Consider the following 144,179-nt stretch of genomic DNA (forward strand, 5'->3'; position numbering starts at 1 on the left):
AAAAACCTAGGGGTGAAACAGGAATAAAGACACAGACTTACTAGAGAATGGACTTGAGGCTATGGGGAGGGGGAAGGGTAAACGGTGACAAAGCGAGAGAGAGGCATGGACATATATACACTACCAAACGTAAGGTAGATAGCTAGTGGGAAGCAGCCGCATAGCACAGGGAGATCCGCTCGGTGCTTTGTGACCGCCTGGAGGGGTGGGATAGGGAGGGTGGGAGGGAGGGAGACGCAAGCGGGAAGAGATATGGGAACATATGTATATATATAACTGATTCATTTTGTTGTGAAGCTGAAACTAACATACATTGTTGTAAAGCAATTATACTCCAATAAAGATGTTAAAATGGGAAAAAAAAAAAACTGCTCTTGTAGCTCTATGAGTGCATAGAGAATTTTCACTTTTTTTTTTCCAGCTCTATTGAGAAGTACTTACCATACATTACTTGTTTAAGGCATACAGCATGATGGTTTGATTTACATATATTGTGAAATCATTACCACAATAGGTTCAGCTAAAATCCATCTTCTCATACAGGCACAATAAAAAGAAAAGAAAGAAGAAAAAAATTTTTCTCCTTGTGATGAGAATTTTTTAAGATTTATTCTCTTAGTAACTAACCTATATATCCTACAGCAGTGTTAGCTATAGCCATCATGTCGTACATTACATCCCTAGTACTTATTTATCTTATAACTGGAAGTTTGTACCTTCTGACCCCCTTCCTCCAATTCCCCCTCACCCACCCTCCACCTCTGGAAACCACAAGTCTGATTTTTCTATGAGTTTTTTGTTTTTGTGTTTTAAGATTCCACATTTACATAAGATCATACAGTATTTCACTGACATTTCACTTAGCATAATGCCTTCAGGTCTATCCATATTGTTGCAAATGGTAGGACTTCCGCATTTTTTATGGCTAAATAATATTCCTGTGTGTGTGTACTGTAGATAGATATAGATATAGATATCACATATATATCACAACTTCTTTATCCATTCATCCATCAATGGACACAAACTGTTTCCATATCTTGGCTATTATAAATAATGCTGCTATGGGGATGCAGATTACTTTTTTAAAAAATTTATTTTATTTTATTTTATTTTATTTTTGGCTGTGTTGGGTCTTCATTGCTGGGTGCGGGCTTTCTCTAGTTGCGGTGAGTGGGGGCTACTCTTCATTGTGGTGCGCGGGCTTCTCATTGTGGTGGCTTCTCATGTTGCGGAGCACGGGCTCTAGGTGCAAGGGCTTCAGTAGTTGTGGCACACGGGCTTAGTTGCTCCACAGCATGTGGGATCTTCCCAGACCAGTGCTCGAACCCATGTCCCCTGCATTGGCAGGTGGATTCTTAACCACTGTGCCACCAGGGAAGTCCCCCAGATTACTTTTTGAGTTAGTGTAGTGTTTTTGTTTCCTTTGGATATATTCCCAGAAGTGGAAGTGCTAGATCATATTGTAGTTCTATTTTTAATTTTTTGAGGATCCTTCATATTGTTTTCCATAGTGGCTGCACCTACTTACAATCTCACCAACAGTGCACATGGGTTCTCTTTTCTCCACATCTACAACAGTATTTTTGTTATCTCTTGTCTTTTTGATGATAGCCATTCTAACAGGTGTGAGGTGATAGGTCATTGTGGTTTTAATTTGCATTTCCCTAATGACTAGTGATATTAAACATCTTTTCATGTACCTGTTGGTCTTTCATATATCTTCTTTGGAGAAGTGTCTATTCAGGTCCTTTGCCCAGTTTTTAATTGGGTTATTTGTGGGGTTTTGCTATTGAGCTCTACGAGTTCTTTATATATTTTGGATATTAACCCCTTATCAGATATATATTTTGCAAATATTTTTATTCATTCCATAGGTTGTCTTTTCACTTTGTTGATGGTTTCTTTTGCTGTGCAGAAAGGTTTTAGTTTTAGGTAATCTCACTTATTTTTTATTTTGTTGCTTGTGCTTTAGATGTTATATCCAAAAAATCACTACAAACACCATGTCAAGGAGCTTTACTCCTATGTCTTCTTCTAGGAGTCTTACGGTTTCAGGTATTACAGGATGGATTGCGAGTTTGGGATCAGCAGATGCACACTATTATATATAAAATGGATAAACGACAAGGTCCTACTGTATAGCCCAGTGAACTATATTCAATATCCTGTGATAAACCATAATGGAAAAGAATATGAGAAAGAATATATATATGTATAACTGAATCACTTTGCTGTACAACAGAAATTAATGCAACATTGTAAATCAATTATACTTCATATAAATTATACTTAAATAAATTTTAAAAAATATTAATCCCTCTCATTCATAAACACAGGATACCTTTCCATTTCTTTGTGTCTTCTTCCATTTCTTTCATCAGTGTCCTTTAGTTTTCAGAGAAGAGATCTTTCACTTCCTTAGTTAAATTTATTCCTGGTATTTTATTGTTTTTGGTGCTACTGTAAATGGGATCAATTTCTTTCTTCTTCAGAAAATTCATTGTTAGTGTATAGAAATGCTACTGATTTTTTATGTTAATTTTATATCCTGCAACTTTACTGAATTCATTGATTAAAGTTTTTTGGTCGAGTCTTTAAGATTTTCTATACATGAAATCATGTCATCTGCAAATAGAGACAATTTTGGGCTTCCTTGGTGGTGCAGTGGTTAAGAATCCACCTGCCAATGCAGGAGACATGGGTTCGAGCCCTGGTCTGGGAAGATCCCACATGCCGCGGAGCAACTAAGCCCATGCGCCACAACTACTGAGCCTGTGCTCTAGAGCCCACGAGCCACAACTTCTGAGCCCACGTGCCACAACTACCGAAGCCCATGCGCCTAGAGCCGGTGCTCTGCAACAAGAGAAGCCACTGCAATAAGAAGCCCGTGCACTGCAACGAAGAGTAGCCCCCACTCGCCGCAACTAGAGAAAGCCCATGCGCAGCAACAAAGACCCAGTGCAGCCAAAAATGAATAAATAAAATAAATATATTTAAAAAAAAGAAAAACAGAGACAATTTTACTTCTTCCTCTCTAATTCTGATACCTTTCATTTCCTTTTTCTTACCTGATTGCTCTAACTAGGACTTCCAGTACTATGTTGAATAGGAGTGGTGGGAGTGAGCACCCTTGTGTTGTTCCTGATCTTAGAGGAAACTCTTTCCACCTTGCACCATTGAGTATGATGTTAGCTGTAGGCTTGTCATATATGACCTTTATTATGTTGAGATATGTTCCTTCTATGCCTAATTTGTTAAGAGTTTTTATCATGAATGTATGTTGGATTTTTGTCAGATGTTTTTTCTGCATCAGTTGAGATGATCATATCATTCTTTTCTTTCACTCCATTACTGTGATGGATCACATTAATTAATTTGCATATGTTGAACCGTCCTTGCATCCCAGGGATAAATCCCACTTGATCATGATGAATGATCCTTTTAAAATACTGCTGAAGTCAGTTTGCTAGTATTTTATTGAGAATTTTTGCATCAATATTCATCAGGCATATTGGCCTCTAGTTTTCTTTTCTAATAGTGTTATAGTGTTCTTTTCTGGTTTGGTATCAGGATAATGCTGGTCTCATAAAATGAGTTTGGGAGTACTTCCTCCCCTTAGATTTTTTGGAAGAGTTTGAGAAGGACTGGTGTTAATTCTTCTTTGAATGGTTGGTAAAATTCACCAGTGAAGTCATCTGGTCCTGGGCTTTTCTTTGTTGAGAGATTTTTGATTACTGATTCAGTCTCCTTACTAGTAATTGGTCTTTTCAGATTTTCTATTTCTTCCTGATTCAGTCTTGGTAGTCTTCCAGTTTTTTGGTGTATAGCTGTTTATGGTAGCCTCTTATGAACCTTTGAATATTTGTGTTATCACTTGTAATGTCTCCTTTTTCATTTATACTTTTGTTGACTTGGGTTCTTTCTCTTTTTCCCTTGGCTAGTCTAGCTAAGAGTTTGTCAATAATGTTTATCTTTTCAAAGAAACAACTCTTAGCTTAGTTAATCTTTTTTACTGTTTTTCTGTTCTCTGTTTTATTTATTTCTGCTCTAATCTTTATAATTTCATTTCTTCTGCTAACTTTGGACTCAGTTTGTTCTTCTTTTTCTAGTTCTTTAAGGTGTAGAGTTGGGTTGTTTATTTGGGATCTTTCTTCCTGCTTAATGTAGGCATTTATTGCTATGAACTTCCCTCTTAGAACTGCTTTTGCTTCAACACATTTTGTTCTGATGTGCTGTTTCCATTTCTCTTTGTCTCAAACTTTTTATTTCCCCTTTAATTTCTTCTTTGATCCTTTGGTTCTTCAGAAGAGTGTTATTTAATTTCTATGTATTTGTGAATTTTCTAGTTTACCTCTTGTAGTTGATTTCTATTTTAATGCCATTGTGGTCAGAGAAGATACTTGGTATGATTTCAATCTTCTTGAATTTGCTACGTAAGACTTGTTTTGTGGCCTAACATATGGTCTATCCTAGAAAATGTTTCATGTGCACTTGAGAAGAATGTGTAGTCTGCTGTTGTTCGATAAAACATTCTGTATATGTCTGTTAGGTCCATTTGGTCTATAATGTTATTTGAATCCTCTGTTTCCTTATTGATACTCTGAATGAGCTATCCATTGTTGAGAGTGGGGATTAAAGTCCCCAATTATTATTGTATTACTGTTTATTTCTCCTGTTGGTTCTGTTAGTTTTTACATATATTTATGTGTTCCAACGTTGGGCACACAAATATTTACTATTGTTATATCTTCTTGATGGATTGACACCTTTATCATTACATAATGACCTTCTTTGTTTCTTTTTTACTATTTTTAAAGTCTATTTTTTCTGACATAAGTATAGCTAACTGTGTTTTTTTGTTTGTCTGTTTTTTTTGTTACCATTTACTTGAAATGTGTTTTTGCATCCCTTCACTCCCAGAATACATGTGTCTTTAAGGCTAAAGTGAGTCTCTTATAGGCAGCATATTGTTGGATCTTGTTTTTAATATACATCAGCCATTCTCTGTCTTTTAATTGGAGAAGTTAATCCATTTATGTTTAATTATTGATATGTAAGGACTTACTACAGTCAGCCTTCTATATCCACAGGTTCCACATCCACAGATTCAACCAATGTGGATCAAAAATATTTGGAAAAAAATTTTCCATAAAGTTCCAAAAAGCAAAACTTGACAGTGGACTGCAACTACTGACATAGCTTTTACATTGTGTTAAGTAATCTAGAGCTGATTTAAAGTATACAGGAGTATGTGTTTACATTACATGCAAATACTATGCCAATTTTTAAAAGGGACTTAAGCATCTGCAGATTTTCATATCTGCAGTAGGTCCTGGAACCAACTCCCCATGATACTGAGGGACAACCTGTATTGCCATTTTATTAATTGATTTATTGTCATTTTGTAGATCCACTGTTCTTTGTTTCCTATCCAGTTGTCTTTCTTTGTGTGTTTTGATTTCTTTTGGTATAAGTATGCTTTGACTTGTTTATTATGTACTTTTGGATAATTACTACAGGATTTTCCCTGTGGTTACCATGAGGCTTACATAAAACATCTTAAACTGATAGCATCCTATTTTAAACTGATAAAAACTTAACTTCACTAGAATTCATAAGCTTTGCACTCTTACTCCTCCTTCCCCTCACATTTTAGGTTATTGCTGTTACAATTTACATGTCTTTTATATTGTGTATCTGAAGGACATCTTCTTTATCTCTGACTTTGGGCAATTTATTGATAATTACAATGTGTCTTGGTGTAGCCCTATAGAGGTTCAACCTACTTGTGGTTCTTTGGGCCTCATGGATCTGAATGTCCATTTCTCCCTAGGTTGGGGAAGTTTTCAGCCATTATTGCTTCAAATATACTTTCTGTCCCCTTCTCTTTCTCTTCTCCTTCTGGAATTCCTATAATGTGAATATTGTTTCTTCTTATTGTGTTCCATAATCCCCATAGCCCTTTCTTCACGCTTTTTCATTCTTTTTTCTTTCTGCTCCTCTGACTGGGTGATTTCTAATGTCCTATCCTCAAGGTCACTGATTCTTTCTTCTGCCTGATTGAGTCTGCTTTTGAAACTCTCTATTGAATTCTTCAGTTTAGTAATTGTATTTTTTAACTCTAGGACTTCTGTTTTTTTGTTTTCTGTTTTTGTTTGTTTGTTTTATGGTTGCTATTTCTTGGTTTACCTTCTTGTTTTGTTCATGCCTTGTTTTCCTAATTTTGTTGTCTGTATTTTCTTGTAGTTCACTAAACTTTCTTTTTTTTTTAGTTTTTTATTTTTATTATTTTTAAAATTTATTTATTTCATTTATTTATTTTTGGCTGTGTTGGGTCTTCATTGCTGTGCGTGGGCTTTCTCTAGTTGCTGCGAGCAGGGGCTACTCTTCGTTGTGGTGCACAGGCTTCTCATTGCGGTGGCTTCTCTTGTTGAGGAGCACGGGCCCTAGGCATGTGGGCTTCAGTAGTTGTGGCACACAGGCTCAGTAGTTGTGGTCCATGGGCTCTAGAGCACAGGCTCAGTAGCTGTGGCGCACGGGCTTAGTTGCTCCGTGGCATGTGGGATCTTCCCAGACCAGGGCTCGAACCCATGTCTCCTGCATTGGCAGGTGGATTCTTAACCACGGCACCACCAGGGAAGCCCCCACTAAACATTCTTAAGAGGATTATTCTGAATTATTTGTCCTACAGTTCATAGATCTTCATTTCTTCAGGGTCAGTTATTGGAGTTTCATTAGATTTCTTTGGAGGTGTCCTATTTACCTAATTTTTCATGATCAGCCTCCTCTTTTAGACTTTACTGGTTTGCTCTGGCAGAGACCGTTCTACACCAGTCAGCTCAGTATGGGTTTCTGGGTATGCCTGCTGGTAATGTCCTTCGGCAGGTGGGACCTGCTATTATGGTCTGTTTTGGGGCAAGGCAACTGTTCAAGCTCTGAGGATGGGGGTGGGGTGTCTCTGGTGAGAACAGTTGAATAGGGCTGCTGGCTTGGTTCCATACCCAAGAGATGCTGCAGCATGAGCTCTGTGGCTGCCTGGCTTCTCTAGTCAGGCTTACTACATGGTTGGGACTGGGCACTATATTCAGTAGTAGATGGGCTATGAATTAGCTTCCTTGCCCTTGCAGGGCAACAGGATAGGGTCCAGCTCATTGTTTGGGGACCTCAATCAGGCCAAAGTGTGCACTGAATTCCCTGGTTGGGTGAGGCTACCGGTTTTGTTCTGCAGACAAGGGAAGCCATAGGCTGTGCTTTCTGTTCAAGTGCCACAGTACACAGGGCTGCTGAATGAAGCTATGCAGCTAACTGTGTTAGGTTCCCTGGTCAAACAGGCTGAAGGCTGTATTCAGCAATGAGTGGGGCTGTGAATTAGATTCCCTGCCCAGTGCAACAGGAGAAGTAGCTCTAAAGCTGAGGAAGAGTTTTGTCTGTTGTCTTAACTTAAGCCAACCCAAATCCCAAGTTCCCTGGCGGGATAAGGCCACTGGCTTTACTTGGCAAACTATCTGTTCTGCCTGCCCTTCTCTGGGCTCAAGCACTGCTGGGCCACACAGCTTCCAGGAGTTGTCACCAGCCCTTCTGGTCAGGGGGCCAGAAGACACTCTCCACAGTGAGTGGGACTATGTCTCAGCTTCCTTTCCTGGGTGTGAGGGGGAGGGGTTGCTCCAGGCTATTCTCAATTTCCCAAACCAGCTCTCTGGTTGGAAGGGGCCAGGAGCTACCCTTAGCCTTGGCTACGGATTAATCTCCCTGCCTACTCATAGCATGGGAACCCTCCCTGTACTGGCTTTTGCTCTGGAGGCAACTGACTGTGCTCCCCCACCTCTCAGCTCCAACAGCACTGGGACACAGTTTCCGGAAATTGTCACCAGCCCCTCTGGTCAGATGCAGCTGGAAGACTCTCTTCACAGTGCATGAGGCTCTTTGCCTGGGCATGGGCAAACCAAGCTCTACGGCCAGCAAAACTCCTCATTTGAGGATCCAAATCAGGCAGAGCTGCACCCTGCTGAGTTCCCTGGTCAGAATGCACCCTAGACTTGGTTCTGCATATGAGCAAAGCTGCTGGTTGGGATTACTACTTGGGCACTTCAGGTTTGAACTTGGTCTGCCAAGATCTGTGTACTGGTTATTGCAAGCCCTTCCCTCTTCTCCATCACAGATTCCCAGTGGTTGAGTCTCACAGTTGTTGAGCACTCCTCGTGGAGTGAATCAGAGTTGGGGGTCCCACAAAGCAACCCAAGGCTAGAGGGGTTAGCTCCCCCCACTAGCTCCCTGGGTTCTTTTTTTCCACTGCAGGAACTAGAGGTTCAAGGGAGACCTCTCAGCATGGCCCTCTGGTGCAGGGGCCTCACCCTTATGTTCTAGGATTCTCTCAGTGATGTCTTGTTCTTGAATGGTTGTTAGTCGTTCTTCTCGTGAAGGGGACCAAAGTCAGGAATGACCTATTCTGCCATCTTGGTGACGTCATTCCTCACTTTTTAAAAATAAAACCATACATTCAACATTTTATCCTTATTCAGAAGTCCTGCATTTTACCTTCTTAAAGGAGAAAATAATGACACTGAAACTAATATTGTGACCTTGCACAGCAACCTTTTTCATTATTGTGATATTTCAGTGTGACTATACAGATCAAGCTCATTGGTATCCACCAACTCCTACCTACCTCTTCCCCTGACGCCTTTATTGGATACTGATAACACCCTAAAACAATGTCCTGAAGAGGTTGTTGTATAAGTTAAGCTTATATTTTTAGAGCTCCAAGGTCACTTTTAGTATCTCAAAGCTCTTAGCCATTTTGATAAGCAGTAGGAGAGAATCAAGTGGGAAGAGAAACGAGGGGCAGATATCCAGGGGAAAAATCTAGGTGAGAATGGGCACGGAGAAATTTGAGAATGAGATTGGTAAGCCAAAGAAGATTCATATTACATTCAGGATCCAGGCTAGCACTTAACAAGGCTTTTTCGGTATTTCAGAAACTGAATACCTTTGGATAGATCCCAAGGTGGACTCACTTTAAAGTGAATTCATCTTTCTAGCAAATAGTGTCACAATGAGGCTCCTATTATACCTCCTCACTCCTATGGTCTCTCTATTTAGCTTTCATGGGTATCTGATTCCTCTACACCAGGAAAACTTTCGGAGTACTAGAAACTTATCTCTGATGTGCTGAAAGGGATAAGTGTTTGTAAATTTTGCAGAGCGAGTGCTGTAGCTTTCTTGCAGTTTGCTATACAGAGTGGTAACACAATGAAAAACTCAGTTTTACTCTGAAATCTCAGTTGTTCTCCAGAGAAAGCCACTCTCAGCAACCTTCTAGCACCAGAACATTACACCTAACAGGAGAGGATTCTTAAATTACACTTCTCTCATACTATCATAGATAAATAGAATATTGATCTCTCTACAGGTGGGTGTTATGCAACTGAGGGCAGAGGAGGACCCTGAACTTCTACTTTCTCCCTTCTAGAATGTAAGTGCTATGGGAGCAAGTACTTGTTTTTTTTTCACTGTAGTGTGCCTAGTACCTACAAGAGGGCCTGGCATCAATTTGAGGAAGGGAGTGATGGAGAGAGAGAGGGCCCTGGATTTAAATTTGGGCTTGTAATATAGTGTTTTTACCATTCAAAAACTGAAAATGGATCTGCCAAAAGAGTAAACGCGTAAACTAGGTGTGGAGAAAAGGGAACCCTCCTACACTGTTGGTGGGAATGTAAGTTGGTGCAGCCAGTATGGAAAACAGTATGGAGGTTCCTCAGAAAACTGAAAATAGAACTACCATATGATCCAGCAATCTGGCATAAACCCAGACAAAGTTATAATTCAAAAAGATACATGCACCCCTATGTTCATAGCAGCACTATTCACAATAGCCAAGACATGGAAGCAACCCAAATGTCCATTGACAGATGAATGGATAAAGAAGATGCAGCATATATATACAATGGAATGCTACTCAGCCATAAAAAATAATGAAATAATGCCATTTGCAGCAGCATGGATGCAACTAGAGATTACCATACTAAGTGAAGTAAGTCAGAAAGAGAAAGACAAATACCATATGATACCACTTATATATGGAATCTAAAATATGGCACAAATGAACCTATCTATGAAACAGAAACAGACTCACAGACGTAGAGAAAAGACTTGTGGTTGCCAAGTGGGAGGCAGGGGAGGGAGAGGGATGGACTGGGAGTTTGGGTTAGGAGATGCAAACTATTACATTTAGAATGGATAAACCACAAGGTCCTACTGTATAGCATAGGGAACTGTACCCAATCTCCTGGAATAATGGAAAAGAATATAAAAAAAGAATGTATGTATGTGTATAACTGAGTCACTTTGCTGTATGACAAAAATTAGCACAACATTGTGAATTAACTATACTTCAGTAAAGAAATTTAATTTAATTTAATTTAATTTTAAAAAGGCAGGGACTTCCCTGGTGGTGCAGTGGTTAAGAATCCACCTGCCAATGCAGGGGACACAGGTTCGAGCCTTGGTCTGGGAAGATCCCACACGCCACGGAGCAACTAAGCCCGTGTACCACAACTTCTGAGCCCGTGAGCCACAACTGCTGAAGCCCATGTGGCACAACTACTGAAGCCCGCGTGCCTAGAGCCCGTGCTCCTCAACAGGAGAAGCCACCGCAATGAGAAGCCCGTGCACCGCAACAAAGAGTAGCCCCCGCTCACCGCAACTAGAGAAAGCCTGCACGCAGCTACTAACACCCAACGCAGCCAAAAATAAATAAATTTTAAAAAGGCAAAAATAAAGTAAATCCCTAAAATAGAGCAAGCTCAGTATACGGACCTCATATTAAGGCTGAAAAGGGCAAAATTATATATTTTAAAATTTAAAGTACTGTCGTTTGGGTGAGTCAAGTGCCTGAATTAATAAAATACATCTGGGAATGTTCACTCTTTTTTTTACAGAATCATGAAGCCTACTTGAATTTACTCCCATGTAATTTGTAATGGCCTTCCTTGTGCTTATCAGTGTTTTTAAACTGTTTATAATTTCTCCTTCTATTACTTCTCATTTGTCTAACTAAAGCGTATTTGTCTTCCGTAGCAAATATGCATTCCCCATTCAGCATATATATTCCAAGAAAACTGGATTCAAATCGTCCTATTTTGACCTGAAAGAAGTAAGAGGAAGGAGGAGAAGTGAGAAGAACTTAGAGATTGTGAGTACATGTTCATTTTCATGGATGAATTAAATCAATGGTGGAAACTGTCATGGTCTGAGCGCAGGTTGGAAAAGAATTTCCACACACAAGGCAGAATGTAAGGAAGATAGAGTTTATTAAAGAGACCGGTCGCTGCAAGAACAGCGGGTCACCTTCCTGGTAGCCAGGCAAAGTCGATGATGAGCATGGGTTGCTTGTCTTTTTATAGCCAGGGAACAAAGGGACTTGTGAGTCACCTGCCGACTGGGCAGGGTCTGCATGTTTCCAGTGGGATGAATACCTTTATATGGGATGGGAAAGGAGCAAGGCATACTGCTTCGGAGGGCTCTGGGACATTGCAATGGTCTCACTGTGACAGAGCAATAGGAGTCCTGTAACTCTTTGTTCCGACCTTTTGAGTTTATCTTGTTCTTTGTCCTTGGAACACACCACAGAAATCACTATCATCCCTTCCAACAAACAGGTTCCAGTTAAAAATGGTATAATTATTATGAAATAAGTGTTGTCCATTTGCTCTGTTCTTGCTTGGTACTGTCCTAGGTGTTGGACCCAGGTCTATTTTAGACAGACATACTTCTCTTCCTGCTGGCATTTACATTTTAAGATGAACACTGGTGAGAATACCCAATCAGGTTGGCCTGAAAATAAAGCATTGAATAAAAGACATGCAATTGTGACACCATGTTCAGCCAGCCGAAAGAAAGAATATGCCACATTTAAGAGTCATGCCTCCAGTTGAATATATTCAAAGCCATTGAATTGTACAATTTAAGCAGGTGAACCTTATGGTATATAAATTATATCTCAATAGTTTATTTTTCTTTTAAAGAAAAGGCTGAGGTAGGCTTGACAATTCTTGAGCTTTGGCAGGTTTTCAACAGAAAGTTAAAAAATATCCCATTTTTTACTGTTTGTTTACGGATTGATTTTTACTGATTTCTCCTTGACCCCCTCCCCCAAACCAAATTCCAAAATCAACATGCAAAGCAATTTCTAAAGTAACCCAAAGAAAAACCCTACAATAAAGTACTAAAAAAAGCTGGTGAATTTTTGGAATAATTTCTCCTAATGTGTCAAGTTAACTATTATTACCAATTTGTTCCTATGCAGCAATAAGCCAGGAGTTTAATTCTCAAACACAAGAAATAAATCTCTTTAGGATAAAGGCTCTAGAAGTTTGCAGACCATAGAAGAGTCCTTGATTGAAATTTTCCTGAGAGGTGTCACATTTCATGCTCATTGAAAGGATTCTTGTACTAAAGTGGTCAACTAAATTTTAGAAGAATTTTTTTTAAGTTGTGATTGTCATAGTACTTGTATTTGTAGCATAGAAAGTTGCTAGAGATGCTAAAATAAATAGGACCGCACTGCAGTCTGGCAGAATGGCTACCCATACCAATCAGTGAACAGACAATTCCAGTAAGGGGGTAGAAGGTGAAGTGAGTCAACTCTAAAATTATACCTTGATGTTATATCCCTTGATTTTCCCCTATATTTTAAATAAGGAATCACCCTAGATTAATAGTTCATATGTAGATTTATTGCATATTTTAAATTGTCTTAGCTTTAGTGATATGTTCCCTAAGGATTAATATGAATGTGAGTACATGAGAAAGATCTTTGTAAAATATCTCTCTAGTCCAACTGGTGTATAAGAAGTGCAATGATCTGGTTTTATGAGAATAATTATTGATATTAGCCCCCAATAATTCACATCACCGCTTAGGTCTTCCGACGCCTACTAGCTTTATTTAAAGCAGAGGATGGCAAACTTTGCCTATCAAGGACCACATAGTACATAGTTCAGGCTTTTGTGGGCCATATGATTTCTGTGGTAACTACCAACTCTGCCACTGTAGCAGGAAAGCAGCCATAGATGAACGAGGGTGGCTGTGTTCCAATAAAACGCTTTATTGACACTGCAATTTGAATTTCATATATTTTTCACAAGTCATAAAATATTCTTTTGTTGATATTTTCCCAACCATTTAAAAATGTAAAACCCGTTCTTTGCTTTTGGGTCACAGAAAAACGGGCGGATTTGGCCTGAAGGCTGTAGTTTGCCAATGCTTGTTCTACAGCATTAAGCGTGTGGATAAACCTTCTCTCTAAAAGAATGGCTAAGAATCTTTACCCTACATTATCAGCGTGGCATAGCTTTTTTTTAATCATCATACACTATTACCTTCCAGGGCCAATGTCTGGAAAATCGTGAGATTTCTATTTGAGTCCCTCCTCCTCACTTCCCGAGATTCCCCGTGCCCTCACTGGTTCCTCCACAGCTGCCCCAGCTCTCCTCCACTGGGGACTATCCACACCTGTGCTTTAAGCTGGGCCTTTTTAACCTGATGCCAGAGACCCCATGAATTTAATGCAAAACTCTGTGTGTGTGTGTGTGTGTGTGTGTGTGTGTGTGTGTGTGTGCACGTGTGTGTCTGGGGAAGTGGCCCATAATTGGAACATATTCTCAATTAATTCTACAACCAAAAGTTGGTTCAAGACTAGTGTTTCAGTTCTTTTCTGCAGCATTTTGCAAACCCACAGATCCTGTTTCCTATCTTTCAGAACCATGTCTAAGTAACATTTGCAGGCATGTTAAATGAGATGCAGCCCTCTGCATAAAGGGGAAAGGTGGTTTGTGTGGGAGGATATGGACACAGCTGGAGCTGGAGCTGTGGGTGCAGCAGCTACATCAGAGTGGGCGCAGGGGGCTTCCATGAAATCCGTAGAAGGAAGAAAGGAAGTCTCCTTGCCAAAGAAAGTATTTTTATTCAATTGTATTTGTTAAATGGAAAAGAGGGAAATAATCTTGCACTGTCTTCTGTGGTGGAATTCAATTACTATGTTAAAAAGAGTTATATATTCCCCACTCCCCTCCTCCAAAAATACTGTTTTTCCACAGTATTTAGGCAAACTAAGGAAATACTTTGGCCCTCCTTCCTCATGCTTTAAATATGTGTGCACTTTAACAGTGTCATAAAAACGATACCCAAACGCAAAGTTGGAATTACTGGTAGGCTAGAGGACTCAAAGTGCCCCTTTGAAGGCTCATATAGACTTAGACATGCCCTGCCATTCTGTGATCTCTCCCTTCTTTTACTTACCTCCTCCATTTCTTACCAGATTCTTTCTGCCTTCAGTTACCCTCTACCTACTAATTTACACTTTTACCCTAAAAAGAAATTTATGAGTTAGACTTCCTGCCATGAGTTTCCTGTCTCTACCCCATCACACCTCTTACCTCTCATGGTATTGTAATTGCTAGTTCATTTGCCTGTTTTCCTATGACAAGCTCCTAGGCAACAGGGACTGTGTCCTGGTCACTGTTTGAGCCTCAGTCTAGCACACACACAACTGGTTCTTATTAACCATTTGACAAAGATGTGAATAAAAACTCAACCAGTTACCCCTGTTCAAGCACCACACACATCCACATGCTCCCAGAGCCTAAAGACCATTTCCATCTAAACTTACAGGTTTATTCTTCATAATGTCCTTACCCGCCTTTGACCAAAACAATTCAACTCACTTCACAAACCAGACACTTCCAGCCCTAGACGGATGCAGTTCATGTATGTACACAACATCTTGTAAAATTCCAAATATGTCCAACATATTGTAACAGTACATCTATATCACACAGTTGTTACTGTATCACAGCAACAAGGGAAGCACTAGTCTGATTATTTATTGACTCCATATCAATAATTCATAGCTCACTTGCTCCTATGTACAGAATCCATTGTTCATTATCTATAAGCATGAAATAGATGCCCAAAAAGCTGTAAAGAAACCCACTCTTCAAAAAACAAATTGGGAGGGAGGACAAATTGCTTGAATTTATAATATTTTTAACTAGAGGGCTAAAAGCTCTACAATTTATTGTCATCTCCTGATGGCAACTCTGAAGCATCCTAACAGTATTTTAAAAGCTATAGTAAATAATAAGGTTTGGGGATTACACTATCCGATCTCTCACTCATTTTCAGCCCTTTTCTTTTAATTTTTCCTGTCTCTAAATTCTGTGTGTGCTGAGGCTGATCACTGCATTGATTCTGAAGGGAGATAGGAACTGGAATCGCTAGAAACCAGGGTAGAGCCTGTGAATGGAATGGCTGACTGGAGAGTTGGGGGGGCGGGGAAGTTCCCAGGAAGATAGCAGCTCTGAAAGTGACTGCAGTCTGTACTAGGTGGGTCATTTCTACTTTTTGTCTACCTGTTGCCTGCCTTCCCCCACCAGAAGGTAAGCTCTATTAGAGCATAACTGTTTTGTTCTCCACTGTATCTTTACCACCTAGAATAAGCCCAGGTAGAGCAGATGCTTAGTAAATATTTGATGAACGAATGATTACTGGGGAGATAGTGTCTCCAGTATGTAATTAACCCAACTTTACCTTTCCCTTCCTATCCTCCATGGATTAGATCCAATTGGCTTCATGATCCTCAGGGATCACAGCTAAGGATTCCTTAAGGGGTTACACCCACAACTCAGCAACTATATGGAGCAGGTTTCTGAAACATTTTGATGGTAAATCTTAGTAAGATATAAATGTCACAGGAGAATAAGTATACACACCCACCCACACACATACCTGAAATTAAAGTTTCACAAAACAATACGTTTTCTAATTTTTATTATTATAATTATTATTTTGCTGGTCCCAGACCACCACGAATTTCACGTACAACCCACTAATAGATGGGAGCCTGCAGTTTGAACAATGCTGCCATAGATCATGCTCAGTCCTGCCCAGCTGTTCCTGACTGGCAGTCAGGAGAGCCCTGCTCCAGGCAGGAGGTAGTAGAAAAAAGACCATAGCTTTTCTAAGACGTGAATGCAAATTCTCCTCCCACCACAGGGTGAAACTAGGGCAAACACTTCTCAGCCTCAGTTTCTTGGAAAAGGAAACTGAGGAGCGGAAAACCTCCTTATCTGGAAGAAGAGGATAATATCCTTGTGGGGCTTCTGTGAGGACTAAACGAGACAGTGTATAGCACGGTTTCTCAACCTTGCCACTATTGACATTTGGGGCTGGATAATTCTTCTTGTGGGTGCCGTTCCGTGCATTGTAGGATGTTAAATAACATCCCTTGCCTCTACCCACTAGATGCCAGTAACACCCCCTCCTGCTATGACAGCCAAAAATGTCTCCAGATGTTGTCAATTCTCCCCTGGGGGGCACAAGCAACCCCTGGTTGAGGACTACTGGTGTTATATAAAGTGTCTGCCACAGTCCCTGGCCACCATTACTCCCTAATGCTTCTTGCTTTGAAGAGACTGGTTTAGTTTACGGGAGAGGACATACAAGAAACACAGCACCAAGCTGTGTGTCCATCGTAGTAAGTGAGGACATGAGCGCTGTGGTGGCAGGAAGACAGGCATGAACTGTGTCAGCTGTGCCATAATGAGGGGTCAGACTGAGTTTGGAGTCAGAGGAACGTTATATTGGTGAGAACACTATTGCAGGCAGTTGCATTTCAATGGAGGCTTCGGGAAGAGGGAATGAAGATCCGAGTTAGACTCAGGTGGGTTAGAATGGTGGGGCCTGCTGAGGCTGGATGTGGAGGACGAAGGAGACCAAAGCAAGAGACCAAAGCAAAAGACCAAAGCAGGCACCCGCAGCTGGAGGATTTGGTGGAGCAGAGGGGCGATGAAGTTGTTAATGTTATTGCGCAAAGTAGGAATGGGAGAGAGGCAGAAAGGCCAAAAGTCAGTGATGAGTGTGGCTGTTTCTGAGGAGTGGGCTATCTTACTCGGCACCCCAGTGCAGAAAGCAGCACACTCCTAGCTGTGAGCCAGAACTCCGGAATGAGGACAGCTTATTGTTTGAAAAGAAGTCAGAAGTCGTCATTCCTCCAATTTGCGTAACAGCCCAGAAAGGAACCCCCTCAGTCCTGCAACAGTGGGTGTACGTCCTTGGACAGTGTGCAGAAATACTTGAATTGTGCAAAAATCTAGTAAGCAAAAGAAAACTAAGCCATAAAACAAATAAAATGTGGATTTCTATCTATAATTCCTTTTTAACTGTAGAGAGCAGTTACCTAAGATTACACCATTACCATCACAGTTAATATCCTTTATTGGGCATTTGTATCCTTTATTGAGAAACAGAATGCCTATTACCCTATGACACAAGGAGAAAGCAAAAGTATTAGTATTTTTTCCATGATCTCTCATCCCTTTTTGTAGAATGTTAGTTGTAAATACCTTTCATCCACAGATTTTAAAAAACATTTATTTATTTATTTATTTATGGCTGCATTGGGTCTTCGTTGCTGCGTGTGGGCTTTCTCTACTTGCGGTGAGCAGGGGCTACTCTTTGTTGCGGTGCGCAGGCTTCTCATTGCAGTGGCTTCTTTTGTTGCGGAGCACGGGCTCTAGGCACGCAGGCTTCAGTAGTTGGGGCATGTGGGCTCAGTAGTTGTGGCGCTCAGGCTCTAGAGCGCAGGCTCAGTAGTTGTGGCGCACAGGTTTAGTTGCTCCGCGGCATGTGGGATCTTCCAGGACCAGGGCTTGAACCCGTGTGCCCTGCATTGGCAGGCGGATTCTTAACCACTGCGCCACCAGGGAAGTCCTCATCCACAGATTTTTAAGTTAAATTGTAGGTTAACTAATAGAAGCTTTTATTTAGGTATAGGAAACTTTAAGAGTAAATTATATAGCTGCATGCCCACAATGTCCACAATGGTATGTGTGTTTCTTTTCTAAAACATGCTGGAATATGTGAATTTGAGCTCACAGTAAAACAAAGACTCTATGAAAAGATGTCATAATTATTAAAATAAAGGTAGAAAGCTTCTGGGGAAAAAAAACCCCACCAGTAATCTTATAAGTCAAGAACTGGTAAAATGTTATGTAAAGCTAGTTTCTTCAGTAAGGAAATAGAGACCTACGATAAAATAACGAATACCAACAGTACATTGTATACAACGTCCGGGTGTCAGATAAGCACAAAATGCCAATTAAATACCACGAAAAGAGCAAGGAAATTTCCACTCCCAGCAACATATGCCTCTACAAACCAGATAGGGCCTGGTGAACCATGGGTAAGCTTACAATTCCCCGGGTGACTGAGTAGGAAGCTCATTGTTTAAAAGTGAAATTATATTCCCCTGTTTCTACTGATCTTCATGAGGCATAGGCAGGTTGCAGAGACAGGAAGCGTTGGTTAGGTGCTGTGGTAGCCAGCCTCCAAGATGGCCCCCAAGGACTCTGCCTCCTGGCATTCACACCCTTAGGTAGTTCTCTCTCAAATTGTACCAGCCTTGGTCTGTGTGACCAAGAGCATACAGCAGAAAAGATGGTATGCCACCTCCAAGATCAGGTTATAAAAGATTGAAGCTTCTGTCTGGGTGCTCTCAAATTACCCCTCTCCCTTGCCCCCTCAGATCACTTGCTCTGCGGTGAGCAGTCCTACGGAGTGGTCCTCCTGGCCAGGAGCTGAAGCTTCTAGCCGACAGCCAGTGAGGAATTGAGGGCTGCCAACAACCTCGCGAGTGAGCTTGGAAGCAGATTCTCTGACTGGACTGATGAGCCTGGAGATAAATGCAGCTCCAGCCAACACCTTTACTGCAACCTTCTGGAGATACTCTCAGAACCACTGTGCTAAGCCATTCCCAGATCCTTGACCCTCAGAAACTAGTATGAGATAATAAATGATTGCTGTTTTACACTGCTAAGTTTTGGAATAATTTGTTATGCAGCAATAGATAACTAATACAGATGACTTCCTTGTCTTTCACAGAGAGAACTCTAAGAAAACTGGATGAAGTTAGTTTTGCTAATCTAGCAGAACACCAACATGGGAAAAAATAAATAAACCTAGGACAAAAAATCAAGCAAGTGAATAATCCTTTAAGGAGGAATACTACCTCATTAGATGGCTCCTATAGTGTTTATTCTTTATTAATGAAGTATTAACATCTGTATAATCTTCAAAAATTTTTCATTACACCCATGAAACTATGCTAGGTTGAGCATGTCTGCTGAGATAAAGGAGAGAGAAAACACTTATGTACTTCCCCTCATTTGTCTTCAGGGGGTTGGTGACTCACTCAATAATTGTACATTGAACTTCTACTTCTATAAAACTATTAAATGAGGTATAAAAATAAAATTCAAATGGCACATGAAGAGCAAAATGTCAAACACCAGAGGAATGGTAAATTATGACACAGATATATTATGGACTTTTAATGGAACCATTTGAAAGAATTTCGATGAAGAACATTGAAATTGAGAAACATTATGGATCTACTGCTAATATAGAACTATACCTATAGAGTATTACACTATATATATATAGAATACGTAATGTAATACTAAGTAATATACATTAAAGAAGAAAAGGGGTATGCATGAAGTTTTAATTGTGATTGTCACTGGGAGTGAGATTATAGGAGAATTTTTTGGTAGGGCAGGTAGAGCAGGAGGTGTTTCCTCATAGGATAATATAACCAGTAGGTCTGGAGTTAAAAATTCTAGCTGTGCCACTTAACAACTATATAACTTTTGGCCTGCTAGTTAATCTTTACCTCTCTATGCTGTAGTTTCCTAATCTATGAAATGGGGATAATGTTAATAATGTCAGTGCCTACTTCATAAGATTGATGTGAAGATTAAATGAAAAAATACAGGTAATGTATTTAGCACAAGGGCATGTTATATATTAAACAAGCAACGAGTTAACAACCATATTCTCTTCGCTGTGTTTTCTGCATGACACATATCATTTTCATAATAAAAAGAAACAAAATAAGACACCTTTCCTTGCCCACTAAACTATCACCATGGCAAATCACAGATAACTGACAGAAAGATGTCTGTGACACACCAAAGATATAAAGTACCGATTTTCAACTTATGGGGTTACGTCCTAATAAATCTATCATAAATTGAACATATCTTAAGTCAAAAATGCATTTAGGGCTTCCCTGGTGGTGCAGTGGTTAAGAATCCGCCTGCCAATGCAGGGGACACGGGTTCGAGCCCTGGTCCAGGAAGATCCCACATGCCGCGAAGCTTCACACGCCACAACTACTGAGCCTGCACTCTAGAGCCCGACGTGCCACAACTACTGAAGCCCGCACGCCTAGAGCCCGTGCTCTGCAACAAGAGAAGCCACCGCAATGAGAAGCCCGCGCACCGCAATGAAGAGTAGCCCCTGCTCGCCACAACTAGAGAAAGCCCGCACACAGCAACGAAGACCCAATGCCGTCAAAAATAAATAAATAAATAAATAAATTTTTTAAGTTAAAAATAAATAAATAAAAAGAAAAACAAAAAGATCAGAAAAGTTTGTTCAGGTGGTAGAATTAAAATGACTTTATTTCATGAATTGCCTTTATTGATAAAATATGCTTGTGTAAGTAATTTTAAAATATATTAATATTTTTAAACCTAGAAATTTGACTCAGCAATTCTATTTCTAGAAATGTAGTCTAAAAAAATAAAATAGAAAAAATATACATTTAAGATTATTCAAAATAAGCATTATTTATCATAGAGAAATATTAGAAGTAACCTATGCTGCTAAAAATAGGGTCAGTTACATCAAGAGAACTGTGTGGTGACATCCTGAGACCTGTATAGTTATTGAGATGATGCAGATTTATGTTTATAAATATGGATAAATGTTGCTGAATATGATGCTAACCTAAAGAGAATACAGCTATGCATATACCAACACAAAGTTCGAAAGGATGCAGTCCGAAATATTAACAGTGGTTATGTCTGAGCATTGCTGTTTCGGTGATTATTTGAACTTTGCCTAATCTGGATTTCCAATTCTTCTACAATTAAAATGTACATCTTATGTAATTTTAAAAAGGGGGAGAAACTTAGGCATACAACTGTGCTGCATATTCTTTCTTATCTTCTTGCCTGAAACAATCAGAGGCCAGTTTGGTGTCCAGGTGGCATGTGGACAGTGGTGTTGAGCCCTAGTACACACCCCTGTCAGATGCACAGATGGAAGCAGCTATGGGAACCTGTGGTCCAGGGGAATGAGTAGCAATCCCAGAGTTAGTCTTAGTTCTACCCCTACTTTTTCAGCGCTTTGGACAAGTCCCTTAACTGCCACTTCTAATATTTTTTGAAAGCAGATTGAAAATAAATTCCGAGTCTTATTTCTTTGTTTACCAAATGAGAAAATAATGCCAGTCTCTCCTATCTTGCAGAGGGGCTTTAAGAATCAAGTGAAAGAATAGGAAAATATTTCTAAACATGTCAACATCATCATCTCAAAATGACAAATATGGACATTATGAAACAACGTGGGAAAATGTTTTCAAAATAAGTGAAAAAGAAAATATCACATCCTTGCACATACACACTGATGACACTGATATAATACAGGTGTTGTGGTAGAACAGTGAGCAATATTTTTACAGTATTTTATTGAGACATAATTTACATACAATAAAATGCCTAAATCTTAAGTTTACAGCTCAATGACTTTTTCATAGGGTTACAGCTATTGGACACTCACCCAGATCAAGGTAGAGAACGTTTCCTTCTTCCCACAGAGTTCATTCACGGTCATCTCCAGCCAATCCTCACCCCCACCCCAGAGGTCATCTGACCTTCATTTTAACCATAATGTTAATATTTAAAGGTTGGTCAGGAATTTCCTGGCAGTCCAGGGACTCTGTGCTCTCACTGCTGAGGGTCCAGGTTCAGTCCCTGGTCAGGGAACTAAGATCCCACAAGCCGCGGGGAAAAGGTTATTCAAAAATCCATTCAAGGTCATTTGACATAGAACCTGAAGTCCTGGGTTCATGCCTGAGATCTGCCCTTTCCTATGGGGAAGTCACAAATGCTTTTTGTGCCTCCCATTCCTCATCTGTTTAATGGGAATGATAATTCTCCCATGGCCTTCGTGGCTGTGGGGAAATTTAAAGCACCATGAGTGAGTCCTGTTGCGATGCCTGCTCACGGGATGTACTTCACAAACGTTTGTTGCTTGTGTATTTTTCCTGTAGTGATTAGTGTTCCAGGGGCTGAAGTCCTGGGTTTGGATCTCTGTTGTCTCCCAACCCAGCTAAGCGACCTCGGTCAACTTTTAATCTATCTCTTTCGCAATTTCATCATCTGTAAATTAAATACCTTATTGTTTTCAGAATATATAACGTACAGAGAAAGGCACAAAAATCTGCACGCAAAAAGATTTTGAAAACTGGAGCTAGGGCACTATTCTGAACACTGCGAGGCTTTCCCAGGTTATTTTTTAAAACCCTTTTGGAAATGGGCTCAGAGGACCTTGAACACAGTGGATTAGTGACGGAAGTAAGATCAGCTTTGTGTCATGTCCAGGTGACGGAAGTAAGATCAGCTTTGTGTCATGTCCAGGTTTGACCTTCACACCACCAGACATCTCTCTTCATAGCCATATAATTTAAAAAGAACAATGAAAGCATAAAATACTCTAGGGAAACCAGTCAAATTTTTCACTGACAATTTTTTTTAAAACAGGACTATTTTGTCTCAGGGACTACATAATTACTTTTTGTTATCTTGTCATCACATACGCTTATTGAGTCCTTCTATGTGCCAGGCACTGTTCTGGGCACTGGACACAAGCAGTGAACAAACCAGACAGAGATCCTATTCTCAGGGAGCATACACGCTGGTGTGGGAGGTGGTGGTTGACAGAAAATATGTACAGCTCCATGATCTCTTATCTCCAGTGATGAAACTGAAAAAGCTACGAAGAAGTAGTACCCTTGTCCCTAAACAGTATTATTTTTATAAGGAAATATTTGTTTGGATTTACCTAAAAGTCAATCACTTTCTATGCTTACCATCTTTTCTTGCGTTTTTTTTTGAATTGTATTTTATTTATTTTTTTATACAGCAGGTTTTTTATTAGTTATCCATTTTATACACAACAGTGAATACATGTCGATCCCAATCTCCCAGTTCATCACACCACCACCCCCCCACGGCTTTCCCCCCTTGGTGACCATACGTTTGTCCTCTACATCTGTGTCTCTATTTCTGCCCAGCAAACTGGTTCATCTGTACCATTTTTCTAGGTTCCACATATATGCGTTAATATACGATCCTTGTTTTTCTATTTCTGACTAACTTAACTCTGTATGACAGTCTCTAGATCCATCCATGTCTCAACAAATGACCCAATTTCGTTCCTTTTTATGGCTGACTAATAATCCATTGTATATATGTACCACATCTTCTTTATCCATTCATCTGTCGATGGGCATTTACGTTGCTTCCATATCATCACATACTTCTGAGCCAACATGGTGTCATCTATATCTATGACAACAGCTTTCAGTGCCTACTTCTGCCTTCACCATGGGAACATGGAAAAACACAAGCATAATTGAGAGAAAAATCCCCAGAAAACTGGATTTAATACAAAGTAAAAAAGGCAAGCTTGGCAGAGCAAGAACTATTAGTAAAACACCTTGATGGTAAGAGCAAAGTGGAAACTGAGTATTTACAGTATATTATTAAAGGCAAAGCAGGAGAAGTTGTGCTTAGAAGCATTTCTAATAGCATTGTTTTATTTTTCAATTCCAAAGGTAATTCTTATTCATTCTAAAAAAGAAATGCTAAAACTGAGAAAAATTCACTATGTATTTTGATATATATTCTTCAATCTTTTTCATGCATACTTTAAAAAATCTTAGAATCATATTAGATATAAACTCAGCTGTGCAAGGACTGTAACTTTTGAAACTCTTCTATATAAATGAACTTAATATTTTTTTCAAGCCCCCTTCCATCTAGGAGTAGAAATTGACTCTCAGTAGAGTTAATATCCTTCCCCTTTCTCTGCCCAAGGCTGGGGGGAGGGAAGAGAAGGCTAATGTCAGGTCTGAGCTCATTTTCATCTATCTACACTGGCTTCCTCAACTTTTTTTTTTTTTTTTTCTTTTTTTTTTTTCCCCTTCTTTTTAGCTGTACGCGGGCCTCTCACTGCCGTGGCCTCTCCCGTTGCAGAGCACAGGCTCCGGATGCGCAGGCCCAGCGGCCATGGCTCGCAGGCCCAGCGGCCATGTCTCACGGGCCCAGCCGCTTCGCGGCATGTGGGATCCTCCCGGACCGGGGCACGAACCCGCGTCCCCTGCATCGGCAGGCGGACTCTCAACCACCGCGCCACCAGGGAAGCCCCTTCCTCAACTTTTGAATCTTAAAAATCTTCATCTCTTCCACTGAGATGACCACCACATATTGAATGGGGAGAGAGCAAATGGTTCTAGGAAATGTGGGGGATCCTTTCTTAATCTCCCCAAAACATAATTACATTTTGTTCAACTGCAACTTATTCCCTCATATGGATATTATAATTTATTTAACTACCTTCTATTATTAGATATTTTAGTGGGAATTTTATTTGCTTCCTTAGCACAAATTCCTTCAACTGAGATTGCTGCATCATGTGATATGCTAATGTTTAAGGATTTTGAAACAAAATGTCAAATTATCTTTGATTGTAGGAATTTACCCTTCCATCATACTATGAATTTCTATTTATTTGTACATTCCACACAATATGGTTTTGATCTTTCAGAATTGAAATAAATCATAAAATTGATATATGTTAATTTAAAAAATTAAGCAGTACCAAAGACCAATCAGCAGAAAGTGAAAACCCTGCTTCTCCCAACTCTACTCTCCACTGTTTTATCAATATCTTTCCAGGATTTTTTCAGATAGTAAGGTAGAGATAGATGATAGATAGAGAAAGTGGGGAGTCAGAGAGACAGAGACAGACAGAGAGACAGGCACATATATAATATATATAATATAATGTAACAGAGATATGTATGTTTTTAAAAAACAAAAAATGGAAACATACATATTGTTTTATAACTTTTTAAACCTAATATATTATAAATGAATTCATGCAATAAATATTACTGAATATCTACAATAGTATATAAAACATTGTTTTATATACTATTTTTCCATGTCAATAAATATAAATCTGTATAATCGTTTCAATGGGAGCACAGTATTCCATGCTATAATACACCGTAAGTAATTAACAAATTCTCTACTATTATCATTTAAAGCTACATTTAATTCTTGTACAACCACCTTTGTATTTTTGGATTATTTTCTTAAATTAAATTTCCAGAAGGGGAAATGCTGAGGCAATGGACATGCACATTAAAAACGTTAATACATATTCCCAGATTTATCCCAAGAGATGGTTCACCTCACCAGTAGGGTATGAGAATTCTTGTTTCTCAACATCTTTACCAAAATGGGCACTCCTTGTCTTCTTAATTTTTGCCAACCAGATAGTCAAACAAACAAAATAAAAACCTCAGCTTGCTATTCTATCTTGGTTTTAATTAGTACTTATTTCTATATGCAGTTGAGAGAGCCAGTGAAACTTCTGAGCAGGGAAGGAAGGACTTTGCTCATCAATGTGAGGGCTGGAGTTTCAGGAGGAGGCCTAGAGGCAGGGAGACCTGATGCGAAGTACTGAGGTGTGAAGCAGGCTGTGAAGGTGGGATTGGCACTTCAGGGTAGTCAAAATCCAATTAAAATCATCTGGATGAAATATCAGGACAGTGTGGACTGATGTGGTTATCACTAAGAAAGATCAAACTGAATCATTTATATTGTGGTTTAAGAAAGAATTAACAAAAAGAGGACGATATGCATGACAAATTTGGGTGCATTTAGCCAGTTGTATGGAGGGGAGAGGGAACCTGACCCTAATGCTCATGAATGAATAAATGACCTGCCCCAGGGTACCCTGGGGGGAGAGCTAGATAGTTCATTCAAACCTACCATGACCTGGATTTTTTTTCAATTTAGCAGAATAATTTTTTTCTCCCGAAGGAAATCATGCTCACAAAGGAAAAAAAATCAAACATTACTAATATTTATACAGCAAAAAGCAAGTGTCCTTGTCTTAAGATTGCCAGAGTTAGACATTGCTTTCCTTCCCTCTCTAGGTATAGTAATGATAATAGCTCACATTTTTTTAGTGGTTACTACGTGCCAGAAGCTAAACCTCCTACAAATATTAACTCATTCAACTCCCCCCCAACTCTCAGAATATGTTGAGTTTATGATCTCATTTTTCAGCTGAGAACACTGTATCACAGAAAGTTCAGTAACTTGAGCAAGGTCGCAGGATTTATGAACCGTGGAGCTGGAATTCAAACCCAGATGGTCTGGCTTCACAGCCCGTTTGCTTATAATCTAATCACACTGCCCAAAAGTTATTTTCAAGATAGAGGGATGGACATTTCTGGACACAAAGAGACAAGGGCCACTAAAAGGGCTTTACATTATTTCCTATCACAGGGATGCTAAGCAGATTTCATCTACCTGACTTCAAAGCTGGTGTGGCCCCCTGACTGGTAGGGGTGGACCCAAGTGGTTTGTCCATAGCTGCACATTATTACCATTTCTCATCTGTCCTTCCTGGGTTATATAAGTATAGGGATAGTGCCTCTACATAACTTTTAACAAAGTGGTTACAAATTCATCTTGGACATTATTTTTCAATCCATAACTAACATTCTTTTTTTTTTTTTTCCGGTACGCGGGCCTCTCACTGTTGTGGCCTCTCCCGTTGCGGAGCACAGGCTCCGGATGCGCAGGCTCAGCGGCCATGGCTCACGGGCCTAGCCGCTCTGTGGCATGTGGGATCTTCCCAGACCGGGGCACGAACCCGTGCCTCCCTGCATCGGCAGGTAGACTCTCAACCACTGCGCCACCAGGGAAGCCCCCTAACTTATTCTTTTTTATCAACTGATATTCCATTTCCTTATTTAACCAATCCTCTGGTAATAGATATTTAGATTGTTTCTAAACAATGCTGCAATGAATATCTTTGGGTAGAAGTCCTTTCCATAAGTGAAAGCCACACTATATTCCTAGTTGTGAAATCATTATACCAGAAGGTATATGCATTTTAAAGTTTAATAGATTGTACTTAATTGCCCCCCAAGGTATACCAATCTGCATTGCCATCAAAGTGTATGAGAGCATCCACTTCGTGGATTAAATACAGTTGACTCTTGAACAACTCGGAGGTTAGGGGCGCCAACTTCCACGAAGTCAAAATCCACATATAACTTTACAGTCGGCCCCCCATATAAGTGGTTCTGCATCCTGGGATTCAAAGAAATGTGGATCATGTAGAACTACAGTAGGTATTTAGTGGAAAACAAAATCTGGTATAAGTAGACAACACAGTTCAAACCCTTGTGGTTCAAGGTAAATATACCTCTGTCAGACCGTCCCCACCCTCACCTCCATAAATCCATACGCTGATTCCATGCTTCCAGGAAGCCTTTTGGTCAGTAATTCTGCCCCCTGGGCAGAAGAGGAATACAGTTGATAGAGGACATGCCTATTCCCTTCACTGGATACTTATGTGCTCTTCATTGTAAAATTAACAAATAGACATGGTATGGTTAACCTAAGTCTGTCTGCTTAACTGTGGCTTATGGACAAAAGCAAATTTCTAGAGCCACAAATCTACGCATGAGACCCCAAAATGCTCTGACAACATCAAGGCACTGGTCATCACAGGTGGGGCCTTATGCTTTTGATGATAAGTTTGTTTGTTTGTTTTTCTTAAGTCAGATATGACTCCAGTTGTCCTTTTTTAAAAAATATTTATTTATTTATTTGGTTGCATTGGGTCTTAGTTGCAGTAAGCAGGCTCCTTAGTTGCGGCTCACCAGCTCCTTAGTTGTAGCACGCAAACTCTTAGTTGCAGCATGCATACAGGATCTAGTTCCTGGACCAGGGACTGAACCCGGACCCCCTACATTGGGAGCGCGAAGTCTTAACCACTGTGACACCAAGGAAGTCCCTTGATAATAAGTTTTAAAGTTAACATTACTGGGGGTAGAGGTGGTAGAACATGTAGAACCTTGTAGATCACTGAAAGGACTTTGGCTTTTACTCTGTAGTGGGAAACTATTGAAGGATTGCCATCAGAGGAGGATCTTTAAGGGGAAAAAATGCAGTAGAATTATCCTTTTCTCACTGGTCCTCCAAAGGGGTTTTGTGAGAACTTGGTTAGTTGCTGTCACATTTAGAAGCCCTCTACTTAGGTGTTCTTTCAAGTTAGAAAATAAATCAATCAAGGTTTTATATGCAGTATCATCTTTTAGATTTGGTGCTTACGTTATATGGCGTGGCTGTGGCTGGATCTGCTCCACATAAGCAGATAGGGACGATGCATCATCTTACAGGGAATTTCACCACTGTTCTGTTAGGACCAGCAAGGATCCGGTCTTCAGGTATCAGCAGGACAACTTAGATTTGCGGTTGGATACTTTCTATGCTTTGTTCTCCTTGATTTCTGCACTCCAAGGAGGTAGTTAGGCTCTTTAAATGTCCTTGTCTTATGTCTTTTTTACAGGACTTGAAGAAAGAAACTTCTTGAAAATGGCTATTCCTGCCTTTTGTGAAGAGTTATGCTAGGAATCCAGGAGTGGGCATGGAGGACAGTGGATCGGGAATAGATCCCGGGAGAGGTGGGCAACAGGCCACAAACTTGGTAGTGTCCCCAGCAGGGGGCAGGCAAGCTAGACCCAGACAAAGGGATCCTAGCCTCTGCAGGCATTCCTGGTCCCCCACTCGCACTTCGCAGGGTGGCCAGACTTAACAGGGACCATGTGGCTTGGAAATGATTATGTGAGTGGTGACTGATGGAATGGATATGACCTAGAAATCTGAGGTCCTCTGTTTTCTAGATGCCCTGGAGCCCTCCAGTCTCTTGTGTGGAAGGTAAGGGAGCCCCAATAATGACTGAGATTGAATTTCTCACCAGTGTGGTGGGATGAAGACTCGATAATAATTAGATTGATTTAGAGAAAATAAAGAAAGGCAATACTTTGTTCATAATCGTTTAGAAAGAACACTGCATAGGTGATATTGTGTATTTCTGATTGCATCACATCAGAAGATCCCCTTATTTTCATTCTGTTTACACAAGGGTCTAGCTGTGTCACCTTGAGCAAGTTACTTAAACACTCTATGATTCAAAATTCTCATTAATAAAATGGGGAAAATAATGGTACTACCTTATAAAGTTTTATAAAAATTAAATAAGTTCATATATACAAAGCACTCAGAATAATGTCTGTATGTAGTGTTTGTTGCTATTATTATTCTCTATTTAAGTCATTATAATTCTTATTATAACCAAAACATTAATTTTTGGCTTGACACAACTAGCTGGTGGGAGCTCATCATGGCTATAGAGATGAATGCTGATGGATCTGGAAATATTTCTCAAGTCAAAACCAAAGCTTTATATCTGTACAACTGTTACTATTCACAAACTTCTTATGCATGCATGATTTCATTTGGTTCTTTAAACAAACCTTTGCAATGGGCAGATAAGGACTTCTGATTCCCATTTTATTTATTATTATTTTTTATAAATTTATTTATTTATTTTTGGCTGCATTGGTCTTCGTTGCCGTGCGCGGGCTTTCTCTAGTTGCTGCGAGAGGGGGCTACTCTTCGTTTCAGTGCGCGGGCTTCTCATTGCTGTGGCTTCTCTTGTTGTGGAGTATGGGCTCTAGGCGCACAGGCTTCAGTAGTTGTGGCATGTGGGCTCAGTAGTTGCAGCCCGTGGGCTCTAGAGCACAGGGTCAGTAGTCATGGCACATGGGCTTAGTTGCCCCACGGCATGTGGGATCTTCCCGGACCAGGGCTCAAACCCGTGTCCCCTGCATTGGCAGGCAGATTCTTAACCACTGCGACACCAGGGAAGCCTCGATTCCCATTTTAAAGAAGAGACATCTGAAACTCAGAGAGATGTCTTTTTAAAAATCTGTCCAGAAGAATTAGTTTGTATTTTAAGAGTATTAGGGAACCTGTGAAAAGGCTTGACAGATGACATTTTACTACTATTTTACATTTACAATGTACATATTATATCACTATTGTTGCGATTTATCACATATTATATATTACATATTACTTATTTTCGTTGTTGTTGTTGTTATGAAGAAACAGCACTGCTTAGGTTGGTAGCTCCGGTCTGGCTTCAGGTCATTTAAAATCCAGTACAGAGAATTTAAAGGCAGCTTAACTCAATCTACAGTAACAAGTCTTATTTGCACCTGCCTTAGAGTGAAAAGGGAAAGATATCTTGGTCATGCAAAGGCACAATCTCTTTGAAATTTTGCTTAATTACTGTTGGCTTCTTTTGGTTCTGGGATGCACCTTATGGAGCACGGCTCTGAAGAGCAGGCAGTCATTGAGAAGCAAAGTCCTCTTCCAGTCATTCTTATGTGCTGGTGAGCTAACAAACGAACAATTATATTCTGTTTCTGGCTATAAAATGAAGAGAAAATTCCCATTTCTCACCAATCTGGACTATATATACACTTGAAATTTGAGGTATCTGGTAATCAAAATTGACAATAACAAGTAAAAAAGCAGCAGCAGCCTTTAACTTATGAAGAGGCTATTTTCTAATAGTTCATTTATCAGCCAGCTGTTTGGAACTAGGGCCAGAATTGCCTATTTCATCTACAAGAAATGCATAAGGCAGTTAGACTATGCTACTGGGACTAATAACATGGAAGAAAAATTCCTACTATCTCATCCTCAACCCTGCGTATATTAATATCCATGACCACTGCTTGAGCAGGTATTATATATGTCGTAGAATATATGCTATTGAGCACTTACTATTTATTGCCCTAATAGTCCTAATCAAGCCTCGAGTTGTAAGTCTCTTGGGAATCTCCCCAATACCTTGTGAGTTATTTTAAACCTCTCTGATTTCCCTTGGGGAAACGCAGGCAGACAAGAATAAACCTTGTGGTATCGAATTGGAGGCATTGATGTATCTCATGATTTTGAATACATATACATATATTAGAAGTTGAGATAGATATAAGTGTATATATGTGTATACATACTTACATTTCCCAGCTCTGTCCATTGAGAGGGACTAGAAGCCAGACATATCAGAAGCAATGAGCACACCTAACACCCAGGTCTTCATTTCTACATTAACTAAACATCATTCTCCCTGAAAAGGAATCAATGCTCCTTGAGAAATGACTGATTCAGGGCCAGGGCAGGGAAACTACAAATGGGCCTGGAACGTCGTATTGTGCTGAAATGTAAGGAAGTGCTCAAAGAATTATGGGGGCATGTCAAAAGGACATAAAACCAGTACTGAGGGGCTCCCACTGTACAATATGTAATAATTTGTGCTATAAAAATAATTTTGATCTACATAAGCCATTGCATCAGATTATAACCTATTGAATAAAATAGGAATCCTTGAGTCAGTTGTTACAAAAATAAATGACTAGATAAACAAATGGAGAAAGTAATTTCTACCTTTTAGTAATATGCCAACAAATAAATGTAGAAGGAATGACAAAATTAGAAAAACACCAATTGGCAACCACTGTAATAGTAATAAATGAATCATCAATAAATCCTAAAGTTTATGGTTGAAAGGTGGATGAGAAACAGGATATTTATATAAAGTATCTCTTCACAAAAATAGTCATTGGTTACTTATTAATAGTATAAAATACTTACTAATTAACTTTACAGTGGGAAAACATGGGAGACATTAACTTAACCAAGTGATAAGAGTTAACATCTCCAGTAGTGGAACAAATAGACGTGATGTGCCTTCTGATATGTTACACTGAGAAGAACACAGCATCGCTTGTGTGGTTTTTTTTGCCAACAGTGCATAGCTTGAACATAATCACGAGGAATCATCGGGCAAACCCAAATTTCAGTGCGATCTACAAAGTAACCGAACTGTTCTTTTAAAATATGTGAAGGTCATGGAAGACATGAAAGACAAACTGTTCCAGAATGAAAAGACTACAGAAGCATAACAATAAGTGCAATTTTGACCTTGGACTGGATCTCAGACCTTAAAGGACATTATTGGAACTAACAGTGAAATCTGAATGGGGTCTGTGGATAGATGGACATACAATATCTATGTTAATTTTGTTGGTTGTATGTGGTTATGTAGAAGAGCATTTTTGTTTTTAGGAAATACACCCTGAGGAATTAAGAGGTAATAAAACTTCATGTCTGCAACTTATTCTTAAATCTCTCAGAAAAATACATTTGCAACATAAAGATAAAAATAAGGCAAATACGATCAAATGTTAACAATTGGGGGAATCTGGGTAAAGGATATACGGGAATTCTTTGTAGTGTACTTGCAACTTTTCAGTAAGCTGAAATTACTCAAAAACAAAACGTTAAGACAATGTTCAAAAAATAAAACAAATCACCACGCCTACAAGAAAATTCTGCTGAGCTTTCAAGGAATAGACCATTTCCAATTTAATAAAAGCCTTCCAAAGAATACAAAAGGGGGACTTTCCTGGCGGTCCCCGGTGGTTAAGAATACGCACTTCCACTGCAGGGGGCACGGGTTCGGTACCTGGTCAGGGAACTAAGATACCACAAGCCGAGAGAAACCAAACCAAAACAAACCAAACCGAACCAAACCAAACCAAAGCAAAACAAACCAAAACAAAGGGAAGAAACACTCCTCAATTCATTCTGGAAGAAGGGGAAATTACAGACCTATCTCATGCATGAACATAGCTGAGAAACCCTAAACAAAATATCGGTAAACTGAACCCAGCAATGTGCAGAAAAGATAATACACCTATAACAAATTCACTGTATTCCTGGAATACAAGTCTAATCTAGCATTATACGTTTGATAAATGCAATTCATTGCATTAATAGGTTAAAGAAGAAAAACCCTATATTCTCAATAGTTGTTGAGAAAGCAGTTGTGGAAAAAACCTTGGCAAACCAGGAAATAGAGTGAAATTTCTTTAGCCAGATAAAGAGTATCTACAAAAAACCTACAATCAAAATAATTCTTAGTAATAAAACATTAGAAACTTTCTCCTTAAAAACCAGGAACAAGAAAAAGATGCTCACTATTATCACTTCTACTCTACACTGTACTAGAGTTTTAGCCAGTGCATTAAGGAAGGGAAAGAGGGAAGAAGGAGGGAGGAAGCGAAGGTAGGAAGGAAGGAGGGAAGAAAGGCAGGCAAATATTAGGGTCAGAAATGAAGAAACAAAATTGATTTTATTCACAGATGATAAATACCTACAGAGAAAACCCAAGATTATTCAGACAAATGAATACATTTAGTAAGATGACTGGATATAAAGCCAATATACAAAAAATCCATTATATTTAGATTCACCAGCCACAAAGATAACTTAATTTCCAAAATACCATTAACAATAGCAAAATAAAGACCCTAGTAATGAGACAGGCTGGGACCTGGGGCCTTTTAGTGTCATGCTTGCACCTGGACACACGTCTCCTCCAGCAGCAGAATACAAAGAAATTATAAGAGACTAAAAATAACTGCAGGGCCTGGTGGCGCAGTGGTTGAGAATCTGCCTGCTAATGTAGGGGACACGGGTTCGAGCCCTGGTCTGGGAGGATCCCACATGCCGCGTAGCAACTAAGCCCGTGAGCCACAACTACTGAGCCTGCGCGTCTGGAGCCCGTGCTCTGCAACAAGAGAGGCCGCGATAGTGAGAGGCCCGCGCACCGCGATGAAGAGTGGCCCCCGCTTGCCGCAACTAGAGAAAGCCCTCGCACAGAAACGAAGACCCAACACAGCAAAAATTAATTAATTAATTAATAAAAATAACTGCAGGCATGCACAGTTGGGGCACATTATGAAAGAGATACACAAAAGCCAAAACCCAACTGCCACTTCTGAGGCGCAGGGAGCAAAAGCAAGGTACTACCACGTGATCCCTGCACACAGCACCACCAAGGGGGTGGGCAGACCACCTAAGCCGCCCCTCCCGCCCAACCCACAGGTCCGCCCTCAACCCTTGTTGCATTTAAAGGACCAGCTCCCCACCCCCGCCTCCGCCTCAGGGAACAAGCGAGGGCGCCTGTTACTTGTTCTCTCTCCCACTCACTCCTGCTCCACCAGTCCCAATAAAGCCTTGCCTGAATTCCTCATCCGGCCTCTTAACAATTGCTTTTTTTTTTTTTGCGGCACGCGGGCCTCTCACTGCTGTGGCCTCTCCGGTCGCAGAGCACAGGCTCCGGACGCGCAGGCTCAGCAGCCATGGCTCACGGGCCCAGCCGCTCCGCGGCATGTGGGATCCTCCCAGACCGGGGCACGAACCCGCGTCCCCTGAATCGGCAGGCGGACTCTCAACCACTGCGCCACCAGGGAAGCCCTATCAATTGCTTTTGATTAAAGAGTCCAAGAACCCAGGTCTTGGACTTGGTAATAAATTTAGTAAAAGTATACAAGACATTAAAGAACACTTAAACGCAGATATATCCATGTCCCTGGACAGGAAGATATTATCTTTAAAACGCGGCTCAAGATGCAGATTGCATTTGGCTTTGACACTTTGCAGCAGGCAAGTTACTTAAGCCCTCCAGTATCTCCGTAATAATAGCACTTACGTCATAAGGTTAAGAGGATTACATGTAGTAATGCATATGAGAGGTTTAGAACAGTACCTGTCACGTAGGAAAACTTCCAGAACACATGGTGAACTTGGGGTCGAAGCCAGGCGTATTCCCTAACCAATGTGTACTGGCCTCTCAGTTCTTATGTTAGAAATACACTTCTATCTTAAGTCTCTCTTGTTTGGGGTTTTCCGTCCCTTACCCCTGAGCTTTATCCTAACTAATATACTGGCCAACTCAAGCGCCATGACCAAGCCCTGCTCTCTCCTCCATCTTCCACCAGAGCTGTTCTCCCAGCTTCTCAACAGCTGAGGGAGCCCACGTGACCCAGTTTGACCAATAGGCTGTAAGAGGAGTCCCCCGAGGGCTTCTGGGAAATTCCCCCTCCCCCCAAAGGGGAGAGCACCAGGGCAATAGGGCTTCTGGTGCTGCTGTCACTCACTTCCTGTCCCCTTATAAGCAAACTCTGAAGCAATGATTTGAGCATCAGGGGTTTATTTGGAAGGTGTTCCCAGGAAACATTGGTAGGGAAGTGGGGAAGAGAGACCAGGAAGGTCATGAAGCCAATAAAAGATGAGTTATCAAGGCAAGTCACCCAGTGTGGCTGAGACATATTCCCCCTGGGGGGAGCAATGTAGAACATAACTTTAATGTGATCCCCCTTCTAGGGGCGAAGGAGAAGGATTTACTCACCAACTCTCATCAACTCCTGCTTGAGTGCTGCTCAAGGAGGTTTTGGTGGCCAGAGAGAGACCTCAGCAGGGTGAGGGATGCTGGCAGTTGGAAGCTGGGCCAGCACCCCTGAAAATGGAACAGGCCATAGGAATATGGGGTGATCGCATCTGCTACACACACCTTGCTTGCCCTGTTGAAATGGTTGTGAGAGCTACTGCAGCCATCTTGCAGCCATGATGGGAAGGTAGATAGAACTCAAGAGATGCGAACCCAGAATTCTGGTATGGAAGAGTGTCTGAACCCAAAGAGCAAAGTCCTACCTCAGGACTATCTGTTGTATAAAGAAAAAAGAAACTCCTCTTTATTAAACCACTGTTTGTTGGATTAAATGCATTCTTAATAGTCATATTGATTTTTCTTGATGTGTCACTCAGGGACACTTAGGCTAATCTCAGTGGGGTTAGGATTTTGGAAACCAGCCAGGAGACTTAATGATATTTCTGGTTTTTGCTTGAATGGAGAGAAAAAAAAAAAAGGAAAGCACTGTGGATGAGCAAGAGGTGGGGAGAGGAGAAGGAAGAATATGAGATAATATCTTTAAAATATTATCCTGCCACAGTGGTTCATGATGGCTAGAGCTTAGCATGTGGAGGCCAGACCTGCATCTAGGTTAACACCCCAGGCCCAGCTCTCACCTCAGTGTGTAGTCCTCTTGTCCCTTGCAGTTCTTTGTCCCACTCTCAGGTAGAGACCTGAGAACTGACTAGAACATCAAGAATTCAAAAGAATTCTGAAAAAGTCTGAGAACAACCTAAGTATGTAATTTGTTTCCCTGACCATACATGTTGGATTTAAACTGATGTGGAGAAAAATCTGACCGGATATTGGAGTGTGGAAAGAGACTACTTAGAGTCACAAGGAAAGAGTGATACTTTCTGGGGAGAAATTACACAGCCTACTCTTCTTCCTCAGGCTATCTTGGCCTCTTGTGTTTCTCTGTCAGGATTAACTTTATGGTTGCCTGCATTCGGTGGCTGAACTTCCTCTTTTAAAAGCTGCTCCTTCAGTGACTGGTAGAAATTAACCTCAGCCTTAACAGGATCCTATTCCCTTGCTTCTTGTGGTTCTGTCCCACAGTACTGTGTCCATATGGCTACCGTGTCCAGCTGAGGCTGGCAGATTTATACCTGCCTTCTACCCTTCTAGATACTATCTTCAGTGTATTGTTCTGTCCTGAACTTTTTTTTTTCATGTTTTTTTTCCCCAAACTTATCACCTTTCCAGAATCTTAAGGGAAGGGGAATGACAACATGTCAGAACCTTAGCTAGATTTATTCATATGTTACTCTCCCTGCCACCTTGACAAGGTGTCGTTCTACCCGTTGTGAGTAGATCATTGATGGAGATCATTTTTCAAGGTGTCCCAGAGGGATTGAAAGAAGGGGGTGCCTTTGAGATGTCATGTGATAGAAAGATTCCCTGGATGGAAGGTATGTGAGTCCTCCAAGAAGGACAACCAAAAGTTTGCTCTGCCTGGTAGAAAAAACTGGAGGCCCTCCTGCAAGGGTGCCCCAGCCTAAAATCTTTACATGAGTTTGTATTTGGGTCCTAGACCCTCTTCCAGACTTCAGGCTGGGTAGTTTGTCTTAACTACACACAATGCCTCTTTCTGAACCCTGCCTGGAAGGACTGGGTAGTTGCATTTCATTTTCTGGCAGGTCCAGGGCCCTGGGAGGCCTATGGGCTTGGTGGTACCTTTAGAAGTCTGACCTCTGACAAATGACCTCTGGGTTTTACCCCAGATCCTTTCCTCCTGCCAGGCATGAAAGAGGCAGAGCCTGGGCTCTAAACCTGTGGGTGACTTGATGGTAACTAGCATAGGTTGTTATCTGATGACCCAAGGGCTCCTTGGTCCCTTGGCACTGTGTAAGACCCCAAGACATTTGCCCAACCACAGCAGAGGTAGCACCAAGAATAACTAAGATTGAATTTCTAACAGGTCAAGTGAAATGGGGAACCAGAGCCAGGTGGTTGATATAAAGAAAGTCAAGGTGTTTCTTGCACACCTGAATTTATAGAGTGACATTAATATGGGTTACTTATAAACAAAGAAATTAAAGCTCAGAGAGTTTAAATAACACATCCCAGACTACACAGCTAATAAGCAGCAGAGTTAAAAATGGAATGTACTTTTCCTTCCACAATCCAGGCTTTTCCCATTCTAACTTGCTACCTCTCAGGCATTATGAGAATGGCACTCTTTTCTGAAATTACTGCCAACCAAACCACTTGTAGTTAATCGAGACTGTCAATTTTGCTTTCTGAATGTTTCTCAAAACTTTGCATGTTCTCCACATTCATTGCCAACACCCTAGGCCACCATCTCCTGCCTACACATTTGTAATAGCTTCCTAACTAGTCTCCTGTATTCACTCTTCTCCATCCCACTCCCTTCCGCATTTCCACACAATCTGGAGTGATCTTCCTCCAAAAGAAAGCTGATCATATTCCTGTCCTATGTAAAATGCTTCACCGGCTTCATGATGCTTTCGAATTTAGCCCCAAATCTCTAACCTGGTGATTATCTATCCTATAACCACCTTAGCAGCTTCATCTCCTGCTGTCATCCCCCAGCTCTGTGCTTCAGCCACAGGACCTTTGCACATGCTGTTCCAAATGCCTCAAACACTCTCCTGTGTTCTTTCCCTATCTTTCCAGATCTTGTGTCAAATCCCATTTTCTCAGTGAAACTTCACTTGATTCCCCCAGGTCAGGTCTTTTGGTTTTTACCTTCATAACATTCGATACTTTTTCTTCACAGCACTTAATACAAATGATACTTAATTATTAACTTTTTGGTTATTAGATTAACATCTGTCTCTCTTATTAGACTGTTAGCTCCATGAGGAGAGGGACAATATCTAGTGAGCCAGCTAGCTTGTGGACTGACACCTAGTGGGTGCTCAGTAAATACATATTGAATGAATGAATAAACTTTAAGAAGATAAATATAAACCAAAGCAGGGACAAAGGAAAGGGTGGGAATCATCTATGGTTCTGAGTTTACTTTGATGGTCTTTCTTACACAGAGGGAATTGTGAAGAACAGAGATTTCAATATTTTAAAAAAAATAAGTAGGTATGGAGGTGATATTTTCTAACTAGGGCATTGATATACAGCTGAAGTATATTAATTTCTGTACAGGAAAAATACTCCAGAACAGTGTGTGACTGGCTTCATCTGGTCCACACTAATTTCCAGGAAAAGTGAATCACAGTGAAACCGAAGAAAGAGAAATATTCCAAATAAGGCACTGGAAAAGGACAGACTGTGATTAGCTTTGTCTCAATGCTGCCTCACTCAAGTCAATGCTACTTGTATTGATTACAAAAGGAACTGAACATTTCTATTGTTAATTTCATTTTCTCTCAACTGGAAATTGAAATAGGCTTTCTAGATAGTAACACTTAGAAAAATTCCAGAACCAAGCTATAATCTTTTTAGGGCTTGACCAAGGTGTAACCTGAGTTAGAAGAGACCTTCTCTTTCAATAACTCATATCTTTGGCTTGATGAAAAGATATGGGCTGTTTGTTTTCTTCTCAGAAAATTTGTGGGTTTTTTTTCAAGGTTCCCCTTGCTTTATGAAATAGATATTACAGGAAAAATTCACAAATGCTTTCTCTATTCTCCACACAATTCTGTTATTTAGTAGGAAATGTATTTCTAAGGAAAGAAAGGTTACCTTTATGTGTTAAAAATGCACCTAGATTTTGTTTTCATCAGATGTGGTAAGACCACAGACATGGACATGATTGTCATGAAGGAAGATGTTTATCCTCCCTAAACGCTAGATACAGGAGGCATACCACGCCGTCCACACAGGGCCACATGGGGAAGGACCAGTGACAGTCAGGAGGCACAAGAGTGGGAGAGGGCAGAGCATGGCCCAGAGCCTTATCGAGATGCTTTTGGAAAGGAATGGCCAGGCAGAGTAGGTACACTGAAGAGATTTAGGACTGGATGGTTTGAATAATTTCAGCAGGTTCTGGGCTATTTGGGTGGTCCCTACTTGCCAGCACCTGGCCCTGGGGCATTTTAGGGCAGGGAGAATACTGGCTTGATGTGTGACAGTTTGATAAGAAGAGGGCTGGGGTGAGACCGCTGCATTGTCTGGATTGGTTTGTTTGTTTGTATATCAAAAGCGTACTTGCAGGGGAGTCGTTTGTTTTTTCTAGGAATTGGCTGGCCCTGGGGATGGGGTGGGGAACAGCCTCTCCAGGATCAAGACCCCAAATACCAGAGCATCAAATATAGAGAAAACAAATCAATACACCTTAGGATAAGCTGACTGAGGCTTTCTCAGCGGGTTTGTTTGGTTTTTTTTTTCAGAGCATTCCTTTTAGCTCGCTTCCTTTTTCCTTTCCTTTCCTTCCCTCATCTCCCCGTTCCATCCTAGTGACTATTTATTGAGGCCCTACTATCTGTGTGTCAGGCACTGTGTCTGGAGCTACAGATGTCTGCAGGCACAGTTCTTGCCCTCAGGAAGCTCATAGTCTTGTGGGGAGGGTGGACATCAGCCTTGTGGTAGAGTTGGAACTTCAAGAATCTTTTCAGACTTGCTTTCAAAAAGTTTTTCTCCCTCTTTGCTGGTGTTGTCATATCTACCTCTAACATTTCCTGTCCACTTCTGCTTTCTGGGCTACCTGATAGTGAAGAATTGCAGTAAATAAAAGGAAAAGAGGTCTGGCTGAGTTTCAAGGGTCTCCTACCTGTGAGATGTTGGGCCTTAGGAATGGGGCTTGTACCTTCTTTGCAATAATTGTGGAGTTTTGTTGCAAGCAATTGTTCTGGCCAGAATTCTCTAGTGAGTGGAGGTATTATTTTCTATTTCATCTCATCTGGAAAATGTGTAACACTATTCCCCAAGGATGTCAAACAAATGAGTTATGGCAGAGACAGAGTAACGCACAGCAGGGAATACCTGTATTTCCCCCATTTGACATTTATGTACTTTGACCACTCCCGTGGCAGGGGCATTGAAGGATAAAGTAAGATGGTACATAAGAATGCCTGGCACATGGGACATCAATTCATGGCAGCTGTTTTCAGAGCCAGTGCATTTTCTTGGCAACACCTGATCTCACTGTAGGCCAGAGCTGTGGCTGCTTCAAGAGCCCTGATTTTGTTTGTTTGTCGGTAGGAAATTCCCTTCATCTATGTGTATCTCAAATTTTGATTTCACTCTTGCATGATCACTTAGCTGGATAAAAAGTTCTAGTTGTCAGTTGTTTTTGCTAAGCATTTCTGATATCTTGCTACCGCTGAGAATTCTATGGCCAGTGTAAATAATTTTTTTTTTTGCGGTACGCGGGCTTCTCACTGTTGTGGCCTCTCGCGTTGTGGAGCACAGGCTCCGGAAGCGCAGGCTCAGCGGCCATGGCTCACGGGCCCAGCCGCTCCACAGCATGTGGGATCCTCCCGGACCGGGGCACAAACTCGTGTCCCCTGCATCGGCAGGTGGACTCTCTACCACTGTGCCACCAGGGAAGCCCTAAATAATTTTTATAATCTGCTTTTTCTCTCTGGTAGCTTCATGGATACCCGTTTATCCCTGATGTTCTAGAATAGCACTTTTACTGCTCTAAGTGTAGTTTTATTCTTATTTTTCCTTCTTGGATTTTAGAGTGAATTTTCTATCTGAAGAATCATGCCTTTTAACAATTCTGGATAATTCTCAACTGTCATCACCTTAAACATCACTTCACTACCATTTAATCCAATGTCTTCTTTTTGAGCACTACTTGTATTTATTTTGGATTCTCTCAATGTTATTATCCACATCTCTTAACTGTCTCTGTGATACATTCTGGGCAAATGCTGCAGTTATGTTTTCCAGTTTAATAATTCTTTCTTCACCTGTGTCCAGCCTAGAGTTTATCTCATGCATTGACTTCTAAATTTCATTGACTACAGTTTTCCTCAGCGTTTCAGCTGGCAATTTTTTATATCCAAGTATTCTTGTTTTTCTTCTGCCTATTATGGATTTATAATTTCTTTTTTCTTTAATGGAATTGCTCATTTTTTTGTCTCTTTTAACATCCTTAGAACATTCAGTGTTTTTTTTCCCATGCAGCTTCATCAAATTCCATGGCACAAAAATAACATAAAAGGACCATGAGACTTTGGACAATGGGTATCTCAGTGAGAACCAGTGGAGACTAGAGATCTGAAACTTCCTCATATATTTAGCTCTGAGTAAAATCTCTGGCTCCTTTTTTAGCAGGGCACGGAAGCAGGAATTGGATTGTGGGGAAGGCATTAAGAGGCCTTTAGTAACGCCTAAGATTGACTTTCCCACTAATCCAGTGCAGTAGGGTTTAGAGTCTGATTTATTTTCATAAACAAAATAGAGAAATGGGTCATATGCTGAAAAAATGAGATTATGGTTACCACTTTGTACTTACTATATGTGCCTTCTCTAAGAAAACAAAAATGAAAGGGTAATTTACACACCTTTTATAACCTGCCATTTTCCACTGCTTCTTTCCACCCTTACATATTTTCTCTTGCTTTTGTTAACTTTTTAAAATTGAAATAGAGTTGACTTACAATGTTGTGTTAGTTTCTGGTGTATAGCAAAGCAACTCAGATATATATATTCTTTTTCAGATTCTTTTCCATTATAGGTTATTACAAGATATTGAATATAGTTCTTTGTGTTATACAGTAGGTCCTTGATGTTTATCTATTTTATATATAGTAGTTTGTATCTGCTAATCCCAAACTCCTAATTTACCCCTCCCCTGACTTTCCCCTTTGGCAACCATAAATTTGTTTCCTATGTCTGTGAATCTGTTTCTGTTTTGTAAAAAAGCTTATTTGTACCATTTGTTTAGATTTCACATATACTGATATCATATGGTATTTGTCTTTCTCTGTCTGACTTACTTCACTTAGTATGGTAATCTCTAGGTCCATATGTGCATTTTATTCTTTTTATTCTTTTATTTTGTTCATTGTTCAGATCATTGTTCAGTTGCTCCTTTCTTTCTCCCATTTTCTCTTAATCCACTGTGTTTGTTTCGTTAATGAACTACTTGTGGGCACCCTAATTTTGTCCTGTGGAGGGAAGCTGGAGAGTGTGCTCCTTCAGGCCTGTCTGTTGCCATGGAGACAGAGACCAGCTGCTGCTGGGAGGCTTGTAGAGTAGAGCCAGTGCCAGCCAGGGTAGGAAGGGAAACCATAGCTGGCAGGAAACCATTCTGAAGTTGTCAGGTTGTCTGAGTCCCTGAAATGCTCCTCAAAGCTGCCTTGCCTTGAGGAAAGAGCTAAATGTCTTCTCCTGCGCAGTGACATAGCAATAGGCGGACTTGATTGGGGCGGTGTGTCTCACGCACTGGAGAGCAATGTGGGAGAACATCTGGGCAAGGTCAGGGCTGAAGTTCACACGAGAGGAAAGAGACAAAGTTTTTCTCCCAATTTGCCTCCATCACAGCAACCAAGAGGAAATTCCTTGAAGTAGATTTATGGGCAGTGGACAGTCATACGGGATTGTTGGAGCAGGAGAGGAAGCATATGACGACATGCATAACATTCATATTCTAAGGTAAGTCAAGGAAAATTTAAACATAAAAATCGTTGTCTGCCCCTTGGCCTCCTCTCCCTGCTCTACTGTGCATTGTGTATCTGCATTATGCATCTACCAGACCTACCCACCAGCAGAAATGCCTGCTCAACCATAAAGAACAACATTCTCCTAGCACCAACAAGACAACTCCTTAAAGATAACATTCCTTCTTGATTTCGTAAGGAGTCACAGTGACCCACCACTGTGTACCTGCAGCTCCAGATGGTGAAAACTATGTCATTTAATATACAGCCCTCTGTCTCCAAAACCTATATAACAGTGCTTTGACCTCTAACGGGCAGAACAGTTCTCTGAGCTTTCTGAGAGGCTGTTCCTGGGTTATAATCCTCAATTTGGCATGAATAAAATTTTCCATTTCTTTCTTACATTGACTGATTAATTTTTCATCAACAATAGTCGAGTGATTATTTTTATTCACATTAATCTATATGCCTTCATACTATTGGAAAAAGATTATGATGTAAAATGAGAAATCAAAATCCAAATTATTTGTTTAAAATTTTTGCTCCCATCCCATTATTAGCTGTTTGACGATAAAACCATCTTTTGTACAGTATGCGTATGTACCATGACAGTGTTTCTCAAGAAGGCGGGACAATTTATATAAATTTAAAGATAGAGTTTTAGATAGTATAGTATCAGTTAATTATAACTTCTGAACACCAAATTCAGGCAGCTTCCATTTTTATTGTCTGTGGATTTTGCAGTCTTCCCAGGAGATGGACGAAGAACTCAGTGTCTTTTTATTGACTCCTGAGTTAGAGGCAGGGCACAAAGCTGGCTTTCCCTAATAGGTCTAACTAAGGGCACTTTACCTGAAGATGGAAGAGATTCAAGAAGAGGATCATGTTATAATAACAGCATTATAATGCTGTCAGAATCTTGGCTCCCTGTACACAGATGCAGAAATGAGATATGGAGACAGAGTTTTGGAGGAGAAAGAAAGGGTGGCTTCATTCTTTGCCAGGCAAAGAGGGGAACCCAGCAGGCTGGCATGTCAAGAACTGTGCTCTCCTCCCTGGGGAATAGGGAGAGGTTTTATAGTCAGGGCTTGTGGTCAGGGGTATGGGATAAGGATCAAGGCAGTAATAGTTCTGCATTCTTCTTTCTTCTGCAGAGTTTCAAAAGGGTGAGGTTGCTAACAAGATTAGGGGGTGTGCAGGGTCTCAGGTGGTCTCCTAATCTTTTTTTAAAATTAATTAATTAATTATTTTTGGCTGCATTGGGTCTTTGTTGCTGTGTGCGGGCTTTCTCTAGTTGCAGCGAGCGGTGGCTACTCTTCCATGCAGTGTGTGGACTTCTCATTGTGGTGGCTTCTCTTGTTGTGGAGCACGGGCTCTAGGGGCGCGGGCTTCAGTAGTTGTGGCACACAGGCTTAGTTGCTCCACGGTATGTGGGATCTTCCCGAACCAGGGGACTAGGGCTCGAACCCATGTCTCCTGCATTGACAGGTGGATTCTTAAGCACTGTGCCACCAGGGAAGCCCCCAGTCTTCTAATCTTGATGAGCTTCTCTGGTCCCTTTAATCTTGTCTCAGGTGGTTTCCTGGCTGCTCCTCCCTTGATTTGCAACTGTTGAATCTGCCCTTTGGACCTCAGGGAAGATCAAGGAGGCTGGAGTCTTGCCTACAAGAAATGGGGGACAAAAAGGCCTCCATGCCTGGGAGCCCCATAGGGCCCCGCTTGGTTTCAATAATAATAAATAAAATTTATCGAGCACTTACAATGTATCTAGCACAGTTCAGGAGCTTTACCGGATTATTTCACTCAACCCTCACAACAGCCCTATGAGGGTGGTTCTATTATCATCATTATTATCATCTCCCCTTTATTATAATCTATTATTATTATTATCTCCCCTTTTCAGATGATAAAATGAGGCCCATAGAGTTATTTCCCCAGGATCACATAGTGAGAGGTAGTAAAGCTGGGGTTTGAATCAGTTAACCTGACCCTAGGAGCTACTGCAGAGGCAGGATTGGGGCAGGTAAGGGAATTTCTTCTTAAAAGCAATTTTATGGTGGTTTTATTAGCATGCTAGGATTTCTTAAGCACAAGAGAGTCCCAGTTTTTTACCTGCCCACTGATGGTATAACAAAAAGTCACAATCTAAAAAAATTGGTGGTCACTTAGCTCAGTCTCCTGGATTCAGGTTGCACAGTACAATTCTTAAACTAGAAACACCATCTAGCAGCTACCCTGATGGAGTGGATTAAAATCCATTGCGTCATTCTATTCTGAATTCTTTTCATATTCTTCCTTTCTTTTAGGGCCATAATTCTAACAGATACTTAAACGACCTCCTATAGGCTCTCTAAAGGTTTTTTTTGCTGCTCTGCCCACATTTGTAAGGGTGTGCTCTTGATGATAGTAATCCAGAAAGATTTTAATTTTGCAGAAGCTCTTAGGATCTTAGACACATATTGCATTTTGTTTTCCAGTCAATGCTTTTCTTTGTGGAGCATAGGGAAAAGAATTTGAAAAATACACTTTAATTCGATTTTCAGAAGTGATCATGTTTACAGTCACTTGTGTGTTATAACTGGGGTGCAATTTTAGGAAATTAAACACAGGTGATTCAAGATTCAGCGATGCAATGTCAGGATCCAAGATATTAAGACACAACGTTGTAGATTTAGAAGTTTTGTTGTTAAGCCAGTTGGGGTATGGAGGATAGACGTGTACATTTTCAGGTGGGCCTGTAATGGCCCTGAATGGTCATCAGAGCTGGCTGTGTCTAATGGGAAAATTCATGCTTAAATAATGAAATGTTAGGCTCCTGTTAAAAAAAGAGACAGTAGGCCCCAAATGGAGTCACTTATGCTAAGCACTTATGCGGAGACATCACCGAATCGGAACTTAGTACCTAACTTAATAGTAGTTTCAGCCTCTCCCAGTAAGGGAATGCAGTCAATCTGCAATTCCCTGGTCAGCACTGGCAAGGTGAATCTCCTTGATAGACCCCTGTCTTTTCCTAGAGAAACGACATGACCTTGCCATGACCAATCTGCTTTTTGCTGTGATAACTTCCTTGTCTTGCCTCCTTATGTCTGTAAAAGTCTTTCATTTTGTACAGCTCCTTAGAGCTCCCTCCTATCTGCTGGATTGGATGCTGCCCTATCACGAATCACTGAATAAAGCCAATAAAATCTTTAAAATGTACTCAGTGGAATTTTTTTTTTTAAACACTACATTATTCTGCCATGTAGTCACCCATTAGCGGTTTAAGTGATTATTGCGGTTTTCCATGCAAACAGGTGGGTCAGATGCAGCCCAAGGTGCCACCTGGAAAATGGTTTACTGATTCAGGTTCCTTGCCAGACCTCTTTTCTTTCCCCCCAAAGTTTCCTTGTGAAAAATTTCAAACATACTGAAAAGTTGAAAGAATTTTTCAGTAAACATCCATACGCCCACCACCTACATTCTATCATTGACAGTCTACCGTTATCTACCATCCCTCTTCCTCATTCATCAATCCTCCCCTTATCTAAGGGGGCGGGGCGGGGTTAGCAAGCTGAAGGTGGCTTTCCAGTGGCGATTCCAAGGGCGCGACTCGCACCCCTTCAGCCTCAGCTTGAGGCCAAACACTGGTGCCTCCTCCGCAGCCCCGTTTCGCGGACGCGGGAAGGGGAAGCGGGCTCCGAGCGCGCTGCGCCCCCCGGCGGCCGCTCGGCTCTCCCTAGCCCCTGGGGCCGAGGGGCCGCCTCCAGGTCCGCGGCAGGGGGCGGGGCGGGCCGGCGCCCGGCAGCACCTGGGCTGGGCGGTGCGGTGGCCAGGGAAGCGGGAGGCGGGCGCGGAGCGCGGGCGCGGGCGCGGGGCCGCTACGTGCGCTGGGAGCGCGGGGCTGCGCTCTTGTGCGCTCGCCGCCGCCTCCGACGCGCCTTTGAGTCAGCAAACTCCGCCGCCCGCCCGCCCGCCGGTCCTGCTGTGCCAGGCTCTGCCCGGAGGTGCAGCCCGTAAGTGACAGGAGACCTGCTAAGGAGGCCTCCCCTGCGCCGCCGGGGGGAGGATCGCTGCTGGGAGCGAGCCGGCCGCCCTTTCCTTTCCTTTCCCGAGGCGTGGGGCCCTTCCTGCTGCGACCAGGTGCCACTCCCTGGGGGCTGGGAAGAGGTTTGGGTCTCCTGGGATTGGAGCCGGGCTCTGCCTTCTTTCCTGCCGGGGAGGAGAAATTGGTCTGCCTGTTTGCCAGGGGAGGGCAAGGATCGGATCGATCCGGCTAAAAAGACACCCCGGGGAGAGGGTGGGGCAGAGGTGGAATCCTGGATGCTAGGAAAAGTGCTGAGGCACCTTACACCAGGCCGGGTTGTGGGTGGGTTATTTTTTAATTCACGAAAGGGTAGCTTTGAGTTTAGAAATTGGGAGGGGTACGCAGAGGGTTTTCGTGGGATTGTGGGATTGCGGGAAAAGGCCCGAGAGAAAATCCACATTGACTGATTACTAGGTCTGGTGCCACGGGAAAGCAACAGCCTGTTTTTCAGTTCTGATGCATCATACTTCTTTTTTTTTAAAATTTAATTTAATTAATTTTTATACAGCAGATTCTTGTTCATTATCTATTTTATACATATTACTGTATATACGTCAATCAAAATCTCCCAGTTCATCCCACCCCCCCACCCCGCCGCTTTCCCCCCTTGGTGTCCATACGTTTGTTCTCTGATGCATTATACTTCTGTAAGACGGTCTGCGGGTGATTGAGGGGAATGGTCACGGGGACGTAGAGCCACAGGTCCTGCTTGAAAGGAAGGGCTTCTATTTCTGCAAGGCACGTTTACGTGTAAGAATAATGGAATTAGAAAGCAGGAAGGAGGCTTTCACGTGATCTTCAAACCTTTCATTTGAGGGATGGGAAACTAAGGCCTCAGGGAGGAGAGTCGTTCAGCTGTTCAGCCGGGTGGGAGAAGAAACAGGCCTAGATTCTGGCGGACTTCTGACTCCAGCGTTCTCCCCACCCCTGGGGGCCTGAGGTGGATGTAGGCTTGGAATACATAAACAACCTCTTCTCCCCTGGGAGTGGGCTGGGTGAGTGAAGCCACTGGGGAGAACTGGCTGCTGCATCCTTGGACCAAACTCAGCTGGGGTGCCTCAGTCTGAGAATGGAGGTGAGTGAGGTGCTTCTCCTGCTTCTACCATCCCTTCCAGTGATGCCTAGTCCTAAGGCCTTTTTTTTTTTTTTTTTTTAAGGCATGGGAGATTTAAGGTTGCCTAATGGGACTGTTTTGAATAAAGATACAAAATAAAATACATCCAGAAGTAAATATATATAAGATGTGAAGTAAGGTGATTAGCACTGACCTGTATTTCACTGGATCACCCTGTTTCGCCTGTCGGTCTATTTTATTCTCATTTCCAAGGTGACTATTGCACTAGGGAGGAAATTGGTGTTGAGAGTGGGGACTTCTTGCTCAGGTGACACTGCTTCTCACCAGATGTCTCTTGACTGGCTGGCATTCTGCTTCTCCCCCCACCATACTGGACTGTGGTAACTTCCTCTTGTTTTACTTAAGGGAAGGCCTCCGGGATCTTGGTATCCAAACATAGAAATAAACACCTTCATTCTTTCCCACATAGAAGTTTGTTGTTTAAAGACTAATGTTGTGTTCTACTGCAGCATTTCTACTTGATTTTTGGAGCATTCTTTTTTCTTTTTTTTTAAACATCTTTTTTGGAGTATAATTGCTTTACAATGGTGTGTTAGTTTCTGCTTTATAACAAAGTGAATCAGCTATACGTATACATATATCCCCATATCTCCTCCCTCTTGCGTCTCCCTCCCACCCTCCCTTGGAACATTCTTAATAATAGCTCCTCTCAGCCTTAGGGTCTCTACTTTCATTTTAGAGAGCTCAGTTTGTTAGTTCAGCTCTTATGGGAAATGGCTTCTTTTTCCTCTTTTGGTGTCAGGGCTGTGGTTTAAGAACCACTTGCGAGGGGTTTAGAATTGACTGAGACCAGGGTCCAGCCTTTGCAGTCTTCCATTTCTAAGAGTGGCAAAGGAGGGCTTTTGGCCAAAGTCATGGTTGACCTCCACGGAGAATACCCCGCATTTTGAACTGTTATCACCAACATCTTTTTTTTTTCTCTTAGAATCTAGTAGGTATGAATCAGCTTTTATGTTCTCTAAGCCCTGTTCAAACTAAGAGGTTATATGTGGTAGTGGTTACAGCTTCTGGTTTCAGACTCATTAGTGTTGAAATCTGGGATAATCATTTGCTAACTGAGGTACTGTCAGCAGGGCACTTAACTCTCAAAGTCTGATTTATCCTTTATTCAGAGATAAAAAAAAAAAAAGAACTGATAATCCTTGCCTCCCAGAATTGTTCATAACATTAGTTGACATTTAATGAGCACTGATTATGTGCTAGGCATTGTGAAAAGAGTTTTTATGTGGCAGGCTCATTAATCCTTACAACAAACTTCTTTTTTTTTTTTGTGAATGTTTGAAATTTATTTATTTTTTTATACAGCAGGTTCTTATTAGTTATCTATTTTATACATATTAGTGTATGCATGTCAATCCCAATCTCCCAATTCATCCCCCCCCACCCCCGCCACTCTCCCCCCTTGGTGTCTATACATTTGAATCCTTACAACAAACTTCTGAAGCAGATTCTGTTTACATCTGGGAGAAAATGAGTTATCAAGATATCTATGGCTTTCCTAAACTCTTCAGCTCACAATCTTAACCACTCAGCAAATGTGTCCCAGATTTCTATAATATGGAATAGTTATTTAGGGCTTAGTGTGTGCCAGGCCTGGTTTAAAATACCATATGTATATTAACAATCCTTCAGATAGGTATTGTTTTAATCCTCGCCTCCTTTTTTCTTTTCTTTCTTTCCTTTTTTCTTTCTTTTTTTTTTTAATAACAGAAGAAGGAACAGGCACAGAGCCTAAGTCAATTAGTAAATGATGGAGCCATGATTTGAATGAGGCAGCCTGGCTCTGGAATGGGTACTCTCCCTCAGCCACTCCTCTGTGAATGTAGGTAAAGGGCTTAGCCAGACCTCAATCAAGGGCAGCTCTTAATTGGCATTTTCATTTATTTTTCCCTAAGTAACCACTTCCTCCTCCCAGTCTCTGCGGAGGAGATGCTTTTAGTTCTGGAAATGATTCAACTTCACTTAAGGTTTTGTGATTCTGCATACATTTCTGTTGTATTCTCTGTTATTTTTAAAAAGCTTAGGTCTCAGTGATCTTGACCCTGGGAATACAGAGATAGGCTTTAGGGAGTCTGTGAACTCCCTGGAAATGTATGATTTCATACTCTTGTGCAAGAGTATATTATTCTGGGGGTGAGAATGCACAACTTACTTTAGATTCTTAAAGGGTCACCCATGGTAGAAAGAAAGCTTAGTAATGACTATTCTAGTCCAATAATCTCGTTTTACAAATGAGGCAGCCGAGGCCCAGTGGAGAGGCAGCATAGTTTAATCTGAACTATGCAGCTAATTAGAAGTAGGAAGGGGACTAAAACTCAGGTCTCCTGACTTCCAGTCTCATATTCTTTCCATCACACCCCAATACCTCCTTTTGGAATGAGTGGTGCCAGGTGAATAAATTACGAAATGCCCAAAGACGCCCAACTCTCCCACTAGGCTTCCCCACTGTGGGAGAGACCAGCAAAGCTTCCTGGAAGCGCTATCAAAATATATCATCCTTGGCATGCCATCTTGTTAGCTGAACCACTCTACAGGGATTTAGGATGGGAATCTACAATGCTGAAAAATACAAGCCAAGAGGATAAAATTTGGGGAAAAGACTTGGAAAGAGTCAGAACATGCATTGGTTGAGGCACAAGGAGGCCGTTTAGGCCTCTTGGTAGAATTGTAGTGTTGGAAAGTTTTTGCTGAGAGATTTGTAAATTCAAGCAAAATTCCAGTAAGTCTGAGATTAAGGGTAGGGTGTGAATCACTGGGAAGCCAGGCCACCTCTTAGCCAAAGCTTGATGCCCCAGTGACTAAATAGGACTAATATTTAGTCTTATTACAAAGGTTTAGTCCTAAACCTCATTAATATCAGGTAAGTGTGGATTAAAAGCAGCCATGGTGGGACTTCCCTGGTGGCGCAGAAGTTAAGACTCTGCGCTTCCAGTGCAGGGGCCTGGGTTCGATCCCTGGTTAGGGAACTAGATCCTGCATGCCACAACTAAAGATCCCGCACGCCACAACTAAAGATCCCGCACGTGGCAATGAAGATCCCGTGTGCTGCAACTAAGATCTGGCTCAGCCAAATAAATTTTAAAAATTTAAAAAAAAAAGAAAGAAAAAAGCAACCATGGTGAGGGCATGGGAAAATAGATTGTCACCATATACTTCTCTGGGGAGTGTAAATTGGTACAACTTTTTGGAAAGGCACTTTGGCAGTATTTATAACACTTAAAACTTTGCATACTTTCTGATGTATCAGTTCCCCTTCTAGGACTTTATCCCTCAGAAATACTTGCCTCCTTGAACAAAGGAGGAAATTGCTATAAATGAGCTGATATGGAGAATGTCTATTATATATTAAGTAATGAAAGCAAAGTACAGAGCCGTAGGTAAATTATGATCTCATTTTTGGGGGGAAAAAATAGTCTATAAGGATATGCCCCTAATCTTTAGACAGTGATTATGTTTGGGCAGTGGAATTGAAAGGGGTTGGTAGTATGGAGGATTTCATCAGTAGATTCCTATTTTTAAAAATCTTGTAAATAATGGGGCTTCCCTGGTGGCGCAGTGGTTGAGAGTCCGCCTGCCGATGCAGGGGACACGGTTCGTGCCCCGGTCCAGGAAGATCCCACATGCCGCAGAGCGGCTGGGCCTGTGAGCCATAGCCGCTGAGCCTGCGCGTCCGGAGCCTGTGCTCTGCAACGGGAGAGGCCACAACGGTGAGAGGCCCGTGTACCGCCAAAAAAAAAAAAAATCTTCTAATTTTGAAATGATTTTAACCTTACAGAACAATGACCAAAAGTAATAAATCTTTTTTTTTTTTTTTTTTTTTTTGGCCTTTTTATGCTTCCCTGATTCCACTGAGGCTCCTGCAGCATTTGGCCAAAGTTCCCTGGGCATCAGAGAAAACATGGAAGGACGCACGCAACTCAAGCCTCGGGGGCCCAGAACCTTAAAGGGCTGTCATCAGTGTAGGGCACCTGTCCCTGCTGAACCAAGCAAGCTGGGGTGGATGTCCCTTCAGTCTTTTCAATGCATTCCTCTGGTGCTTAGATGTTAAATAGTAAAATTAGACTATCTTTAGTTTTGGAGAAGAAAGACACGTTCTCTTCTAACCTAGGTGTCATCTGAGGGCCTGCCAGTCCTTGTTCCTTAGAGAACCAATTAACCTTGGTGAGAACCCAGGAGCCCATGGCCCAGGGAATTCCAAAGGCCTCCCAGGTTTGCTGCTAATTCCCTGGGCTGTGTGTTGGGGGAGGGCTCACGTGTTCTTCCTGGTTTACCTCGGTGACAGCCCTGACATGTTGATGGAGAAATCCACCCCACGACGTGCTTTGCTGGTTCAGAGGACTTTACTAAGCTAGTGGAGCAATCACTTTGCGGGGCTCCTGACCTTCCACTTTCTCCTGGGTCCCTCTCTCGGTCTCTCAGCCCTGCCCCTCCCCCTCCTCCCTTTCCCATGAGCTCCAGGGTCTTTTCTCTTTATTTTGATGACTATGGATGCTCCCCAGTTCCTCTCAGACTTACAAACCCAAATGGTTCCAAGTGCGGAACAGAGCAGGGGGCATTGTACGTAGGGTAACTATGCTGCTTAGAAATTATAAACACAATACGCAGGAAGGAGGTTTCTATCACTGATAATTATCCTCCCCTTTCTCACTGACACAGTGGCTCTGTTTGCTGTAGAGTGGCATTTGGGACAGCTGAGGAGAATGCAGGTGTTCCCACAGCCCTGGGTTCTGGTGTCTCAGAGCAGGAGACGTGTGGAGCCTTTCTGTGGGCTATCCCTGGGTGATCAGACCCCGAGAATCGGGACTCCTTCTGCCCAGTTGCACGTGAAAATTCCTACACCAGGAAATCAACTTAACCTTTTACAGGGAGGCACAGACTGGTCGCTGGCTTTTTGTAGCCAGCTCATTTCCCTGACGGTTGGGAAACCTTGAAAAAATGTGACCTCTGTTTTGAGAACTTTGCCGAACTGAGTCTGTGGACAGATATGAGTCAGATGCCTAGGATTGCAGTCAGTGCTTCAGGCAGATAGTTTAAGGAATAATAAGTTTGGCATTTTACTCACTTTTAAAAGGACTTTCTCTATGTCTTATCTCAGCCTTCTTGGGTCAAGGCCAGGCATTGGACACCCCTGGGTAAGTGTGTGCCGCAGGGAATGGCCAAGGTGTGTGCTTCACTGCGTGGGCTGTTTCAGAGCATATAGATTTAAAATATTCTGCTCCTGTAAATATGACTGTCCCACCTGACAAATCAGATACTTGAAGGGGACATTTTTAAAAAGGCACAGTGCTCTGTGATCATCAGGAAGAGACCTCAGCATTTCCCCCTTCAAGGGTCTTGGAAGAATCTAGACAATAATGAGCAGTGACAGTAGCTGACACAGTGAGCTCCAGGTGCGTACCTCCACATTCGCTCATGTGATCTATCTTTACAGTGGATCCATGAAGCAGGCTCTTATCCTCATTTTACAGATGAGGAAGCTAAGGCACAGAGACGTGAAAGAATTTCCCTGGGCAAGAGGCGGAATAAGAATTCGCAGCCAGGCTTTTTGGCATTCACTGTGCCCTTCCTACTCCAGTTAGGGAGACACTCTTGCTCAAAAGTGAAACCTCCCTTCTTGCTGGCCCCTCAGATGACTTGCCAGTTCTTCCTATCTGGACTGATGTCACGTTGTGGCAGAGTTGACTTGACCAGTAGATCACTACCCCTGGTGCTGCTGTCTTCCCATGTAATTGAACTTGCCTCCCCAGTGGCAGTTCTTTGTGACAGAGGTGGCGAGCTTGGTGGGAAGACTATTTCCAGTGTGTTGCAGTGATTTCCTTTTTGAAAGAGAATTTATCACTCGGTTTAAAAGGGGAACATTTAATGCTGACTTTTGTCTCCAATTTGCATGCCTGTACCCTTTTCTTATCTCAGCCCCAAACTGTTCTCCAGGTGCCTGAAGACTGTTCCATGTGGATGTCCATCATCATCCTAGCTTGTTCCCAACTGAACTCAGCTTCTTTCTCTCTTACCTCTAAAAACAGACCTCCTTTCCAACTTCCCCATTGCCTACGACCCCAGCCTTCTTCCAGTCACCTGGCTGGTGAGTCATCCTTGACTCCCTTTCTTCCATCATGCTCTGTCTTCAAGTTATTCTTATTACGTACATCTTTTTCAATAAACTTGATTTTTTTTTTGGCTGCACAGCTTGTGGGATCTTAGTTCCCTGACCAGGGATTGAACTGGGGCCCCCTGCAGTGGAAGCACAGAGTCCTAACCACTGGACCACCAGGGAAGTCCCTAATAGACTTGATTTTTTTTTTGGTTGTTATTTATTTATTTATTTTTAAGTGACCATTTCGTATTTATTTATTTATGGCTGCGTTGGGTCTTCGTTGCTGCGCGCGGGCTTCCTCTAGTTGCTGCGAGAGGGGGCTACTCTTCGTTGCAGTGCACGGGCTTCTCATTGCGGTGGCTTCTCTTGTTACGGAGCGTGGGCTCTAGGCGCACGGGCTTCAGTAGTTGTGGCATGTGGGCTCAGTAGTTGCGGCCCGTGGGCTCTAGAGCACAGGGTTAGTAGTTGTGGCGCACGGGCTTAGCTGTTACGCGGCATGTGGGATCTTCCTGGACCAGGGCTCGAACCCAAGTCCGCTGCATTGGCAGGCGGATTCTTAACCACTGCGCCACCAGGGAAGTCCCTAGACTTGATTTTTGAGAGCAGTTTTAGGTTCACAGCAAAACTGAGGGAAAATACAGAGACATCCTGTGTCCTGCCTACCTCCCCTCTCCCATTATCAACTTCAGCATCAGAGTGTACATATGTCATTACAGTCAATGAACCTGTACTGACACATCATTGTCACCAAAGTCCACACTTTACATTGAGGTTCATTTAACTCATAGTGTTGTACACTCTGGATTTTGACAAGTATATGATGTGTCCACCATTATAGTATCACACGGAATGATTTCACTGCCCTCCAAATCCTCTGGGCTCTGCTTCTTGTTATTTTCAAATGCGCTTGGCCATCCCCCCTCCCACCTTGAGTTCATGATCTCTTCTGCTGGCCGGTGCATTCCAGCAGCCCTGTGATGAAGCTCACGGCCTATCAATCCATCTTCCACCCCATCCCCAGATGAGTCATCACCATCGTGGCAGGCTTCCGTGTACTACACCCCTGCCTTCTAACAGAAGTCAGCATTCCTCCTCTCATCATTCAGGACTTCCCCATCCTAGGATGCCCACTGAAGCTCTTCCAGACTTACCTCCTTGTGATATTCTGCCAACACAGTCCCTTCACTCTTGGTTGACTGGACCCCTAGGTATACTGAAAGTGGTGGTGCTGCTGCTTTTTTTAATTTTTGGACATGCCATGTGGCTTGCGGGATCTTAGTTCCCCAACCGGGGGTCGAACCCGTGCCCCCTGCAATGGAAGCTCGGCGTCCTAACCACCGGACCGCCAGGGAAGTCCCATGTGGTGCTGCTTCTTAATCACCCCAGGCTGGTCCTGTTTTCTCTTCTTGTCCTCATGCAAGCATCGAGGCCTCATCAAGTGCTACGTTCTTCGTGAAGCTTCTCTCTCTCCACTGTCCTCCTTCCTGTAATCCTGTTACCAGTGCTATTTTTTTTGGCACATACAGTGAACTTTGCATTAGAAGCAAACTGTTTCATATCTGTGTCTGGACATCTTTAGGTCTTAGAACTCAGGGAGTGTGACTTAACCCTCGCCAGGACCAATCCTAGAACCATCACACAGTGGGCTCTCAGTGATTGCTCATTGAATTGGATTTTTGTTGTCCTCTAGTTATTCTTGGGGGTCCTCCTTTATAGCTAATGACCCTAAAGAGGTCATATGAAGGCACTACACTTCTGTCAACATTACCTCCTTTCTGAGGATGAAAAAGTCATTTCCAGATGTTTGGTTGTTGGCTTTCCCAGTTCATGTATAGACAGAACCCTGCCCCCAACCTGACATCCCTAAAGCATTTGAGACATTAATAACTCAATGTGTTGGTTGATATTCTCCACTCATTGCTATCTTTTAAGCATTTATCTCTAAGCATGTAGCTTGGATGCCATGTTAGATGTACGCAGGTACCGTGTGGTACCTAGCTGGGTTTGGACCCTGGCTCCTTCACTTACTAGCTGCGTGACCTTGGATGCTATTTCCATATTGGGGCTATCTTGAGGATGAGATGAGATCCTCTTATAGTCTTTGTACAGTGTTATAGTCTTTGTACAGTGTCTGGTGCCACAGTCAGTGTCTGACTTTCTCTCTGGGCTTTCTATCTTGTTCCATTGATCTATGTTTCTGTTTTTGTGCCAGTACCATATTGTCTTGATTACTGTAGCTTTATAGTATAGTCTGAAGTCAGGGAGTCTGATTCCTCCAGCTCCGTTTTTTTCCCTCAAGACTGCTTTGCCTATTCGGGGTCTTTTGTGTCTCCCTTCAAATTTTAAGATTTTTTGTTCTAGTTCCGTAAAAAATGCCATTGATAATTTGATAGGGATTGCACTGAATCTGTAGATTGCTTTGGGTAGTAGAGTCATTTTCACAATATTGATTCTTCCAATCCAAAACATGGCATATCTCTCCATCTGTTGGTATCATCTTTAATTTCTTTCATCAGTGTCTTATAGTTTTCTGCATACAGGTCTTTTGTCTCCCTAGGTAGGTTTATTCCTAGGTATTTTATTCTTTTTGTTGCAGTGGTAAATGGGAGTGTTTCCTTAATTTCTCTTGCAGAGTTTTCATCATTAGTATATAGGAATGCAAGAGATTTCTGTGCATTAATTTTGTATCCTACAGCTTTACTAAGTTCATTGATTAGCTCTAGTAGTTTTCTGGTGGCATCTTTAGGATTCTCTATGTATAGTATCATGTCATCTGCAAACAGTGACAGTTTTACTTCTTCTTTTCCAATTTGTACTCCTTTAATTTCTTTTTCTTCTCTGATTGCCGTGGCTAGGACTTCCAAAACTGTTGAATAATAGTGGCGAGAGTGGACATCCTTATCTTGTTCCTGATCTTAGAGGAAATGCTTTTAGTTTTTCACCATTGAGAATGATGTTTGCTATGGTTTGTCGTATATGGACTTTATTATGTTGAGGTAGGTTCCCCCATGCCCACTTTCTGGAGAGTTTTTATCATAAATGGGTGTTGAATTTTGTTGAAAGCTTTTTCTTCATCTATTGAGATGATCATATGGTTTTTATTCTTCAATTTGTTAATATGGTTTATCACATTGATTGATTTGCATATATTGAAGAATCCTTGCATCCCTGGGATAAATCCCACTTGATCATGGTGTATGATGCTTTTAATGTGTTGTTGGATTCTGTTTGCTAGTATTTTGTTGAGGATTTTTGCATCTATATTCATCAGTGATATTGGTCTGTAATTTTCTTTTTTTGTAGTATATTTGTCTGGTTTTGGTATCAGGTGATGGTGGCCTTATAGAATGAGTTTGGGAGTGTTCCTTCCTCTGCAATTTTTTGGAAGAGTTTGAGAACGATGCGTGTTAGCTGTTTTCTAAAAGTTTGATAGAATTCACCTGTGAAGCCATCTGGTCCTGGACTTTTGTTTCTTGGAAGATTTTGTTTGTTTGTTTGTTTGTTATTTTGCGGTACGTGGCCCTCTCACTGTTGTGGCCTCTACTGTTGCGGAACACAGGCTCCGGACGTGCAGGCCCAGCGGCCATGGCTCACGGGCCCAGCCGCTCCGCAGCATGTGGGATCTTCCCGGACTGGGGCACGAACCAGTGTCCCCTGCATCGGCAGGTGGACTCTCAACCACTGCGCCACCAGGGAAGCCCTCTTGAAAGATTTTTAATCACGATTTCAAATTCATTACTTGTGATTAGTGTTCATATTTTCTGTTTCTTCCTGGTTCAGTCTTGGAAGGTTATACCTTTCTAAGAATTTGTCTATTTCTTCCAGGTTGTCGATTTTATTGGCATAGAGTTGCTTGTAGTGGTCTCTTAGGATGCTTTGTATTTCTGCAGCCTCTGTTGTAACTTCTCCTTTTTCATTTCTAATTTTATTGATTTGAGTCCTGTCCCTCTTTTTCTTGATGAGTCTGGCTAATGCTTTATCAGTTTTGTTTATCTTCTCAAAGAACCAGCTTTTAGTTTTATTGATCTTTGCTATTGTTTTCTTTGTTTCTATTTCATTTATTTCTGCTCTGATCTTTATGATTTCTTTCCTTCTGCTAACTTCGGGTTTTGTTTGTTCTTCCTTCTTTAGTTCCTTTAGGTGTAAGGTTAGATTGTTTATTTGAGATTTTTCTTGTTTCCCTCTTAGAACGGCTTTTGCTGCATCCCACACGTTTTGGATTGTCGTGTTTTGTCATTTGTCTCTAGGTATTTTTTAATTTCCTCTTTGATTTCTTCAGTGATCTCTTGGTTATTTAGTAATGTAGTGTTTAGCCTCCAAGTGTTTGTGTTTTTTACATTTTTTCCCCTGTAATTCATTTCTAATCTCATAGCATTGTGGTCAGAAAAGATGCTTGATATGATTTAAACTTTTTAAAATTTACTGAGGCTTGATTTATGACCCAAGATGTGATCTATCCTGGAGAATGTTCCATGCACACTTGAGAAGAAAGTGTAATCTGCTGTTTTTGGATGGAATGTCCTATAAATATCAAGTAAATCTATCTGGTTTATTGTGTCATTTATAGCTTCTGTTTCCTTATTTATTTTCATTTTGGATGATCTGTCCATTGGTATAAGTGAGGTGTTATTGTGTTACTGTCGATTTCCTCTTTTACAGCTGTTTACTATTATTGTGTTACTGTCGATGTCCTCTTTTACAGCTGTTAGCAGTTGCCTTATGTATTGAGGTGCTCCTGTGTTGGGTGCATATATATTTATAATTGTTATATCTTCTTCTTGGATTGATCCCTTGATCATTATGCAGTGTCCTGCCTTGTCTCGTGTAACATTCTTTATTTTAAAGTCTATTTTATCTGCTATGAGTATTTCTGCTCCAGCTTTCTTTCGAATTCCATTTGCATGGAATATCTTTTTCCATCCTCTCACTTTCAATCTGAGTGTGTCCCTAGGTCTGAAGTGGGTCTCTTGCAGACAGCATATATATGGGTCTTGTTTCTGTGTCCATTCAGCAAGCCTGTGTCTTTTGGTTGGAGCATTAATCCATTCACGTTTAAGTTAATTATCGATATGTATGTTCCTATGACTATTTTCTTAATTGTTTTGGGTTTGTTTTTGTAGGTCCTTTTCTTCTCTTGTGTTTCCCACTTAGAGAAGTTCCTTTAGCATTTGTTGTAGAGCTGGTTTCATGGTGCTGAATTCTCTTAGCTTTTGCTTGTCTGTAAAGCTTTTGATTCCTCCATCGAATCTGAATGAGATCCTTGACGGGTAGAGTAATGTTGGTCGTAGGTACTTCCATTTCATCACCTTAAGTATATTATACCACTCCCTTCTGGCTTGTAGAGTTTCTGCTGAGAAATCAGCTGTTAACCTTATGGGAGTTCCCTTGTATTTGTCGTTTTTCCCTTGCTGCTTTTAATAATTTTTCTTTGTCGTTAATTTTTGCCAATTTGATTACTACCTGTCTTGGCATGTTTCTTCTTGGGTTTATCCTGTATGGGACTCTCTGCGCTTCCTGGACTTGGGTGGCTATTTCCTTTCCCATGTTAGGGAAGTTTTTGACTATAATTTCTTCAAATATTTTCTTGGGTCCTTTCTCTCTCTCTTCTCCTTCTGGGACCCCTATAATGTGAATGTTGTTGTGTTTAATGTTGTCCCAGAGGTCTCTTAGGGCTGTCTTTGTTTCTTTGCATTCTTTTTTCTTTATTCTTTTCTGCAGCAGTGAATTTCACCATTCTGCCTTCCAGGTCACTTATCTGGTCTTCTGCCTCAGTTATTCTGCTATTGATTCCTTCTAGTGGAGTTTTCATTTCAGTTATTGTATTGTTCATCTCTGTTTGTTTGTTCTTTAATTCTTGTAGGTCTTGTTAAAGATTTCTTGCATCTTCTCGATCTTCGCCTCCATTCTTTTTCCGAGGTCCTGGATCATCTTCACTATCATCATTCTGAATTCTTTTTCTGGAAGGTTGCCTATCTCCACTTCATTTAGTTGTTTTTCTGGGGTTTTATCTTGTTCCTTTATCTGGTACATAGCCCTCTGCCTTTTCATCTTGTCTATCTTTCTGTGAATGTGGTTCTTGTTCCACAGGCTGCAGGATTGTAGTTCTTCTTGCTTCTGCTCTGTGCCCTCTGGTGGTTGAGGCTACCTAAGAGGCTTGTGCAAGTTTCCTGATGGGAGGGACTGGTGGTGGGTAGAGGTGACTGTTGCTCTGGTGGGCAGAGCTCAGTAAAACTTTAATCCACTTGACTGCTGATGGGTGGGGCTGGGTTCCCTCCCTGCTGGTTGTTTGGCCTGAGGCAACACAACAGTGGAACCTACCTGGGCTCTTTGGTGGGGCTAATGGCGGACTCTGGGAGGGCTCATGCCAAGGAGTACTTCCCAGAAATTCTGCTGCCAGTGTCCTTGTCCCCACGGTGAGACACAGTCACCCCCCGCCTCTGCAGGAGACCCTCCAACACTAGCAGGTAGGTCTGGTTCAGTCTCTTATGGTATCACTGCTCCTTCCCCCTGGGTCCTGGTATGCACCCTACTTTGTGTGTGCCCTCCAAGAGTGGAGTCTCTGTTTCTCCCAGTTCTTTCGAGGTCCTGCAATCAAATCCCAGTAGGCTTTAAAGTCTGATTCTCTAGGAATTCCTCCTCCCGTTGCTGGACCCCCAGCTTGGGAAGCCTGACGCGGGGCTCAGAACCTTCACTCCAGCAGGTGGACTTCTGTGGTATAAGTGTTCTCCAGATTGTGATTCACCCACCCAGTGGTTATGGGATTTGATTTTACTGTGATTGCGCCCCTCCTACCATCTCATTGTGGTTTCTCCTTTGTCTTTGGATGTGGGGTATCTTTTTTGGTGAGTTCCAGTGTCTTCCTGTCGATGATTGTCCAGCAGCTAGTTGTGATTCTCAATTAACCCATTTTTTATTGGGCACTTACTATATGCCAATCATTCTGCTTAGTGCTAAGGTTATAAAGTGTGAATGATTTAGACAAGTCCCTGACCTCATGGCACTTCTGAGAGGACAGGCAATAAACAAGAAGGTAAATTAATAGATAAAAATAATACAGACTATGATACATTCTAGGGAAAAAAAAAAATAAAAGGATAGGGCATTACTGGGGAAATTTGCTTTAGTGGGTGGTCAGGCAAGGCTCCTCTGAGGAGGTGTCATTTAAACCAAGCAGCCACCTTGGTGGGTTGAGCCGGGGAGGTGGGGGGATGTCAGAGGGAACAAGAGGTGCAAAGGGCCTGAGGGGGGAGTTTTAGAAATTACCTGGTTAGGGTGAATTCAAAGTGTGATGGTGCAGAAGAGCTGGGGTTGGTTGGAGAACCAAAGGGTGTGGTGTATAGGGATTGTGCAGACACAGACCCTGTCCTCTGGACAGTGATTTTCAAAAATTTTCTACCATCAATACACTTGAAGGGGCATGCTATGCACTCCTGGGGTGGCACTGTTGGGGGGTGGGTGATGGGGAATGCTGGGGTATGTGTGATTTGAAAAGAGCCCTCCATAATTTAAATATAACTCACCTTCTCCCCCTCCATAAATTGAGAAGTACTGCTCTTGATGACCCACTCAGAAGCCTTGGGATCTGGGCACATTTACATCTCTTACTTTTCAATTAAATTTTGCAGGGTTATATAGGCACACTGTAGAAACACGGAATTCTGTCTGTTGCTGAGAACATTGGCAGGGACGTTTGAGGATGAGTCACTGTTTAATTGGATCACTGTGTGGCCCATTTAAATAAATAAATACTGTTTTTTGAAAAGAAAAGTTATTCACCTTCTTTGGCCATTATTCGGAAATGCCTTTGGAGATGTCCTTTAAGATTTTAACGCATGTGGATGTTGTCCTTTTGTGGAGAGAGGCAGTGGAGCAGAGAGGAGAGAACAGCTTCAGGAGTCCTCAGTGTGAGTCTGGACCACACAGTGCAGCTTTGGGTGGTCGTTTACCCTCTCTGGGTATTGGCTTGGGAAGTTCTCTTCTGTAAAATAAGACAGATAAGTCCTGTGCTGCCTGTCTCACTGATTGTCATGGGACAATGTTTTATAAACTGCGAAGTATCAGAAAATAAAAGTTTCTGTATAAAAATTAAAATTTGTTTGCTTATGTTGTGGCCAGTAGCACATTATAACCAGGATGTAATCCAAGACCATAGAAAATAACTTTTCACTGCTCATAGTTGACTGGTCTCTAGAATAATCTAAAGGAGCATATTTTTATAACTTTGCAGTAGGAATGGGCTTTCTAAGTATGGTACAAAACTTAGAAGACATAAGGAAAAGATTGATAAAATTCATTCCTTCAAAACAGTTGGCATAGCAAAAGCCCTGTAAGCAAAACAAAAGACAGATTACAAATGGAAGAATATATTTGCGCTTCATGTTATGCATTTAGGGATTAATTTCCCTAATACGTAAAGAATTACAAATCAATAAGGAAAAGAACAGAACTCTGTAGGAAAATGGTCAAAGGATATGAACAAATAATCCATATAAAATAAATTAGTGGCTCCTAAACACATGAAGAATGCTTGACCTCACACACAATTTAAAAAATACCAACTGAAGTGCATTGAAATATACTACATTTCACCTATCTGGGGTTGGCAAAAATAAAGGATCTTGATAACCATCCGTGTTAGGGAAGATGTGGGAAAACAGAACTCATATATACACACTTGGCGAATGTGTATTAGTTCCCCACAGAGGGCATGTTGCCAGTATCAGAGTTAATAATTCACATGGCCTTGCTTGACTCAGACATTCCACTTATAGAAATGTATCCCTCAGACAAATTCACAGGTATTCGCTGAGCACTGTTTCTAATAGCAAAAGAGTATCTATCCGTGGGGGCTGGTGAAATGAATTATGCTGTGGCTGCACAGTGGAATAGTACACAAAAAGAGAACCAGGATGCTCTGTGGATAGCTGTGGAGCAGTCTATGCTGTTAAGTAAAGAGGGAGGCATGGGAAGGACTGTATGTGATGCTACCATTTACAGAAAAGAAGGCGGGGGAGGTAATAAACAGGAGTATATTCTACTTGCAGATGCATAAAATTTCCCTGGAAGGATACCAAAGATGACTAAGAGGCAGAAGAGAGAGAGTGAGAACGTTTATTCTTGACCCTTTTGCATTTTTTTTTACATTTTGAAACAAATGTTGTTTTCAAAAATAATAAAAGTAGGGTCTTCCCTGGTGGCGCAGTGGTTGAGAGTTTGCCTGCCGATGCAGGGGACACGGGTTCGTGCTCCCCGCCGGAAGGATCCCACATGCCGCGGAGCGGCTGGGCCCGTGAGCCATGGCCGCTGAGCCTGCGCGTCCGGAGCCTGTGCTCCGCAATGGCAGAGGCCATGGCGGTGAGAGGCCCGCGTACCGCAAAAAAAAAAAAAAAAAAAAAAAAAAAAAAAGTAAAATACAAAGCAAAAAGCAGAAAGTAGTGATGAGGTAGGAATTGAACCGAATTCAGTAGATTCATTAGCATTTTTTTTTTTTTTTTTTTTTTTTTTTGCCGTACGCGGGCCTCTCACCGCTGTGGCCTCTCCCATTGCGGAGCACAGGCTCCGGACGCGCAGGCTCAGCGGCCATGGCTCACGGGCCCAGCCGCTCCGCGGCATGTGGGATCTTCCCGGACCAGGGCATGAACCCGTGTCCCCTGCATCGGCAGGCGGACTCTCAACCACTACGTCACCAGGGAAGCCCTAGCATTGTATTTGATCCTCAGATTATCAAACATCTTTATGTGTCCACCATGTACTATCACTATCACTGTTTGGGGATACTCCTTCAAAGAATTCTCAGTTGACTTGGGGGCACAGAACTAATGTCCACCTCAATCAGAGGCCAGTGAGAGGACCATATAATCAAGCCTTCAGGGGCTGGTGCAGCTGAAGTATGGTGGGGACCATGGTGTTCAAGGTTTATGTACAACAATTGTGGTAGGTAGAATAACGGCCTCCGAAGATGTTCACGTCCTAACCCCTGGAACCTGTGAATATTTTTCCTTGCATGGCAAAAGAAACTTTGTAGGTGTAATTAAGTTAAGGACCTCGATTGATGGGGAGATTATTCTGGGTTATGCAGGTGAGCCCAGTCTGATCACGAGAGTCCTTAAAAGCAGAGAACCTTTCCTGGCTGTGCTCAGGGAGATGTGACCACAGGAGGGTCAAAGAGATGATGTGTTGCTGGCTTTGAAGATGGAGGAAGGGGCCATGAGCCAAGCCTCTGGAACCTAGAAAAAGCCAGGAAACAGGTTCTCCCTTAAAGTTGCCAGAAAGAACACAACACTGCAGACGCCTTGATTTTAACCAAAAGAGATCTGTGTTGGATTTCTGACCCACGAAACTGTAAGATCATAAATTTGTGTGGTTTTTAAGCCACTAAGTCAATGGCAATTTGTAACAGCAGCAACAGGAAACTAATACGAAGATGATGTAGAAATACCCCGAAGCTTTACTCGTGAGCTTTCTAATCTAGAAGGGGAGAGAAGACAAGAACCTAGCCAGTCCTCACGCCCAGCCAGTGTGGAAAGTGGCATGGAGATTTGCAAGGGGTCAGGGGAGGGCTGGGGAGAAGGTGGCAGTTGAGTTGTGCTGTGAGAGGCACTGCAGCTCCCTGCTTGGGGGCAGGGACTCTGGTGCTGCCTGCTGGCTCTGCCTCCTGCTAGCTATGGGGCCTTGAGACAGTCACGTAATCTCTCTGTGCCTCAGTTTTCCAATCTGTAAAGTGGGGATACTAATGATGCCTCCTGAAGGGGCTGTTGTGCAGAGGAAAGGAGTGGATGTGTAAAGTGCTTGGAGTAGTTCCTGGCCTCCCTAAGGGATGTGGGAGTGTTTACAGTTGATGTTTTGCCCTCAACTGGGGTGGGTAAGGCAGGGGCAGGCAGAGAGGGGAAAGGGGGCATCCAGGGATGCCAGGCCTCCTGCCGGGGAGAGGAGGAGGGGGGCGCTCACCTCAGTGGTGGGAGCACTGGTGAGGAACATGGAGCCAGACGATGGTGGCCTTGGAAACTGGGCTGAGGCACGTCCACTTAGTGCCTGAGGGGGTTCAGCAGGTAGGATGACAATGAGTGCAGTTAGGGTGCTGATCAGGTTTCTTTAAGTGGGGAGGCAGGCTTAGTTTCTGAGCCCTGACTCCAGAATCTGCTTCCCCCTCCCCTTGTCTTCTCTGTCTCCTTACCCTGAGTGGCCTGACCTCTAACCAAGATGATCACATCTCATCCTCCCTCTCTGCTCCCCGAGCCACCCTGGAGGTATGTCCGGATCAGGGGCCACCACCTAGTACCTGGTACTAGACCCCAGGGCTCAGTGTTTCTAGAGAGAGAACACTCTGGGGTCTATAATGGCTCTCCTGCACGGACACTCATGGTTACCTGCTACTTCAAAGCCAGTTTTCTGCCTCTGCTGTGTCCCCGCAGAGAGAGGAGCAGAAACCCCAGCCCTGTGGCTTTGGCAGGTCCCCAGGGGCTGACGGCTGGGCCTGCCGTGTTGTCTTTCAGAAGCTGGCTTCCTTCCGGCCTCGGCCATTCTGGGCTTTGCCTCTCAGCACGTAGAGCTGCTGAGCCACCAGGCTCTTCGGGGTTTTCTTGGAGAGAATGGCCCTGGGGGAGGGGCACTTTAAGCAGAAATGGGAATCTGGATTTCCCAGATCCAGGGCCTCTTCCCTGTGTGTTCTCCCTCTGCCTTGTGGAAATTCCTCTTCTGCCACAGCTGCTCAGATTCCTCTTGCTGACTCTGGGCTGCCCAGGGCCCAGAGGTCAGGGATCCGTCCCGAAATAGGGCACCTACCTAGTGGCTGGTTCTGTGCCAAGCAGCTGGTTACAGCTAGTGATGAGACAGACACAGCGCCGGCCCTGCTCTTATGGGGACAGATAACAAACAGCAAATAAAAGCGTTATGTGATGTCGGCTTACAGGTACACGGTAATGTCTATGACAGGGCCGAGTTGTGATTTGAAATGGTGGCCTTTGGTTGAGCAGGACCGAGGCCTCCCCGTGAAGCAGCGGCCTGGCTGGTGGTCTCCTTGGTCCTGGGCGGTGGTGGGGAGATGGCTGAGAGCACTGTGCTTTTCCTTTCCCTCAGCCGGTTTCCCCACCTGGAGCACAAGGTATCACGTGGTACATCCTGCACCGCAGGCACATCCTGCACCGTGCTGCCTCTCAGGAAAGAACCGAGGGGTCACATGAAACAAAAATGTGAAGTTAGCAAGGAAAAGGAGAGAGAAGCTGGGGGGGGGGGGGGTGTGTGTGTGTCAAAGAGGCATGAAGGGGTGTTTGTGTCAGCGGCATTTTAGGGATATTGGTGTTTCTCTCCCTTAGTCCTTCCTGAAGGGCTCACTAGAAAACCAATTAGCAGATACCTGATTATTAAAAAATAATAATAATTTTATCGTGGTAAGAACATTTAGCACGAGATCTACCCTCTTAGTAAAATTTTAAGTGAACAATACAGTATCATTAACGATAGGTACAAGGTTGTATAGCAGATCTCTAGAATGTATTCATCTAGCAGATACTTGACCTTGTTAGAACTCATAAATGGAATTCTTTCCTCCCCAAGGCCTCCGCAAGGTTTCACTCACCTGAGGCACTTTTCTTGGTCAGGAAGTTGCTTAACTGGGCTTTTCAAGGTGGTTTTGCTTGTCTGGTAGGACCTGCTTTATCCGTAACTCTCTGAAAAGACTATGCAGAGGAATTATCTACCTAGTAAAAAGGGACAAATAGTTTAGGCCTTATGTGAGTTTGAGGCTCTGCCAAACCAGTGCAGCTAAGTTTGTTATTTCCCTGTTTTTCCTGAACATTCATGTAGCAAAGCCCCACCTCCTGCTTGTCTCTACTTTCTCTCTCCTCTTAAAGTTCGCTGTTCACCTGTGGCATAAAAATAAAAACATTATGAAATCGAGCCTGTCATCGTGATAATCAAATTCTGAGACCCTAAGAACCTCACTTTTTGACAGGCAACACATATAATTTTCTTTTTCCTTTTTTTTTTTTTTTTTGCGGTACGCGGGCCTCTCACTGTTGTGGCCTCTCCCATTGCGGAGCACAGGCTCCGGACGCGCAGGCTCAGAGGCCATGGCTCACGGGCCCAGCCGCTCTGCGGCATGTGAGATCTTCCCGGACCGGGGCACGAACCCGTGTCCCCTGCATCGGCAGGCGGACTCTCAACCACTGCGCCACCAGGGAAGCCTCCTGTTTCCTTTTATTAAAAAAATCTTTTTAGACTAAAATAAGTTGCCTGTGGATGTGTTTTCAAAGGATAGTCTATTCTCGTAAAGGACTTAATCCTTCTTCTGGTTTAATATTTTTATACCAGGAGTGAGTATAATGTGGGATGGTGCTATGTGACTTGCTTAAAATATAGTGTTCTGAAACCCTTGGGCTTTTCCTTATGATAGTGACTTGTGAAGAAGTGCTGAGATTTGATAATGGTTTTTGTTTTTGTTTTTGCTGCGTTGGCTCTTCCTTGCGGTGCACGGGCATCTCATTGCAGTGGCTTCTCTTGTGGAGCATGGGCTCTAGGCGCGTGAGCTTCAGTAGTTGCAGCAGGTTGGCTCAGTAGTTGTGGCGCATGGGCTTAGTTGCTCCACAGCACGTGGGATCTTCCTGGACCAGGGATCGAACCTGTGTCCCCTGCATTGGCAGGCTTATTCCTAACCACTGCACCACCAGGGAAGTACCCTTGATAACTGTTTTTTGTTGTGTATATAGCTTCCTTTATTTCAGTTGATTTCAGTTTTCTAGTTGTGTGTTAAGAACCTAGCCTGTGAATGGCATGTGATTCTGCTTAAAATAGTTTAAGAAAAAAGATATTCAAGGAAGGGACTAGAAAGCAGATTACAATAGCGGGAAAAGTAATCAAAACAGAAATGAGCCATATGTAGTGAAAAGAATCAACCAAAATGAATCAGAAAAGCGATTTATTGTTAACAGTGTATTAATTGGATTGATGAAGAGTCCATACCTCGCACTGCCCTCCTTCAAATGCCAGGATGGTGCTGTGTCCATCTCACCACTGCAGCGCTTTGTACCTGAGATCCTTTTCCTGTTCCGAAAAAGACCTCTGCCTCAGCTTCATCTTGACCCTCCGAGTGAGCAGCTGGCGTGTGGTGCCTGCACACTGACGAACACTGGGCTGCCTGTGCTTCCTTAGTGCGTTGCCCAAGTGGCTGGGTGATTTCTGAGCACTGTTTTTTCCCATTTATTTGTTCAATCAGTGTTAATGTGTGCAGAGGACCCATTAAGTGCCTGGTGCTATGACAGAGGCCAGAGGCCCTAGATAAAGAACAGTGAGAGTTGTGTTGTCCCCAAGCCTGCAGTTTGGTGGGGAGACAGACATTAATTCAATACTTAAATGAATAAGGGTAAGACTATCGCTGAGATCAGAACTAGAGTTAGACCATGGTACAGTGGAAGTGTAACGAAGGGGATTTGCCTGTGCTGGAGGAAGTTAGGGCAAGCGCCCCTGAGTTAGTGAGAATGGAACCGAGATCTGAAAAGTGAGTAGCAGTTATCTAGTGACAGATGGGTCTGAATTCCAGCATTGCCCTTGAGCAAGTTGGTGACCTTGTGGTGGTGACCTTGAGCAAGTTACTTGCCCTCTCTAAGCCTTAGTGTCTTCACCTGTGAACTGGATGGTTGTGCGAATTAAATGACACAGTGCACAGCATATACTCAGCATGGTGCCAACGTACAGTTGACGCTTGTAAATGGTAGCTGTTTTTATTACTGTCTGTGCTTTCTGTTTATTTTGCTGGAAACTTTGAAAAGATACTTACTTAAATCTTTCCTTGTTCTGGTAGCAGGAGTCACTAAATAACTGAGAATAGTTTACTTGGAAAATGGAAGCTAAAGGGAGATTTAATGATGGTCTTCAAATAGGCCAAGTGTCCTCAGCATCTAAGATGTGGGAAAGGGTCTTATAGAGCCTTTGGTGTGAAGTCACATTCATGATGGGGCTGCCTTGGAAGCAATTGAAATATACTAGGATTTTAAGACACGAGTATTATTAGATCACATCTCCTACATTTCTCATGGCAGTCAATCATACGTAGCTAGGCTAATGTGTATTTTCTGTTCTAACACCATATTCTATTTGCCGAGTGATTTTTGCTGCAGTGTTTGTAGTTATGTATGGATATTTCTTATAGCTAAATGTGCAGGGGTCCCTGTGCATCCTTTGGGAAAGGCAAGTCTTGCTTCTCTCTCTTTGATCTGTGGAGATATACATGTATATGCGTATATCCAGTCCAGCTTTTTACTGGATTGGATATGTAATTTTATGCATTTTCCATTGTCCTTACATTTTGAAAAGAAAGGTACCAGTGGTCAAACTTAATTTTTATTGCATGCTTGCTAAGTGCTTTAATTACTTACCTGATTTAGTTCTCACAGTAACCTTATGAAATAGGCACTATTAAGGATGCTTTCCCTCCCTACAAGAAAATGGAAGCTCACAGAGGTTAAATAACTTGTTCAAGGTCACACAGCCATGAGTGGCATAGTTGGGATTGAACCCAGATGTGAATGGCTCCAAACCTGAGCTCCAAACACTCTGATGCTGCCTTTCAAGCTAGTTTTTGAAGATTATCAAACCCCTGTGTCAGCAAGGTAGGTATGTGTCCAAAGATTTATTATACTTTTTATATGGTCATGAGAAAGGCTTATGAAAAATGTTGGTGCCTCTGAAGAGCATGAGGAAGCTTATGGAATTTAGATTTATTCAGTGAATCAGAAGTGGACACTGTAGCAATGTCTTCTAGATGATTTTCCTGATTGTTATAAACCTTGGTTTTGCAATACAGACCTTAAGGAGCATTAGTGTATATCAAGCAAAAATTAAATATGCTTATGTGTGTTAAGGGTTTAAACTTAAAATAACATTTTAGTTTTTTCCTTATTCTTACCTCAATTCCTGTATTAATAGCTTTACCATCTTCAGGTCAACCATTGTTCGCTGCCTTGAATCTATTGGGGAACTACTTCACATTCATTTGGAAGCAAGGGGAGGATGCATTATAAATAAATAGTATATTCAGAGATGGGTGCAGGCTCTGTGGGTGGAGTTGGAAAGGTATATCAATGAGACCTTCGGCCAAAAGAGCTGTTGGCTGTCAGTGCCTGATACTGCGGCAGACTGGCAGAGCTCACTTCTAAACCGATGCGCTCTGCACTTCTTGTTTTCTTTTCTGCTAATTCAAATCCTGCTTCAAAAAGTAAGTGTTCTTGATCAGAACTAAATAAAAATCCAACCTGACATGTCAGCTAAGGGAGGGAGAAATATCAAACAGCTGCTGGAGAGAGGGCTTGAGTGGTCCCTTCTCCAGCCTTGCTTTCTGTCCTAGTAATTGGTTTTTCCTGATTCAGCAAGAGGAATAAAGATGACTTGAGGGGGGGGCTCTTGTTTATTTTATATATGTTATATGTACTTACATATTTATTTGATCTGTATTTTCAAATCACAAGGTAATATATTAAAAGAAAAAGAAGTTAACAATCCAGGAGTGTATAAAGTAAAAAAAAAAAAAAGGAAGTTCCCCTCCCCTGCTCCAATTGCATTCATTTTTTTTTAAGTTAAAGATTTTTTTTTTATTGGAGTATAGTTGCTTTACAATATTGTGTTAATTTATACTGTACAACAAAGTGAATCAGCTATATGTATACATATGTATACATATATCCCCTCCTTTTTGGATTTCCTTCCCATTTAGGTCACCACAGAGCATTGAGTAGAGTTCCCTGTGCCATACAGTAGGTTCTCATTAGTTATCTATTTTATACATAGTATCAATAGTGTATATATGTCAATCCCAATCTCCCAATTCATCCCACCCCCCCCCCTTCCCCCTTGGTATCCACACGTTTGTCCTCTATGTCTGTGTCTCTATTTCTGCTTTATAAATAAGGTTGTCTATACCAGTGTTTTCAGATTCCACATATATGTGTTATTATATGATATTTGTTTTTCTCTTTCTGACTTACTTCACTCTGTATGGCAGTCTCTAGGTCCATCTATGTCTCTACAAATGACCCAACTTCGTTCCTTTTTATGGCTGAGTAATATTCCATTGTATATATGTACCACATCTTTTATGTTTTTGAATTTAAATTATAAAATACTTTATTTTTTGAATTTAATTTTTATTTTTTTATACAGCAGTTTCTTACTAGTCATCAATTTTATATACATCAGTGTATACATGTCAATCCCAGTCACCCAATTCATCACACCGCCCCCCGCTGCTTTCCCCCCTTAGTGTCCATATGTTTGTTCTCTACATCTGTGTCTCAGTTTCTGTCCTGCAAACCAGTTCATCTGTACCATTTTTCTAGGTTTCACATATATGCGTTAATATACGATATTTGTTTTTCTCTTTCTGACTTACTTCACTCTGTATGACAGTCTCTAGATTCATCCACGTCTCTACAAATGACCCAATTTCATTCCTTTTTATGGCTGAGTAATATTCCGTTGTATATATGTACCACATCTTCTTTATCCATTCGGCTGTCAATGGGCATTTAGATTGCTTCCATGACCTGGCTGTTGTAAATAGTGCTGCAATGAACATTGGGGTGCATGTGTCTTTTTTAATTCTTCTGGAATCTTTTTCTATGCATCTCCGAGCATATCAGTGTATACAAGTGTACGTACACACTGAAACAATGGGATCACACTGCATGTTGTTCTGCGATTTGTTGTTTCCACTTAATGCATCATGGGCATCCCCCCACCTCAGCACTTCCAGATTTCCCTCTTTTTTGAACAACGGCAAGGTATTCCGTGAATGCGGCTCACTTTATTTAATCACTCCCTTAGGAATGGGCATTCGGTTGTCTCAACCTTTTTAGTTATAAACACGGCCACAGGGAGCAGCCTCACATGTGTGGCTTGGCGCCTGGGTGCTGGTCTTTCTCGAGGGTCCCTTCCTAGAGGTGGGGCTGCCAGGTGGAAGGGTGTGTGAGCTCTAGACTTCGGAGCCAGTGACCCTGTGTTCCGGTCAGGGTGGAGGTGCGAGCTCTGGCCTGGCTTGGATGGAATCCTGTCTTGGTTTCCATGCGGTGGACAAAGCAGCGGCGCCCGGAGCCCTGGGCCTGGACAGAGCTAGTTAATGGGCGTGATGCTTGTCCCAGCTGTTTCACCCTTTTCCAATTTACGAAGGTGACAAGTTTCAAATCTTGACTTCCGCTTCACTCCAGATGAATTCACAGAGAACTCCAGTATGCCAGGTCTGCTCCTAGAACAAGGCTGGTGTTGGTTTTCTTTCCCACTCCCCAGCCACCTGCATTTGTTTTCCTTCTTGGTATTTTGTTAACCGTTGGACTTTAAAATTGCTGACAAGATCACAAGATTAGCCTTCTTTGAAAATGACTCCCACTGGCTTAGTTTAATTTGCTCAGTTTTGTGACCCCTTTCCCCCTGAGCCCTTTCCTGGCCAGACTACCTTGGCCAAGGCTCCTTCCCAGGTGCACCGCAGCCCGGTGAGCTCATGGGTTCCGCACCGACAGCTTCCCACGGTTTTGGTGAGACAGGCAATGGGTCACGCACCAGGAGGTAGCGAGGGAGGCTGGCTGACCGCTGGGCACCCTCGTGACTTCATTGTCCTCACTTCTCTGTGTTCAGCAACGACTTATGTTAAGGGGCTGAACAAGTCACTTAGATTTCTCACTTATAATTTTCCAAGTGGTTTTAATATTGGGCTCTGACATGTCTTAGGGGAGGGGTTATTTTTCTAGACGCATTGCTCATGCCACTCTCCCTCCACTGCATCTCCCATCTCCTGTCCACCCTCCTCCTCATCATGGCAGGCATCACTAATTGATCGAATCATTGATTGATCCTGCCTCTTTCCCATAGAGCCAGAGGGCCTGGCACTCTAGGATTAGAGTTGGTACAACTGTGGGCTTAGTAAAACTTCCAAGGGCCACAGCTGAGAAGAAGGAGTGTGGGGAATGCAGAGATGAATGGTACCCAGATCTGTGGAATTCTTGGATTTTTAAAATGATAAAAGAAGGTTGAGACCTAGCACAGGATCACTAACCTTTTTTTTAAAAAAAATTAATTAATTTATTTTATTTTTGGCTACTTCGGGTCTTCATAGCTGCACGAGGGCTTTCTCTAGTTGCGGTAAGTGGGAGCTACTCCGTTGCGGTGCACGGGCTTCTCATTGCAGTGGCTTCTTTTGTTGCAGAGCATGGGCTCTAGGCACGTGGGCTTCAGTAGTTGCGGCACGCAGGCTCAGTAGTTGTGGCTCGTGGGCTCTAGAGCACAGGCTCAGTAGCTGTGGCTCACGGGCTTAGTTGCTCCACGGCATGTGGGATCTTCCCAGACAAGGGCTCGAACCCGTGTCCCCTGCATTGGCAGGCAGATTCTTAACCACTGAGCCATCAGGGAAGCCCCAGGATTGCTTACCTTTTGCTTTCCATATAAAGGGCATAAAAACCTCCTCACAACCTATTGGATACAATCCCTGTTGTTGTATAAAAGAATATTTTGATACCCCAGAAGTAGGAAAGGCATAATCTAAGAATAATGGAGAGTCCTTTAAATTGAAAGATTTTAGCTTTCAAAAATTCAGTGCATTGTCTTCTTTTTCCCATTTTACTGTGGACCGTTAAAAACTTGGTCATGGACCTAAATGCCATATAGGGACCCCTGTTATATATTTCAGACTGCTAGAAGTTTTTTCTTTATATTTTGGTGGGGGGGTCCTACAAAGCAAAAATTTAATTCCTTTAATCCAGGTGATATTGTTTATTGGTGTTGATGATGTGTTCTTGGATGAATATTTTGTTTCATTAATTTCATTATTTCCACATAATAGTACTGGTTGATCATTTTGCAGAATAACAAAAAGGGGTTTGTAGTACTTTGCTGATTGAATAAGGATCTGTTCTCACGGCAACTCTCCTGTCCAGAGTCGTTCACTCATTCTAGTTACTTGCTTTCCATCTGCTATTACGGGCTGGGCACTGGGGTGCAGCAGTGAACTGGGCAGAGTCTCTGCCCTCTTGGAGTCCACATCACAGGGGAAAAAAAAATACATATAAACAAATAATATAGATTCAGATTGTGTTGAGTGTCATAAGGAAAATAAAATAGTGTAACTGGAAAGAGAATGACTTTGGGAGGAAATTTTAGTTAAGGTATTGCAGCAAAGATGACTCTGGTGACATCTGAGTTGAGGACATAGTCAGAGAAGGTATAGAGAATAACATTCTAGAAAGAGGGACTAGTAAGTGCAGAGACCCTGGGATGGAATGAAGTTGGTATATATGAGAGATGGAGAGAAGGCCAGAGGGGCAGAGAGTAAAGAAGAGAGGGGAAGCAGGTGAAGCAGGAACGTAGGCTGGGATCAGACCACATGGGGCGTATAAGACATGGCAAGGAATTTGGAGTTTATTCTTATTGCAGTGGGCAGCCGTGGGGGGACTTCAGGCAGGAGAGGCGTTTGATCTGAATTTTGTTTTGAGAGTATCACTGCATGTGTGGCACATGGATTGTATGGGCAAGAATGCAAAGGCCACACACATACTGGAATGGGTCTGGGAACCCTTGATCAGGGAAGAATGAAGAAATTCGTTGGTCTAGAAGGGAACAGGGGACTCCCTTGTTCATAAAAAATAGAATTTGTGAAATTTCCTCCTAATTACTATTTTTTTGACTCTTCCTCACCTATACACTGGTCCTGTAAGTACCCCACAAATTCATTTCCTTTAAAACTATCTTGAAGCCACCTAAATGTTCAACAATAGAGGAAAGGTAGCATCTACCCAGTGGAATGCTATGACTTATTATCTAGGAACATAGAATGCTATTTTTGTTGTAATGAAAATTGAAGAAAAGAATATATAGGTTTGTGAAAACACTTGATTATGATGGTAAAAAATATGCATGTGAGAAAAAGACAGCAAAGAAATATACCCAAACTGTGGTGACGATTGTTTATAGCAGTGGATTATGCTAGGGTGACCAGAAATAACTTACCATTTAAACCACAGTACTTTTGAGCACTCTTAACATGTGTGTGTATGTGTGTGTGTGCTATTAATAATTACAGTGTGTTGAGTATAAACCAGGACTGTCCTGACTAACCCAGGGTATGTGGTCACCCTAATTATGGGTGGTAATTTTACTCCTCTGTTTTTCAAACTTCCTGAATTATACTACTTTAAATTTAATTTGAACTGTAATATGTAAAAATAATTATTTTGCTTTAGAATATTTACTCTCGGAGGTCAGAGACTATTTCTTTGGGCTCTTTTACTTAGTCTGTCCTCCTGACCATGTGGAATGACTATGTTGGTCTCCTTCAAGCTGGGAGGCTTCCCAGTTGTGATCATTTTTTCCCCCTAGATTTTCATGCAGGAAGGAACTAGAATAGCACTTGCAGATTCCAAGATGACCTTTTCCTGTGACTGATGAGATTACGACCCCAGTATGTTCAAAATGACCCAAGGGCTTGCTTAGATTACTTGGCAGACCTGGTCTTCTTTTCTTTTCTTTTTTTTTCATTTCCCAAAGCAGTTTTCAAATTAAATGTTAGTTTTGGGGATCTGCCTTTTAATTGCTTCTCCTAAAGTGTTCCTAATATAAATTTATATTTGACTGACTTTTATATAACCTTGTAGTAGTGAGCTGTAAAGATGGCAGTGTATTGGCTCACACTTATAGTACCAGGAAATAAAATCAGAGACAGATTTTTAAAGTATGTGTAACCTTTTCAAACTAAATCTGTATCAAGAATCAGTGCCGGGACTTCCCTGGTGGCGTAGTGGATAGGAGTCTGCCCGCCAATGCAGGGGACACGGGTTCAAGCCCTGGTCCGGGAAGTTCCCACATGCTGCGGAGCAAGTAAGCCCATGAGCCACAACTACTAAGCCTGTGCTCTAGAGTCTGCGAGCCACAACTACTGAGCCCGCGTGCCACAGCTACTGAAGCCCGCGTGCCTAGAGCCCATGCTCTGCCACAAGAGAAGCCACCACAATGAGAAGCCCGCGTGCAGCAATGAAGACCCAATGCAGCCAAAAAAAAAAGGATCAGTGCCAAGGGATCATGGCACTGATATTTATCTGCATGGACTGTGGGGGAGAAGGTCGTACCGTCTAGTTAACGGTAAGACCAACAAATCAGTGATTCCTTTGCCTTTTAGCTTTTCCACCTTAGGATGCAAGAGAATGAAATACTTTGTTAAGAAAACAGAGCAAACGTGCTCCTCCAACTGTTCACTACCTTGTGAAAGAGGGAGGAACTTTATATATCAAACAAGACAGGCCAAGGACCTGGGCCAGGTGACAGGAAGCCGCATGTCCCATCCCACCTTTGCCTGGAGTCTCACTTTCCACCACTCCCTGGAGCCCAGCCACAGCGAGCCACTTCCTGTTCCCCAAAGTAGCTTGCAACTTCTTGCCTCCCTGGGGGTAAGCAGACTGTCCCCTTCACCTCGAACCCACCTCTGCCATCTTACCTCCATCCTTAGGGCAACACAACAGAAGCTTAAAGGGATGACCAGCATGGGCACTGCAGCAAGACCGCCTGGGCTCAAATCTCAGTTCTGTCGCTTAGTAGCTGTATGACCTTTGACAAATGACTTGTTACCTTCTTGGTACTTCTGTTTTCTTAACTCTAAAAGGGGGATAATATTCATATCTGCTTCATAAGATTTTTATGAGGATATATGTAAAGTGCTTAGCACAGTGCCTGTTGGTCAGAAGGACTCTCTGGGTGTTGGTTATTATTATTATCTTTTGAAGTCTGGCCTGTCCTATAAGCCTGTGTCCGCTAACCAACGTGGGATTTAGGGACTGCGGACCTAAGTTCGAGTCTGAACACTGCCCCTTATGTGTTGGGTGGCCTTGGATGGTTTCTTAACTTCTTTGAATGTCGGTTTCCCCATCTGGAGCACAATATATCACATGGTTTCTGGGTGAGTCATGTGTGAACCATGTGTGAAGTGTCTGGCTTAGTACTTGACAACTGGAAGACAATCTATATGTGTTCTTTTCCGTTCCCCTCCCCCCATAGCACTCTGTTTATCACCTGATGCCTTGTACCTGCTTGGTTGCATCTCCTCCATTAGACTATATATTCCTTAGTTTTCTTTGTTTCTACACAGCATTCATTGATTCTTTTGTTTGATTTCCTCATTCATCTGTCCGCTCAGTCATTTTCTTTATTCATGCATTCTCTCTCATTTGTTCAAAAATCATTTATGAGCAGTTGCTAAGTGTGTTGGGCCCAGGAATCTACCATGGTTCCAGCTCGGGTCCAGGAGAAAAATGACAAGAGGCTGAATTAGGCCAGTGACATTGGGGGCTGTGAGAAGGGTATGGACTTAGCAGGCAGTTAGAGAGAGGATGGTCAGGGCTTGCTGACCAGCTGGATTTGGAAAGTAAGGGAAAGGAAGTAATCAAAGACAGCCTCTGGGATCTCACTTGAGTCAACGTGTGGATACTGACACCACTAACTAAAATGGACGGCATAGGAGGTGGTAAATTGGCTGCATTTTGGAAGGGCCAGGAAGAGGTGTCATGTGACAACTAGCCTGGATTGGACACAGTCAGTTTGAGGTGCCTGAAGGATGTCCACTAGGAGGTTCTGATTGTGGACTCCTCTGCATGTGAGATGGGGGTGGTGGCCAGGACGGAGAATGAGTGTAGAGTGGAAGAGAAGAGGGCTGCCAGTGGCCCTTTGGGGCATTGCCCTGATTAAAGTGGAAGGTGACAGTGAGTCTGTGGCTTCTCCTGGGAAGCCATGTGTGGTTCCTCACCACAGAAACTGCTCATGTCCTCCTTCAACCACACACCGCTCACTGTCTGCAGGTCAAGACCAGCCTTCGGGGTGTCAGTGCGGAGGTGGGGAGAATGCCCTCTTCCCCACGGGGGCCTCACTGCATCACCTGCAGGCCCTAAGCTGCAGTGAGTGTCTGTCTCCTTCCCCTGCAGCATGTCTCATAGGACCCTTCTTAAATAGATGCTGTGGTCCCTCTCCCTTAGCAACTGTGGCACGTCACTTTCTCTCTTGTCCAATTGGATATGCACAGATGAGGAAGCACACCAATAGCTACTTCCCCTCATACACACCTCTGCTGCTGTTCCTGTGTCTGAGCCACCATCACCTCTGGTCTGCACCATGTCAGTAGCCTCCCAACGGGCCTCCCTGCTTCGGCTCTGGCCCCTGATAATCTATTCCCCACCCAGCAGCCAGAGGGATCCTGCTAACGCATAAGTCAGACTATGTCACTCACCTGCTGGAGATGCTCCCGTGGCTTCCAGATTCTTCACTGTGGTCCACAGGGCACCTGCCTCCCTCTCTGAGCTCCTCTGTCTCATCCACCACACTCCGTCTGACCACATGGCTTCCTTGGCTCCCCAGGTAGGCCAAGCTTGTTCCGCCTTGGGGCTTTGGCACGAGGTGATTGCTCCTCCTGGAGTGCTCTTTCCCCAGACTGCCTTGCACTGGCTCCCTCCTGCCTTTCAGGTTTCGGCTCAAATGTCACCTCCTCAGAGAAGCCTTCCCTGATGACCCGAATGTGAAGTCGTCCCCACCAAGTCCCCATAATGACTCTTGATCACATCATCCTATTCCATTTTTGTCATTAAGTTTGTTTATTATCTTTTTGAAAATTGAAGTACTGTTGATGTACAATATTATATGTTACAGGTGTACAATATAGTGATTCACAATTTTTAAAGGTCATGCTCCATTTTTAGTTATTATAAAACATTGATTATATTGCCCGTGTTATACAGTATATCCTTGTACCTTATTTATTTTATACCTAATACTTTGTACCTCTTAATCCCCTACCCCTATATTGCCCCTCTCCCTTCCCTCTCCCCAATGGTAACCACTAATTTGTTCTTTATATCTGTGATTCTGTTTCTTTTTTGTTATATTCACTAGTTTTGTTGTAGTTTTTCGATTCCACGTATAAGTGATATCATATAGTATTTGTCTCTCTGTCTGACTTATTTCACTAAGCATAATACCTTCTGAGTCCATCCATGTTATTACAAATGGCAAAATTTCATTCTTTTTTTATGGCTGAGTTGTACATTTATTGGAGAACTTTCCTTCTCCTCCCACTCTGATGTAAGTGAAACCCGGGACCTGGGGTTGTCTTGTTTGTTGCCCCATCTCCAATGTCTGCAGCAGCGCCTGGTCTTTCATAGATTGATGAATTAGGCAGGGTTGCCCATCTACACTGGGATGAGAAGAACCTGAGCTTGCTTGTTGGGGAAGGAGAAGGGACTAATGAAAAGAAAGAAGCTGTAGTTATTAAGGGGGTGGAATAATTGATGGGCTGAGGTCTTGGAGGAGGTCAGGGAGATAAGATCATGAAGACAGGAGAGAGCTTGATGCTTTTCTTTGAGACTAAGGGAAGTGGGTGAATATATGGGTAGATTTCAAGGCGGCAGAGGATCAAGATGAAGATTGTAAACCTGATGGTCTTACTATCTGATGAAGTGGGAGATACAGTTATCAGATGATAGAGGAGTAGACTGGGAGGAGGAAGGAGGCTGGGTATGAGAGATAATGGTCTGAAGCTGCTGGATGAGTGGAAAGACCCCTGAACCCTGGAGGGCCGCCCTTAGGCTGGAACTCAGAACCTGGTGAAGGAGCCTGTCACAGAACGACTGGATTTTTCTTCAGTATTGGACAGGACAAGAGAGAAAGTGGAGGAGGCAGAGGCTGTGTTGATCCATGTTTGGGGGACTGGCAGGTAGAAGGAGCTATGTGTCAATGGAGCAGGAAAAAAAGGATGCTGGAGGGGGGAGGATATTTGAATGGTAGAAGGAAGTGAAGTCCAGAGGGAGAATAAGAAGGGTAGGATCAAAAGTTCTGGTGGCTTTTCATTCAAGTGGAAGAGCAAATTGGGTGAGAATGAGGAAGTGAGAAAACGAAGGGTGGGCAGGTGGTGGTCAGAGGGGACTTTTTAGTTTTCCATTTCAAAGAACAGTTCCTGGTTGGGATGTAGCCACATGGTAAATACATTGTTGGTAAACAAAGTGTTAGGTCACAGGAATGAAGGAGAACAGGCTAAGGTGAGACCAGGGAATGTTAGGTCATTCTGTGAATGAGGTCCTCCTTGGAGGGATCACGAAAAAGTGGGGAGGAACACACAGAGGAGGTCCCTAAAAATGTAGAAATGAGGAGCCTGGAGAGAAGGAATTGATGCTAGGAAGTGAGGAGAAGGGAGTTAGTTGGTCCCATGCCTAGGTTCTGGGTACTTCTTGGTAGGTTATTGTCTGGAGATAACAGTGACCAGGGAAATTTGGTTTCTCCTGGTCCTGAAAAACAGTGCTGAGGAAATGAGCAGCTTTGACTTGGAGGGTTACCATGGAAGGGGAAGGTGGAAGAACCAGGACCCAGCTAAGATAAAGCTGCTGAGATAAGTGCAAATGTGGGACATTTGCTGGCTCTAGACTGAGGGCTCCAGGGGCATATTGGAAGGCAGGGTTAGGAGAGATGGCAGAGGGACAGGAGCCAAGTAGGGATGAGAGAACCCCAGGGGAGGGATGATGCCTGGAGGGCCTTCAGCTTGGCAGACATTGTGGTTGCAGGAGGAGTGACACTAGGGCCACGAATGAAGGGTTTCAGATAGTACTTTACTTTTTTTTTTAAGTGGCTTTGTTGTGATATCTGCTTACTATACAATTTCCCAATTGCAGTGTACAGTTCAGTGGTTTTTAGCATATTCACAGATACGTGCAACCGTCATCACAGCCAATTTTAGAATATTTCACTACCTCATTTCACTGTCCTTTAGCTATCACCCTCTGTACCCCCAATCTCCACCCTTCCACCCGCTCCACCCAAGCCCCAAGCAACCCGAATCTCTCTTCTGTCTATAGAGTTCCCTATTCTGCACTTTTCACGTGAATGGAAGTCATATAATATGTGGACTTTTGTGACTGGCTTCTCTCACTTACCATGGTGTTTTCAAGGTTTATCTCTTGTAGGATGTGTCAGTATTTCATTCTTTTTTATTGTCGGATAATACTCCATTGTATAGATATACCACACTTTGTCTATCCATTCGCCCATTACTGGACATTTGGGTTGTTTCCACTTTTTGACTATTATGAATAATGCTGCTATTTATATACCAGTTCCTCTGTGGACATATGTGTATATACCTAAGATAGAATTGCCGGGTCAAATGGTAAACTATGTTTAATTGGTTGAGAAAATGTGAGTGTTTTCCAAAGTGGCCGCACCATTTTATATATCCACCAGCAATACGTGACAGTTCCAATTTCTCTACATTCTTGCCAACATTTGTTATTATCTGACTTTTTGATTCTAGCCAGCCTAGTGGAAGTGAAGTGGTATCTCATTGTGGTTTTGATTTGCTTTCCCCAATAGCTAATGACATCAAGCATCTTTTTATGTGCCTATTGTCCGTTTGTATATCTTCCTTGGAAGAATGTCTATTCAGCATCTTTTGCCCATTTTTGAATTGAGTTATTAGTCTTTTTATTACTTTTTCCAGCTTTATTGAGGTACAGTTGACAAATTTGTGAGATATTTAAAGTGTACAACGTGATAATATGTGTATACGTTGTGAAAGGATTCCCCCACTGAGTTGATTAACACATCCACCACCTCACTTATTTACCTTTTTTTTTTTTTTTTGGTAAGAACATTTAAATTCTACTCTCTTAGAAAATTTCAGTTATACAATACAGTGTTATCAACCATAGTCACCATGTTATACATTAGATCCTTAAGTCTTTTTATTACTGAGTTGTAAGAGTTCTTTATATATTTTGGATAGTACAAGTTCCTTATTAGATAAATGATTTGCAGATATTTTCTCCCATTCTGTACGTTGACTTTTCACTTTCTTGATTGTATCCTTTGAAGCTCAAAAGTTTTTAATTTTTGTGTAGTCGAATTTATCTATTTTTTCTTTTATTGCTCATGCTTTTATTATATCTAAGAATCCTTTGCTAAATCCAAGGCCATGAAGATTTACCTGTTTTCTCCTAAGTCTTAATAGTTTTTGCTCTTAACATTTAGGTCTTTGATCCATTTTGAGTTAATTTTTATATATGGCATAATGTAGAGGTCCAGCTTAGTTCTTGGCTATCCTCTTGTCCCAGCACCATTTATTTTTTATTTTTTTTACATCTTTATTGGAGTATAATTGCTTTAAAATGGTGTGTTAGTTTCTGCTTTATAACAAAGTGTATCAGTTATACATATACATATGTTCCCATATCTCTTCCCTCTTGGGTCTCCCTCCGAGGTGCTCCCTCCGTCACAAAGCACCGAGCTGATCTCCCTGTGCTATGCGGCTGCTTCCCACTAGCTATCTATTTTACATTTGGTAGTGTATATATGTCCATGCCACTCTCTTGCTTTGTCACAGCTTACCCTTCCCCCTCCCCATATCCTCAAGTCCATTCTCTAGTAGGTCTGTGTCTTTATTCCTGTCTTACACCTAGGTTCTTCATGACATTTTTTTTTCTTAAATTCCATACATATGTGTTAGCATACGGTATTTGTCTTTCTCTTTCTGACTTACTTCACTCTGTATGACAGACTCTAGGTCCATCCACCTCATTACAAATAGCTCAATTTCGTTTCTTTTTATGGCTGAGTAATATTCCATTGTATATATGTGCCACATCTTCTTTATCCATTCATCCGATGATGGACACTTAGGTTGTTTCCATCTCCGGGCTATTGTAAATAGAGCTGCAATGAACATTTTGGTACATGACTCTTTTTATTTATTTATTTATTTATTTATTTATTTATTTATTTGCGGTACGCGGGCCTCTCACTGCTGTGGCCTCTCCCGTTAAGGAGCACAGGCTCCGGACGCGCAGGCGCAGCGGCCATGGCTCACGGGCCCAGCCGCTCTGCGGCATGTGGGATCTTCCCGGACCGGGGCACAAACCCGTGTCCCCTGCATCGGCAGGTGGACTCTCAACCACTGCGCCACCAGGGAAGCCCCAACATGACTCTTTTTGAATTATGGTTTTCTCAGGGTATATGCCCAGTAGTGGGATTGCTGGGTCATATGGTAGTTCTATTTGTAGTTTTTTAAGGAACCTCCATACTGTTCTCCATAGTGGCTGTACCAATTTACATTCCCACCAGCAGTGCAAGAGGGTTCCCTTTTCTCCACACCCTCTCCAGCATTTATTGTTTCTAGATTTTTTGATGATGGCCATTCTGACTGGTGTGAGATGATATCTCATTGTAGTTTTGATTTGCATTTCTCTAATGATTAATGATGTTGAGCATTCTTTCATGTGTTTGTTGGCAGTCTGTATATCTTCTTTGGAGAAATGTGTATTTAGGTCTTCTGCCCATTTTTGGATTGGGTTGTTTGTTTTTTTGATATTGAGCTGCATGAGCTGCTTGTAAATTTTGGAGATTAATCCTTTGTCAGTTGCTTCATTTGCAAATATTTTCTCCCATTCTGAGGGTTGTCTTTTGGTCTTGTTTATGGTTTCCTTTGCTGTGCAAAGGCTTTGAAGTTTCTAGGTCCCATTTGTTTATTTTTGTTTTTATTTCCATTTCTCTAGGAGGTGGGTCAAAAAGGACCTTGCTGTGATTTATGTCATACAGTGTTCTGCCTATGTTTTCCTCTAAGAGTTTGATAGTTTCTGGCCTTACATTTAGGTCTTTAATCCATTTTGAGCTTATTTTTGTGTATGGTGTTAGGGAGTGTTCTAATTTCATTCTTTTACATGTAGCTGTCCAGTTTTCCCAGCACCACTTATGGAAGAGGCTGTCCTTTCTCCACTGTACATTCCAGCCTCCTTTATCAAATCCAGCACCATTTATTAAAAAGACTGTTCTTTCCCCGTTGAATGGTTTTGGTACCCTTGATGAAAACAGTTGATCATAGAAATATGGGTTTATTTCTGGTCTGTCATTTCTATTCTGTTGGTCTATTTGTTTATCCTTGTGCCGGTCCCGCACTGTCTTGAGTACTGTTGCTTTGTAGTGAGTTTTAAAATCAGGAAGTGAGAGTCCTCCTACTTTGTTCTTCTTTTTCAGGGTTGTTTTGGCTGTTTTGGGTCCCTTGCAATTAGATGTGAATTTTAGAATCGGTTTATCAATTTGTACAAAGAATTCAGCTGGGATTCTGATCGATTGCACTGAATCTATAGATCATTTTGGGGAGAATTGCCATCTTAATAATGTTGGGTTTTCCAATCCATGAACACGGGATGTTTTTCCATTTATTTAGATCTTCTTTAATTTCTTTCAACAGTGTTTTGTAGTTTTCAGAGTATACGTTTTGCACTTTTGGTAAATTTAATCCTACGTATTTTATTCTTTTGATGCTATTCTTCAGGTAGTGTTTTGATGGGAACTTTTGTGGTAATACTTTTGCAAAGTCTTCTTATCACGTGAAGGTGTAGGGTGAGTGGAGAGTTAAAAAAAATGTCTCTCCAACTGTTGGCTGGAGAGAGGAGCAGGGCATTTTCTGTCATTCTTTAGGAGGCTGTGTGTTTAGGTCTTTCATGGTCCTGTGGCAGGGCACTGAGGGATACATCAGACTGCAAAGAACTCCATAAACCCAAAAGCCGATGGTTTTGTGTGGTGGGGGAGGAGAGTGAGTAGCTGAAGATTGATCACTCTTGGTTAATAGGAATGCAATCCGATTGGACTAATTCACATTAATATTTAAGTTACTAATACCCCTCCCCCAACTTCTGAGACTTGTCTGCTTTTCTAAAAGGGGAAAATGAGTAGCCCAGACGCATCAGTAATAGGAGAAACTTAGTAGCATAAAAAAAGGAAGGAGACCGTTTGGGAAGTGTGAAAAATATTTTTGGATTTGATCTGGGAGGTTAAGGTTCTTGTGAGGAAAGAGGATGTCACAGCACAAGTTAGAAAGTCCATTGTTACCTGCCTGTCTGCTCTAGCGGTCTGCTCCTCTCTCTTACATCTGCTTTTTATGTTTTTTTTCTTCCTCTGTTTATCCTAGTTGTGTTTTGCTCTCCCCTCAGTGGCTCTCCTTAGCGTGTGTATGAAGGGAGGTGGAAGTCAGGCCCAACATGCACATGCCTGTGTCCGGAGCATCTGTAAATCTAAGGTAGCATTTTTCCTAAATGCCACCAAAATGGTTGTGATGCTAAAATTATATATATATATATATATATATATATATATATATATACACATGTACACTTTTTTTTTGTTTTTCTTGTCTCTGGATTTCAAACCCTAAATTTGTCCTAGCATCATATTCATGACCATAAATGGAACCCATTGTAGAGATTATATCATAGAGATTAGCAAGTTAGTGGTTTCATTATTTTATGTGTTACGAACCAGTATTGTTTTAGACTACTAACCCTCTTTAATATATTTTTGTGTATGTGTGATAAATGCTGGAAAAATTTAATGGTAATTTTATTTGTCTTTCCAACATTAACTGAATTTCAGATTTCTGCTTTTTTTTTTCCATTTTGGTTTTGCCTTTTTAAAGTTCTAAGATCAGACTGAGGAAGAACAGCTTGGGCCTGATTTACACATGGTTCTGCACACCTTGCCGGCCCTCCTCAAAAGTGCATGGCTGCCCCACTTCAATCCATTCTCATGTTTTGGTGTAGCTCCTTTTTCTTTTTCTTTTTGGTTGAGCTCTTTTGATTGCACAAATTGGGATCTCCCTCAAGCTACCTCGAGTACGGGGTTGCTTATTGTAAGGACACTGTGCATGGGGACCCAGGAGACTCTGGGCACTTAAGCCACTGGGGAAGTAAGAACTCTGGGTTACGGCGCTGGCACCAGGCAACCCTGCGGACATCAGCAGCTGAAGCGGGCTTCTGTAATTCAACTTTTCTGGTGGCCAGTTTCTTTAGTATCTCAAGAGATCTTTTATTTACGTCATGGCTTCTGTTTAAGTATAAGCTCTGGTCCCTTAGAACTCCAGTTAAGACGTCGTTATCTCTCCCTTTTCTCATCATCATTTCCTAGCTTCAGGACCCAGAGAACTGCCTAGTCTTGGTGCTTCCTAGTCTAAATGCTGGGAGGGAGCTGGTGCCCAGCCATCCCTGCTTTCCATGCCAGGCCATGCCTCAGGCACCTGGCTAACCTCTGCAGGGGCCTCCCTGGAGTCTGATGCCCATCACTGATGCTGGTTCCTGTGTCCGAGGAGGGCCCCCCAGGTGCTAGAAAACAGGGCTACCTGTAGAACTACCCCTCCAGCAAGACCCTGGCCAAGAACTTCCCCCTAGGGGAGATTTGGGAGGGCTATACCAGCCCCCCCTGCCCCGCCCCTATCCCCACTACAGACCTGCAAAGGACATAGGTAGCACCGAGAGCAGGTCTGGGAAAAACTGGCACTAAATTAAACTTTGAATTTTAAATAACCCCACTGATGTCATATCCTTGTACAGATGAAAGTAAGAAGCCAGTGATTTTTTAAGTAGAAAAATTGCTGAACATTTAGGAGGAAATGAAACAAACACTGAAAGTGAAATTAACTATTGTTTGTTTTTTTTGGAGGGGGGAATAATAAAAGTAATTGAATACATTGTTTACTATCTTTTTAAAAATATATGGTTTTCTGGGAGTTCCCTGGTGGTCCAGTGGTTGGGACTTGGTGCTTCCATCTGCCGTAGGCCTGGTTGGGGAACTAAGATCCTGCATGCCGAGCCATATGGCAAAAAACCCATATATATATATAGTTTCCTTTTTCTTTTCCCACTTTCTTATTGGGATGTAGTTGATTTACAATGTTTCAGGTGGTCAAAGTGATTCAGTCATATATATATATATACGCACACACACACACACACACACACATTTTCAGATTCTTTTCCATTATAGGTTATTACAAGATATTGATATAGTTTCCTGTGCTATACAGTATCCTTGTTGTCTACCTATTTCATATATAGTAGTGTGTATCTGTTAATACCAAATTCCCAATTTATCCCTCTCCCCGCTTTGGTAACTGTAAGTTTGCTTCCTATGTCTGTGAGTCTATTTCTGTTTTGTAAATAAGTTCGTTTGTATCATCTTTTAAGATTCTGAATATAAGTGATATCATCATGGTTTTATTACTTTAACAAACGCATTGTAAACTTTTGGAAAAATACAGAAAAGAAGGAAATAAAACAGAAATGACCACTGTTGACTTGTCACATGTAGGCTTCAGTTCTTAAATAAATAAGTAAAGAAATAAAAACATATGTAAAAAGATCACTTAATACTTCTTGAACAGTCCCTATCATTTAGTATTCTTCTGTAACATAATTTGGAATGGCTACGAGGTGGTCTTTTATGCAGCCCTACCATAATTCACTTTTCCTAGTGTACTACTTATGGACATTTAGGTTTCTATTTTATTTGATTTTTTAAATGAAAAATACTGCATTGTGAACATTCATATAAAAATTATTTGCACATGTCTGACCAGTTTTTTTACATTGAGATTCCAGATGTGGAATAATTGAGTCAAAGAACATAAGTAATTTTAAAATGCTTTCGGGGCTTCCCTGGTGGCGCAGTGGCTGAGAGTCTGCCTGCCGATGCAGGGCACACGGGTTCGTGCCCCGGTCCGGGAAGATCCCACATGCCGCGGAGCGGCTGGGCCCGTGAGCCATGGCCGCTGAGCCTGCGCGTCGGGAGCCTGTGCTCCGCAACGGGAGAGGCCACAACAGTGAGAGGCCCGCGTACTGCAAAATAAATAAATAAACAAAAAATGCTTTTGAAACATATGGCCAAATTGTCTTTGAGAAATGTTGAAATAGCTCACATTCCTACCAGCAGCATTCAGTCTCATTTCCCGTGATGCTTGCCAGCAATGGATTTCATTGAAGAAACATTCTAATTTGATAGACAGAAATATGGCATCTCATTTTTATTTGCACTTACAGCAAGGTTAAACATTCGAAATAGATTATTGACCTTTTTATAAAAAAAAATGTTACTTTTAATTGTGGTAAGAAACATAAAATTTACCATTTTGCCTGTTTTAAGCATACAGTTCAATAGTGTTGAGTATATTCACATTGTTGTGTAACAAGTCTCCAGACCTTTTTCATCTGGCAAAACTGAAACCCTATACTCATTAAACAAGAACTCGCCATTTCCCCTTCCTCCCAGCCCTGGCAACTACCGTTCTACTTTCTGTTTCAAGGTTAGCTGGGGTCAGATCTCCACACTGGTTCCTGTAAGTCTTTCAGTGAGGCAAGAATTCTCCATATCCATTATTTTGACAGGCATAGGGGCTAGCCTGGGGAATTTGGAAATCTAAACAAATGAAAAATTTTACAACCCACCAGGAGGGCATAGTTTATCAGGGGGCAGTTTCTGACTAGCGGCTTCTGTTTGCTAAATTATAGACATCTAACCTTTTCTCTCAAACCGTTCTATGGTGCTATCATTTAATTTCCTTCCCCCCATCAGTAAATGCCATGGCAAGGTCCAGTACCTGATGACATTTTCTATTGAGTTATAAAGCTAGCATCTTTTCCTATGTTTGAATCTGCATAGGAAAATCTTCCATAATGAAGTAAAAATCTTCCATAATTTATGTTTGAGTCATTATTTCTCCTGTTGAATAACAAAAATTCAACCAAGTAAAAATCTTCCATAATTTATGTTTGAGTCATTATTTCTCCTGTTGAATAACAAAAATTCAACCAAGTAGATTTAAAGATCTAATTAACATTATTGAACGATTCATGAATTAGGCAGCATCCCATCTAGCAAGTAGAGGGGAGCTCCAGAGGGCTGCAGAGAGGGAGAGGTTTTCAAAGGCAAGGCAAGCCATAAACAAACAAAAAGATTATTTCTGGCTTAGGTAACCTCCCTATGGGGGACAGAAGGAGTTACCTCATCTTCCTTTGGGGGGATCAAAAGAGTGACCTAATCGGTGCTGACTTGAAAATTTCACATTTTCTAGTTGGGATTACATTCCTGGGGAAGGTTGTAATGGCAGTTTGGTTAGGTATTAAGTCTTGGTTTTGGCACAGGTGTCTCCATTTTGGGCCTGTCATTTCTTTTTTAATACTTCTGATAGAATTATTGTGTTTATTTTTAAATGATTGTTACCTGAAAAAGTGTAAAATTAATTTGTGTTCACTGGAAAAATTCAAACAATGTGGAAGTGGATGGAGTGGAAAATGAAAGTCTTCTCCCCTCTAATCCCACCCCCATCCCTCTATCCAGCTTTAAAATATTAAAGCTTGACTGTGTTCTCTGTGATGTTTTGGAGCCAGTTTAAACTTTCAGCTTCCTATTTGTGCAGTTTGACTTGGTCTCTAGCATCTCAGGTGGCCAATGCCCTGTGAGAACTGTTGAATCCTCCTGCCTCGGGTGGGGGTGGGTGAAAAGCTCAAGTCCCTTGGGGAGAATTAAATTAAAGACCCCAAATGTGAACCATTTGTCCAGCCACACAGTCATGGAGGCAGCCTCAGGCAATGGGAAGACCTGGGCTGGGAAGCAGACTGACTTGAGTTCACACTGGACTAATTGAGCTCTGTCCCTCCCTGTGTGACCTGGGGCAACCTGCTCCCTCCAGCCTTCTGTTTTCTTACCTGTAAAGTGAGGACACTCAAATCTCCCTCACAGAATGGTTGTGAAGTTTACACAAGAAAACGCAGATGTGCTTTGTTGGAGACATTCAGTCAACTGGGAGAAAGAGAATATACAAATATTATGATGCAAGTGAGGTTCATGCCAGCAGGGACTTGCACAACACGCTGTGTAATGGGGGTGAAGAGCTGGGGCAGGAGCAGGGAAGAGGGGTGGGAGTTGGCAGGATGATCTGGAAGGGGTGGAGGCTTGGGGTCAAGGACCCACCCGATCAGTGTTTCGGCAGAATCCCAAGATGGATGTCACCCATGGCCTAGCCTTCAGCCGATGCAGGGATTCCTTCAATAACCTGAACTCTCGAGCTGCTCCTCCTTCCAGCCTCCGCCCCTTTGCACACGCCAGTCCCTCTGCTTAAAATGCCTTTCTCCTGTAGCCTTCCTGGCTAAATGACACCGCCCTTTAGGCCCCAGCTTAAGTGCCACTTTCTCAGTACAGCCTTCCCAGGCGACACTCCCCCACTTCCCCATTTAGTCTTTCCGTTCTTTCAAGAGGCTGTCCTTTCCTTTCCTTTCTGTCATTTCTATACTATATTTATGAAGTCATCTCGTAAGCTCTGAGTCTGCTCTGCCCTCCACTGTGTGTCCCACTCCTACTCCAGCACATGGCACATAAATACCGAGTGAGTGAGTGAGTGAATGAATGAATTCCCCCTTCCCCAGCTACGTCCCCAGCCTACCTTTCTAGTCTAATCCCCAGAGAGCCTCTCCGTATTAGTTTCCTGTGGCTGCCATAAGAAATTACCACAAACTTTGTGGCTTAAAACAACAGAAATTTATTCTCTTCACCATTCCTGAGGCCAGAAATTTGAAATCAAGGTGTTGGCAGGACTGTGCTGCCTCCGTTGGCTCTAGGAGAGAAGGCTTTCTTGTTCTTCCAGCTTCTGGTGACCCCAGGTGTCCTTGGCTTGTGGCTGCATCACTCCAGTCTCTGCCTCCATCTTCACATGGCCTTCTCCTCTGTGTGTGGATGATTTCTTCTCTTCTGTCTCTTATAAGAAGGACACTTGTCATTGGATTTGGGGCCCACCCACCTGCAAAGACACCTTTTCCAAATAAGATCACCTTCACAGGTTCCGGAGGTTAGGATGCAGACCCACCTTTTTGGCAGCTTCCCACCTCCCATGAAGCCTTTCCCTCAGCTGAACCGGCCTGGTCCCCATCTCTGGATTGTCCATCACGCTTTTCCCCCATCCTCTGTGTATGCCACTGTCACACCTCTTCCTCCTCTTTCCGTGAACCTTGAAATTCCCCTGTGGGTCCTCTTGCTCGCTCACTCACTCTGGCTGAAAGGACCTTCCTTCCCCTTGGCGGCACAGCTCGCTCACCTCCTTCGGGAGCTCTTTCCTCTGCTCTGGGTTCTCCTCCCCGACACCCACCATGTGGGAAGCACCCACGTACTTCCTCGTATTCCCTACAGTGCCAGGGATGTTCTTGGAGACTCAGGAAATACTTGTGGATGATAATAATCATCTGGAAAGTGGGGTCAGACTTACATGATCAAAATAAAGGCAAGTCATGACCATGCAGCCATAGCCACCTTTCTGTTGTAAAATACATGTGCATACAGTGAGGGGATTCTTTTTTTTTTTTTTTTTTGGCAGAGAGTAGGTGTTAAGTCCAACTAGCTAAGTGGGGTTTTAAGGAACAATAGACAGTCTTAGGAACATGCAGGGCCTGGAATCAGCCGAGTGGCTGACTGCACTGACTGGAGGCTCAGAATCAAGTTTCCCATCTTCATCCCTCTTGGGGCCACACCAGCTCTTATCTGAACTCTGGAGTAGTTTAAATGTCACAGGAGTGACTTGTTCCTTGAAAGCTTGGGTTGCTGGTGAAACCGTCAGGGCTGTTCTCAGTGGTGGATCGCTGGGCACCTTTTCCATTCTCTTCACCTCACTGCCAACCAGCATCCCCTGCTGCCCCTCATGGCCCTCTGCTCCCCAACATCTCCAGCCTCCTCTGATTTTCCCAAGGCTCCAACTCCAGCCTGACCCTGTCTGGCCTTCAGTTTGAGGGCCGGTCATCATCTGGCTGTCTTGGCCTTGCCGTAGCCTAAACTCCCAATTCCCAGGTGGACCGATGTTCCCCTTGGTTGGATCAGCAGGAGACAGGGTTAGGGGAGAAGCACAGGTATACTTTTCAGAGACTGTGGGAGGGCGGGCTCTCAGGGGGGATCTGGGTGGGAGGTCCTGAGAGGCATATCTGCTCCTGTATGGAGGTTCCAAATCACTGAGTGTTGGTATCTTATTTTTCAGATCGATCGTGTCCTGTGTTGAAGATGTTTCCAGAACAGCAGAAAGAGGTATGTCATCAGAAATCCCCAAATAGATAATCCACGTCCTTTAACTCACTACAGGTTAGTTCTTCATTCTCTGACCATAAATCTGTAGAGGAGAGTCAAGATACCACAGGACGTCATAGAAGGGGGCTAATGAAAGAGCAAAACAGCTGCCCTCCTGAACCTCCTGACCCCCACTCCCCAGCATCCGTGCAGTCTTCTTGGCCCTACCCAATACGAAGACCAGGCATGCTTCTTCCTTGTCCCTGTGTTAAACAGTTCTGGGACCAAGGTGCTTGCTTCAGGAAATACCTCCTCTGTGAAGGTGGCCAAGCTGCAAGCCTCCACACTGCCCTCACTTCTGATACCAATTTCAAATTTGGAGGTTCCCCAGACCATCTTCAGTTTTGATAATTCACAAGAAAGACTCACAGAACTCACTGAGAGCAGTTATACTCACTGTTATGGTTTATTACAGGGAAAGGATACCAGTTAGAACCAGCTGAAGGGAGAGATGCAGAGGGCCAGGTTGGGAAGGGGCCCAAATGCAGAGCTACTGCTTATTCTCTCCACAAGGAGTCGGTGTGTGATAATTTCCACAGGGAAGCTCCCCTGTGCCTTTGGTGTCCAGAGTTTTTATTGGGGCTCATCCTGCCTGCATGGCTGACCTTTTTGTCCGCTCCTCCTGGGATCAGGCTAATACCTTTAGTCTCTGGTTCCTCCAGAGGTCACAGCTGATACAGCGTGGCCCTAAGCCTCCGTCATATTCACATTGTTAGACTGTCCAGTGGCCAAACCCAGGCAAACAAAGATACTCTTGTCAGGCAAGACATTCCAGGGGCCTAGAGATCACCTCCCAGAAGCCAAGGGCAGAGGACAGACCTCCTTTCAGGTAAGCTGAATGCTTCACTACACACCTGTATTGGCCTGAGAGCGGAGCTGTGCTGACAGCTGGCACTATTCCAGAGGCACATTTTAAAAATTGTTCTTGGGGGGAGAAAGCGCCCCATGAAAGCAACAAAGACGTTTTTCCAATGAGAAGCTTTTTTTTTTTGGCTGGTTTAATCACGATTTTTAAAGTTCATTTCAGTTAATAAAAACTAGACACAGACTTTAACCAACTGCATAAAGAAAGCATTATATTGACCTTACAAGTCCTTTATTATAACTAATTATATAATAATAATATAACATTAAGCAGTTTTAAACTGGAAAGTCCTTCAATTGAAAAGGAAAATACCGTTAAGTTGAGAAAGGGGTATAATGCCCAGAAATATACTTGAGTCTCTGTCAGCAAGAAATAAGCACAGCAAGACCAGATCCTGGATGTACCGTAACATACTACTGTCCATCACATATCAATTCATTTTCTATGTGTGGCCAGAATTTCTTGGTTTCTCTTACGTTGCTCTTAGAACAAAGTCCACACTCCTCAGTGTGATTTCCAAGGCCCTGTGTGATCTGACCCTGCTTCTTTCCCCAGGCTCGTCTCCCGCTTCTCCCTCCACCCAGTACCCTTCTCACGCCTTATTCTGGAAACTTGATTGCTCTGTGTGCCCTGGGCCCCTGGGCTTTCACAAATGTTTTTCCCACTGCCTGGAATAATCTCTGTCCCCAGCCTTCACACCACCTTGACAGGCTGACGACTCCTTATCTTTCAGGCCTCAGCTTAGAAGTCAAGGGGAAGCTTTCCTAAAGCCTCAATTATCAAGATATTTTTATCTCAGCAGCTACCCCATCAGCACCCTGTAGTTAATGCCAGTTAGAAGTGGAGGAGGTTTTGGCTGAGCCTTTAAATATCCTAGTGGCTGGTGGTGGTTTAGTGGAAAATAATTCAAGTCCCACCTAACTGCATATATCAAGGCTGAATGCAATATCCCTGATTGTTCTAGAATCTAGACCAGGGGGGCAGTGTGTGTGTAAGCCCTTTGCACTTGGTGCCCACAGGAGACATTGCTAATTAATCGTAAGGTTGACATGTGAATTGACACCCAGTTACCATCCTTGTTCAAGATGCAAATGGCCCAGGACTGACATCTTGGTTCTACCTAAGCTGGTAGTGCCAGTTTAGAAGTTTGGTAAAAATTTTTTTTTTAAGATGGGGGGGTAGGGTGGGGAGTCGATTGCAGTCTCTCTTGTTAAAATAGCTTTATTACCGCAATAAATCTAGAGAGAGGAGAACAGGGAGGGAGAGGCTCCCTTGTTAGCTAAACATGTTCCATTTGCACATTGGTTTGAATTCCCACGAGAGCAGTATCCGTGCTGATGGATCTTCCCCGTAAAAAGGCCTTGGCATCAGGCCATTGTAAAATTAAAATGAATTCAGATTCATTCATGCATGCCGCTTTAATTTACAATTAAAATATTATGGTTACATATTTTAATAAGAATAATTAGGTGGACCCAACTGAATCAACTCTTCTGTTTAATGAGACAGAACCCGGAACCCTAATGAAAAGGCAGGTGGCTGTGACAGGAAACGCGTTTCAGACGGCGTCTTGTGTGGAGCCAGGCGTTTTCGTTCTCTTTATATTCTAACACCCGGAATGAACAGGTTGATCTTACTGCGTCGCTAAGGACCCTTGGCTTCAGCCACATTGAGCTCATCTTATGTGATATGTAAATAAGCAGTTTACACTCTTTCATGGAGTCTGACATCCTGCCCCCTCCAAGGAACTGTGTTTGTGTCTCTGCCCAGGGCTTGCTTGGTGTAAGTGGGATAGTCCTACATATGTGATGTGACTGGAAGGGTGGGCTGAAACCTCTTTTCTCTGTGTGTGTGTGTGTGTCTCCCCAACTCTCCTGGATCATGATGGCTGAATTCTACCTTTAGAGATTCATACCTTTTGTATAAGAGTTTTTTCTCCTTCAAAATGTACATACTTGGTATTGGATATAATGGCAATTAGCATTTATTGACACTTGAGTGACAGTAAATCTACAACTCCGTGGCAGGAGATACCTTGAGTGGAGCAGAACCAAGTGGGCCCAGGACGGTTCCAGGCACCGTGAGGACCCTGCCACACAGCCCCTACAGGGAGAGATGGGAAGGATGTGCTGCTGTTTTGGACGTGTTGGCTCTAAGCTTAACATTTAAGTGTTCAAGATACACTTACACTGATTGATGGTAACATTTTGGGCTTGCTCTAGGAAAGCATGGTTTTAATATTGATTTCTGATTGGAAACTGACTGAGCTGGGACCAGTGAGTAACATCAAAGGATATCCCATAAGCAACACCTCCACCTGGTGTCCTGCGATGCTGGGGACTTTGAAGGGAAGTGACAAGACAAGACCCTTTCCCAATCCCCAAAACTCAATTTGTTCTTCCTTCCTCCTTTCCTCCCTGCCTATGTGACGTGATGTAATAATAGGGAAAACTGGGTATGGGATACATGGGAATTCTCTACTGTCTTGGAACAATTTTTCTGTATATTTAAAACTGCTCTAAAACAGTTAGTTTTAAAACAGATAACATTGAATTATACGTGCTCACACATAAAGATTTCTAAAAGACTGTGCAATGAATAAATCAAGGTACAAAACAGTATTTACAGTGTGCTCCCATTTGCATTAAAAATTATATATACATGTATATACACACACATATATATACATATATGTGCCAATTATGTGTATAATAGAAGAAGTATGTAAAAGTCCTAGATAGGCTGAAAAGAAACTGGAAGTCCAGTAGGAGGGGGACTTCATTTTCAGGGTGTTCTCATCTGTACTTGAAATGATCTCTCTCTCTTTAACCACATACATATTTTATTTTTATAATAATGAAAAAATCTTATTTTTCAAAGGTAGATAAGTATTGGGACGTCATTATGTTAACGGTGTCAGTAACAGTTGAACTCATGGTTAATGCTTTCAGATTCACGTTTCTGACTTACTTTCGCTTTCAAGTGCCACATGTGTCTCTTTTCATAAAGCAGTCCCCTTGAGATGACCTCTTCCCTTCTTCCCTTCCTCCCTTCCTTCTCTTCCTTTACTGGTTTTAACTTTTCATTATAAATTTTAAACATACACAAAGTAGAGAGACTAATATAATGAGCCCTTATGTACCTGGGGGTTCAAGAGTTAACACGTTATTAATTCATGACCAGGCTATCGCCCCACCGCCACCCATTCCCTCCTGCTACCACACAGTGAATTATCTGAAACGAATTTTAGGCATAGTGTAATTTCATCTGTCAATATTTTAGTATGCATTTATAACAAATGACCCTTCTTAGAAACAAACCACATTATCATACCTTAAATAATTAACATTAATTCCTTCATATCATCAAATAGTCAGTGTTCAAGTCTCCCTGATTACGTTGAAAAAAAAATTGTATATTTGGTTGTTCTAATCTTGATCCAAATAGGAACTACACATTGCATTTGGTTAATATATTGCTCAAAACCTCTCATTCTGCCCATTTTCCCCCTTGTGCAATTTATTTGTTGAAGAAACTGCGTCTTTTGACCTATAGATGTTTTCACATTCTGGATTTTGCTGATCGTGTCCTTGTGGTGTAGTTTAGCACAGGTTGGTAATTATTTCTTGTTGTAAAAGATGAGTTTTTTCCACTAATGTATTATGAAATACAAAAAGGTAACTCTCCTTAATTCTGGACACTGCTTGTGTAAAGAAACTCATAACATCATGAATTATTATAAGTCGTGTAAAAGGCAGGCCTAGTTGAATTTCACTCACAGCTATTTATCCCGACGTAATAAAAGCTTTCTTAAAAGTCATCGTTCAAAACTGCCAGGGAACGGCATTTAAACACACTCCAAGCTATAAAGTGACAAGAAACATTCCTTGGAGGATGTCTTTTAGGTTATTTGTCATAAATATTATTAGGAAATAAAGGAAGGTTGCTTGATACATTCCTTCTGCCTTTCAAGCATGTTATTTGTAGAGAATGTAGTGTGTGTGAAAGGGGCTAAATTTTAGTTTTGAGATTGTTATGTGGGAGCCCTGGATAGAACCCTGGTGAATAAGACATTGGTTAAATGTCAGTGCCTCGCTCAGAACCAGGACTCAATGCATTTTAATTGAATGAATGAGTCTCCAGTTCAAATACATAAACATATAAAATGGGTATATACTTTGGAATAGGATAAAAACGGCCTGAGAAAGTGAGCATAAAATGAAACAAGTTTTCATTTTTGTGGTAGAAGATTCTCATCAAGGCTATGAAAAACTAATACTAGCACCTGGAGATTCTTTGTTTGTTAGCTTTTGTCTGTACTCATCTTTTTGTAATAAGAATAAATATTTTTACAGTCAGCACACAGTTATGTTTACTGTACTATAAAAATAGAAGAAACTGTGATAGGTATGTAGTGACATATCACTGTGGTGTTAATTTGCATTTCCCCTAATGGGTAATGATCTTGAACATCTTTTCATGTGCTTGTTTGCTATCTGTATGTCTTCCTTGGTGAAATGCCTTTTCATGTGTTTTGCCTATTTTCTAATTGAATTCTTCGTTTTTTTTACATGTTGAGTTTTGAGAGTTCTTTATGTATTCTAGCTACAAGTCCTTTGAGGGATGAGTGATTTGCAGATATTTTCCAGCCTGTAATTTTTCTTTTCAGCCTCTTCACAGGAGATGCAGAGCAAAGCTTTTTAGGTTTGGCGAGGTCTAATTTAGCTCTCTTTCCTTACCTGGATTATCATTTCGGTGTCAAGTCTAAGAACTCTCTCTAATCATAGGTCGCAAAGATTTTCTCCTATGTTTTTTTCTAAAGGTTTTATGTTTCCATTTAAATCTACGGTCCATTTTGAGTTAATTTTTACGTAAGGGGCAAAGTTCAGGTCGGGATTCCTCTTTTGGCCTGGGGATGTCCAGTTGGTCCTGAACCACTTGTTGAAAAGGCTATCTCTCCTCCATTGAGTTGTTTTTACACCCTTGTCTAAAATCAGTTGGACATATTTGCATAAGTCTATTTCTGGGTTTTCTGTTCCGTTCCATTGACCTGTGCCCCTCTACCCGTACCACACTATCCTGATTACTATAGCTGTATAGTAAGCCTTAACATAAGGAAGAAGGATTCCTCCCACTTTATTCTCTTTCAGAATTATTTTGACTATTCTAGGGTCTTTTCCTTTCCATGTAAATTTTAGAATAAGGTCAGCTGTGTCTTCAAAAATCTGGCTAGGATTTTTACAGGAATTGCATTAAACTTATAGATCAATTTGGGGAGCATTTATCTCTTTACTATGTTGACTCTTCCAATACATGAACACAGTATAGAATATACTTACACAGATATATACAAAGAAGTATATACTTCTTCGATTTCTTTCAATAGCATCTTATAGTTTTCAGCATACAGAACCTGTACATCCTTTGGTTTTGAATCTTCTTTATAATCAGTTGGTTAATTCTCAGACATTTCATGAGCACTTACTAATGAGTGCCAATACTGTGCTTGGTGCTAGAGATATAAAAATGAAATACAAGGCCTTTGAGAAGCTAGTGGGACAGAGTTTCAGAACAACATGTTGTTTGAATTGATGTTTTAGCTAATAGCAAGAGAATAATTTTTTCCCCTCCAAAATAATGCACTTTGGTGAAATTGGAAATATAGTGAAATCGGAGATTTATTATTTATTGTTAAAGAAGCACCCAGTAGAACATGTTTGAGAGCACAGACTTTGGAGCAAGGCAGACCAGAGTTTGAAACCTAGCTCAGTCTGTTGGCCATTTGACTTTGGGCCAGTTGCTTAAGCTTAAGAAGCCTTATTTTTCTTATCTGTAAAAAGGGGGGTGATAATATTACTGACCTCTTAGGATTGTCATAAAGATTAAAGGAAAACATGTATAAAACACTTACCACAGTGCCTGGCACATGCACATGCCTTGTTCAGTATGGTTAATTTTATTGTTGATTTATTCTCATATATCAGGGCTAAGGAAAAAAAGATGAGGTAGATGGATAAAGGTTGAACCTGGGGTGGGAGTTGGGGAGGGAAGGGGGTACACTGAAATTGAAGAGTGATTATTATAAGACAACACAGGAACTAGACTTTCAAAGAGTACAGTTCTCTTTCTTCAAAGTTTGTTTTCACATGGAGAACAGTAGGGATCAGTTAGCTTAAATTTTTAATTCTACTCTGCCTGATTTCTTCCTTCATACTAGATATAATCATTAGGCCCAAGAAGTCATTAAAGTGTTTAATAAGGTTATTAAATTGACTAACTGCTGCTACTGAAGCAATTTTCATAGGAAATCCATACGATTCTAGTTATGGAACTTGGAGCTGTCCTTTGTGGCTGACAGGCTGTCAACATTCCTTTGAAGGATGGTGGGCAGCATCATGAGGGATGCGTCTAATTAAGAGATTACAGGTGAACCTTGGCTTCCTGGGTGTGCTATTCGTAGCTGGAAGTATCGTGAAACTTCACTAATTCCTACTAATTGCAGATTGGGGGAGGGAGGCCCATCTGAATTATAGAATATTTTAAAATAAATGTACTTTTATTACTTTCAAGTATATATTTTAACTCCAACTACACAAACAAATCGTTGTCTGGTACAAGTCTTAGGGGACTCAAGTTATTGGTGCTCTCAGAATGATTTTCAATTATTTCTACGTAAATAGGTGCTTCTGGAGTTCTTTAGGGTGCTTGAAAACAGTTGATTCTCACAGACCTTAAACATTGCTCTTGTAGCCACGTGCTGTTAATTGGCACACCCTTAGAGGAAGGGGTTTGTTAAATTAAGATAAACTTTAGACCAGCTGCTAAATAACATCATTAATTCATGGAGTCCAAGAACCCAAGTGGATGAGGTTTTTATTTCAGTTGAAGTTTGATCTCATCTTTTTTTTTCCCTGAAGCCAGTTCATTTATTCCTGCAGACATGCATTTATTCATTAAATGATATTAATGGACTGCATTGGGTGTGCCAGGCACTCAAGTCATGCTGGACAGCCTAAGCTACCCTAAAGGAGCTTAGCATCTAGTGGAGGAGGCCTGCAGGTCATTACAGTGCAGTAAGGCACGGTGAAGAGGGAGGATGCCCAAGGTCTGCCCAGAGACAGTAGGGGCTTGGAGTAGAGTCAAATTAATCAGACTGGGTGAATCTGAGGATTTCCAGAGGAATTCCAGAAGGATTTCTAGAGACTGAGTTGCCTTTTGAAAATGGATTGGAGTTAGCAGAAAATAAAAGAAAGAACCAGATGATGGCGATGAAGGAAAAAGCAGAAACTGGGGTGAGGACAGCAGTGCAGGCAGAGAGAACAGCATGTTCAAAGGCGTGCAGGTGTGAAATTGCATGCTGTGTATGGGGATGTAAGCTTCGCCTTTGGAGATTAGGAGAGTGAAAAATCATGAAAGGCTATATTGTGCTAACTACAGAGTTCGAACTTGGTCTTGAAGGTTATGGGGCAGGTTTTGTAGGATTTTCAGCAGGAAAATGACACCATCAGATGTGTGCTTTGGAGCCATTCTTGTTTTAGTGTGGGGGCTGAATTACGGGCCCAGGGATCAATTAGCAGCCCATGCATTAATGTTGGGCAAGCAGTCCTTGGGTCAAAGCACTCACAGAGGGAATAGAGTTGTGGGTGGGTCAAAGAAGGGTGAATCTGGAGGACGTGGTCAGTGAGTCAGATAGAGAAGTCTGGGGACTCTGGGTTTCTGGCTGGGGTTGCTGGGGATGAGATGAAGAGGAGGATGTGGGAAGGGCGTGGATTCTTTGTGCTTGTGGGATTTCCCAGTGAGCTGTCTAGGCAGAAGCCTGGATACGTGGGGAGATGCCTGGACTGGGATGGAGAGAGAAGCATCAGCTCACGCTGAGCACTTGAAACCATATGTTCGGATGAGGTCATCCTGGAATCCTAACAGGGTGTGAAGAACAGCAGCCTGGGATGGCTCTCAGGGCAACAGCAACGTTGAAGGGAACGAGAAGGAAGAAAGTTCGCCATTTCGCACTTCAACCAAGTTAAAGATTTTCAGGATTGAAAAAGCGTTTGCAGCCTTAGCTGTTATGCAGATAATAAAATGAGAATTTTTCAGGACAGAGGATTAAGAGAGAAGGAGAAAAATAGTCCACATTCCCTTAAATCGCTTTTGCCACCTATCAAGTTCGCCTTCTAAAGTAATGCTTTGCTCTTGCATTGGACACTTCTGCCCCACTGCTTGCCCTCAGTATATATACAGGGATGATGAGTTCATGTTCCAGAAAGTCTTATTTTAAAATCTTTTCATTATGTATTTTTAAAGTCATTTAGAAGACAGACAATAAAAACAAGACAACAATATAACAATACTCTAAACGTTTTGGCCATTTTTTCTTAAAAGCGTATTCTAAATTATAAGAGGGACTGTAAAGACAATTGTTAGTAAGAAGCCCTCTTACATATAGCGTGATTGGGTCAGGGTAAAGTAGATCCTGCCCAGAGGTGGAAATGAAACAGAACCCAGGCACCCTGCCCTTAGTGCGTGTGTGTGCGTGTGTGTGTGTGTCTGTGTGTAACTCATTTTCCCAGAGTGCTTTTCACACATCCATAGTTCTTAGAAAGAGTGAATCAATCACCAATGAATCAATGAACAGAAGGACAAATAGGTCAGGAATAGGAGAGAAGACCAGAATCCAGGGTAGACCACATCTAACCCTCCAAATGCCCCCAGCACACTCAGGGCAAGGGAGAATGTTGACAAGGGCTGACAAGGTTATCCTACCCCCGTTAAGCCAGCCTAAGGGAGAAGGCTGCTAGTCATCAGGTCACATGTAAGCCACACTCCCTCACAGGGTGCTGGCAGTTCCACTTTTCCACTGGAGAGGCAGAAGTTCTTGAATATCCCACAGGGGAAATTAAATATTTCCAACAGCTCAATGTTCCATATTAACAGTAGAAGATATGCACCTGTTACTGAAATAGTGGGCCTCCACTCAGGCAAAACAAAAATGAAAAGACAAAGAAATGCATTTGTCAATTTTCTACAAACCTGTCATTTAAAAAAAGGTTTCTGAACTAAAATTATAAAGTCCACAATTACCACAGCATCACAGACCCCTTGAACACTCAACATATTAATTGAAGATGGTAGTAATGACAAATAGTTCTCAAAAAAATCAGGACTTTTTCCCCTGTATCTGTTCGCTACTGTCTAACTACTGACATCTACACTTTGATGTCACAGAATGGAGGTGCTCTGTCCAGAAAACCTCATGATCTTTTTTCTTCTTCTGCTCTAGAGCGCTGACGGCCTGCTTTTCAGATGTGCCAAAGCAAAGCAGTAAGGAATGCCTAAAATTTCAGCCCTGAAGTCTTTTTTCAAAACAAAAAGTTAAAATATTTAAAATGAAATTCAGTTAGCAATGAATTGTTGTGCCAAACATAACACTTTTTTTGTTGTACGTTTTCATATTTTAAAATTAAGCTGATTTAATGAAGAGCACTTTAAAAAGTATTGTATTTGAAATTTTACCCCCATTTCCTGTTCTTACTATCTTTAAAAAGGAACACAATGATCTACTTTGTATTTTTTTTAACTTTTCTAACTCTTATCTATAACATGAGGTTGTTATGAAGATGAAATGATTAACTACACGGGAAGGTATATTTTAAAAATAGAAGAGGGTGTCAAAGGCGCTCATCTTTCTGTTACTAAGTTAGCAGTGCTTATTCTCAGGAAGTTGGGGTGCACACACAACGTCATTTTCAGCTCTCCTTGCTTGCTTTTCACATGGCCTTTGTCACTCTTTCTTGTGTTCTAGCAAGCGATTTAGCAGGCAGGGCCTATAGTTTTAATTCAGAGAAATGAAGAAAGTAAGAAATGACCACTTTTACAACTGGATAAAAATGTGAACCTATTTTTCATGATGCAAAATTAAAAATCAGTTTTAGAGTATCTGTTCTTATTGTCTTCACATAACCTGTAAAACTATCCAAAAGTGCACCCAGCTCGGTTTTGCGTTATTGTAAAAATTCCATTTGTGGCAACAGCGTTTTTTTAGACTTCCTGTGGTGCTTGATTCATTAACTTCTTGTTTTTTAAAGGATTACAACCACATCGGTTAAAGTTTATTTCAGTTTTGTTCTTGTACAGTCATTTCTCTCAGCCCTTCTTAGCCCTACTTGCCATTCTGAAACCTATTTCTTTGCTTGTGATGCCTTTACAGGAATTTGTAAGTGTTTGGGTTCGAGATCCTAGGATTCAGAAGGAGGACTTCTGGCATTCTTATATTGACTATGAGATATGTATTCATGTAAGTATGCCGTCAGTAGTCCATAGAAATCACAGTAATTTTTAGGTAGCAGACATTTGATGGGATACTATGATATACTTATAATTGAAATTTATAAAAAATTTTCTAATTCAAAGAACTGAATTTGAATGATTACAATTAGTGCTTGTCTCTTAAATGAAGTAGTACGATGGTTCCTAAAGTTGTTTATTTGAATTCCTTATTGTACCTTTGTTAATATTATAATATTTATTGCCTTCATGTATGAAGATGTGAATACATCTAAAATTCAGAAAGAGTTTTTATAGCTCATTAATGGTATTTCTTTATGATCTGTTATAGCATATTTCTGGAGACTATATTGCCTGATAAATCTTAGGTTTTGAGAGGACGTAGTGTTCTCTGGAAAAGAGATGTGCAGTGTTTTATATGTAGAACAGGAAAGTAGGAAATGAATATATGGAATTATTTTGCCTTAGTCTCAATTCTGAGTAATTAAGATAAGTAAATAACTAGAAATGATTTACTTTACTTGGAAATAGTACTGTATCATAATCTCTTGAACAGTGTTGTGTGGTGTGTCGCCTCCTCTGATTATCTTGAATGAGGGTCAGCAATCTTTTTCTGTAAAAGGCCAGGTAGTAAATATCTTTGGCTTTGTGGGCCATACAGACTCTCAAAATTACTCAGCTCTGTTGTTGTAGGGTGAAAGTAGCCATAAACAATACATAAATGAATGAGTGTAATTGTGTTCCAATAAAAATTTATTAGTGAAGACAGGTGGCGGCTGGATTTGGCCCACAGGTGTATATAGTTTATTGGCCCTTGATCATGAAGATAGTCACTTCTTTTGTGTAATTTAGTCCAGACTTTTCTTGAGAGCATAGAAATGGGCTCAGATTTTATCTGTGACTCTGTATAGAACAGGTGAGATAAAATTTAGCCATCCTTTGATCTTCACATTGTTAATAGCTACATTGGTATATTGGGTACCCAGATACCACCCACAAAACTTCTCTTTTTTCTCCTTTCTTCCCTTTTTTCTTTCAAAGTTCCCCAACTTGGAAAATAAAGTAAAAACTCAGAACTGCTTTCTTTGATGATTGTGTTGAAGCCCATTGCCAGGGTACGCCTTGTATTTTGATTTTGTTTTCGTTTTACTCATGAGGTCACACCAGATATGCATTCTGTGCGGAAAATTATAACACAAGTATGTAAGACTAAGCATTTGAAAACGAAATGAAATTCTTTAGTTGCCTTTTGACTCCCTCTAAAAAATTTGTGGGTCCTTATGACACACTTTATAGTAGGTATGAAATTTAATTATCTTCAGGGAGTTAATGAAAGTATAGATCCTTCTCTTCTACATAAATAATATGATGTGAATTCAGAAATGTCCATCTAAAACCAGAAATAATGGGTTCCACACATGTTATTTGGTGGCGGCTCTGGTGTTTCTCTGAGATGCTTATAAATTGACAAGGAATAAATGTTCTTGGCTTGATAGATAGCAGAAGCAAGCAACTAGTAGAGGAACTTGATAAATTAGTGATCTCAGTGTAGCCTGATCCTGAAGAGGCTTCTACCTATTGTTGTACGATTAGGAATGGGTGGGGAGACTGGAGAGTTCTTGTTACCCTCATTTAGATGCTGTACCCATAGAGCTTTGCAGGTAGAGAAGCTGGTGTTTAACGCACTTAAATTAACCTCAAGGGAAATGATACCAGGCAACTCCGAAGTTGTAGCATTTACTTGGAATTTTAAACTAGTGGACTGTCAAGGTGGGTAGTCCTTCACATATCCTCTCCTGAGCTTGTCCTGCAAATGAAGGACTTATAGATAGACCTTTGTCTGGTGTAAGCACCAGATGGATCTCCAGTTATTGCATGCACAGTGATTCTGAGCAGAGAAATGAAAGGCAGTTGAACTGAACTCCACCTCTGCCTGAGGTTCAAGAGGCCCTGCAGTGGCCTGGTCCTCTCTGGGGAGAGAGCACTGAGAGGATACTCACCCAGGCCTTGTTAGGGCACGAATTCTGGAGTAAACGGCCTGCTGCCTGAGTCCCTAAGGGTCACGTTAGAGGGAGGCCCTGGTGTGCTTTGAAATCCACACACACAACATTATTATTATTTTTTTAATAAATTTATTTTACTTATTTATTTATGGCTGCGTTGGGTCTTCGTTGCTGTGTGCAGGCTTTCTCTGGTTGCGGGGAGCGGGGCCTACTCTTCGTTGCAGTGTGCAGGCTTCTCATTGCGGTGGCTTCTCTTGTTGCGGAGCACAGGCTCTAGGCACGCGGGCTCAGTAGTTGTGGCTCGTGGGCTCTAGAGCACAGGCTCAGTAGTTGTGGCTCACGGGCTTAGTTGCTCCGCGGCATGTGGGATCTTCCCGGACCAGGGCTCGAACCCGTGTCCCCTGCACTGGCAGGCGGATTCTCAATGACTGCGCCACCAAGGGAAGTCCCACAACGTTAGTATTGTGCCACAGACTCCATCCAGTGTGTTTGCTGCCATATCGTCCATGACAGGATTTAGGCCAATAAGTATTTTGGGGGCAAGTCTCTTAACCTCTCTGCATCCTGAGGTTCTTTGAATTTTAGGAAGTTCAGGAATACCAGGAACTGTGCCATACATTTCATGGGAACGGTTAGGAACTAATGTACACCATCCCTGACACTTTCCAAGGAAAACAGCGGCTGGGTGCTTATTAAGTGGTAGGTTGATAACAGTTTTTGAAATGATATAAATCTTGGGGGCAAAACCATTTCCCATTTGGCAGTGTAAAGATTATGAAATAGAATTTTGAAATTAATAGGTAGAATAGAGATCTTCTTACAAAACCAACAGACACATAAGCCAGTCTCTGGTTTTACAGAAAGGAGAAACACACATATTTACCAGCCTTGTGTTTACCCAAAGGAGAAGCATTGCTGTTTTGCTTTGGGTAGGGACTCTGAGGGTGGCTTTTTCTAAGTTTGCCTTAAGGTAGCTGGAAGGAAACCAATGTCCAGTAACTAATAATACTATTAAGAGATAACATTTGCCATGTGCATATTATCAATCCTAATAACAACAACCCTGTGAAATTGGGATGTACTATTTCATCCCCATTTTACCATTCAGGGAACTGGAGTTGAAGTGACTTGCCTTATAGCAGAGCCAGGACTAGAATTTGGGTCCTCCATGCACATACTCGTCCTGTGCACCACATGTCTCTTTTTACTTGATCACGCTTCCTTGCACATCTAAGTAGAGAAGGGAAATGCTGAACTCTTGTTTAAAAGTGATTTCAGGATTCTGGGTGATTTGTGTGATCTGCGGCGATGGCCAGATCAAGGACACAACGGCTTCTGTGATGTCATGTGAAGGACCAAGAGAAGGTGTTTCTAATCCCCAAAGGCTTCTCCACGGATGGATGGATGGGGTTGAATGCAGTGGATGACCCTGAGCTCTTATTGGTCATTTATTCTTCAGGATTTGTTTAATGTTTATGATTTGTCTCTGAAGGGAGTGCTAATAGGTGAGCAGGAAGCTACTTCAGGACTCAGGGAAGGGCAGGGTCCTGCCTTGCCCCAGGACAACACTGCTCATTTATGTCACCCCAGCTGTCTTCATGGATGCTATATTGGTGGGTTATGTGCACTATTTGAGTCTTGCATAAATGCAAATGTATTTTTGATTTTTAAAATCCTACTTTAGATGAATATTGGGGGGCATAGAGGGAGTTATAGATATAAGAAAAGCATTTTTTCCTCAGGTGAGGCTTATATTTTTTGTTTTCTTTAAACAGACCAATAGCATGTGTTTTACAATGAAGACATCCTGTGTACGAAGAAGATACAGAGAATTTGTGTGGCTGAGGCAGAGACTCCAAAGTAATGCATTACTGGTGTAAGTGATTTAAAGAGTATATTGAGGGATATTATTATTATATTCAATATTTTAAAATTTGACGTGCCACTATATATAAAATAAACAACAGTGGTTCACTGTATAGCACAGGGAACTATATTCAATATCTTGTAATAACCTATAATGGAAAACAATCTGAAAAACAATGGAAAACACCTGAAACTAACACAGTATTGTAAATCAACTATACTTCAATTAAAAATTTGACATGTATTAAGATATATGAAATACGAAGGATTTCGTAGGCTTTCTTCTTGATCGCAATATATAGCTTTAGTTAGTTTTTTTTTGACTACTGCATCTGAATTCAAAATTTATCACTTGAGTTATACCGACTTGTATGAGTATTGACCATGGAAGTCCTCAAAAATGTTTTTTTTTGTTTAAGTTAATTGATTTTCTCACACCCTTATTATATAATGTAACCATATAACATGTATATAATAGTTGTGTGATAATTATTATGCACAGTTTGCTTTCATCTTGAGGGATTTCTGTAACGAAACCACCTTAATTGGATGATTAAAAGCATTTTTTTTTTCTTTCTCATAAGACAACTGCCAGAACTTCCATCTAAAAACCTATTTTTCAACATGAACAATCGCCAGCATGTAGATCAACGCCGTCAGGGTTTGGAAGATTTCCTCCGAAAGTAAGTGTGCAGAAACGTTTGCAGCCAGACGGGAGATATGAGCACAGTGCTTTGCAAGAGTTGAGTGTCCTGTGATCAAGTCGGGGAGAATGTTTCTGTTTCTAAAATGCTAGTGATCTGCTCTGGAGGGACGCTCAGTAGTTCATCTCCTATATTAGAGCACCATCTTGTGGCTCACATCACACAGTGCATATCCGGGACCAAACTTTCCAGAAAGAAAACAATAAACTAATTGAATCAGATAATAAATATATACTCCCTTAAGCTATAAAGCAGAGCCAAATTGCTTGGGAGTTTAGCTGACAAGAGTAAAATTTTCCAGGAAACAAATGTGCCTTATTAAAAAGGCACTTCTTAGAAATTCTCTTTATTTACAACATTTAGGATCAACAGACCGAAGTCAGCTGTACGATGGGCTGCTAATACCCTTCTGAGCTCCTCTAAATGAATAGCTTAATGATACTCTTTGGAGAGAATGTTTATAAGGGAGTATTAATTGGTGTTTGAATAGTCTCAGTGGGTTATTAACTCTGGGGTACTTGGTGATGGTTGGTACTGCAGTGAAAGTGACTTGAATTCACACTGCTATAATTCCCCTCTTTTTGGAATGCTGGAATACCTACCTATCCCACGGGACAACACAGTGGTTTGCACACAGACCCTATGGCCAGACTGCCTGAGTTCAAATCCTGCTTCTGCTACTTATTAGCTGGGGACTTGGGCAAGTCTTTTACCTCCTCTGTGCCTGTGTTTGCCCATCTATAAAATGGGGTAATAATAGTATCTACTTCATAAGGTTGTCGAGAGGATTAAATCAGTTAACGAATGTAAAGCACTCACAACAGACTGACATATAATGTGTGGTAGCCAAGTATCGGCCATTATTTTAATGCACTTAAATGAAATAGCTTTGAGCTAATTTTGCTATTTTGCTATTTTGTAGATAAGGAAATAGGATGAGTCCTATGACCACTAGTTAGTGGCGGGGCCCAGTCTCCTGAACTGTCTTTTTCTACTAGCTTCAGGATCTGAAGCCGTCTCCTTTTGAGTTTCCTACACAGTAACTTTGAGCTAGCCTGAAATAATATACTGCCCTCTCCCCACATGGCTCACTCATCAAGGGTTTGGGTATTAAGTATCCACATGAATATTAACATTTATTTCTATTAGATTGATATCATGCTTTTCCTTTGAGGGGGTCATGGAGACATACAGAAACATCCAAGATTATAAATTGAGGGAGGGTCGGAAGAGAAAAAGAAGGCAGAGGAATAAAAATGACAAGAGACCAGAAGAATGGATTAACCGAGCCAAGTTCTCAGAAAACCTCACACTGGTGTTCTTTGGGGTATCATAGGCATGACAAAGACGCAGTCAAATTTCTTCTGCCCTTTCCCTTTGGGGATAGCTCCAATTTTAATTGTCTGTATGGGACCCAGGTGGCTAATGGCCTCTCCCTTAAGACGTGGTCCCCGCAGCCAAGTTTGCAGAGTGGCTTGTCGCTCCAGATGCTGCTCAGGGAAGCTGCAGACTGGCCATCGCCAGTGAGACCTGGACAGAGCTAGTCAAATCCTGCAGTCCCCAGAAGCGTTGGGGAGCTACATGTTTTTGGTAGAGAAATCTCCTTATTTGAGATCAAAGGACAGTCTGTGTCTCTATATTTATGTTGCTGGTTAAGTGCAGGGCATGTGGTTTTCGACCAGGAATCACTTCATTGTTTTAAACATGACCTTTCCTTGCACATTGGTCAACCAGATTCATGCCAGAGTGAGAGTCACTGGGCTGCAGAGGGGTTGTGCTTAGTTACTCTAGGTTGTTTGGGCGTGCTGTGTCGTTTCGCAGTTAGCTGGTTGAATCTGATGCAGAGGTCATAATGGAAAGTGTCGTGGGTCAGGGGCTTGAGGAACTGGGTTCCAGGTCTCCTGTGAATCTTGGCTCCTGAGTGTTTTCTGACTCTTCGACCTCGGAAAAGTCACCTCGTTCCTGTGAGCCTTGGTTTGCTAGAAAGAACGCAATAATGTAACTCATGTATTGCCGACCTCGTGGGTAGTTAAGTCATTCAGAGGATGGCTTGGAAAGGAGTCTGCAAACCTATTTATTAAGTGACTGCTTTGGACCAGGCTGGGTACTGGGGATATAGGACTGCACAAGATGGACACATATCCTTACCTCTTGAAGCTTCCATTCTAGTGGGAAGCAACTATATATGTACCAGGGATGGCTAGATTCATTAAAATTGGATCTGGATTACCATGCAGAAGTCAAATCATGAAACGGACACCAAGTTCTCTTGTGATGTTACTTGTTCCATTATGGTCTGTGAACATTAGTCTCCAAGTGATGAGTTTCACGTTAAAAATGAAAGCTGGTGCTTCCACGTGGTTTGAACCTGAAGGAAGTAAGGAGTCTAATACCACACGGTTGGATTCAGTCCTGACCTAAATGCCCTGAATACTGTGACCCTTCCAATCCTCGCCACCTTCTTTTTTGTGCCCCTCAGATTCTGATGCATGGTCTTCATGTTCTTTGTCTAGTTTGTGTAGAAATAGCAACCTCGCATGTCTTTGCCCCGGGTACACCCCCTCTGTCACCCCAGCGTAAGCCCGCTTTGGCAAACTGGATGTGACATGCAACTCAGCCAGCCATCTGTGTCCTGACCCCACCTTGCTGTCCTCTGAGGCCCTGATGGTTACCCATTAAGTAGGGCCACCGTTAGTAGCCTGTACCTTGCTTGTAGAGCGCTTTCGGAACTTGAGAGGGAAACACCACAGCATTAAAATGCGAAACATGCCTGTGTTGTAGATTTTTAGCAGGTACTTTTAAAACTTGGTTTTTAGGTAAGTTTTGAAGTTATGAACTAAGAGCGCTATATATGTTCAAACCCTTTGAAACCAAAATGCTGCTGTCTCTGTGCATAGGTGTATGTCTGTAATACAAATATATATTTTTCCATTTTAAGGTCATTTGTGAAGTAATGCATAATTAATAGCAAAGTACATATCCAGGCCACTCTTCATAGAGGAATTAGAAAGTTGTTTCTTTGCCAGGATATCAAATAAGAGTAATTTATACTATTTTATTGAACACTGGCTATGTTTAGCTTTTTACATATTTTATCTCAATACTTACCACGTTAGGAGTCAGGTTTCATCTCAGTTTTATAGACAAGGAAATTATAAGAACGGTAGAGGCACTATATTAATCCCAGGAACTGGCAGGTTTATAATTAGAACTCTTAAATGCTAGCTAAATTTGGTCAGTATGATTGTGAGATTTTTCAAATATATTCATTTTTCCTCAATCTTGGCTATACTCTCCCTTTTGGGTCTCCCCCCGCCCCCCGGTTACTTTTAAATTGTAAATCACTTTTACTAATAGTTGTGAAAAAAGAAGTTATAGACTAAATGATAAATTCTGTTGATACGTTTCTAACTATGAAATTGGCATTCCTACTAACTTTTTACATTTGATTGCTATCACAGATGGGAGCCAGCTTTCCTTCTTTACTGAATCCACCCCATTAATGTAACTACATGTACCTTACAATGTAGACTTCTGTATTACAGTTTTGTATTTCTTAAAAAATTAAGGAATTGAATAAAAAATTTTTTTTTGCAAAAGATGGAAACACTACAGCTAGTTTTATACACAGACACACACACACACACACACACACACACAATTTTTATAAGTCTTTGTGTTCAATAGAGGGCACCACAGCACAGATCATGAGTGTCTTCAATGAAGATTTGTAGGTTTTATTTTTTTCTCATGGTAAGAGGTAAACAGGCTGAATTAATTTTTTTTTCCTACATCAAACTGCTAACCTTCCACACGCTATACAGATGTATACATATCATTATGTTGGGTTCAGTAGACTCAGGGCATCCTTAGTTAGGTTTTGCATAGCTATATATATTCTCAGCTGAGCCAATATATAATACACCTAATAAAATCACGTTGAGGAAAACCAGATTTTCAGCTGTGTTTAATTCAAGGAAAAACAGGTTTTGCTTTGTTTAATTTAAAAGTTGGTATGGAGAAAGGAATAACTTTTGACTTGTGTTGTAAATATCCTTTCAGAAATTCCTTTAAAAATCTGGAGGCTATTTATTGTTCCTTTTATAAAGGCCTGAAAATTGTATACATTTATTTTTATGGAGGCTTATAAAGATGACATTTTATTGACTGTTTTACTAAATACTCTTTATATTAAGTTTGAAGTTGATTTTCTGCTGTTAGATTTGTTGGTGGAAAATGTGGCACAAGTATGACTAAGGTAAAATAAGGTTTAGTATTATGATGGCAGTCACAACACTCTCTGATATATACTAAACCAGATATTACTTAAAATGAACTAATTATGCTCACTGAACCAGATGGGAAAACACTCTAAAAATTTTGTATTTTTAATTTTGGAATGAAATACTGGACTGCAAATAAAAATCCTAAATACAATAAAAAAGTATTTTTGCTTATTTAAAACTCATACCCATGGAGTACGGTGACATAAATTTAGCCAATCAGACAGAAGCAATTCAAAAAACCTAAACTGTGCCTGGCACATGTTTTTGAACTCAGGGCCTGTGTGGGTGTTCAGATGTTCCCTGAACATCCTTCTCCCAGTTCAGAATTGTGAGCTGGGTGTGCCGGGCTCCCTCTGGCTGTTCACCTGTATGTCCTCCAGATGGCAGTATTAAGCAGAAAAGAAAACACTGGGAAATGAGTCTAAGGCACAGTAAAATTGGAAATTGAATTATAGCTCAAGAAAAAGGACAGTAGCCTTGAGGTGCAGATCAACCTCAACTCTGATCACTTTTGTTTGCTGTACCCATGTGTTAGGTTACTAGCAAGTTAATAACAGTGTGTGACCAGTTCAAGGCTCAGTAGAATTGCTTTAGACATGAAATAAAGCTAAAATGAATTTGTGTCCAATATCATTGGCATTAGCGCTCATTACTTTTGTGGTGTAATGCCTCAAACCATCTAAAATCAGTTTTAAAGATTACCCATTATTTTATAAAGAAAATACATTTCCAGCAGAAACAAAGCAGTAAGTATAATCCTATGAACAGTTACTTGTAACATCGCTGGCAGGAAACCACTGACAAAGGACACAGGAAACACTCCGTTCAAACTTCACAGCAAATGCAAGGTAATGTTAATGGCTCGTTGCTATATAAATCTTCTCTTGATTTGAAGCATTCAAAACAAGAGTCATAAACATTTATAAAGGTAGAAAATAAATCTCAAAGAGTAGTAAAAGGGATTTATTACTTTACTCCTTATACTTGGTAAATTAATCTTTATCATGTGATATGGTCATCTTCTGAGGGCACCCAGGGCAGAGGACATGGAGGGAGTGTAAATATTTAACTGCTTCGCTTGAGACTTTGCCTTTTAAAAAGGCACGAAGGTTTTCCTTTTCCTTTTAGTAGGTCAGTAAAGAGTATTTCTCAAACTACATTTGTAAGCCTATTTGAAGCAAAGAGGACAGCTAGATTTTGGTTTTGATCCTGTGCATTTTTAGACGCTTGCCTTCTTGAAGAAATAATTCTGTTTTATATGGAAGAGAAGGAAATATTCCAGTGACCTTGGATTTTAAGTAAATTAATATGAATGGCCAAAAGAGATTTACTTATCTAATTCCTTGTTTTAAAAATGCAGAATATAAAGTAAGTTTCGTTTGGTATGAAATACATACTCTGTTTTTCATAGATCTCTATATGAAAAAAATCCCATGTTGGACAGAATTATACTTGGGTTTCAGTGTTTCAGTTTTGTCCCCTATATCTGGTCTTAGTGTCTGTGCTATATCATTATCGAGCTATTAATAGAGACTAAATTATCCTACATCAAAATCTTTGCTAAAAAGAGAAAACCAGTTTTTATTTAAATATAAGGGTATTCTTTGACATGCATTTCAGAAAAAGACACATTCACTGCTAATATGAATTTGAGCACGTGCAGATTCTGCTACAGGGCAGTTTTTCATTCTCCATGCAGTTCTGATGCACCTGCTGAAATTTGTATTCTCTTTGTAAACTTTGATCTTGCGTGTGGGAAGGCTAGTATGTACTTATTACAAAATTATCATACTTTAATTACATATATGGTAAAATTGGCTGGGAGCAATTTTATTTAGGGACTCATTTTAAAATAGATACGTAGTGCTGCTGAAGATTTTGTAGAAATTTCTAGTCAATCTTAAGTATTCAAAAAAGCCACCTCTCAACTGAGCCCTTGTGAACGTGTATATAAGCATCCTTGTAAAGTCTGAAAATGTAAGACATGCTGAGAAATCTATTGACTTTTCAATATAGTTTTTAATAGTTGTTGAAAGTTTTGATGTTTTATGACAGCCTAGCCAATAAAGATCACAGAATTGACATGCTGGTTGGCAGTAAATTTTTTAAAAGCAGAATAAATTTCTGTGACTATCTAAGCAAAATATTTCCATAATTAATCCACATGGTCATAACAGATGGTTAAATTGAAGAAATGTCCTTGAAGTTATTCTTTTAACAGATGTTCTTAACTATTAGCTTCATGTTTTTACTCACCTAAATTTCCAAATCATCGAATAAAAGTTAACATATGCTTTCATCCCTTTAACAGGCAGAGTCGTAATTGATGCCAAGTTTGCCATAGTAGAGAAATTACTTCAGTGGCATATTTCTAATGTTTTTCTCTTTCCCACCCTATAATTGTCCATCCCCGTCCACTGGTCATGTCTCCTTTTTTCTTTTACATAGGGTCCTACAGAATGCACTTCTGCTTTCAGATAGCAGCCTTCACCTCTTCCTGCAAAGCCATCTGAATTCAGAAGACATCGAGGCATGTGTTTCCGGGCAGACTAAGTACTCCGTAGAAGAAGCAATTCACAAGTTTGCCTTGATGAACAGACGTTTCCCTGAAGAAGAAGAAGAAGGAAAAAAAGAAAATGATATAGATTATGATTCAGAAAGGTATTTCCTTGCATTTTGATTTAATGTATACGTATTTATATAACACCTTGTGCACATGTGCGTGTGTATAGATATATACACACACTCCACTTTTTTGTTGATGTAATACTAAGATAATGAAAAAATTAATTGACTGAGATTTTATTGAGCTGTGACAGCTCATCATAGTAGTCTTCACACACACCTCCACACTGAATTAATGAATGCAGTAGAAATTCAATTATCTGCATTCTGATTATGTGACTTTCATTTAGTCAGACTTGAATTATTCGCGTTTAAATTATCTAGCTAAAAAAATATCCAACTGCACTCCAAATGGCTAATTAAAAGTCCAAATTTCCGGTCTCTCTCTGTGACTGGAGATAATTAAAGTTCTCCTCTGTTACTCAGGCTTTGAGTGTGTTGTGAAAACCAATTTCCTCTTTTTATTATTTTCCCCCTCTCTTCTTTTCCAGTTCATCCTCCGGGGTTGGACATAGTAGTGATGACAGCAGTTCACACGGATGTAAAATGAGCACAGCTCTGCAGGAATCCTGAAAAATAATTCTAATGTTACCATTTTAGGAATAGCAAACTGTGTCCAGTCGTAGAGCAGAAAGCTTGCTAATAATATATTCTTAACTAAAGCTCACTGTCATATTAAGTATTTAAATTCGTAAAGATGTTGTGTTGTTTATTAGTGGTATTTTTATGTTGTCCTATTTTGGCTAAGCTTCTGTAAAAAGCTAAAAGCCAGTGAATGCAGTATTCTCCTTGATAGGCGCACGCTATTGGTAAAACAAGATCCTGCCCTCAAATGAAATGATTTATATGTTAAAAAAAACCTAGTTGGCTTTATTGTATTTTAAAAGATAGGTAAATAGGTAGCATTTGAAATCCAGATAGAGCATTCCTTCTTGTATCACTGGGGCAGTGTTAGCATAAACACAGCAGGTATGGTCTTAGCCGCTAGGAAGACTTTCAGCACAGACCAGAATGCCTCTGTCAGACAGGCGGCTGGAATTCTGTGGGTACCTCCCCTGCACTGGGAAAACACTTACTTTTGGGGTGGTTGATTGAAATGTTTTAAGAGTGTTTAACCTTTCCAGTATTCTATTTCAGACGTAAATGGAAAATGTATCTTATGAATAGAGAGACGTTAAAATTATGTTTACATCTTAGAGAAAAAGCCCAGAAATAGCACTAGTCATTTTGCTTATATTTGCAATATATAGATTCAGAAATACATTTTCATTGTCCAAAATCAGCTTTAACACATGGTTTCTGGAAACAAACCATTTGTTTTCATTATCTGTGTGTAATTAGAATTATAGGTTCATGATTTATTTTCTCACTTAATGTGCAATTTCTTATCACTAGATACCTTTCAGTGTCAGTGACAGTTGCTTGTTACTTTTTTAAGTTAAAAGTAGGATCTTATAAAAATTAATAAATTTTGCCAACAAATATTCCCATAATTTAGAAAAGGATATGAACTTGCTAATTTCAGAATTAATTATTCATTTTTAAAAAGTCCTTTCTTTTAAGGCATTTGCCTGAGCATCTATAAATGCTTATTTTATGAAGCAGTAATTAAATGTCTTTTTTTTCTTTTTTTAGTGGCCCAAAGATTAAATGTCTTAGATAAAGTACATTGAACTTCAAATTTCAGATAAAGCAGCATTTTCTTGAGATAATTGTTCAAGTTTCTTCCTAGTTGAATGGTACAAAATATCTCTGAAATTAACAGGAAGATATTTTTACATAACTGGTATAACTTGTTGCTTTAATTAAATATTACCTCACCTCATTTTATTTTAACTAGGAGTTTAAAAGTATTATTTAAAGAGTCTTTGAAATGCTTGTAACTAAGAACCAACAGAAAAAATTAAATTTAGAATACGAATGATCTCCTTAATTTCGCCTTTTTGTTTTTTGTTTGCTCTAAAACATTATTGAACTTTTCGTAAATATTTTGATTTAAGGTATCTTGGATCTTGTTACTTTGTCATCTAAGACTCATTATTTTAATACGGGGGAAAAAAAGATTTAGCAGTTTCTTTTTATCTTGCTAACATGTAAAGTTTGCCATCCAGTCATTTGAGTGTGATCCCTAGGTCCTTGGCAATACGTATTTGCATTCACGTTATTTCTGTTTTACTGCAGTTTTGAAAAGCATATAACGTGCCACCAATCGTCATGTGATTTTCAGATGATGTAACTATAGCTATCAAAATTGATATTAAGTAATGCCTAATACTGTGATATGTAAACTTCATGAGATCTTCATTTTCACATTAAACATGAAAAAATCAACTTCAGTTTGTTGGATCGCTTATTTTATACAAGAGAATATATTTCTTCTGTCTTAGATCTAAATTCAGTGTGTTTTGAATGATTAGTAATTTTTAATGAATAATTTTGGTAAAATTTGGTTTCATATTCACTGTAGCTGTGTACATTTAAGGTTTAGCCTTGGTTTGGTTGTTTTGATATCTAAGCACTGGCTTCTTTAAACTGATTTCCTGCAGCTGAAATATTTAAATGAACTTCAGCCCCCAATGGCTTTCTTGTTTTGTTCAAGTCCCTTATTTTTCTCCGCCATATTTTTATAAAGCTTTCTTTAGAAAAAGAAAACAATTACTTAAATAACTAAATAGCATAGATGTTTATGTAAAACTATTTTAAATGTAACAAATTTAAAGAATTCTAATCCTGTTTGCTTTATGATTTACATACAAAAAACTGTATTTCCCTGGCTAATTCTTAAAGGGCACACTTATTCACCTATAAAGATAGTTTATGTGTTCTGTTTGAGAACTGGTTTTATATATAACCCAAAGGTGTCAACAATGAAAGTCAATACCTGTTACTTAGGGCTTCTTTTAAAGTCTCACTTGGAAGAAAGTGATTTAAATTCTAGTTAAAATTTCAAGTTTTAAAAATTACTAAGGAAAAACAGAAATGTTAATCTTTAGTTATGTCCCTTAAGATGTTAAATATCTTGCAGGAGCTTTTTAAGCCTAGTTCACATTTTACTAAGTAATTAAATACAAACAAGTGATACGCAATAACCTTACTATATAGTCTGGTAAAAAAAATAAAATTTCTTTCATGGCTATTAAGAATTTAAACAAATTCATTTATCCTAGCCACAATTACCATTATATCCCAACAGTAAACTGAATGTTGTTTTGAACTCAGTTTATGTTTTTTGGTGCCTTAAGGAGTCATCATTATTGAGCTACTGTGGTACAAATAAGGTTTTCAGTATTTCAGCTATAAATGAAGACCCTTTTCCATGAAAGGCCTCTAAAATTTTAAGATAAAAATAACAAAAATTTATTCTATTTCTAAATAGTTTTCCTCTTAATATTTAAATCACTTAGTTGGTATCCTATGAATACAATGCAGCATCTTTTCAATGTAGGAACAATTTATTTCAATACAATTTTCTGCTTTTGTTTGGAATATAGACCTTTATTGTATATATAATATATACACATATTTTCGAATACACAAAACTGTCTGAAATTAGTTATTGCAGGTTGACAGTCAAAGCATAGATACAATTTCCTTTGCACATAAAGGTCATAAGAAATTAATACATTTTAGTAGAATGGAGTTCAAAAAGTTTAGGACGTAAATAAGCAACAATTTCTTTAAGTTTGAAGTATTTACAAAGGATTTTGGCTCTATTCTTTGCCATATGCAGCTCACAAACGAGTCACCATTGTTCCTTTAAGTCAGGCACAATTGCTCTTCACTCTTGCTGGAAACTTTTCTAGATCATTGTTATGAACAGTGCATTGGACACTATTTTAGCTGCGCAAACTCTGGTAGTGACCCTTTTCTCTTTCTCCAAAATTCCAAAGACTGGTTTTCAAAAGATAGGAAACGAGAAAAAAAATTAAGCTACAGTTTTCTAAGGAATTTAAACTCTGGTCTAAAGAGACTATGCAAATGGTTTATGCCAAAGAGGAAAATACCCTTTCTCCCCCGACGAGAAGTGTAGACGCATCCAAAGCCCCACACCGCTTGTCTTTGCCGCTAGAGGCACAGCACGGGCATAACTTGCGGTTGTTTTTGCTTGTTTCTTACCTCTGGGCCTTCTTTATAGCTCTGCCCCCCACCCCACCGGCGGCGGCGCTCCCGCGGCTGCACCCGGGCCGCCTGTTGGCTGCAGCGCCCGGCCGGCTCGCGCACACTCCCCGCGATGCGGCCCGCACACGCGCGCTCCCGCTGCCTCCCGCCCTGGCCGCTCAGCCTCCGGCGGCGGCGGCGACTGCGTGGCAGGTAGCGAGCCAGTCGGCCTCGGTCCGGTAACCCATGGCAACCGCCCTGGTAACCCATAGCAACTGCGCGGCGGAAAGAAAGGGGGGGAACCCGGGTGGAGGGGGGCAGCGGGTGGTGAGTGGGAACAACAACCGCAAAGAGACAGGATTTACAGCACCGACCTGCAGCGCTCCCTCCCCTGCCCACCTGCCTCGAACGTGGGCATCGCGAGGCCCCCTTCCCAGGGTTAGAGTGACAGCTTGGCGGCTTGAAAAAAAATAAATAAAATAATGCAGAGGGGCCTGGGGTGGTGGGTTTGGTGCAGGAGGGAGCTTTGAATACCGATGACCCCCTGGGGCCTCCGGGTTCAGTCGTCTCCGGGTCCCCGCTGGTTTGGCAGCGCGCGTGGAGCCGGCCCCCGCCGCTCGGGTGGGTTTCGGGCTTGGCTGGGTCAGGGCGGCCGGGCCGGGGAGACGGCGGCGGCCGTTCTCAGTCTAGGGCTGGACCCAAGTCTTTGTTCTGCAGATGCTCGCGCGGCACTGCGGCCTCCGCCCCGCCGCCCGGCCCGAGAAGGGGCGACGACGCGCCGCCGGCGCGGGTGTGGTTCAGGCCTAGAGCGGCCCCGGAGCGTCCCGGGGTCGCGGCGGGGCTGGGGCCAAGCCCACGCGTTGCGAAAGTTTTATCTGCGCACGCACCGCACACATTAGTCGACCCCTTTCTTCTCTAGTCTCCCCAGAACCCTAAATAAAACCTGCGGGTGGGCGCGCCGTCGCGTTAACCCGTTAATCTGTCTGGGAAGGGAGGGGACCGACGACGCTTGGTGTCGGGACTTGCTCGCCGGAGAAGAAGCGCGTGCCTCTGGGTCCAGAAACGGCCCTGGGTCAGGGTTTAATGTGTGTATGTGGGAGGGTGGGGGACGTATAGGGAGGGACAAGTCCCTCACCCCATCAGGCCTGGAGCCCAGAGGCCGAGCTTCCTTTACCCTGGAAAAAAGCGCGCGGCCAGTGGCGACCCGATGCAAGGCTGCGGGAGGACAGAGGGGGGCGCTGCTGGGCAGCGCGGTGGCCCGGCGGTCCGCGGCAGAACGCGCCGCCTGGGGTCTGGCTAGCTGTCTGTGTGGTGGCGTAGTGTTAGGGCTCCCAAGTGGAAAGAACCCACGCTTCACACAGCTTTCCGTCGGTGCTTGGGAGCATCATCTGCTCGCTTGTGTATTCGCCGAACACCCAGCCTTCAAAAGGATGATGCAGGAAACACAACCGGAACAGGTTCCATTGGATACAGAGTACCTAGGTACTTAAAAAGTCCATTCCATCAGGAAATGTAGTGTGGTGAAGAGAGATGGCACTGGACGCCTATAGTTCTAGGTCTAAATCTAACTAGTTGTGATTCCAGGTGCATTTTGATGTTTTAAGAAGGATAAGGCCCGGATAATTTTTGAAGTCCTTTGAGATCTTAATCCTCAATTATTCTCCCTCTGTAGGTGTGTGCCAGTTACAAATACAAATAGCAAAGCCTACACAAAGACCTGCACAAGTATATATTTGTACAATATATGGTCCTGAAAAGGTGAGTAGATCAACAGTGTTCTATATATCTAATACTTTTACTGGTAAACAAAAGGGAAACTGGCTAAAGAATCCTATTGTAATCCTTTCATAAGGAAAAGAATCTTCTGAATATATGCTTTTGTTGCCGCAGATCTCAGGGAAGCTTTGGTTTATTTGCACAAACGTGCACGTTCTGGGCTCCGCTGCCTACTGGGCACCAGGTACAAAGGAGACTGTAAACTCTCAGACCTGTGTAAACTGTAAAAGATAGCTTGCCTGCCCTGGGATCCATTCAGTACAATCCCAGCCCTCTGCATAGTGGTGTACTGGGAGCCCTGTGCTGTAGTTTAATTTTTTTTTTTTTTTTTTAACAAAAGCAATTACAGAAAAGTGCAAATTTAACGTGTGACATTTAACATTTTGCTGTGGCAGGCAGCCTCCACTTAAATGGGGCCTTTCTGCAGAACAACAGGAGCCAAAAGGCCTTGTGTCATGGAGTAATGTAAGACACAATCTGGGCTGCAAATGCACAATGAATCGGGAAGGATTTATGTAATTAATTGACCAGTCTTAACCTGTTATCGTGATGTAAGGAATTTGGAACTCATTAATTTGGGTTCTGACAGATTTCATATTAGAGCTGGCAAATATGGATTGAGCCTCTTATTCTTGGAGCAGCTGGAATTTCCATGACAGTGAGGATTAGTGAAGAAGACCTATTGCTGGAGTCAAACTGCCTCTTTGTAATCAGTAGCCCTGCTCTGTATTAAAAGGATAATGGGAAAAAAAAAAAAGTAAGAAAAAAAAAAGGTAAAAGCATATTACCTGGCTGAAGGAGCGGAAGGGGCTGCTGCTCACACTGCTGGCATGTGTACTGAGCACAAGCATCTGCAGCTGAATGAAAACATTAATTTCAATCATAAAGTTAGCTGGTTTCTCAAGCACCTTGAGAGCAGGTGAAGGTAGAAGGGTCTCAGGGTCAGGTTTAGTATAGTTGTCAAAGTTAGAAGGGATTAAAAGACGGAGCCTTTGAATTTCCTCTGTGTGCACACAGAAATGGATGCAGAAGGACATAGAAGTCTTATGAGGGGCAAATGGCATTTTCTGAATATCATATCCACAAATGAGCGATTCAGAGCCCTGAAGGAGAAACTGGCTTTCTCAGGAGCCACTGACTGTCTCCTAGTCAGAGCCCCTTCGTGGACCTCATGAAACCCAGAATTCACATAATGAGCAGTTCGTCGATAATCTAATTTGTGTCCTTTTCACAGAATACGATGTTTAATGAATCACCCATTTGGAACTCTCTAGTTTCTTCTTTGAGATTTTAAGAAAATCCATTAAAAATCTAACTTTCATTTTCACCCTCTTTGATAATCAGAAAAATGCTAGGTTGGAAAAAAGTTCGAAGATTAAACTAAATGCTTTTTCTTTTCCTTTCTTTCACAATAGGTTTCCCCAATTACTGTGCAACGTGATAAGGTTAATATAACAACTGCCATAAGGATCATTAATACAGGAAGATAAGCAAAGTTGCACATTTAAAACATTTTCAGGGTATCATTTGCCTCCTTCTGCTAATGCAGAATACAAGCACTGCATATTTAACTTTTTAGACATAAAGCCCAGTTGACCTTTTCTAGTATGTTATTCATACTAGAATATTCATAAATACTATTCAAAGTTGGATACTGACTGCTCTTGAAATGTGTTTTTAAATTTGTATATTACTTTAAAAATTTTCCAAACAACTTTAATTTTAATATAAGAAATATTGTTACAATGTGAATCTTTGCAAAAACGAAAGGATTTCCAATCTCCTCTCCCACTTTTTTTGCTGTCTTGATTCCAACCAAATTCCAAAGTAAAGAATTTTTTTTTAGTGATAATGGAATATGATCTAGCAATGAAGTGCTTGGTACAAAGGTTTGTTTTGTGATTATCTTGTTAAGGTGTGATTTCTTCAGCTTTGGTTCCATTTAAGCGCATGCATAAACACTGGAAATTTGCATCAGTATATTAATGTTTTCCTTCACGTTGAGAGCAAAAAAAGAGCTAGTAGTTGTTATTGGTATTATTATTTCAGTGGGAAATCTGTGAAGATAAACAATTGATATCAGCAAGACTTGGATAACTAGTATAAACCTTGACAAGGGCAATTAATAGTGTATATAAACACACTTCAAATTTGTATACACTATCTCAGCTCTCACCTAGGGATTTCTTTGTATTTTTTTAAAAGGGTAATTTGTAAGTTGACAATTACAAGGTTATCAGCTTATGTGCTGTATGTACTGTTTATATATTGGAGGTATGGAATGGACACTTTGAAGTGTGATTTAGCCTAGAGGGTGTTGACAGGAAGGAAGTCTAGTGAACAGAGTTCTGGCTCTGCCACTAACATATACCCAAAGGCAGCTCCCACCCTCTGTAGACTGCAGTTTCCTCATCACTACAATAAGAAGACAATACAGAATGTCTTTAAAAGTATTAATAAGGGTTATAGAAAGAAAGAAAGAAAGGAAAGAAAGAAAGGAAAGAAAGAAAGAAAAAGAAAGAAAGAAAGAAAGGAAGAAAGGAAAAAAGGAAGAAGGAAGGAAGGAAGAAAGAGAGGACGGAGGTTTTCATGGTCTCTTACATTATTTCTGCAGGACTTCTCAGTGCCTTTCATATGTTGATATACAGTGAGTGAGAGAGAGAGAGAGAGAGAGAGAGAGAGAGAGAGAGAGAGAGTGTGTGTGTGTGTGTGTGTGTGTGTGTGTGTGTGTGTGTGTGTGAGATACTGTTTTTTAAAACCGTATCCAAGAAGACAATACAAATTTTATGATCTTTTGAATCTATAATACTTTGGATTCCTTCCCAGAATGGTTAAGGGACACTTGTGTTCATCCTAAGTGTTCCTGAGGCCAAGGTGTGAGGGATGTGTGGACATCACCAAATGAGAAGGAATCCCCTTCTTAGACTAGGTTCTGTAAAGAGTCAGGGAGTATGGTGCTAAGTTTAAATCTTAGGCTCACTGCCTAAAGATGAGTGACTTGGGGCAGGTCCCTTAACTTTTGGAGTTTGTTTCTTCATTTACCACATGAAGATAATAATACAACCTGAGGGCAGGTGTGAGGTGCTGATGAAATCACTGCATGTTCCCGGTACTTGGAAGGGTCTTTTCATTTCCCCTCCTATGCCTTCTTGCTTGGCTAATTTCTCCTTTTCAGGACTCTGATGAAATGCCTCCCGGTGCAGATGTCCACTCTGACAACACCCTCTACAGGGCAGGGACACTTGCAGTGTTTTCTGGGCAGGACCTGCCTCATATTCGCACATGCCTTTCTGGAAGCACCCATCCCCCTGTGCTGCATCGTTGTCCACCCATCTTCTCTTCAGGCAGTAGTCCCCGGAGGGCGAAGACTGCATTTTATCTCTGACCCGCCCCGCCCTCCCAGCACCAGCCACAGTTTAATAAGGAGCACGTTCCAGAGTCAGGGATGAATTACTGTCCTACGTAGGCCCCTTCTTTTTTAATTAATTTTATTTATTTATTTGTTTGTTACACCTTTATTGGAGTATAATGCCTTTACAATGGTGTGTTAGTTTCTGCTTTACAACAAAGTGAATCAGCTATACATATACATATATCCCCATATCTCCTCCCTCTTGTGTCTCCCTCCCATCCTCCCTGTCCCACCCCTCTAGGTGGTTACAAAGGACGGAGCTGATCTCCCTGTGCCATGCAGCTGCTTCCCACTAGCTGTCTATTTTACATTAGGTAGTGTATATATGTCCATGCCACTCTCTTACTTCATCCCAGCTTACCCTTTCCCCTCCCCATGTCCTCAAGTCCATTCTCTGCTTCTGCGTCTTTATACCTGTCCTGTCCCTAGATTCTTCAGAATCTTTTTTTTTTGCATACAGTATTTGTTTTTCTCTTTATGACTTACTTCACTCTGTATGACAGTTTCTAGGTCCACCATCCACCTCACTACAGTAACTCAATTCTGTTTCTTTTTCTGGCTGAGCAATATTCCATTGTATATATGTGCCACATCTTCTTTATCCATTCATCTGTTGATGGACACTTAGGTTGCTTCCATGTCCTGGCTATTGTAAATAGAGTTGTAATGAACATTGTGGTACATGACTCTTTTTGAATTATGGTTTTCTCAGGGTATATGCCCAGTAGTGGGATTGCTGGGTTGTATGGTAGTTCTGTTTTTAGTTTTTTAAGGAACCTCCATACTGTTCTCCATAGAGGCTGTATCGATTTACATTCCCACCAACAGTGCAAGAGGGTTCCCTTTTCTCCACACCCTCTCCAGCATTTACTGTTTCTAGATTTTTTGATGATGGCCATTCTGACTGGTGTGAGGTGATACCTCATTGTAGTTTTGATTTGCATTTCTCTAATGATTAGTGATGTTGAGCATCCTTTCATGTGTTTGTTGGCAATCTGTATATCTTCATTGGAGAAATGTGTATTTAGGTCTTCTGCCCATTTTTGGATTGGGTTGTTTGGTTTTTTTTGATATTGAGCTTCATGAGCTGCTTGTAAATTTTAGAGATTAATCCTTTGTCAGTTGCTTCATTTGCAAATATTTTCTCCCATTCTGAGGGTTGTCTTTTCGTCTTGTTTATGTTTTCCTTTGCTGTGCAAAGGCTTTGAAGTTTCATTAGGTCCCATTTGTTTATTTTTGTTTTTATTTCCATTTCTTTAGCAGGTTGGTAAAAAGGATCTTGCTGTGATTTATGTCATAGAGTGTTCTGCCTGTGTTTTCCTCTAAGAGTTTTACAGTGTCTGGCCTTACATTTAGGTGTTTAATCCATTTTGAGCTTATTTTTGTGTATGGCGTTAGGGAGTGTTCTAATTTCATTCTTTTACATGTAGCTGTCCAGTTTTCCCAGCACCACTTGTTGAAGAGGCTGTCTTTTCTCCACCATATATTCTTGCTTCCTTTATCAAAAATAAGATGACTATATGTGCGTGGGTTTATCTCTGGGCTTTCTATCCTGTTCCATTGATATGTATTTCTGTTTTTGTGCCAGTACCATAGTGTCTTGATTACTGTAGCATTGTAGTATAGTCTGAAGTCTGGAGCCTGATTCCTTCAGTTCTGTTTTTCTTTCTCAATATTGCTTTGGCTATTCGGGGTCTTTTGTGTTTCCATACAAATTGAAATTTTTTTCTAGATCTGTGAAAAATGCCATTGGTAGTTTGATAGGGATTACACTGAATCTGTAGATTGCTTTGGGTAGTAGGGTCATTTTCACAATGTTGATTCTTCCAATCCAAGAACATGGTATATCTCTCCATCTGTTAGTATCGTCTTTAATTTCTTTCATCAGTGTCTTATAGTTTTCTGCATACAGATCTTTTGTCTCCTAAGGTAGGTTTATTCCTAGGTATTTTATTCTTTTTGTTGCAGTGGTAAATGGGAGTGTTTCCTTAATTTCTCTTGCAGAGTTTTCATCATTAGTGTATAGGAATGCAAGAGATTTCTGTGCATTAATTTTGTATCCTGCTACTCTATCAAATTCATTGATTAGCTCTAGTAGTTTTCTGGTAGCATCTTTAGGATTCTCTATATATGGTATCATGTCATCTGCAAACAGTGACAGTTTTACTTTCTCTTTTCTGATTTGGATTCCTTTTTCTTCTCTGATTGCTGTGGCTAAAACTTCCAAAACTATGTTGATTAATAGAGGTGAGAGTGGACAGCCTTGTCTTGTTCCTGATCTTAGAGGAAATGGTTTCAGTTTTTCACCATTGAGAACAATGTTGTCTGTGGGTTTGTCATATATGGCCTTTATTATGTTGAGGTAAGTTCCCTCCATGCCTACTTTCTGGAAGGTTTTCATCATAAATGGGTGTTGAATTTTGTCGAAAGCCTTCTCTGCATCTATTGAGATGATCGTATGGTTTTTCTCCTTCAATTTGATAATATGGTGTATCACGCTGATTGATTTGCGTATATTGAAGAATCCTTGCATTCCTGGAATAACCCCAATTGATCATGGTGTATGATCCGTTTAATGTGCTATTGGATTCTGTTTGCTAGTATTTTGTTGAGGATTTTTGCATCTATGTTCATCAGTGATATTGGCCTGTAGTTTTCTTTCTTTGTGACATCTTTGTCTGGTTTGGTATCAGGGTGATGGTGGCCTCATAGATGAGTTGGGCAGTGTTCCTCCCTCTGCTATATTTTGGAAGAGTTTGAGAAGGATGGGTGTTAGCTCTTCTCTAAATGTTTGATAGAATTCGCCTGTGAAGCCATCTGGTCCTGGGCTTTTGTTTGTTGGAATATTTTTAATCACAGTTTCAATTTCAGTGCTTGTGATTGGTCTGTTTATATTTTCTATATCTTCCTGGTTCAGTCTCGGAAGGTGGTGCTTTTGTAAGAATTTGTCCATTTCTTCCAGGGTGTCCATTTTATTGGCATATAGTTGCTTGTGGTAATCTCTCACGATCCTTTGTATTTCTGCAGTGTCAGTTGTTACTTCTCCTTTTTCATTTTAATTCTATTGATTTGAGTCTTCTCCCTTTTTTTCTTGATGAGTCTGGCTAATGGTTTGTCAATTTTATTTATCTTCTCAAAGAACTAGCTTTTAGTTTTATTGATCTTTGCTATTGTTTCCTTCATTTCTCTTTCATTTATATCTGATGTAATCTTTATGATTCCTTTCCTTGTGCTAACTTTGGGGTTTTATTAAATTCTTCTTTCTCTGCTTTAGGTGTAAGTTTAGGTTGTTTATTTGAGATGTTTCTTGTTTCTTGAGGTAGGATTGTATTGCTATAAACTTCCCTCTTAGAACTGCTCTTGCTGCATCCCATAGGTTTTTGGTCGTTGTGTTTTCATTGTCGTTTGTTTCTACGTATTGTTTGATTTCCTCTTTTGATTTCTTCAGTGATCTCTTGGTTATTTAGTAGTGTATTGTTTAGCCTCCATGTATATGTAGTTTTTTACATATCTTTTCCTGTAATTGATATTTAGTCTCATAGCATTGTGGTCAGAAAAGATACTTGATACGATTTCAATTTTCTTAAATTTACCAAGGCTTGATTTGTGACCCAAGATATGGTCTATCCTGGAGAATTTTCCATGAGCACTTGAGAAGAAAGTGTATTCTGTTCTGTTTGGCTGGAATGTGCTATAAATATCATTTAAGTCCATCCTGCTTAATGTATCATTTAAAGCTTGTGTTTCCTTATTTATTTTCATTTTGGATGATCTGTCCATTGGTGAAAGTGGGGTGTTAAAGTCCTCTACTATGATTGTGTTACTGTCGATTTCCCCTTTTATGATTGTTAGCATTTGCCTTATGTATTGAGGTGCTCCTTTGTTGGGTTCATAAATATTTACAATTGTTATGTCTTCTTCTTGTATTGATCCCTTGATCATTATGTAGTGTCCTTCTTTGTCTCTTGTAATAGTCTTTATTTTAAAGTCTATTTTGTCTGATATGAGAATTGCTATTCCAGCTTTCTTTTGATTTCCATTTGCATGGAGTATCTTTTTCCATCCCCTCACTTTCAGTCTGTATGTGTCCCTATGTCTGAAGTGGGTCTCTTGTAGACAACATATATACAGATCTTGTTTTTGCATCCATTCAGCCAGTCGATGTGTTTTGGTTGGAGTATTTAATCCATTTACATTTAAGGTCATAATTGATATGTATGTTCCTATTACCATTTTCTTAATTGTTTTGGGTTTGTTATTGTAGGTCTTCTCCTTCTCTTGTGTTTCCTGCCTAAAGAAGTTCCTTTAGCATTGTTGTAAAGCTGGTTTGGTGGTGCTGAACTCTCTTAGCTTTTGCTTGTCTGTAAAGGTTTTAATTTCTCTGTGGAATCTGAATGAGATCCTTGCTGGGTAGAGTAATCTTGGTTGTAGGTTTTTCCCTTTCATCACTTTAAATATGTCCTGCCACTCCCTTCTGGCTTTCAGAGTTTCTACTGAAAAATCAGCTGTTAACCTTATGGGGATTCCCTTACATGTTATTTGTTGTTTTTCCCTTGCTGCTTTTAATATTTTTTCTTTGTTTTTAATTTTTGATAGTTTGATTAATATGTGTCTTGGCATGTTTCTCCTTGGATTTATCCTCTATGGGACTCTCTGTGCTTCGTGGACTTGATTGACTATTTCCTTTCCCATATTAGGGAAGTGTTCAACTACAATCTCTTCAAATAGTTTCTCAGTCCTTTTATTTTTTCTCTTCTTCTTCTGGGACCCCTGTAATTCGAATGTTGGTGCGCTTAATGTTGTCCCAGAGGTCTCTGAGACTGCCCTCAATTCTTTTCATTCTTTTTTCTTTATTCTGCTCTGTGGTAGTTATTTCCACTATTTTATCTTCCAGGTCACTTATTTTTCTGCCTTAGTTATTCTGCTATTGATTCTTTCTAGAGAATTTTTAATTTCATTTATTGGGTTGTTCATCATTTGTTTGCTCTTTAATTCTTCTAGGTCCTTGTTAAACGTTTCTTGTATTTTCTCCATTCTGTTTCCAAGATTTTGGATCACCTTTACTATCATTACTCTGAATTCTTTTTCAGGTAGACTGCCTATTTCCTCTTCATTTGTTAGGTCTGGTGGGTTTTTACCTTGCTCCTTCATCTGCTGTGTGTTTTTCTGTCTTCTCATTTTGCTTATCTTACTGTGTTTGAGGTCTCCTTTTCACAGGCTGCAGGTTGGTAGTTCCCATTGTTTTTGCTGTCTGCCCCCAGTGGCTAAGGTTGTTTCAGTGGATTGTGTAGGCTTCCTGGTGGAGCGGACTGGTGCCTGTGTTCTGGTGGATGAGACTGGATCTTGTCTTTCTGGTGGGCAGGACTGTGTCCGGTGGTGTGTTTTGGGATGTCTGTGACCTTATGATTTTAGGCAGCCTCTCTGCTAATGGGTGGGTTTGTGTTCCTGTTTTGCTAGTTGTTTGGCATAGGGTGTCCAGCACTATAGTTTGCTGGTCGCTGAGTGGAGCTGGGTCTTAGCATTGAGATGGAGCTCTCTAGGAGATTTTTACCATTTGATATTACATGGAGCCAGGAGGTCTCTGGTGGCCCAATGTCCTGAACTCGGGTCTCCCACCTCAGAGGTACAGGCCTGACACCTGGTCGGAGCACAAAGACCCTGTCAGCCACCCATCTCAGAAGAAAAGCGAGAAAAAAAGCAATAAAGAAAGGAAGGAAGGAAATAAAATTAAGTTATTAAAATAAAAAAGTAATAAAAAAATAAAAAAAATAGAGAGCAACCAAACCAAAAAACAAATCCACCAATGATAACAAGTGCTAAAACCTATACTAAAAGAAAAAAGAAAGAAATATCAACCAAACTGAAAAACAAATGCACCAATGATAACAAGCGCTAAAAACTATACTAAAAAAAAAAGAACCCTAGAACAAATGGTAAAAGCAAAGCCATACAGACAAAATCACACAAAGAAACATACACAGGGCTTCCCCGGTGGCGCAGCAGTTGAGAGTCCGCCTGCCGATACAGGGGACACAGGTTCGTGCCCCAGTCCGGGAAGATCCCACATGCCGCGGAGCGGCTGGACCCGTGAGCCATGGCCGCTGAGGCTGCGTGTCCAGGGCCTGTTGCTCCGCAACGGGAGAGGCCACAACAGTGAGAGGCCCGCGTACCGCAAAAAAAAAAAAAAAAAAAGAAGCATATACATACACACTCACAAAAAGAGAAAAAGGAAAAATATATATACATCTATATATATAAAAATAAAAAAGGAAGAGAGCAACCAAATCAATAAACAAATCTAATGATAAACTCTACATACTAAACTAAGATAAACATAAGACCAGAAACAAATTAGATGCAGAAAGCAAACCCCAAGTCTACAATTGCTCCCGAAGTCCACCACCTCAATTATGGGATGATTCGTTGTCTATTCAGGTATTCCACAGATGCAGGGTACATCAAGTTGATTGTGGAGATTTAATCCGCTGCTCCTGAGGCTGCTCGGAGATATTTCCCTTTCTCTTCTTTGTTCGCACAGCTCCCGGGGGGTTCATCTTTGCATTTGGCCCCGCCTCTGCGTGTAGGTCACCTAGGGGTGTCTGTTCTTCGCTCAGACAGCACGGGGTTAAAGGAGCGGCTTATTCGGGGGCTCTGGCTCACTCAGGCTGGGTGGAGGGCGGGGTACGGAATGCAGGGCGAGCCTGCGGCGGCAGAGGCCAGCGTGACGTTGCACCAGCCTGAGGCGTGCCGTGTGTTCTTCCAGGGAAGTTGTCGCTGGACCACGGGACCCTGGCAGTGGCGGGCTGCACAGGCTCCCAGGAGGGTAGGTGTGGATGGTGACCTGTGCTCGCAGACAGGCTTCTTGGTGGTGGCAGCAGCAGCCTTAGCATCTCATGCCCGTCTCTGGGGTCCGTGCTGATAGCCACGGCTCACGCCCGTCTCTGGAGCTTGTTTAGGCAGTGCTCTGAATCCCCTCTCCTCGCGCACCCCAAAACAATGGTCTCTTGCCTCTTAGGCAGTTCTAGACTTTTTCCCGGACTCCCTTCCGGCTAGCTGTGGCGCACTAGCCCCTTCAGGCTGTGTTCATGCAGCCAACCCCAGTCCTCTCCCTGGGATCTGACCTCTGAAGCCCGAGCCTCAGCTTGCAGCCCCTCCCGCCCCGGCGGGTGAGCAGACAAGCCTCGTGTTTGTGAGTGCCGGTCGACACTGATCCTCTGTGCAGGAATCTCTCCGCTTTGCCCTCCGCACCCCTGTGGCTGCGCTCTCCTCCGCGGCTCCGAAGCTTCCCCCCTCCGCCCCCCGCAGTCTCTGCCCGCGAAGGGGCTTCCTAGTGTGTGGAAACCTTTCCTCCTTCACAGCTCCCTCCCACTGGTGCAGGTCCTGTCCCTATTCTTTTGTCTCTGTTTTTTCTTTTTTCTTTTGCCCTATGCAGGTATGTGGGGAGTTTCTTGCCTTTTGGGAAGTCTGAGGTCTTCTGCCAGCGTTCAGTAGGTGTTCTGTAGGAGTTGTTCCACATTTATTTCTGATGTATTTCTGATGTATTTGTCAGGAGGAAGGTGATCTCCATGTCTTACTCCTCCGCCATCTTGAAGGTCTCCTCTACATAGGACCCTTCTTAAAGCCCCTTTCCTGTGGCAGAACCAGCAAAAGTAGTAGAAGAAGAACTTCAGGAATGGTCGTAGGTAATTCAGAGATGTCTGCCTCCTTGAACTTGAAAATGTTGGTCGTCCTGAGGGTGTAGGAGAACCCTCTGTTACAGTGCCTCATTTCCCATTTCTCTCCAGCAGTAGACCTTGAAATGGTGATGTAGTTGTCCATTTGTGAGGTCTACGTGGCAGTCAATCAATGCTTTGCTCAAGATTCCTCTTTTCTTTAATCAAAGAGACCATTTGATGAAATACTTTGGTGAAATCTTTCATTTGGTCGCCGCGTTTCTAAGGCATTGTGCCTAGCGCAGTGTGTACATACTAGATTGACATTCAAAAAATGGTTGATGATTAAGTTGAAATACTTGGCTATATGGGCAGACTAGCATGTTCTCCAAAGGTATGCTGCTATGTCATATAACCCCATAAAGCTGAAACCCAGTCTGGCTTTCAAAAGCAATTGAAAAATAATTTAAAGCTTTACTAAGTTCTCCTTAAAAAATACTGAAGGATTCTAATATTAACATCCAAAACTTTCTTAAAAGCCCCAGTGCCTCTTCCCTCTCTATCTCTAGATAGATATAGGTCTATCTATCTATGTACACCTCACATTCCTTGTCAGCTTTTTTCAAACTCCTGACAACTGTAGCCTCTTTCCAAACTTCCAGATCCCAGCCCGCACTGGCTCTTGTCTTTCTCCTCCTTTTCTCTAACCTTCTTTGCACTTCTCCCAGTAGCTCTTGGTGTAAACCCAATCCTCTCGATTCCTGCCCACACTAATTCCAACCTGTGCAGCCATAGCTCAGGAACTAATCTGGCAAAGACAGAATTCTCCTGAAGGGTGGGGGCAGGAGGGCTGGGAGTGGAGTGTGGAGTGTGCTGGGGGGCAGAGGGTGGGAACAGGTCAGCTATACTCACAGCTGATTATTTTTTTTCCCTGTGAGCGAAAGTGGGCAAAGTGAAACCTGCAGTCTAACCCTGCAAAGAGAACTTCCCGAAACTCCTCATTTTGTTTAGTTTTAGTGAATAACAAACATTAGTTTGCATCTCATTTTTGCTTTCCTCTTTGTTGGTTTACCTACCAAGTTCACCCTCTGACCTTTACAGGACCTCCCCTAAAAGCCATTGTGTGAAAATCTACCTTATTTCTAAGGACTATTGGAGAAAGAGTCTGTGACCTTCTTAGGCAATTTATTACAAGGATTAACGACTCCTTTTAGAAAATTATTTTAACCCACACGCCTCATGCTACATGTTAAGCCCAATCTGTGGTCAGGGTCAGTGTGGAAGAGGCTGCTGTGAGGCCACAGGGAAGGGCAGAAACTCTTCTGGACTGGAGAGCATCTTCCCTGTACACACACTGAAATTTAAAAGTCCTAAAAGCACTGTGCTGGGCTGTGCCAGCCCTGGAGAGGGAGAGACAAAACACTGATGGGTCAGATGCAGCCTAAATGGTGGTTTAGAATACAACCATATTTTGTGTGGAGAAAATGAAATTTTTTCTTAACCTTTTATTGTCTAGTTGAAATGTTTTCAACGTTACTATTTTATACTAAGTTTTGCTGTAATAATGTAGGGTTCTTTTTTTGAATAAAGTTTGTCAATAGCTATATTAAATAGTAGACTTTCAAACTCAAAAGTGACACTTTTGTAAGGGTTTTGACAGTGAGTTGGATTGTGAGCAATTTAATTTAAGTTGGTCTTAGTGCAATCTAGGTGTTTGTGTGGCTTGTGGTTCTGCCTGATCTCCAGAGGAACAAAAAATGTAACCATAGTAAAGGTTGATTGAGTTCTAACACTCTGCCAACCTATAAGAGAGCCAGAGAAAAGTAAAGGAATGGGGAAAGCAGGTGAGATTCTACTTTCTGTTAGAGTAAAGGAGACTTTTGAAACAGAATGTAAGTAAATAGGGAGCTGGATTATGTAGAGAACTCTGTAGCTGTAACAAAGAGACCCCACAATGCAATGGCTCAAATGAGCGAGAAATCAATTTCTCTTTCAGTAAGTCTCCAAGGCAGGTGGGTAAGCCCTGCTCCAGGAAGTCAGTCAGGGACCCAGTCTGGTGGGGTGGCTCTGCCATCCTCCACAGGTGCTTTCCAAGGTCACTCCAGTCATTTCTATTTCCAGCCAGTAAGAAGGAAAGGGGACAACACATCTGGCGCAAGCACCTTTGAATTTATTTTTCAATAGAAAATTCCAAACATATCCATATAAAGGTAGGGATAATGTAGTATAATACATCCCCATGTGCCCATCACTCAGCTTCAAGTTATCTTCACATGGTCAGACTTGTACCATTATATCCCCCAGATATGTCCTCCTTTGCTGGATTATTTGAAATCAAATCCCAGACATCTTTAAGCAGATGATCTGGAAGTTGTACACATCGCTACATCACTTGGTAGGAACTCAGTCACATGGCCACGTCTAGCTACAAGCAAGGCTGGGCAGAGTCTCTAGCTGGGCAGCTGTAAACCCAGGAAGAAGGAAAGAAGGCCGTACTTGAGGTTATAGGCTTTGAGGGGAGTCCTTGAGAAAGGCCAGAGATGGAAATTAAATGACTCAAGGAAAGAGTAAGGACATTTCTACACCACAGTAAAATCCAAATGATGACAACTGCGTACTAACACCTTGTGAAAGGACACAGAATTGTAGACACTTGAATTTTCAGCAAATACAGCATTTGCTGAACAAAAACAGAACAGCAAAATGAAATGATTTAGAAAGGCACCGCAGAAGCTTGCTTTTTCTCACCTGTGTAAAGTTAGCTGAGGGAATGATTTTACAGGACAGTCAATATATGTGTAAATTATGAACATAGGATATTTGCTTCTGCTGTTGAAATCCTGTCTCTGATGGTGTTAAAAGGTGTATGTGTGTGTGAGATTTTATGTATATCCATGTAGTAAAAAGAACAAGGCACCACAGAGCTTAAAATGAGCAAAAGATGAACTGGTTTAAACTAGTTTAATGAAACAATAATGTCTAGAACTATTTACTGGGCTATATACTATATTCGGAGGATTGTCCTGGGTCCTCCAGGAGATACAGTGATAACAAATACATAGTCCAGATACATAGTTCTCAGGGGCTCTCAATCCTAGGGCAGATACACATGAAAACATCTAACCATAATGCCAGACAGAATGAATCAGAGGCGGTAGCTGAGGGACAACTAGTAGACATAGTAAACATCCATTGTTTCACCTGCCCACTGTCCCTTCTCTTCTCACAAGTCGCATGGTTTTCTTTGGGCCACCCCTTTCACTCTCAGTTCTCAGTGGAGCTGATTCAACCTCCACGTCCAGGTTTCTTTACCCTGTAAAATGGGTATACTGACCCTACCTCGAAGCATAATTTTGAGGATGAATGGAATTACTGTCTGTGAAAAGCATGTATATATGAGTTATTACCATTATTTCTGATTTGCAGTGAGTAAAATAAATATATAAGAATAAAGAAAGTCATGACATTTTCTACTACCAATATTGTTTGGGAATAATTGATTTCAAGACAAAACAAAATACAGGATGATTTTTGCTGTCATTTTCAAACACCATGTATATATTCATTTGAAAGTGAACACTTTGTATTTACGAATCTGAATTTGGGGCATTTTCTGCATCCTGCCTCTTTCTGGTTTCCCATGCCGCTTCTTGCCCAGGCTGTTTATGCACATGCACCACCCTGAAGCCAGGAGGCAACCCTTCAGTCCTCTGTCAGTTGGGCTGGAGAGCCACTTGCAACCATTCCCTTCCCTTGCCTGCTCGCAGGGCATCTTGTTCTTCTGCCCTCTGTAGCCAGGAGGTTGCATATCTTGTGTCTTTCTAGAAAATCATTGATTATATTTATGCATTGGCTTTTTATATAATAGGTTTTGAGTTAGATTTAGTTCCCAGTGGCTGAAAGTTCAATGTTTCCTGAGTATCTTCCTCCAAATCCACAACCATATTTGGCAGTGAAGAAGCTGAGGGATGAATAGGCTTCCATGTTGCTTGGTTATAGATAGGGAGATGCTGGCAGAAATTTGCAAGCATTTGCATATATACAATTGTCTGTCTGATGTTTGCTTGCATGCTTGCTCTCTTCCTCTGCCCCCTGTTCTCTTTGTGCAGTGAATTACTAATACAAATACAGATGATGAAATTTCTGATCCCAGCTTGCAAAGTGGATGCACATTTTGGAAGGTATCTGGGGAAAATGGATAGATTCTCTTGATCTTGTTGCTTTATCCAGACAAGGAAACGAAGGGGAGAAAGTAATTACAGGGACTTGTCTTTGAAAGCAGAATGAGTGGCACTGACACAATTTCTTTTCAGAGAATCTTGTAGAGATGCTATTTTCTTGTTAATACCAATAGGTATTTCCCTGGAAATAGAGTTTCCTTATTAAAATGTGTGTTCAGCAGATGGGACGCTGTCCACAGGAAGCAGGACAAGTTCCATGCTTATGGCTCCAGAACAGAGCAGGTCTAGGAGCAAATGAAATGCGCCTCCACGATGGAGGTACTCCCCAGGGAAGCCATTATAGTGCAAATCCTAGAGGCACGGAGGAAAGCAAATTTGCATCTTTTGGTAAACCACTGCTCCTGCACACTCAGGAATCACAAGTTCCTTAAAGCAGAAGCCTGATTTGCTGGGCAATTGTAGGTAGTGGCCCAGTGGCCCTGATTAGGTGGCAGTAATATCAAGAAATCTCCAGAATACATTCCTATTAGCTATTAGAAAGTTCCGTGGAGAAAAAAGCTGAAAAGCAACTTTAATTGGGAACTTTTCAGGGTAATAAGAATTTTCTTATACCTATCCCTGCAGTGAACCAAAAGTTAATATCTGGTAAAGTAAGCAACTAAAATCAAGCCCCACATTTTCTTAAACAATCAAATGAATAAACAATGACGTTTTAATTGTCAATTTACTATATAAGTTATGGCATAATGTGATCAACTTTGGTTCCACAAATGCAGGTCAACTCTTTATTTCTTTTTCAGTAATCTTTAATTTTACCTACTGTTGACCTTTTACCATATGTCATGTAGTAAATGCCAATTCTGTTTGTCCGAACAGGTTTCTAAACAACCCAAGTTTGTGCTGACAGCTTGTATGAAAAGAACAAATATTTGCTTTATATTTCATGTAAATGCTTGCATGCTGTCAAACAAGACGGGCTTAAAGAGGCTAAGATTTTGTCTTTCATGGTTCACTAAGGGACAGCTAATCTATATCAGAAATAATTTTAGATGTAGAACTGCAGTATGGAAAATATAGATCTCCCACTGGTTGAAATGACATTAATAGAAAAAAAATTTAGCTGAAAAAGGTTATGAAATGTTTATTTTGTCATACAGCTTAAAATATGTTGGGAATAAAATAAAAAAAGAGAGAAATAGTTTAGAAGACTGTTTTAACAGCTATTACCCTATTGGAAATAGTTTAGTGGTATTATAACCCTTTAAGTAGACATATAGGAAATGATATAACTTTACATTAGAACAGGGTTAAGTAAAAAACAGAGATGCATTATTTTAGATAAAATAGATGGATTCCTTAAAATTACTGGTATTAAAGAAGTCATTGGGCAATAGTTGGGCTCCTTGCTTTCTTTCAATTCTTTCGTGGCATAGCCTTTATAGTCCATAATGAGGTAGGTAGAGGTACACTGTTATAGCTGCAGTTTTGTAGCGGAGAGTGAATGAAAGAAAATTTCTCTTAAAACTAAAAACAGTGTTCATCCTAATGGGTGATGTGGAGGTTTCAGCTGGTGTATGAAATTTGTTTGCAGATATAATGGATACCAATCTGAATATGAAATATTCATTATGTACCATATTATTTCTGTTAGGATTCATGCTGTCTGCCATCTTGGGTGGGATTGTGGACCGATTTTCCCCTTTGACTCATTTCCTGTTTCACGATGCCTACTGTGCAATATTACTGGGATATGTCAGCCGTGAGCTACCTTACTGGTGTGACTGTTGTTCCCACTTTCCTTTATACAACAAAGAATGAACTGTTCGCGTACTGCCATCTGCCTTAAACAACACACTTCATAACACAGAACAAGAATTTTAACAAGACCTCCGAGGGGTCTGCTGCCATTTTTAGAGGGAAGGTTTCCTACAAAGGAAGTGCATGGAAACTCCCAAGAGAAAGCTGTTGAAAACACCCCCGGTGAGAGGAACCGGTGTCATCCCATCTTATTGTCTACCTGTCACCACAGTCTTCTCGCATGATTCTGACAGGCTGCTCTTTTCTCTTGTAGCCGGTGCTGCTTGATGTCATTTTCTTGGTTGAACATCTTTATATTTCTGACTTGTTACAAACCATTAACTAGTTTCTAGGTTTCAGTGTCCTGGCTACTTTTGACTAGTAAGTCATTTAGCATAATAAGGTTTCCCTTTATCTTCTTGCTAAGGAAAATCTCTACATGAAATGATCAATGTTCCAATTTTTATGAATCCTAGCAGATAGGAAGTGCCTGTCATCGGATGCAAGGCATCTTTCTGAAAGCATATTCTAGTTCACATAATAGAACTTGACAGATACACTAGGTAACCATTACACTGAAGTTTGTAGAAGGCTTCAAACAATTTAGGTGAAAAGCAGAAAATTGTATAAATTATACTTACTTGTGGTGGTTTCAAATAAATATAACCTTGTTTTTAAATAGATTTCCTAGATGACATGTTTTCAAACATAAAGTTCTTTGAATATATTTTGAAAAACATTCAGTGGTTTAACAGTTGTCAATCTCTATAAACATCCTTAGTTATGGGTAGCACTGCTAGAATGAAGACTGGCTGCTTTGGACATGGATGTTAAAAATAGTATATACAGACAGGTGGCTTGATGACATATTGCTAAACCATTAGAAACAACTTCGGCGTTAGTCTGCTTTTGCAGAAAGCTACTCACATATGAAATTAATGTAACTAAAACCTTACATAATCTTTTCCCTAAATTTCTCCCTATTCTTAAAATTTTAAAAGTTATGTTTTTTAAAAATACACTTAAATATTATGAGCACATCTATTAATGAAATGTTATAATATTTAAATCCTAAATGGTAATATTTATTCTTGCCTAACTGACCGGTTAAGGGGATTTAAACAATCAGTTACTGACCTCGCAATTCCACTTCCAGGACAGTGTCTTAGTGACATAGTTAAGCAAGTGCATAGTATGTTCAGTGTATGTGGCATTGTTCTTTAATTGTGAAAAATCTGAGTCAGCTTAACAATCTATTAATAGAGGGATGGATAAATGAGCCATGGTACCTCTATAAAATAGAACACTATATTGTTGTTTAAAAACTGAACTACAAATGTATGTGCTGATATGAGGAATGTCTTTGATATATTGTTGAGTGAAAAAAGCAAATTGCAGCGCAGTATGTAGAGTGTGATACCATTTTTGAGGGTAGGGGAAACTCTATCCCTACCTCCACGATCTTTGTGTGAGCATAGAACACAGTCTGAAAGGATCCACACCAGACAAACTCTGAGTGTGAAGGAATGTGGGAAGTAAGAAGACCTGACCTTTTGCTTTCTACACCTCCATATTGCTTGAATGTAGATTCTCTAATGTTTATAGACACCATGAGTTCACTTGGAAATCTGATTAAATAATTTAAAAAGGAAATTTCATGACATGTAAAGGATAGGATGAAAAGAGATAAATGTAGCTACTTGAGATTTCTAACAAAGAAGCATGGCTTCCTTCCATTCACTTAGCTCTGGCACTTAGAGTACTTGTGTCTCTCTACGTATTTTAACAACAGAACCTCAAAATCCGGGTGCACGTGCTGTCAAAACCGAATATATGTCATTCCAGGCAGCGGCAGTGGTCCTCAGTTGGTTTCTTGGTGCTGTATTTCAAGTCAGCTCATAAATTATTAATAGTACATGTGTAGGTCAGAGACACACTAACCCTGACAATCATTCTATAATATTCTCTCTTTAGCATTAGAAGAGAAGAGAAGGGAGTAATCAATATGCAACATCAGAGGTACATTGCACACAGATATGGTATATGCACTTCGAAAAAAAGAGTCAGATCTTTACAAAAACCTGTCAGCCTGACATTAATCTTGTATTATGAATAATGTGGCTATCTATGAATCTTTAATATTTTTTAAATGATGAAATTGTATGGTATGCTCTACCAAAGCAAATCTGATAAAATGTGAGAACAGTTTGATCAGTGAAGATGTTGATATACATGAATTAAAAAACTTAAACCTAGCTCATTAAAGCAGAAAAAGTAACAGCTATACTTTGATCTCAGGGTAAATTTTCAGCCGCAATAAATTTAGTTCTACTATTATCCAGAATGCCTAGACATTTTTCTTTAAACAAGTTATATAATTATTGTGTGATTAAACCCATCATCCCATAAGACAAGAAGCTCTGGTAATATACTACTAAGAACCAATATGGTGCTGCTTTCTAGTTTATAATAAAAGCTATATTTGAAAATTCCTTTTCAAATTCTTTTAAAACACACAGATTAATGTTTCGTATATAAGATACAGCAGTGCTCGAGAAAAATTATGGATCCAATGGCTTGTTAGAAATACTGTTGTATTCCTTTTTTTTCATGAAGTAATCCTGGAATAATTTGGTCCAGGTTTAATTTTCAGTGAAAGTACGAAAAGTAGATCAAGAACTTTGCTTATGAAATTTGCCTAATGAAGACATTTTAATCAGTGCTTGTTGAATTGAAAATAAAAATATAGTTTGTTTCTACAGATTTGAGGAGAATTAACATGTATCTGATTGTTAATATTTGATTCTTGTTCAATTATTTATGATATCAAGGAATGAATCTGTCAAGTAAATAATGAAATGCGTACATGTAGCATATGTAATTAGGTTAGGTGCATAAATCCTAAGTGTTCACTTTCTAGTTGTCAGTGTAAAATTTATTAATAATGAGAAATGTTAAGTGAAGAAAATTCTTAGCACAGTCTACCTCATTACTGTGGATTTTAGCAATTGCTGCTTAAAGAAGAAGAGGCGGAGGAAGAGGCTTCATTCTCTAGTTGTGCTTTAATTGTTAAAGATATTAGATGGTTAGAGCGCGTTTTCCTTTCTCCTGTTTAGAAGTATACGATTTGAACAAATGAGTTGTGGGCTTAAATAAATGATGCAAATGGAATAATTCCATATTGGAAAAATAACGGGCCCCAGGGTTTCTAAATCCAGATAATTATTTAAGGGGGAAAATTCAACTAACATTTGAGAACGAAAAACCTACTTATATGATTGAGCTGTCAGATTCTAATCTTAAAATTCACTGTGATGGTGAGAAGATGGAGAGCAATGCATCATCAACTGCATTCTTCCATTTTCCCCTTTCCTCACTAGCTAAACTGTCATGGAAGAGAGAAGCACCTTATCAAGTACGCTTCTTGTACCCTGGTTTTGCCTGGGCTGCTGGGACATGTAATAAAACAGGGATTTGAGAAGACCTTGAGGAGATCTTACCTGTGAGTGGGGCTTGATGGTACGTAGTGCTAGGTGGAATCTCTGGATATGATGGGCTGGAGGTAGACGACAAGCTCTCTGCCCCTGAGGATATAATGGGAACCCTGACCCTGCAGGGACTAGGCTGAGTTGGTGCCACCAACTCCATAATAAGGAATTTGACTTGATAACCTGGTTAAACTTAGTTCTGTACTAAAGGTTAATCATGAATAGTATTATGTGGTGTAAAGGGCAGTCAACCAGGAAAGAAGATAATGAGATCTCACACTACCACTAACTAGCCTGGAAACTTCCAGAAAATTCTTTAGACTCTTTCTTCATTCATCAAATGAGAGGGCTGTAATTCTGGCTTTAATGGTCTACGATTCACAGAGGTGATGTTGAAATACATCCAATTTTGTGCAAGCAGTGCCATGAGCTTCTTGGGGAAAAAGGGGTGAGAGGTAGCATTAATATATGAACATTCATCATCTGACTACGTATTGTTATAGAGGCAGCTATACATTTATAAGAAGATGGAAGATATAATCACAAAAGGAAGTCCATGTATTATTTTAGTAAATGATACGAATCTAACTATAGCCACCACTTAAACTTTTTTTTAACCTCAGGTATGTAAAAGTTAAAAGAGAACTAGGGGCTTCCCTGGTGGTGCAGTGGTTAAGAATCCGTCTGCCAATGCAGGGGACACGGGTTTGAGCCCTGGTCCGGGAAGATCTCACATGCCGTGAAGCAGCTAAGCCCGTGCGCCACAACTACTGAGCCTGCGCTCTAGAGCCCATGAGCCACAACTACTGAAGCCTGCCTGCCACAACTACTGAAGCCCGCGCGCCTAGAGCCCGTGCTCTGCAACAAGAGAAGCCACTGCAATAAGAAGCCTGCGCAATGCAACGAAGAGTAGCCCCCGCTCGCAGCAACTAGAGAAAGCCGGTGCGCGGCAACGAAGACCCAATGCAGTCAAAAATAAATAAATAAGTTTATAAAAAAAGAGAACTAGAAGGCCTATTTAGGATAAGGAAGTGACACTACAAAACAAAGAATGTATGTTGCAATTTTACTACCTGCCCTGATGAAAGAGGGAGATGGTTATTTAATAATTTAATCTTCAAAAGCTTCTGTGATTTACTGATTTTCAAAATAGTAATATTCTGATGGTGAGCAATTCAGTTATCAAATTATTTGCTAAGTCAAAGGAATTATTTGCTATCCTCCTGATCTAAATTCTTAGATGTCTGCAAACTAGAGAATTCAGGGCAGAAATGACTTAGTTCAGTCAAGCATTATTATTGAAAAGGAAAACTCCTATGTGGAGTCCATTATACGGCTAGTTATTTTGGAAAAAAAGCAAAGCAAAAGAGTAAAAATGATTTTACCACCCTCTAAGAAAATTACCAGCTGAATTCAGCCAATTTACTATTGGCTAAATCAATATACACCATTTTTAGAACACATTTTGTGGAAAACACCAATACAAGAATAATCTAAATATGACTATCTTTGACTTTCAGATGATAAACCGTCATAAGTTGCAGAGACACTTTTAGTTACCAACCCAATAATCTTCCTTTCTTCCTTGGTAATCACTTCCGTCTCCCCAGCACAGATTCTTGAGAAAGATAGATAATTTTTTTAAGCCAACATGCTTTGCAATAGTTTGTATGCAGGAATAGGTGGCTGGGAGACACACTAAAATTCAGCTTTCGTTTTATTATTGCCTGTCTTATTTGATTAATTATCAATGATGATAATCTCATCACCCTTGCTAGTGAAAGTTTAGAGATAGGCATGTGACCCAGTTCTGGCCAAAGAAATATGAGCAAAGATCTTCCGAGGGGGCTTTTGGTATAACTTCCCCACTCTTTTTTTTTTTTTATAACATCTTTATTGGAGTATAATTGCTTTACAATGGTGTGTTAGTTTCTGCTGTATAATAAAGTGAATCAGCTACATGTATACATATATCCCCATATCCCCTCCCTCTTGCATCTCCCTCCCACCCTCCCTATCTCACCCCACTAGGTGGTCAAAAAGCACCGAGCTGATCTCCCTGTGCTATGCGGCTGATTCCCACTAGCTATTTTATATTTGGTAGTGTATATATGTCAATGCTACTCTCTCACTTCGTCCCAGCATACTCTTCCTCCTCCCCGTGTCCCCAAGTCGATTTTCTATGTCTGCATCTTTATTCCTGTCCTACCCCTAGGTTCTTCAGAACCATTTTTTTTGATTCCATATATATGTGTTAGCATATGGTACTTGCTTTTCTCTTTCTGACTTACTTCACTCTGTATGACAGTCTCTAGGTCCATCCACCTCACTGCAAATAACTCAATTTCGTTTCTTTTTATGGCTGTGTAATATATTCCATTGTATATATGTGCCACATCTTCTTTATCCATTCATCTGTTGATGGACACTTAGGTTGTTCCCATGTCCTGGCTACTGTAAATAGTGCTGCAATGAACATTGTGGTACATGACTCTTTTTGAATTATGGTTTTCTCAGGGTATATGCCCAGTAGTGGGTTTGCTGAGTCATATGGTAGTTCTATTTTTAGTTTTTAAAGGAACCTCAGTATGGTTCTGCGTCGTGGCTCTATCAATTTACATGCCCACCAACAGTGCAAGAGGGTTCCCTTTTCTCCATACCCTCTCCAGCATTTATTGTTTGTAGATTTTTTGATGATGGCCATTCTGACCGGTGTGAGGTGATATCTCATTGTAGTTTTGATTTGCATTTCTCTAATGATTAGTGATGTTGAGAATCCTTTCATGTGTTTTTTGGCCATCTGTATGTCTTCTCTGGAGAAATGTCTATTTAGGTCTTCTGCCCATTTTTGGATTGGGTTTTTTGTTTTTTTGATATTGAGCTGCATGAGCTGCTTGTATATTTTGGAGATTAATCCTTTGTCAGTAGCTTCATTTGCAAATATTTTCTCCCATTCTGAGGGTTGTCTTTTCGTCTTGTTTATATTTTCCTTTGCTGTGCAAAAGCTTTT

The 144,179-nt window shown here is 41.3% G+C and overlaps 1 protein-coding gene and 1 long non-coding RNA gene across 4 annotated transcripts; one reads left to right on the top strand and one right to left on the bottom strand.

Annotated features, from left to right (window-relative positions):
* The first annotated feature begins 46,705 nt into the window (after positions 1-46,705).
* Positions 46,706-117,174, top strand: SNX10 (sorting nexin 10). Of its 3 annotated transcripts, none has more exons than XM_060020637.1 (7): positions 46,706-46,921; positions 92,050-92,096; positions 103,205-103,291; positions 107,060-107,160; positions 107,735-107,833; positions 114,589-114,801; positions 115,257-117,174. In XM_060020637.1, the coding sequence occupies exons 2-7, from the start codon at positions 92,073-92,075 to the stop codon at positions 115,336-115,338; spliced, it is 606 nt and encodes a 201-aa protein (XP_059876620.1). In that variant the 5' UTR covers positions 46,706-46,921; positions 92,050-92,072; the 3' UTR covers positions 115,339-117,174. The 3 variants fall into 3 exon arrangements, with proteins under 3 accessions (XP_059876620.1, XP_059876621.1, XP_059876622.1); XM_060020638.2 differs by lacking the exon at positions 46,706-46,921 and adding an exon at positions 46,928-47,048 and having other exon boundaries at positions 115,257-117,172; XM_060020639.1 differs by lacking the exon at positions 46,706-46,921 and adding an exon at positions 47,599-48,067 and having other exon boundaries at positions 115,257-117,170.
* Positions 114,140-119,043, bottom strand: LOC132431085 (uncharacterized). Its single transcript, XR_009520627.2, has 2 exons — positions 118,882-119,043; positions 114,140-114,746 (listed from the first exon to the last, which is right to left on the bottom strand). It is a non-coding gene; the product is annotated as an uncharacterized lncRNA (long non-coding RNA).
* Positions 119,044-144,179: the final 25,136 nt, after the last annotated feature.

The sequence above is a fragment of the Delphinus delphis genome, chromosome 9 (assembly GCF_949987515.2).
Source record: "Delphinus delphis chromosome 9, mDelDel1.2, whole genome shotgun sequence".
NCBI classification, from domain to species: Eukaryota; Metazoa; Chordata; class Mammalia; order Artiodactyla; family Delphinidae; genus Delphinus; species Delphinus delphis.

Coding starts and splice junctions, on each gene's coding strand:
- SNX10 (XM_060020637.1), top strand. CDS start 92,073: ATGTTTCCAGAACAGCAGAAAGAG. Junction 103,292..107,059: donor ACTATGAGATATGTATTCAT/GTAAGTATGCCG, acceptor TTCTTTAAACAG/ACCAATAGCATGTGTTTTAC. Junction 107,161..107,734: donor CAAAGTAATGCATTACTGGT/GTAAGTGATTTA, acceptor CTTTCTCATAAG/ACAACTGCCAGAACTTCCAT.